At 44.0% G+C, this 144,179-nt stretch overlaps 4 protein-coding genes across 5 annotated transcripts; all 4 read right to left on the reverse strand.

Moving 5' to 3' along the window:
- Nucleotides 1–8,089: 8,089 nt before the first annotated feature.
- SCN2B (sodium voltage-gated channel beta subunit 2) lies at nt 8,090–23,196 on the reverse strand. 2 transcript variants are annotated; one of them, XM_052652600.1, is made up of 4 exons: nt 23,167–23,196; nt 10,107–10,273; nt 9,602–9,812; nt 8,090–8,335 (listed from the first exon to the last, which is right to left on the reverse strand). In XM_052652600.1, exons 2-4 carry the CDS (start codon nt 10,254–10,256, stop codon nt 8,136–8,138), a joined length of 561 nt encoding a protein of 186 aa, XP_052508560.1. In that variant the 5' UTR covers nt 10,257–10,273; nt 23,167–23,196; the 3' UTR covers nt 8,090–8,135. The 2 variants fall into 2 exon arrangements, with proteins under 2 accessions (XP_052508560.1, XP_052508559.1); XM_052652599.1 differs by having other exon boundaries at nt 22,972–23,184.
- A 10,503-nt stretch (nt 23,197–33,699) lies between these two features.
- Nucleotides 33,700–63,262, reverse strand: JAML (junction adhesion molecule like). Its single transcript, XM_052653082.1, has 10 exons — nt 63,184–63,262; nt 58,612–58,674; nt 55,065–55,219; nt 53,198–53,423; nt 47,641–47,753; nt 45,690–45,927; nt 42,315–42,453; nt 39,361–39,421; nt 37,627–37,713; nt 33,700–34,171 (listed from the first exon to the last, which is right to left on the reverse strand). The coding sequence occupies exons 2-10, from the start codon at nt 58,652–58,654 to the stop codon at nt 34,079–34,081; spliced, it is 1,155 nt and encodes a 384-aa protein (XP_052509042.1). The 5' UTR covers nt 58,655–58,674; nt 63,184–63,262; the 3' UTR covers nt 33,700–34,078.
- A 3,849-nt stretch (nt 63,263–67,111) lies between these two features.
- MPZL3 (myelin protein zero like 3) lies at nt 67,112–88,711 on the reverse strand. Its single transcript, XM_052653298.1, has 6 exons — nt 88,639–88,711; nt 77,029–77,195; nt 73,331–73,541; nt 71,154–71,319; nt 69,328–69,388; nt 67,112–67,138 (listed from the first exon to the last, which is right to left on the reverse strand). The coding sequence occupies exons 1-6, from the start codon at nt 88,709–88,711 to the stop codon at nt 67,112–67,114; spliced, it is 705 nt and encodes a 234-aa protein (XP_052509258.1).
- Nucleotides 88,712–93,202: 4,491 nt separating this feature from the next.
- On the reverse strand, nt 93,203–101,043 carry MPZL2 (myelin protein zero like 2). The gene is made up of 5 exons (XM_052653307.1): nt 100,986–101,043; nt 99,839–100,005; nt 99,155–99,365; nt 96,452–96,599; nt 93,203–93,266 (listed from the first exon to the last, which is right to left on the reverse strand). The coding sequence occupies exons 1-5, from the start codon at nt 101,041–101,043 to the stop codon at nt 93,203–93,205; spliced, it is 648 nt and encodes a 215-aa protein (XP_052509267.1).
- Between the last annotated feature and the right edge of the window lie 43,136 nt (nt 101,044–144,179).

Here is a 144,179-nt window from a genome sequence, read left to right on the forward strand (position 1 = left end):
AGGCCTCTGGGCTGCAAGAGGCTGGACCACTGCCCTTTCTCACAGTCTGATGTGATGGCTTTGGCTTCACTCCACCCTGGGTGTGAATTCTTTGCTAGTATTTTCTAGCTGTGTCATCTTGAGTGTACACATACTTAGTTTAACAGAACCTTGGTCTCTTTATCTGTAAAAGTGAGAAAAGAATGCATATTGGGGGAGTTGTCCTGAGGATTAAGCCAGCTGATGCACACAGAATACTGAGCTCAGGGCAAGGCACAGAGTAGCTACTCAGTAAAAGTGATCATCCTTATTAGCCTAGCCAACTGTCACTCATCCCCCCAACCAACCCGGCCCCACCCTCCAAGCCCTCTGAGGCTGGATATGTCTCAGTGGTAAAGAATCTGCCTGTAATGCAGGAGACACGTGAGTTCGATCCCTGGGTTGGGAAGATCTCTTGGAAGAGGGCGTGGCAACCCACTCCAGTATTCCTGCCTGGAGAATCCCCTGGACAGAGGAGCCTGGTGGGCTACAGTCCATAGAGTCGCAAAGAGCTGGACTCAGTGAAGTGACTGAGCATGCATGCATGAACCCACCCATGCCCACAGCCCTTCCCAACAGCATCAGCTCCTGTGAGAGCCCACACGGTATGCGTTTGAGCATGCTATCAGACAAGGATGGGGAGGCTGAAGACTATAGCAAAGTTGGGAGGGCGAAGGGAGGAGGTGGAAAGGATTGTCACCATTTTCTGCAGTTTTGCTTGAAGGACAAGGGATACTCTGCCCCTGCTGGAGGACCCAGCATTCAAGTTAGGCTTGGCGTGATCTGTGGAAGGAAGCTCCTGAGGGTTCTTAACTCCAAAATTCTACCCTCTCCCAGCCTATTTCCCACTGTGAATAGGCTTTTGCCACCTGCCCTCTCCCACCATTGCTAGGTCAAGTAAAGATGACCAGGGCAGGCAGGTAGCAGGACACAGAGGCAGCTTGGGGTAGAGCATGACAGGAACACGGCAGCCAGACAGGAGTTTGCCCTTGCGTGTGTCCTGTTCATCTTCAGCCAAGCAAGAGTTAATCCCGCATCTGTCATTTGAATCCTAAGATGACGGTGGCAGAGGGACATTGCCAGTAAGTTTAGACAGTGTCTAAAAGTATGCCCTAATATACGCATCTTCTGGACAACACCCCCAAGCTAGGCTTGAAGACCTTCCGGGATCGCGATCTCATTACCTCAAAGAAACCCAACCCTCTGCACAGCTCTTACGCTGGATCTATACCCGCCTGTCCGCCAGCTCTAATGTTTCATCCTGGGGCAGAACAGGACAAGGCTAATCCCTCTCCCCTGTGGCCACAGCCCTAACCACTTTTTGGCCATCAGCTGTGACTTACACTTCCCCTCCGAGCGGAACCCACCCTCTTCATTTGTCCGTTTGCCCACAGGGGGCTCTCAATCTGTTGAGGCAAACAGTTCCTAGTCCTCATGCCACCTGTTCACAGGGAATTTGTCACGGCTGAGAAGCAGAGACAGCTACGGTCAGGACAAAGGTGATTTGCCAATGAGGCGAAAGGGAAAGCCCCTCCCATGGAATCCTGAGTTGCCAAGCGGAGCATCCAGTGTCCACTTGCCCCGCTTCCCTAGCACCTCATGGACCCTCAAGGTCATGATGGCCAGAGAAAAGAAGCTGCTTTGTGAGGCTTCCCACCACTAGCCTAGTGGGAGCACTCAACTCATCCAGTCCCACCACCTCCATCCCACAGTCTTTCTTTCTCCTAGACAGAGATGTCCTAGGCCCCACAGAGGAGTGGGGTTCTAGGCTAGACTAATCTATTTGGGGACAAGTTTATGTGCCATGTCAAGATGCCAGGATCAAGTCTAAGATGAGCTTCCTTCCCCATCACCCTCTGGGACCCTCAATTCCTGGGTGACTGGAGCCTGGGCTCCAAGGTGGTTGGAGCCTTGCACATCAGCGTGGTAGCAGGCATCATGGCGGGCGTCAGGATGAGTCTGTGCAGGGCAATAACACTAGGGCATCTGAGAAGCATGCCTGCAGAGCCCAGCCAGCATGGACCTTCTGAGGCCCCAAAATACTAAAGGAGGAAGAGGGCAGGAGAGTTAGTAGGGGCCCATGCCTCTCCATCCGGCTGCCCAGACCACATTCCACCAGGCCCTGCTCCAGCCTCCTCTCACCTAAAGGTTTCTAGATACCACCCCCACCCCTGCAAGATGGAAGGAAGACAAGCGGTCTAAGAGGGACTGGACGCAAACCAGCCTGAAGAAAGTCACTCTACTGGGGTGTAGAAGAGGACTCAGAAAGGCAACTAAAGCCAAGCTCTGTCAATAGCCTACTGTGTGACTTTGAGAGAATTACTTACCCTCTTTGAACCTCAGCTTTAAAAACTGCACCCTGACGAGAAGCCTGGGGCCTCTTCTTGTGCAACTCAAGCCCTCTGGGGAGGGGCAGGCAGGTGCCTGGGCTGGTGTGGACTGCTGTGCTGAGCTGTGCCGAGTGCTAGGCCCAGACGAGGTGTGGGCTATGGGAAGAACAGGCGGCCTGGGGCCTGCTGGGAGATCCTGGATTGTCCTGGACTCATCAAGTGGCCTTAAGCAAGTCACTTCCCCAATCTGGTCCTCAGTTTCCCCTTCAGGATAATCAGGAGACTTGGTCAAGTAGTCCCTAGGACCCATCTGATGTAAAGATCGACTCCCTCCCCACTTCCGCCATTCTTCTGGGCTCTAAAACCTGTCCTAGAGACTCAGCCCAGCACACAGACTCCTGTTCCATGGCAGCTGGCTGTGGGCAGGCCAATGGCCTGAGCCCCACGGGGGCTCCAGTGGGAAGCCAAGGAGCAGGTGGGGATGGGGAGGCTCTTGTAGGCACCTCAGCTGGGGGCCACGGGAGGCTGGTGAGCAATCCTGAACACCGGGGTGGGAGCTAGCCTTTCGTTAACACAGCAGTGCCTTCAGCAATCAGAAACAAACCTCCCCCTAGGCCCCAAGCAGGCTGGGCCCCAAAACATCAATTTAGGGGAGACACCTGAGCAAAACCCAGCCCTCCCAGAAGCTAGTTGTCGTTGTTTAGTCTCTAAGTCATGTCCAACTCCTTGTGACCTCATGGACTGTAGCCCACCAGGCTCCTCTGTCCATGGGATTTTCCAGGCAAGAATACTGGAGTGGGTTGCCATTTCCCCCTCCAGGGGATCTTCCCAACCCAGGGATCAAACACATTGGTCTCCTGCATTTATGGGCGGGTTCTCTACCGCTGAGCCACAAGGGAAGTCTCCCACGAGCCAGGCCCAGCTCTGAGGTGTCCTCCAAGGCTCTGGTGGAAAAGCCCTGGGCTGAGTTAGATGCTGTGTCCACCCAGAAGGAACCAGCCAGGATCCTAGCACCTTCTACTCCTGAGTCTACGTCGCCTGCATCAGTTTCCCTGTTAGGTAAAGAAGCATCCTGTCTAACATCAGGTCCTTGGAAGGACTCAGGGACTCCGAGGACAGACATCCTTTTAAACTAAGGTAGCTTCAGTTCTGTCAAATACCAGCCACCTCTGCTTAAGGCTGCCACCTTCTATCTGGCTTCTTTCTTGGGGAGCAGCTGCCAGCACTAGGACTATGAGTGTTAGGCTTGTCCTGGAATATTCTAAGATGCATCTAACCACTCACCACTGGTGAAGGTCTCTGGATTACCACGGAGCAGGCAGAAATGAGAAAGAAACCAAGGAAAAAACAGGAACCAACCACTTCAGCATTCCCTTGACATTCAGAAAGTTGAGGATTTTCTTATTGGGTGAGCTTCCTAGGCAAGGGTGTGTGTGTACCTGTGTGTGTCTGTGCGTAAGAGAGAGAAAAATGCAAAGAGAAACATAAGAACAGGAGGCAAGAGAGAAAAAGACTGCATGTGCCTAGGAGAACCAGAACCCCGGGACCAGGTGGTTGCTTTTGGTCCTAAATTGAGGGCTGACTCATCAACACCCTAGGATACACCGGTTCGCAGATGGGACACGAGCAACCTGATTCCTCCCTGCAGCCACCCTCATCCATGAAGTTGCATGAGGGCAGACTTGGCACCAGATGTTGTCTATTTCCCTTGAGCCTGAAGCGGATGAAAGAGATGTCTGCCTAGTCAGACACAGCTTAGCAACAGGGAGCAGGAAGGATGGCCCATCCACCCTCGGAAAGAGCAGACAGCACCAGCATGACAGCCAGCCTTGGGGGCTTGCAGTGTCGTCATCCAGAAATAACCAAGAGCCCTCCAAGAAGTGGGTGTTTAGCCACCCTGTCCCCAGGGTACTTGCCAGGTGGATGGAGTCACCCAGGATTCTGGGAAGGCCACGAGGGGAAAAGGAGACATCTGACAACAAGAGGGGAGCGGGACGACCTCATCCTTGATGGGGACCTGGCAGTGTCAGTGACATCACCAGGAAAGGAATGACGGGGCCCCTGTGACGGTCCTGGCACTGCTGCAACTTGCCCCACCCCCTGAAAAAAGTCACAGTCGAGGGAGGTTCAGGGGAGACCGTCAGTTTATTGCAGCCAATACATCCAAGCAAGGAGACACGCTGTGGAAGAAACTCAGTCTGCTCCCAAAAGCAGACGCCTCACAGCGGTTGGGTCACAGAGGACCACCTGAGTTTCTCTCCCCACCACCTCTTCCATCACCACATAGCACATCAGTCCTAGAAAATGCATGAGTAGCTGTGTTTTCCCCTCCAAGTGCACAAACAGCCATGAGAACATTCCATAATTTGCCTTTGATGAATCAACTCAAAATATTGAGAAATGATTTTTCCCCCCCACCCAGTGTAACTTTGGGGGTGGATGTAGTGAGATGTCCTATATTTGTATATATAATATATCTCTACCTATATATAGACTATGTACAAACGCATCGGCAAGCTTCAATAAAGGACAACATCAGCAAGAGGCACAGCAAAAGACACAGGCTGTCTATCCTTAAGACGCAGATAGGAAGAAAAATCTCTTGATTCATCACCCGTTCCAATTGCATTAAGCCATTCCTATGGCCTGGGACTATCTTTTTTGGACCTAGCCAGCACTTTCATTTGTCCATCTGCTTAACCTGACCTTGCAAATACTTACCAGCCCGGCCTCACCAAGGAGAGTCACAAGGAGAAATATGGATCCGGCTTCTCCTTTTTATAAATCGAGAATAAACTGTGATTAGCCCAGAGCCAGGGGGCAGATAGCTATTTCCAAAGCCAGTTCCAAGGCACCTCAAGGCATTTCAGTCCTGAAAAAGTGTGCTTTGTTCTTCATAAGCTAAATTCCATGGGTTGGCCAGCCCACCTCTCTTTACAGGGACACTTAATTAGGAGAAAGAGACAGACAGGGGGTTCCGAGAGAGCAGGAGAGGCAGGAGCAGTTGAGAAAACCAGCAGAGTGCAGTGATGGGAATGTGCAGCCGGAAGCAGGGCTTGAGCCCCACGGTGCAGGAGGAGGTCCACACTAGAAAGCAGGGTGCCGAGAGGACATCTCACCGGTCTCCCACCTCTACTCGCAGAAGCCCCATTTTGTTCCCAACCTCATCACCTTAGGGGAGGTAGCTCCATGAGGCCTCTGGAAGAGACTCTTAAGAGGCTTAGGAAGAAAGAGCATATGAAGATGGGCACCTGGGACAAAGGTGGTTTCTGGCCCCTCCCCATCGGCTCAGGCGTCTGAGGCCCCTTGGAGAGGCATTACTCTCCCTAGGACCCTCCAAGTCAGGGCAGAAAAAGGAAGGAACCCAAAAGTCTCGGGCTTCCTTTATAGAGAGTAGAATTTCTTAGAATAAACTTAGGGAATCTTGCAAATAATTCCCCTAAATGTTATGAAAAAGAAGAGTTCCCAGCATCTGCACACATCCTTCCTCATCCTGGAAGAAGAGAGCACTTAAGAAGTTGCCAAAAAAGCGAAATCTGCAAGGGGCAGATGTGTTGTTACAACCACCCTTGATCTCGGCTGGAGATCAAGGTGCCCACCACCCACCTCTCTCATCTCAGCTGGTTGGCTTCAAGGATGGGCAATGTCTACCCACCCCAGGTGTCCTGGGGGCTTAGCCCACCCCACCATTGGCAGTGTGTTGATTGGCAGTTAGGTACTGATGACTTAGAATTTTCAGATGAGCCGGACTCATCCCACTCAGGAGCTCTCAGGCTGTGGCCCATCCCCAACTCTGTGCGCACTCTGCCTGGCCTCTCACCCTCTTCCCTATTGTATCTTCCCTTTTTCCTTCCTTTCTTCCCTTCCCAGGGCCCAGATTCTGGAATCTCTTCCTTCTTCTCCTACCCCAGCCCTGGAAGCAGTAGCTGCAGAGGTGGAATTAGATGCACCAAAAAAAAAAAAAAAATCACCTTGGTTCCCCATAGTGCTGACCTAGCAGTTCCCAGCTCCGTTACGGTTTTGTGTACATCCCCAGCACCTGGCCCAGTGCCTGGCACATAGGAGATGCTCAGTAAATGGATGGTGAGTTGAAGTGAATTAAAGTGAATCGTCCATACGCGATTGCTCTCTCCCCTTCGCTGGGCAGAGGCAGAGAATGGTCCCAGAGGCTGTTGGAGTCCTGTCTCCACCCCATTTCCCCAGACTCCCGTTCTCGGGTTCTGGGCACTGACTCCCTCAGCCTGGGCAGCTCCGAGAAAGATTGGGAAGCTCTGCAGAGGGTCTGCTTGGGGCAGGGTGGGGCATTCCGGCAGCTCTGCCCTCCCACTGCCATCACCCCATCCCAGCCTTAGTCACAGCCCGAGGGCTGGACTCCCAAGAGGTGAGTGGGGCTGGAGGAGCCTGACTCCCTCTCCACATCTCTTCCACAAACTGTAGCTCTGTTGATTCAAACTGGAAAAGAAGAAACCCAAGGAGAAGCAGGCCCCTTGGTTTCTGTGAATGTGACCCTCAGTCTCCAGGTCTGTAGTATGGGTGACTAGGCTAGTTGATCTCCGAGGGCCTTCCAAGGCAGTTTCTCTCTGTCTCTCTCCCTCTCCTGAGGTTTAAGCAATTCCCTCTCTGTGTGAATAAAATGGCAGTGAAAGTTGGCTCCCCACAAATGCTACTCTGCTCTCCACAGACAGAGTCGTCCAGGCGGGGGAGGGTGTAACGTGGCTCCAGATGTGACATGGCCACACGGTCTCAGAGGCTTCCCTCCCAGCCAAAAGCCGGGTGAAACCCTGCTGAGCGCGGGAAAGTTTGAGCAGGAGTCCCAGTGAAGCCTCCACTCTGCGCACAGCTCCTCCAATGTGCCCCCCCCATCTCCCCACCTGAGGCGGGCTGCTCCTGGCCCAGTGAGAGCCACCACCCCGGGCGAGAAGGCAGTTGACCGTGAACTCCATTCTACAACAGAGGCCCCAGCCCCTTGTCTCTCTCTCCTCTGACTCTGAAGTTCATCTCCTGTTGGTGGGTAACTGTGGTGAAAACAGACCACCAGCCAGACAGACCCCCCCCCCCTGCCGCATGGCCTCGCTCAGCAGCCCTTTGGTACTTTTCTCGCCAGAAGTCCCAAAGGCTTGGCACCCAGTGGAGACCCAGGGGCATCTGTGGAAGCAGACGAGGTGGGGAAGGGCGAGGAGTAGAGATCCTGGGGTCAAGGCTTGTCTCTGGCTGCCTCCAGCCCCGGCTCCCCTTCCTTCCACACCCAGGAAACGCACAGGTGTCCCCTTCAACAAGCCCCTAAGTTACAGGAAGGCGTCACCACCCCCATGACGAGACCACCCCCATGATGAGGCCGCCCCGGGCTGGGAGCCGGGCCATGCGCCCCGCCCCCACTTGGAGGGGCAGCCCCAGAGGCCTGTCCCACCTTCAGGCCCCCTCTGGAGCCACCACCAGATCAGCCCACGCCCTGGGCAGGCTGGACAGCTGGCCCCCTCCTCTCTCTGCGCCCCTCCCCAGGCCTCCTGCCTCCTCTCAGGGGCTGGCAGTTTTCACCCCGCTTCTCCCTCCCCCCTACCCCCACCCAGGGCCCACACATCCCAGACCCCAGCAGGTTTCTCAAATCAAAGAGAGGTGGGTCACTCTTGGTGCAGGGGACAGGAAGGGAGGGGCTCAGGAGGAGGCCCCAGGCGGGCCCTGGGGTCCTGGCTCGAGAGAAGCACACCGAGAGAGGGCGGGCGGGGCGGGGCGGGGCGGGGCGGGGGTGGGAGGGGCAGCGCACGGGGCGGGGCCGCAGGGCCGCCGCCGTTACTTGGCGCCGTCGTCCGCGTTGCCCTCTCCGTCGGTCTTGCCCTCCTCCTCAGTCTTCAGGTCATCCGTGCTCAGTTTCTGCTCTTTTTTCCTCCTCACGCACTTCACCACCATCAGCACCAAGATGACCACAGCCAGAAAGCCTCCGACGGAGGCGCCCACGATCACGGCCACCGTGGAATCCCGCTCGGGGGGCTCTGGAGCAGGAGAGGAGACAGACCCGCTGAGCGCCAAGGCTGGAAAAGGGAGCCCCGCCGGCTGGCCTCTGCTCCCTGCAGCGCGCGCCGGGTGGTCCTGCCTTCACTCTCCTGCGGGAAAGCTAGTCATAGCCAGAAACCAACCCAGCCTCTCAGCGCCCCGCCCACCCCGTAATCCCAGGGCACCTGAAATCGCCAGGAGTGGGTGGTCCAATACTGTGTTCAAGAGGATGGGCTTTGAGCCCAATGGACCCAATCTGAGTCCCAGTTGTACTGTTTTTCCTTTTTTTTTTTTTCCACACTTCTTTAGTAACATTTCTTTTCTTAAAAACTTCTCTTAAAATTTTTTAATTTTTAAAAAGTGAAATACAGAAAAGCTGCCGCACTCCCATATACTCTTCACAGTTTCACCAATTATTAACATTTTGGCAACGCTAACACATTTGCCAATTTGTTTTATAAACTTTTTATTCTATATTGGGGCATAGCCGATAAACAGTGTTGTACCGTTTCAACTGAACATCGAAGGGACTCAGCCACACATGTACATGTATCTGTTCTCCCTGAAACTCCCCTCCCTTCCAGGCTACCACATAACATGGAACAGAGTTCCATAGGCTGTACTGTAGATCCTCACTGGTGATCCATTTTAAATATAGCAATGTCTGATTGCACTATTTTTTAAGTTCTCCTTTTTAATTAATTGTTTATTTGCACCGAATCTCAATTGCTGCATGTAGGATCCTTGGTTGTGGCATGTGGGATCTTTAGCGGCAGCATGCGAAGTCTTAGTTACAGCATGTGTGATCTACTTTCCTGACCAGGGACCGAACCTAAGCCCTCTGGATGCAGAGTCTTAACCACTGGACCACCAGGGAAGTCGCTGTACTATTTATTGTGTGACCTTAGGTACCTTACGTAGCCTTGGTTTTCTCGTCTGTAAAATGGGGATGAGAAAGGGTTGTATGAAGATGAAATGAGATAATGCATAGAGTTTACCTGTACCTACAACTGAGACATAGTAAGTGTCCAATAAATGAAAGCTGTTCTCAAGATTCTTAAGGTCATGATCATGATGGATAGCATCATCAGGGCTCTCGGAGACACATTTCCTCAAGGACTGGAAGGAGTGAAACAGATGCCTTCCACCCAGCACACGCTGTGGCTCCCACCCCTCCAGAGGGCACAGCTTCTCCCAAGGTGCCCACTAGCCCTGCTGGAGAGTAGCAGGCTGGGAATGGGCAGGGCCCCCCCGCAGCCTCTCACCTTCCATGAGGACCTGCAGATAGATCTTGCCATGGCCGCGGTGGCGGTCAGGCGGGTTCATGATGTAGCAGTTGTAGGTGCCCTCGTCCTCCAGCTGCACTTTCTTCAGGGTGACTGACACGTCATACTTGCTGGGGTTCCCCGAGAACTCCACGCGGTCTCGGAACCGCTCCAGCTTCAGGTTAATGATCTTCATGCGGAACTGGAGGAACTGAGTGGGGGTGACGGGTTTGGATGAGCGAGGAGCTGCAAGGACAGCAGGAACCCCCTCCTCCCTCCCCCCTCCTTTACCTGGAAGGGAGGCAGTCACCTCCAGATCTCTGCCGCCCTCTCAGGGCCACCCAGGTGTGACAACACACCTCGGCTGATGCCCTGGGGAGCAGACAGCCCACCAGGGTATGCCGCAGTCCTGGTCCAAGGCAGGGACAGGTGGTGGGAAAGAGGGGCTTCATGCTGTGGGGCTCCTGCCTCCTCCCCCATCCCCTGCCACCATCCCAGGGCTCACCATCTCCTCGGAGCAGTTGTTACACTCCTGGTAAGTCCAGTTCAGGGAGAACTGTTTGTGGTTCACGGTGTAGCAGGAGTTGAAGGTGCAGGGCAGGCGGGCATCAGAGCCATTGAGGACGTTGAGGGTGTTAGGTACTGTGACTTCCATGCTCCTCCCTGGTGGCACTGTGGACAAAGTCACACTCAGTGAGGATTCTGGCTGACGCTGCCGGGGAGGGGACAGGTGCGCCTGGTGGGGGGTGGAGCAGAGCTCAGGCAGCTGGCTGAGTCCCTTGTGGCTGCAATTTGTCAGAGGGGAGTGGAGAGGGGGGCAAAACTCATAAGGGGTGCTTGATGTGGCCCTTGGAGAGAAGTGGGGGGAAAAACAAGGCTGGGGTGTAGAGAAATCAAGCATCTGTCAAGCCAGGGACAGACAGATGGCCTCAAGCCCTCCCTCCGCCTGACGACTGTTATGGCCACCTAGAGGCTGAAGACCTTGGACAAGGCCTGCACTGTGCTGGCCTAGCTTTCCCCTTCCTCCCACCGCTTCCAACCGTCTCAGCAGAGCCCATGCCCTTCCAGCTGCAACTGCGGGGTCTCCAGGGGCAGGCAGCCTGGAAGACAGATTCAGAGGCCTCGACCCTCATACCCCAGGGCAGAGGAAAGCCTGGGCACTCAGCCCAGCCCAGCTCCCTCCTCTTCCCCAGGGTCCTGGTGGGGATGGCAGATGAACAACAGGAGGGAAGCAATACCCCAGAAGAACAAGCACAGTTCAAAGGGATCAACTGATGGGTCTATAAGGACAGGAGTCCCTTTTGGAGACATCAGGCCTGGACTGCGAAATGCCAGGCTGGATGAATCACAAGCTGGAATCAAGATTGCCGGGAGAAATATTAACAAACCACACTTATGGCAGAAAGTGAAAAGGAACTAAAGAGCCTCTTGATGAAGGTGAAAGAGGAGAGTGAAAAAGCTGGCTTAAAACTCAACATTCAGAAAACTCAGATCATGGCATATGGTCCCATCACTTCAAGGAAACAATATGGGGGGGAAAAAATGAAAACAGTGGCAGATTATATTTTCTTGGGTTCCAAAATTACTGTGGACAGTGATTGCAGCCATGAAATTAAAAAAAGCTTGCTCCTTGGAAGAAAAGCTATGACAAACCTAGACAGCATATTAAAAAGCAGAGACATCACTTTACTCACAAAGGTCCATATAGTCAAAACTATGATTTTTCCATACTCATGTAAAGATGTGAGAATTGGACCATAAAGAAAGCTAAGTGCCAAAGAACTGATGTTTTTGAACTGTGGTGCTGGAGAAGATTCTTGACAGTGCCTTGGACAGCAAGCAGAGCAAATCAGTCAATCCTAAAGGAAATCAACCCTGAATATTCATTGAAAGGACTGATGCTGAAGCTGAAGCTTCAATCCTTTGGCCACGTGGTATGAAGAGCTGACTCATTGTAAAAGACCCTGATGTTGGGAAAGATTGAGGGCAGGAGGAGAAGAAGGTGACAGGATGAGATAGTTGGCTGACATCATCAATTCAATGGACATGACTTTGAGCAAACTCTGAGAGATAGTGAAGGACAGGGAAGCCTGGCATGCTGCAGTCCATGGGGTCACAAAGAGTCAGACAGGACTCAGTGACTAAACAACCACACAGAAGAGAAATAGTAATACTAAGTATCAATCGTTCATTCACCCATTTACCAAATATTTACCAAACATTTCTAAATCACCTTCTCTGCCCACCCCATCCCTCCAGACACTCAGTCTAGGCCCCAGGGTTATTGCTGTGATACAGGCAGAGATGCTGTAACTGAGTTTGTATTCTAGGGAGGGGGGCAGATGTTAACAGCGAAAAGATAATAATGTAACTTTAGTGATACACAGCAAAGGCTGTAAATAATATAAGGTGCAGGGTGCTGTTTGATATCAAAAGTCAGGGAAGGCTTCCCCAAGGGGTGCCCGTAGGTGGGCCCCACTAAAGTGAGGGAGTGAGAAGTTTTCAAATTTTGAAGGAATCTGAGGCAGCAGAACATCCAGAGGAAAGTTCCAGTGGTTGGAATGAGCATCACGAGTCTGGGGCACAGCCCAGGAGGTGATCAAAGCGGCAGTTGGAAACAGCTGAGGCCCCAGACTTAGGCAGGGACCAGGCTGCCATTCTTCTGAGATAGGAAGCCACTAGAGGGTGCCCAGGGAGCAGCTAGGAGGCACGGAGTTCCCATTAGACACAGTTCAATCCTAGCTCTGCCTTCCATCAACTGGGAGAATGTGGGCAGGTTCTTCCACCTTCTGAGGCTCAGGCACCTCCTATGTAAAATGCACCAATGATACCTACCTGCTGGGGTTATTATAACAATTAAATAAGACAAAACATATAAACCAAGTTCAGTTCAGTCGCTCAGTCATGTCCGACTCTTTGCAACCCCATGAATCGCAGCACACCAGGCCTCCCTGTCCATCACCAACTCCCGGAGTTCACTCAGACTCACGTCCATTGAGTCCGTGATGCCATCCAGCCATCTCATCCTCTGTCGTCCCCTTCTCCTCCTGCCCCCAATCCCTCCCAGCATCAGAGTCTTTTCCAATGAGTCAACTCTTCGCATGAGGTGGCCAAAGTACTGGAGTTTCAGCCTTAGCATCATTCCCTCCAAAGAAATCCCAGGGTTGATCTCCTTCAGAATGGACTGGTTGGATCTCAAGAGTCTTCTCCAACACCACAGTTGAAAAGCATCAATTCTTCGGCACTCAGCTTTCTTCAAAGTCCAACTCTCACATCCATACATGACCACTGGAAAAACCATAGCCTTGACTAGGCGGACCTTCGTCAGCAAAGTAATGTCTCTGCTTTTGAATATGCTATCTAGGTTGGTCACAACTTTTCTTCCAAGGAGTAAGCATCTTTTAATTTCATGGCTGCAGTCACCATCTGCAGTGATTTTGGAGCCCCCAAAATAAAGTCTGACACTGTTTCCACTGTTTCCCCATCTATTTCCCATGAAGTGATGGGACCGGATGCCATGATCTTAGTTTTCTGGATGTTGAGCTTTAAGCCAACTTTTTCACTCTCCTTTCACTTTCATCAAGAGGCTTTTTAGTTCCTCTTCACTTTCTGCCATAAGGGTGGTGTCATCTGCATATCTGAGGTTATTGATATTTCTCCCGGCAATCTTGATTCCAGCTGCTGCTTCTTCCAGCCCAGCATTTCTCATGATGTACTCTGCATAGAAGTTAAATAAGCAGGGTGACAATATACAGCCTTGACGTACTCCTTTTCCTATTTGGAACCAGTCTGTTGTTCCATGTCCAGTTCTAACTGTTGCTTCCTGACCTGCATATAGGTTTCTCAAGAGGCAGGTCAGGTGGTCTGGTATTCCCATCTCTTTCAGAATTTTCCACAGTTTATTGTGATCCACACAGTCAAAGGCTTTGGCATAGTTGATAAAGCAGAAATAGATATTTTTCTGGAACTCTCTTGCTTTTTCCATGATCCAGTGGGTGTTGGCAATTTGATCTCTGGTTCCTCTGCCTTTTCTAAAACCAGCTTGAACATCAGGAAGTTCACGGTTCACGTATTGCTGAAGCCTAGCTTGGAGAATTTTGAGCATTACTTTACTAGCATGTGAGATGAGTGCAATTGTGCAGTAGTTTGAGTATTCTTTGGCACTGCCTTTCTTTGGGATTGGAATGAAAACTGACCTTTTCCAGTCCTGTGGCCACTGCTGAGTTTTCCAAATTTGCTGGCATATTGAGTGCAGCACTTTCACAGCATCATCTTTCAGGATTTGAAATAGCTCAGCTGGAATGCCATCACCTCCACTAGCTTTGTTCGTAGTGATGCTTTCTAAGGCCCACTTGACTTCACATTCCAGGATGTCTGGCTCTAGGTGAGTGATCAGACCATCATGATTATCTTGGTCGTGAAGATCTTTTTTGTACAGTTCTTCTGTGTATTCTTGCCACCTCTTCTTAATATCTTCTGCTTCTGTTAGGACCACGCAGAAGCATGGCCAAGAGGAGCTACCCCTTGCCCAGAGTCAGAGGCAGTGACTGAGAGCGTCAGGCTGAGATGGCACAGGAGCGGCCGAGAGAAGCTACCCCGCGTCCGAGGTCAGGGGCAGCGGCCGAGATGAGCTACCCCGTGCCCAAGGTCAGGGGCTGCGGCCGAGATGAGCTACCCCGTGCCCGAGGTCAGGGGCTGCGGCCGAGATGAGCTACCCTGTGCCCGAGGTCAGGGGCAGCGGCTGAGATGAGCTACCTCACGTCCAAGGAGCAGCGGCTGTGCAGGCCCAGGAGGACTGAGAGGAGCTACTCCATGTTCAAGGTCAGGAGGGGCGACCATGAGGAGATACCCCTTGTCAAAGGTAAGAAAAACCCAAGTAAGATGGTAGTTGTTGCCAGAGGGCATCAGAGGGCAGACACACTGAAACCATAATCACAGAAAACTAGCCAATCTGATCACAGGGACCACAGTCTTGTCTAATTCAATGAAAGTAAGCCATGCCGTGTGGGGCCACCCAAGACGGACGGGTCATGGTGGAGAGTTCTGACAGAATGTGGTCCACTGGAGAAGGGAATGGCAGACCACTTCAGTATTCTTGCCTTGAGAACCCCATGAACAGTATGAAAAGGCAAAATGATAGAATACTGAAAGAGGAACTCCCCAGGTCAGTAGGTGCCCAATATGCTACTGGAGATCAGTGGAGAAATAACTCCAGAAAGAATGAAGGGATGATGCTCAACATCACTCATTATCAGAGAAATGCAAGTCAAAACCACAGTGAGGTACCATTTCATGCCAGTCAGAATGGCTGCAATCCAAAAGTCTACAAGCAATAAATGCTGGAGAGGGTGTGGAGAAACGGGAACCCTCTTACACTGTTGGTGGGAATGCAAACTAGTACAGCCACCATGGAGAACAGCGTGAAGATTCTTTAAAAAACTGGAAATAGAACTGCCTTATGACCCAGCAATCCCACTGCTGGGCATACATACCGAGGAAACCAGAATTGAAAGAGACACGTGTACCCCAATGTTCATTGCAGCACTGTTTATAATAGCCAGCACATGGAAGCAACCTAGATGTCCGTCAGCAGATGAATGGAGAAGAAAGCTGTGGTACATATACACAATGGAGTATTACTCAGCCATTAAAAGGAATACATTTGAATCACTTCTAATGAGGTGGATGAAACTGGAGCCTATTATACAGAATGAAGTAAGCCAGAAATAAAAACACCAATACAGTATACTAATGCATATATATGGAGTTTAGAAAGATGGTAACGATAACCCTGTATGCGAGACAGCAAAAGAGACACAGATGTATAGAACAGTCTTTTGGACTCTGTGGGAGAGGGCGAGAGTGGGATGATTTGGGAGAATGGCATTGAAACATGTATAATATCATATATGAAACAAATTACCAGTCCAGGTTTGATGCATGATACTGGATGCTTGGGGCTGGTGCACTGGGACGACCCAGAGGGATGGTACGGGGAGGGAGGAAGAAGGGGGGTTCAGGATGGGGAACACGTGTATACCCGTGGCAGATTCATGCTGAGGTATGGCAAAACCAATACAATATTATAAAGTAATTAACCTCCAATTAAAACAAATAAATTTATATTTTTTAAAAAAAGAATGAAGGGATGGAGCCAAAGCAAAAACAATACCCAGTTGTGGATGTGACTGGTGATAGAAGCAAGGTTCGATGCTGTAAAGAGCAATATTGCAAAGGAACCTGGAATGTCAGGTCCATGAATCAAGGCAAATTGGAAGTGGTCAAACAGGAGATGGCAAGAGTGAATGTCGACATTCTAGGAATCAGCGAACTAAAATGGACTGGAATGGGTGAATTTAACTCAGATGACCATTATATCTACTACTGCAGGCAGGAATCCCTTAGAAGAAATGGAGTAGCCATCATGGTCAACAAGAGTCCGAAATGCAGTACTTGGATGCAATCTCGAAAACGACAGAATGATCTCTGTTCATTTCCAAGGAAAACCATTCAATATCACAGTAATCCAAGTCTATGCCCCAACCAGTAACGCTGAAGAAGCTGAAGTTGAACGGTTCTATGAAGACCTACAAGACCTTTTAGAACACCCCAAAAAAGATATAAACCAAAGGGTAGAGGAATTCCCTGGCAGTCCAGTGCTCAGGACCCGCACTTCACTGCGGTGGCTGGGGTTCAACCCCTGGTTGGGGAACTTAAGATCCCACAAGCTGCACAGCATGGGCCCCCCAAAAATAAAAAATAAAGCAAAAGGTAGCCTAAATTCTCCTCAAGCTCTGTCCCATAGAAGGAAGGGCTTCCGGGGCACTCTCCTGGCAGGGGCACCTTGGAGCCTGGCCCCTCAGGATACCCCTTGGAACTCCCTGGGATCTGGCACATGGCGCTCCTTCTGCAGAAGCTGTTTTTTTTGACAAGCTGCAGAGGCCCCACCCCAGGCACTGCAGCCTGGAAGCAGGGATAGCAAAGTCGTTCCGCTCAGCTCGTCCCTCGGGACGAGTGGCCAGGGCCCAGCAGGCACCACTTAAGAACAGGGGATGCTCAGAAATGCTGGCCCCGGAGGTCAGGATCTAACCATAGACAGCGGGGGCAGACAGGCGGCCCCGCCTGCAAGGACAGGCTGCTAGGTGTGCTGACGTGCACGTCAGGGGAATATGAACTGGAGAGGCTGAGCACCGGCCCAGAAGAACAAAGCCCAGTTCTTACCTCCTCACTCACAGCCGTTATGAAAGCACCGAGCATAGCGCCAGGCTAGGAGGAGGTGTGCGGAAAATGCCATCTCCACCCCCGCTTTGCAGAGGCAGGGGAATCTGCAGGGAAGGAGCCTGGCAGGGCCTTGTCCTGAGCTTACCTTATATCCCGGGAACACCTTGCTTCTCTAGCACCTTCCCTGGGAAGGGTCTGCCCTTTCCCAGAGCTCCTGAGCAAAAGGAGCCTCCAAGTGACGTTAGGAAGTAGGTCGGGTGAATCTGGGTGACTCATCCCTGCCTCTGTCCCGCCCCAACCCACGACATCACTCCACACACAGAACTTGAACCCTACCAGGAAACCCCTCCATCCTGAAGAAGCTAGCACCCTTCGGGGAGGTCGAGACCCTGGGGAGCGAGGGGCCTTTTCTGGCCCGCCGGAGAGAGGCAGACATAGAGATGCAATGCGGGTCCCCCCTGCATCCCTACCGCACGTCCAGTAGGAGGCACCAGGCGGACACGTGTGCCCTCTAGCGGCCAGAGAGGTCAACCGTCAATTCCCAACTGCAGAGAGGGAAACTCAGGAATTGTATCAACAGATCCAGCTCCGTCATCTTACCAACAAGGAAAGGGAGGCCTGAGAAAGACATACAGCAGATAGGGACAAGCTGGGGCCGGAGTCATGGTCCCTGACTCCCTCTCCAGCGCCTACTTCCACCTGAGGCCTCCCAGGATCCCAGCTCAGGGCAAAGTCTTGACGTCCTTTCACCAATCCAGGCAGTCCTTAAAGATGAGTAAGTCATCATGCAACACAGGCAGAGCTCTGAGCAAACTTCTGGGCTTCTGATGAACTCTGCTGCTTCAGGAAAGTAGCAGAATCCACAGCTAAGGCCACAAAAGGACTTCATAATAACAACAAGGCCCTTACCATGTGCCAGGCTCTGTTTAAGCACCCTACAGATATCGCCCTATGACCACCCCCACTTTCCAGGTGAAGAAATGGAGCACAAAGAAGTTAAATGAATAGCCCAAGTTCACAGCTAGTAAGTGACAAAGCTAGATTGGAACCCAGGCTGCCAGGCTGCAGACAGAGAGGGTCGAGGGGTGGAGACTGCGTGAGGGTGTGGGTTTTGTTCCAAGGGGTCCCAGAGACCAGGCCTCCTGCTGTCTGCAAGGCAGGTCCTGCGCCATAACTGTCAGCCCCCAGGCTGGACAGAGGGGAATGGTCTTATTTAAAATGAACTTCCATACAAGAGGGGGCTTCCCAGGTGTACTAGTGGTAAAGAACCTGCCTGCCAATGCAGGAGACGTAAGAGAAGTGGGTTCGATCCCTGGGTTGGGAAGACCCCTGGCGGAGGGCATGGCAACCCATTCCAGTATTCTGGCCTGGAGAATCCCATGGACAGAGGAGCCTGGTGGGCTATAGGACCACAAACAGTCTGACATGACAGAAGCGACTTAGCACACGTGCACCATACTAGGGGAGCCCATGGTCTTCCTGGTTGTCCCATTTGGTACCAGGTCTGGAGCCTGGGTCTCCTGAATTCCAGCTCACAGAAAGGATATGATCAACAGGGGTACAGTCAGGATGTGGCTTTTGAGCTTAGTTCAAAAACACTACCAGGGCCCAGGCCCCCTCATTTTCTTCTAGGTGCATCTGGGCACCGTGGGCCCCATGTCATACAATGGCCCATCCTGCAGAGAAAATGAACATTTACTCATTACCTGTCAAACACTTTCCTACAGAGACTAGAAGTTAATTCTCCTCATGCCTCCTTCCAGTCTATGAGGTAGATTATTTTTTTCTTGGTTAAAAAAAAAAAAAAAAAAAGGCTTGTCTAAGCAGAGAAGTTACCTCCCACCCTTCTGGAGCACATGGCCTCCTGCCGCCCCTGACTCACAGGCGACTGTGACATGCAGCGTGTCTTCTGGGCTGCCTCACCATTTAGATCCGTCACCTCAGGGCTCCCCTCCCAGGCCAGGCCACTCCCAACAGCCATGAGAGCCTTGTCCTCATCACCCCTCACCACCAACCACCGCGGGCTCCCTGGTACTTTCAGGACCTCGGTCAGGCTCCCAGGCTTCCAAGCCCTTTACCATCTGGGGCCAACCAGCATCCCAACCTCGTTTCCAGCTCCCAACCCTCCACACTTCCTCCACTCCAGTGACTCCAGGGTTCATGTGGTGGTTTAGTCGCTAAGTTATGTCCAATTCTTGCGACCCGATGGACTGTAGCCTCCTGGGCTCAGAATATTGGAGTGGGTTGCCATTCCCTTCTCCAGAGTTCTTACTTTTCTGAAAACACCGCCTTCTTCCACTCCTCCATGCCTTTGCACAAGTTTTTGCTCCAGATTGGGACGCTCATTCACCCTGCTGCACCTGAGCCCTCCTGCTTATCCTGCAGACCCCAGCTAAAAAGGCATCACTTCCCCAGTGCCTGAACCTTCTCCCCAGGCTTCCAGACCCAGAGGCAGAGCAGTATCGTGGCCAAGACCAGTGCTCTCGTACCCTGCTCTGATCTCAGGCAAGATGGTTCACCTCCCAACACCTCAGCTTCCTCATCTGTAAAACGGGAGACAACAATAGTTGCCCACCTCCTAGGGCTGTTGTGAGGATTAAATACCAAAGCATAAAGCTCATGGCAGTGCCTGGTACATGGTCAGCCTTACCAAAGGTTAGCTGCTGTTACTATCACCATTGCTGTGGCTTTATAGCACGTGTGATGTGGCATTGTTATTTATGTTGCCAAATCCCTCAGGAGACTCTGGGGAGCTGATTCTTATCCATCTTGGCATCCCTGGACTTAGAACAGTGAATGACACACAGTGGACCCTCAATAAAAGTCTGTCGGAGGAAGGGAAGGCCTTTTCCCCCGTGTGTTCATGTACAGTGGGCTTGAGTGAGGACCAGACTCCACTTTCTAGGCCTCACCTAATATGACCCAGGGGCTTCCCAGGTGGCTCAGTGGTGAAGAATCCACCTGCCAAGCACAGGTTTGATCCCTGGGTTGGGAACATCCACTGGAGAAGGAAATGGCACCCCACTCCAGTATTCTTGCCTGGGAAAATCTCATGGACAGAGGAGACTGGCGGGCTACAGTGTCCACAAAAGAGTCAGACACGATTTAGTGACTAAACAACAACATCATCCAGACTTTGGTGACCAGTCCGGTGACTACGGAGCCGAGGGTCTTGAGGAAAACTCTAGGAAAGGTCAATCAATTGGATTGCTTCTAACTGAGAACCAGTCTTAGTGCATCTGCCGTGTGTACAGCAGGTTGACCAGCTGTCTCCTGCCCCTGTGTCAGCTCTGTAGTCATCCTCACAAACCCAGCCCCTGTCATAGCCCCACCCTTATCACTTGTGGCATCCCTCCATCTCAGGGACCGTTGCTGCTACAGCCATCAAAGTTTCCTTATCCACCTGACTCCTTGGCCTTGGAGTGCCAGAGCATGCCTCATCACAGCACCAACCAAGTTCAAGTTCAAGGTCCTCACTCTTGCATCCTCCCCACATCCAGGTTTGCAGAAGCTTTAGTTTCCTCCCACCACCACATCACAGCCTCCACACCCTGACTTCTTCACCCCAGACTCCATCTTCCCCTGAGCCACACCCTGGTTCTGGTCCCCCAAACACTTTCCCTTTCTTCACTTAGGGAAGGCTCTCCTTCCCACAGGAAGCTCTCTCTAACTTCTGGAAGAGACGCCTGTCCTGTTCCCCATCTCCTTATACACTGGTCACTCACCCAGCTCCCCTCTCTTTGCCCATATTTAAGATTCTTTAATCCAAATTATGGTTAGCATGTGCTGTGCTTAGTCGCTCAGTTGTGTCTGACTCTTTGCAACCCCATGGACTGTAGCCCACCAGGCTTCTCTGTCCATTGGATTTTCCAGGCAAGAATATTGGAGTAGGTTGCCATTTCATCCTCCAGGGGATATTCCCAACCCACAGATCGAACTCAGGTCTCCCGCATTGCAGGCGGATTCTTTACCATCTGAGCCACCAGGGTAGCCCAAGAATACTGGAGTGGACAGCCTATCTGCTCTCCACAGGATCTTCCTGACCCAGGGATCAAACCAGGGTGTAGTGCGTTCCAGGCTGATTCTTTACCAGCTGAGCTAACCCAGAAGCCCATTTTTAGCATAGCAGTACCATTTCTCAAACATTGGGGGGCAGTAAAGTTCAGTGGTTAAGAATGGGCTGAAGTCAGACAACCAAGGGTCCAAATCTCAACTCCCTTTAAACTATTCCTGTGACCGTATTGGGCAAGTTACTTATCTGTGCCTGTTTCCCTATCTGTAACATAAGAATCACGGAGAAGGCAATGGCACCCCACTCCAGTACTCTTGCCTGGAAAATCCCGTGGATGGAGGAGCGTGGCAGGCTGCAGTCCATGAGGTCGCAGAGTCGGGCACGACTGAGCGACTTCACTTTCACTTTTCACTTTCATGCATTGGAGAAAGAAATGGCAACCCACTCCAGTGTTCTTGCCTGGAGAGTCCCAGGGACGGGGGAGCCTGGTGGGCTACCGTCTATGGGGTCGCACAGAGTCGGACACGACTGAAGCTACTCAGCAGCAGCAGCAGCAGCAACATGAGAATCACAGCATATCTACCCCACATGATTACCGATTGCCTCAGGACTAAACAAGATACCCAGTGCATGGGCATGTGAAAAGCATTCATAAATGTTAACTATCATTGAGCATCTGCTGTGTGCCAGACTCAAAAACACCCAGGCAGTAGATATTCTTCAGTTCACCCAGGAAAGAGGTGAGTCACTTGGCAATAATATGAAGTAAATGACAAAGGTGGCTTTAAACCCAGATGGAATCCAAGGCTCATGCTCTTTCTACCACCTTAGCTTCTGTAACACTGTTAATACATCCAATAATCCAGCAAAGCTCATTTGCCTTGCAGGCTGCCAGGGGCCCTGTGCTGTCTCTGTTTAGCACTCCGGCCCAATAGCCAGCATGTATGCTAAGTCACTTCAGTCATGTCCAACTCTTTGTGACCCCATGGACTGTAGCCTGCCAGCTTCCTCTGTCCATGGGATTCTCCAGGCAAGAATACTGGAGTGGGTTGCCATGCCCTCCTCCAGGGGATCTTCCCCACCCAGGGACTGAATTTGTGTCTCTTATGTCTCCTGCATTGGCAGGCAGGTTCTTTAACTCTAGCGCCACCAATAGCCAGCACAGCTTGCCAGAGAAGGAGAGAGAAAGAGGGTTAAAGAGAGGGAGTGAGAGAGACTTTGTGATAGGGAATATTCCCACTGACAGCCCTTGGACTGGATCCGCAATTGCTATGCCCTCAATGAGTAAGTGTAAAAGCAAGAGTGAAACTACCTAGACAGCAGGTTTGCAAGTAACTCCCTCACCCACCTACCCACTAGGAAGTCCATGAGAAGCCAGGTATGAAATTAGCATTTGGATCTCTTGACAGTCTGCAAGCAGGGTGGTGGGGGCAGTGCTGGGCAGTTTAGAGACATGATCTAAAGGGCCACAACCACCCTCAGTCCATGAGTTGCTTTTTTTTTTTTCTCCTGATCCCTTCACCTGACCCCTCCTCCACTCCATCTGGCCCAAGCCAGAGAGCTTCTTCATCAGTGCCTGCTTCAGCAGTTCTCATCCCAATTTCGAGATCATTCCTCAAGCCTGCTTCCCACCTACGCCCCTACACACAGCAACAAATCAGTGGTACAGATTTCCAGGAAGCCAGACCCAGACTCAACTTTCTGCCCCCTACTCCACCACCGAATACTCTTCAATACCCTAAATCTGCCAGATTCTGAAGATTCACAGACATTAAGTCCCAGATCATCTGCAGCTGAAAGCAAAAATCCATGAAGAGGCTCTGCAGATCAACCTACCCTCTGCCCCCACCCCCACACAGGTCCATTTCAGGGAAATCCACAGAAAAATCACTTCTCTTGACACCTCCGGGGAACAATCAGATCCCCTGACCCAGCGTTTCTGGGACCAGATCACCCCAGCATTATGCGGTCCCCCGGACTGCATTATGCCGTCCCCCAGTCCCAGCACCTCTCTCCCCAAGGACACCAAGGGAAGCACAAGCAATGTCTTCTTTCCTGCCCCCGGCCCCCATCCTCCTCCTGTTGCAGCTGCACTTCTGGACCCCTCAGGAGCATGCAGATGTGCAGTCTAACTTACCCAAAGAGAAAAAGAGACTGAGCCCCGTGAGACTGAAGGCAGGGCGAGGTAGCCAGGCATTTCTGTGCATTTTCAGACTGAGATGTTAGTCGGGTGGGATAGGGGAGAGGGTGATTTGAGGGGCCGAGGGCTACGAGGGAGGAATGGTTAGATGCTAAAAAAAAAAATGCACAGATGTACTTCAAAGACACATACAACATTAAGGAAGCTTTATTTCCATCTCTCTAATATGGCCGGCTTGTATGTTGCTGCTAAAAAGAGAGAGGGAGTGTGGAAGGGAGAGAAAAAAGTGGATGGAGTAAATTTTGTGGTTAGTGGATTTCGAAAAGCAGGTGGGAGGGCATAAAAAAGTCTTTCTGCAAAGGAAGAAGTCCCTCCAACAGCAGCACTGAAGTATAGCCTGCCTTTCTCCTTCACTGGGATGACTGTTGGGGTTTGAAAGTTGTTTGAGGAACCCACTTATCTCAAAGCTGCTGAATCCTTTTTTTGGGGTGAATTCTTTTTTGTCATTTAAAAACACCCAAAAAAGGAGATGATAATATTTGTTTACTTGGAATGGTTTCAGGAAGTAGGCTGGGAGATTTTCAGGAAGTAAGAACTTCCTCATTTTTCTAGCATTTCCACTGAAAACAGAACAGCAGATCGGTGTGAAAATGTCTAGGAGAACTTATAATCAAATGTAATGTGAACTTTTGGGGAATCCTGATTCAATCAAATCAGTAGTAAAAAGACGTTGTTGAGATCACTGGGGAGAAAACAAATATGGACTGGGTGTTAGATTACATTAATGAAGAATACTTCATTTTGGGGGTGTAATAAAAAAAATTGTGGTTATGTTCTTTAATGTTTTTTCTGTTATACGCACTGGAATGTTTATAGTTGAAATGATAGGATGGATGAAATTTGCTTTAAAATATTCCAAGAAAAAAAATTATGGGGGGAGGTCGGTGACACAGGAGACGTAGTCTTTGTTGATTGTTGAAACTAGTAATGGGTGCAAAGGTTTACTATATGTTCACTTTTCTGTTGTGTATGTTGGAAAGTACTTCCTTTGGAAAAAAAAGAAAAAAGCTAAAATCATAAGTAAGAGAACTTGGGGTGTAGTACCCACTCTTCCAAGGAGACATTTGAGGAGAACACAGACTCATGCAGCCACTACAGGCACTTGTGACGGGCCACTGAAGAACCAAGAGGGAGCTACTTGCATCTTAGAGCATTAACTCTGTACCAAGTCTCTACCTCATTATAAGCCGGGAAGAAGTGATTTCTTCTCTCGTTTTTAAGTTTATTTTTTAACTGGAGTATAATTTCTTCACAATGCTGTGTTAGTTTCTGCCATACAACAACAAGAATCAGTATACAAATATCCTCTCCTTCTTGAGCCTCCCTCCCACCTCCCCCCATCCCAGCCCTCTAGGTTGTCACAGAGCACCAAGTTCAGCTCCCTGCGTTATACAGCAGCTTCCCACTAGCTGTCTAGTTTACACAGGGTAGTGAAAAAGGAGACGCATGCCCACCCCCCAGGGTAAAGCAATTGGAGATTCATTCCCTGTGGAATAATAATATAATATATACATAAGTATTAATAATATAATTCCCTGTGAAATAATATAATTTCACAGAATCCCATGGACAGAGGAGTCTGGTGGGCTACAGTCCATGGTGGTGCAAAGAGTTGGACATAACTGAGTGACTAACACAACAATAATAATTGTTGTTGTCCAATAATTATATGATTATGAATAATATATATGATTGTGTATTCATATAATATTCATAATATATATGAATAATTATATGAGTGGATTACAATTATATGCTGTTGTTCAATAATTACAATAATAAAAATGATATAATACTGTAGTCCACCAGATTCCTCAGTTCTTGGAGTTCTCTAGGCAAGAATACTGGAGTGGGTAGCCATTCCCTTTTCCAGGGGGTCTTCTCAACCCAGGGATCCAACCCGGGTCTCCTGCATTGTAGGCAGCTTCTTTACTGTCTGAGCCACTAGGGAAGCCCTAATATATTGTAAGAGCAGGACAATTAAGGGAGGAGGCTGGGCCCTGCCTAGACAACGTACTTCTCATTCTTGAAGTCAGGAGACCTCCCCAACCACATGTGCACTGAAAAGCTCCTTGGAGGTTAAAGGGGGATTGATGTCAATGGATGCTCTACCCACAGGCCTTTGTGGTAGAATTCATCTTGGCTAAGAGACGCCTGTACACACATGGAAGGATCCTGAGATATACCAAATATAAACTGTGAATCAGGGAAATCGAAATGATTGGCCAAAGGAAAACAGGAAGAAATGCCCCCATGTAAGTGATTTTACCTGCCATGGGAACACAGTTCAAGGACTTTCCCTCTGAGTTTGCACGTGTGTCTATGCACACGTCCTGTACTCTCTTTTCCTCTTGATAACTACTTGCTTCACTACTTTCTGTCTTTGTGGAAATTCTTTTCTGCAAAGCCAAAGGACCAGGCCCCTTGTCACTGACCACTGGTCTAATGGCCAGGATCTGGTGCACTCACCACCACAGCCTGGCCTCGCTCTGTGGCTGGGAACCCAAGCCTCCCTCCAAGCGATTGCAGGCTGAGGCCAACTGAGATAAGTAGTGTATATGTGTCAATGCTGCTCTCTCAATTCATCCTTTTCTCTTTCTTTTTGTTAATTGCAGTGAGGAAACAGAGGACAACAGGGCCTAACCCTCTCAAGTTTAGTTCAGTTCAGTCACTCGGTCGTGTCCGAATCTTTGTGACCCCATAAACTGCAGCATGCCAGGCCTCCCTGTCCATCACCAACTCCCAGAGTTCACTCAAACTCATGTCCATTGAGTCGGTGATGCCATCCAGCCATCTCATCCTCTGTCATCCCCTCTCTTCCTGCCCTCAATCTTTCCCGGCATCAGGGTCTTTTCAAATGAGTCACCTCTTCGCATCAGGTGGCCAAAATATTGGAGTTTCAGCTTCAACATGAGTCCTTCCAATGAACACCCAGAATGGATTTTCTTTAGGATGGGCTGGTTGGATCTCCTTGCAGTCCAAGGGACTCTTAAGAGTCTTCTCCACACCACAGTTCAAAAGCATCAATTCTTTGGCGCTCAGCTTTCTTTATAGTCCAACTCTCACATCCATACATAACTACTGGAAAAAGCATAGCTTTGACTAGATGGACCTTTGCTGGCAAAATAATCTCTCCTTTTTAATAAACTGTCTAATTTGGTCATAACTTTCCTTCCAAGGAGTAAGCGTCTTTTAATTTCATGGCTGCCATCACCATCCGTAGTGATTTTGGAGCCCCAAAAAATAAACTCTGACACTGTTTCCCCATCTATTTCCCATGAAGTGATGGGACTGGATTCCATGATCTTCGTTTTCTGAATACTGAGCTTTAAGCCAACTTTTTCCACTCTCCTCTTTCAATTTCATCAAGAGGCTCTTTAGTTCCTCTTCACTTTCTGCCATAAGGGTGGTGTCATCTGCATATCTGAGGTTATTGATATTTCTCCCAGCAATCTTGATTCCAGCTTGTGCTTCTTCCAGCCCAGCGTTTCTTATGATGTACTCTGCATAGAAGTTAAATAAGCAGGGTGACAATATACAGCCTTTTCCTATTTGGAACCAGTCTGTTGTTCCATGTCCAGTTCTAACTGTTGCTTCCTGACCTGCATATAGGTTTCTCAAGAGGCAGGTCAGGTGGTCTGGTATTCCCATCTCTTTCAGAATTTTCCACAGTTTATTGTGATCCACAGTCAAAGGCTTTGGCATAGTCAATAAAGCAGAAATAGATGTTTTTCTGGAACTCTCTTGCTTTTTCCATGATCCAGTGGGTGTTGGCAATTTGATCTCTGGTTCCTCTGCCTTTTCTAAAACCAGCTTGAACATCTGGAAGTTCACGGTTCACGTATTGCTGAAGCCTGGCTTGGAGAATTTTGAGCATTACTTTACTAGCATGTGAGATGAGTGCAATTGTGCGGTAGTTTGAGTATTCTTTGGCATTGCCTTTCTTTGGGATTGGAATGAAAACTGACCTTTTCCAGTCCTGTGGCCACTGCTGAGTTTTCCAAATTTGCTGGCATATTGAGTGCAGCACTTTCACAGCATCATCTTTCAGGATTTGAAATAGCTCAACTGGAATGCCATCACCTCCACTAGCTTTGTTCGTAGTGATGCTTTCTAAGGCCCACTTGACTTCACATTCCAGGATGTCTGGCTCTAGGTGAGTGATCAGACCATCGTGATTATCTTGGTCGTGAAGATCTTTTTTGTACAGTTCTTCTGTGTATTCTTGCCACCTCTTCTTAATATCTTCTGCTTCTGTTAGGTCCATACCATTTCTGTCTTTATTGAGCCCATCTTTAACTTGAGCCCACTTAAGTTACCTATGATATTAATAGTTAAGGGCAGGGTTGGAGTCAGGACTCAAGCTGAGGTCTGTGTGAAACACTGCATATATCCAGTAATCCATATCACTTGTTACCAAGGGGAGGAGACACGAGAACTTCCCTTGGGTTGTTTAGAGACATAGGGAAGAGAAAACCAGAATAGATGAAGCAAGATGCCTCTGTGTGTGTGTGTGTGTGTGTGTGTGTGTGTGTGTGAAACAGAATGCAGAAAGAGTCAGGGCACAAAGGAATAAAATGAGAGGCCAGCACAGTGCTCATTTCAGAGCAGACACAGGTGCTGCCTAGCTGCCCAGGGGTACCCTGAATGAATGAATGAATGAGTGAATTTGGAGAGGGATGGGACATCATCCACATTATCAAGAAGGCAGTGAAATCTAGCCCAGGCCACTGAAGCCGTCCTAGGTTGAGGAGGAGTGAAGTGGGTCAAATTTGGGTGGCAGCTGCTGAAAGCAGAGGTGTGGGGAGAAGACCTCTGAGCTTCTCCACACCAGAGGTGCTTATCCGTGCCTGGATCTTACAGAGACTCTGTCACCAAAGTGCCTCTCTCACTTCACCAGAGTCTGGCTCTAGCTGGCTCCTTCACAGAGCTCACAGCCCAAAGGAAGAGAAATCAGAGAAGGAGAGATGGGGTAGCCTAGGAGAAAAGGGTCTACTGGTGGCCACAACGCTAAGATCCCAGGCCGCCTTTGCCATCAGCACTGGCCTGGCTCTCAGGTGCGCTCACAGGGGTACACCGGCATCAGCCCAGGGGCCCCAGCTCCCTCCCAGCCCCTCAGCCCAGTCCCAGTCTGCAGCACCACGCTGCCGCAGGCACATGTCAGGCGGAGAGTTTTGGTTTGATGTAGCCGGCCTCCTCCTTTTTCTTAACGCTGTTGAGCATGCCTGTGAGGCCCAGGGAAGCTGCTTGCTTACCCAGCTCACTTGGTCTCACACTGGGTCCAAAAGCTTCTATCTGGGGGAACATCTAAGAAACAGATCCAGAAGTTCCTTTGCCTCTATCCAGAATTTGGCTAAGAGAAGCCAAGCCTGTGACTTAGTATAGACTTTGTCCAATTCAGCTCTCCAGGACCAAGAGTCAGAAGGCATTGCATCAGGGGAGAGGCACCCTGGCAGGGAGAATTGGGAGGAGAACAGACCTCGAGCTTCCCCACAGCTCAACCAGGCTTCCAGATGCCCATCTGCTTCAAAAAGGTATGCCTTGTCCCATGAGCCAATAAAAGCCTGGGAAGCAGAAACTCAAAGAGGTAATCAATAATCTGCAAAATAAGACACCACTGTTGAAGACGGGCTATCTGGGGAATGAGGCTCTCTTTTCAGCATTTCTACCCAGTGCCATTTTTCCCTGAAGACTGCATTAGACAACACTCAATTTTCTATCCTGCTGGCAGAAGAATGTTACAAATAATCCAAAGGAAGGTGGTTTCCTTTTGCCTTTGGAATTCTTAGTTGAGGCTACAGAGAGCCTCCCTGGGTACCACTGCCTTACTGGACCAACATCCTCAGCCTCACCTGGGAGCTCCTTAGAAATGCAGAGTCATGGGTCCCACCTCAGACCCAAAGAATCGGAATCTGCATGTTAAACAAGATCTTTAGATGTTTCTTGAGCACACGAAAGTGAAGTAATGCCTTCAATGAATATTAAAAGGTTTGCATCCCAGGAGCAAGAAGCAGTGCAGAGGCCAGGTATGGGAGGCTGGGAAGAAGGGACTGGTGAGCAGGAACAAGCTTAGGATTAAATGTGTACAGCATCAAGTGGCCTGCTCAGGAATAACAATTTCACTCACCTTTCTTCTCTGCCCTGACCCTTCCCAAGCCAGTCTGCACCAGGCAAGGTTTGAGGTTTCTCTTACCCCATGTAAGAGCTTCACATCATGGTGTCTCTACCTTTGAAGTTTCCTCTTCCAGGAATGCCCTTCCTCCCTTGTCTGCTCAGCTAGCTCCTAGTCCTTCTTCAAAAATCTACTAAATGACTTCCGTGGTGGTCCAGTGATTAAGAATCTGCCTGCCAAAAATGTAAGGGACACAGGTTTGATCCCTGGTTTGGGAAGATCCCACATACAGTGGGGCATCTAAGCCCGTGCCCCACAACCACAGAATCACACATGCTCTAGAGCTTGAATGCTACAACTACTGAAGCCTGCACACCCTAGAGTCTGTGCTCAGCAACAAGAGAAGCCACCACAATGAGCAGCCCATGCATTACAACTAGAGAGTTGACCCAGCTCCCAGCAATGAAGATGCAGTGCAGCCATAAACAAATAAAAAATAAATAATTTTTTTTTAATCTGCTACAAAGTAACCCCTTCCTTGTTGTACCTACATACTTCTCTCTGTGCTGCTTGACCCTGGGTCCGCTCACTAATTTATCAGTTCCTTCATACAACAGACTCAAATATCTAATGTCCCCTATGTGCCAGACACAAGGCTAGAAACTAGAGACATAGACGTGAATGAGATACAGCTCACTCTGTGAAAGTTTACCCTCTAGACAGATAAATGTATCAACTCTCATCTACCTCATCTGTGGTACCCCTGGGATTGCTTGAGCCAGGGAGTATTGTCATTTTTTGTTTATATATCTTACCTCCCCAACTGGACTGTAGTTCCTTAAAGACAGGGGTTCTGTCTTATTCTTCTTAGTTTGTGGCTAGGCCACTATTAGTCCCTGAGCAGATGAGAATGAATGCATGAATGAATATCTTTCGTATCTTGGGAAAGAGCAGAAACTCCATCAACCTGACCTTCCACAGCCAAAGTGTGGTGGAACCAGGACAGGGAGCCAGGTTCAGCCACCCCATTCCCTAGGAATTCCATTCAATGAAGGATTTTCCCACATGGAGTCAGATACTGCAATGCTCACAGAGAAGACCTAAAGCAGGATCTCTAAAGAGTTTAAGATCTCTCAGAGAAAATAAAGCCCACACCCATGAAACAGTCAGAAAACATCAGATGATAAAATCCAGTAAGTGTAGAGATACATAGAAATGGACCATCACCCAAGCAAGACTCAAGCAGGCCCTTGAAGAACTGTGGTGTTGGAGAAGACTTGAGAATCCCTTGGACTACAAGGAGATCCAACCAGTCCATTCTAAAGGAGATCAACCCTGGGATTTCTTTGGAAGGAATGATGCTAAAGCTGAAACTCCAGTACTTTGGCCACCTCATGCGAAGAGTTGACTCATTGGAAAAGACTCTGATGCTGGGAGGGATTGGGGGCAGGAGGAAAAGGGGACAACAGAGGATGAGATGGCTGGATGGCAATCACGGACTCGGTGGACGTGAGTCTGAGTGAACTCCGGGAGTTGGTGATGGACAGGGAGGCCTGGCGTGCTGCGATTCATAGGGTCGCAAAGAGTCGGACACGACTGAGCAACTGAGCCGAACTGAACTGAAGAAGAAAAAGAGAATGCTAGACCGGGGAACACCAAGAGCAAAGGTTCAGAAGCACAAAAAACAAAGGTATGTGGAGCATGGGGAAAAAATGGGAGGTGTGGGATGGGTAGACAAGATGGTGCCCAGTGTCAGAAGGCCATGAGCATACAATGTGGAGTTCAGACAAGGGTCTGGGGAGTTCTGGGACAAAGTAAATCGCTATTGCTCTTACCATCTAGGAAATATGAAAGGGTTTAGCTTTCTGTGAAAACTCCAAGTTCCCTTATTTTTTGATGAAGAAGGGATGTTTCAAGAGTTGGTTTTTATAGAAGTGGTAATGGGCCACCTGATCTCCCTTGAGGAAGAACGAACCACATTTGCAAACCAACTGGCCAGGAGTTCTGAGAAACTTTGGTTTGTTCTCAGTAAGAAGATAACTGGTCTGGGTTGGGACAAAACTTGCAACCTAAGGTTCTCTAGGTCTAAGTAACTGAGCCAAATCAGTGGTAGCATGACCACTTCCAAACACACACACATACACATACAAAGAGCTGGTAACTTATAAAGAAAATTCCCAGTATAGACATGTAAGCACACAGACTAGCTAAAAGGAGAAAGGGTGAGGTGGCAAAGAGAAAAAGACTGAAGGGCTGGCAGAAGGCAGAAGCCTTTTAAAGGAGGCATATCTTCTGTAGGTCCCCAGGGGACAGGCTGAACTGTTTTCAGTTCCAGTAGCCAAACTGATGGTGCCAGATTCTCCATTATTGCTGGGCGGCCCCACCCCCTCCACCCTTAGGCTGCTTTCTGTTGGCAAAAGTTTGCTTGCTTCTGGAAGCCTTTGAATATGGGAGCATCTGGTCATCTAGAGACTTAAAATACTGCAAATTCCAGTAACATAACTGCTTGGACCTACAAGGAGATCCAGTTTGCTCCATCTCCAGCTGGTGTCTTGCCATTCAGAACGTCACCCCTCAGAGCTATGCAAAATCCTTCCCCAAGTTCGGCTTCCTAAGTCTTTCTTTGGATGAAAAGAAGGACTTAGTTATTATATTTAGGGTTGCAGGGCTTCCTGCCCATAGAAATAAAAAATAATGAGATGGGGACTGAATCATCAGATGACAAATCCACTGGGGAAAACATATTGGAAGGGGGTGGAGGATCCAGACCAGGCTCTGGCCCCTAACTGACCTCATTTAGTTCCCATGATTATTTTCTATCAGGCAAATAGCCTCAAAGAATTGACACAAACTTTGTCATATTGAACAGAGAGTAAGAGGCAAAGCCAAGATTTAAACCAGGTTTGTTTCACCTAGAAGCCATTCCCTACGCCATATGCCTTCATGGTCCTGGATTTAGTAGACAACCACCCCTAAGCGAAGGGCATAGCGGGCAGGCAGGTCTTTCCCATGGGCCCCTCCCTGCAGGGCTATTTTGGTTTGGGGCAAAATTGTATTTGACAGCTATGAACTTGTGCTCTCAACCTTGACTCCATGCCTGTGTGTAAGAGGAAGATTTGTGGAGAGGCAGAGTTGAGGGAGTTCCTCTTCTTCCTCCTCAGAATGAAGGCTTAAGGTTGAGTGAATGGAATTGAAACTTGATGTGCGCAAGTCAAACCCTGCAGGGCTCTGGGCACACTTGCCGGGGCAGAGCGCCCTCTGCAGGGAGGAGCACATGGAGAAGCTGCCTGCCCCACTCAGCCCTTATCCCAAGTATTCCTTTCTACCCGGACAACAGATGTACAATCACCATCCATCCACTCCACTCGGTATCCTGAAGCTTGTCATCACATGAAAACAATATTTGAGGAAGTGGAAAAGGGCCCCTTAGCCCAGAAGAGCATGTTGCCTAATAAGTCAGAAATGAAACCACTTCCTCCCCATGAACTTTTAGTATATGAAAGAGGGTGCCCCTCCCCATCATGTCAACATGTCTCCCCTCTCTGATATGTCTTGGACAGGATATTGCCTTAATCCACATATTGTAAATTACTGACATGCTCCTTACTGAGAGCTAACACTGAGGAGGAAACATGTCATGACTCTTAGCTATGGCTGAACAAAAAGAGGCTTCAAGCCTCCAAGTGGAGTCCAGAGGACAGCTGATAAAAGAGAAAGTTAATGATGAGTATCTAGTGGAGGGTCCTTGAAATCTGGAGAGTTAGGGAACGCACTCATAAATGTAGCTCTGGGACTTCCCTGGTGGTCCAGTGGTTAAGACTCCACGCTTCCAATGAAAGGTGCATGGGTTCGATCACTGGTCAGGGAGCTAAGATCCCACGTGCTGTGGGGTGCAGCTAAAAAAAATTAAAAATTACCTCAACTTGAGATTGGATCAGAAGTCAGAAACCTACAAAGGATCTGCTCTTTATCCAGGCCCTAAATGGCTAAGAGGGGAAAATGGGACACAGTACACGAGGCAGTAAAAACGAAGAGATCTGAGCTGAGCCCAGACTAGAGACAGGAGTTCAGAACCAGAGGATCTAAAAAAACAAACAACTAGCCTTATTAAATCTTACAACAGTAAAGGAACCAAAAGGAAAGGAATCTCACATTCAGACCAAGAGTTAAATCAGTGGCTGTCCGTTTTGGTGACCCAGGAGTGTCGCTTCTGAAAAAGACAAGTGCTCCAGATCCACCATTATAGTCTATCCAGACCTCTGGTGGGGCCCAGCCAAGAGCCACCAGCCACTCTGATACCCAGCCGGCATCCAGAAGCACTGAGTTACATCGAAGAGATGTACCCCACTTCCAACCCATTCATGCCCCCCAAACTTCCTCAGGCCTCAAACTGGCCCCCAATGTGTGAGTCACAGCAGGGCTTTCCTCCAGTCACTTCAGTTGCTTCAGGAGTTCCCAACAATAGATTCTTCACCAGCACTCCACATGCCCTTCAGCCAGGGTAGAGACACAGGATGATTGCCTCAGACTGCATTTATTTAGGGATCATTGGCCAAAGGAATAATCATTTGGGGTTGTTTTTATATCTGATTCTTCTCTGGAACCTTCCACAGAGAGCACCGTCCAAGCAGAGGGTCTGACCTGAAGGGACACTCGAGGCCACTGCGGCAGCTGACCAGGGTCCCCATGGCCAGGGTCTCACTCTAGGGGGATCAAGTCCATGCTCCCCCTTATCAGCCTTTCTTCCTCCAGGGCTGTCCAGTCTCTTTGCGGGCCTTCGAGCCCTCCATCGTCAGCCCTCTGCCCAAGCAGGGAGACAGGAAAAGGACTGGGAGGGCAGAGGGTCTGAAACAACTGCTACATGGATGGACTCAGGACACACAGCAAAGAGAGTCTCTGTGCAGCCAAGGGTAAAAGGACCACCCCTTCTTCTCAGAAGGCTTGCTCTGTTTTTGCCATTCCCCCAGTTGACCTTTGGTCTGGTGGGCTAGTTGGTGCTGACTTCAGAGAAGGCCAAACTGGGTTCTGTGGGGGGGAGAGAAACAAAGCATATTTGTAAGAAGCATTTCAATCATAATAGTTACCATTTACTGAGCTCCTTCCATCTCTCTGAGCCAGTTCTGAATTTCACACGCTGCACTACCTCATTTGTTCCTCACCACCCGAGAGGTAGGTTTTATTAATATTATTCTCATCAAGGATGAGGAAACTGAACCTCAAGAAACCAAGTTACCTGCCCAAGGTGATCCAGCTTCTAAGTCAGGGTAAAGATGCAGACACTGGTCTGTCCAACTCCAAAGCTAGGGATCTTAACCATTGTGCCACACTGCCTCAGAAAGAGGACATGGTATGGTGCCCCTCCATTTAAGTAAATTTAATAGAAAAGCAAAGGTTCTGGGACTTCCCGGGTGGCCCAGTGGTCAGGACACCAGGGAGGCACAGGGGGAAGGGCTCAATCCCTGGCTGGGGATTTAAGATCCTGCACACTGCAGGTGTAGTCAAAAATAAACATCAATGTAAAAAAAATCCATGATAAAAAATTTCAAGCAAAATTTCTTTGTTTCCCCTGCTCTCTATCAGATAACAGCCCCCTACCTGAAGTCTCAAACAAGTGGTACACAGGCCAGAATTCACCCACAGCCGTGTGTAATTTGACACAGTGTTTTGCAATAACTTGACCAGCCCCTGAAGGCCTTTGAGTCTGTGGCCCTGGTCCCCTATCACACTTGCTTTATTGGATCCGTTTCAAGGGGCCATGGGTGCTGTTTTCTGCAGAGTTTAAATCGCAAACACCTGGCGCTAAACATGAGACGCTGGCATTGAAGGTAGTTCACTTCTCCGTCACCTCTGTCCCACAGAGCGTCTGCAAACGGTACCGCCCAGGTGACGGACACACTGAGCAGCAGGCACCGTTATCAGCAGGTCTCTAAGACGAGGTTCTGGCAGCTGCTGTAGCATCACATGGCAATGATGGGAGAAGGATGGGGGGAAGGGGAATGACTATGTTCAACTTCAGAGGGGAGCTCATGTTTCACTTGGTGGAGCAAGGCCAGATTCTGATCTCACTCTTCCCTGGCAGAACCTTTCTCTGTTGCAATCATCTGGGAGTCATGTGTCCTTGGAGCTGGTGTAACAGGAAAAAAACACAAGCAAGCCATCATCCTATAAACAGAGGAGGCCAGCCTTCCTGAACACAGCAGAACACTGTTCCCTCCTTGGCTGGGGTGCCGATTGTGAAAGTCCCTCAGTCGTATCCGACTCTCTGCGACCCCATGGACTACACAGTCCATGGAATTCTCCAGGCCAGAATACTGGAGTGGATAGTCATTCCCTTCTCCAGGGGATCTTCCCAACTCAGGGATCGAACCCAGTTCTCCCGCACTGTAGGAGGATTCTTGACTAGCTATTATTTATCTACAAATAGCATCATGTCCCTCGCCAGCTCATTCCTTTTGTCCTTACCCGCTACTCACTACACAGCCAGTGTCCTTTCTAGGTGCTAGACTTCCCTGGAGAGTTGAACAAAAAGAACATAGGAATCAGACTCTGTATTATTACATGAAATCCAGCATCCAGCCTTCCAGCAGTTGGATTATGTCAAGGTATATAATAAGTCACAGAATTTAAAAATCTAAGAGTTGCAAAATATTGACTTTCACTTTCACTTTAAATACAACTGGTGGGTAAATTTAGTTTAGGGCTTCCCAAGTGGAGTTTCGACTCAATGGACATGAGTTTGAGCAAACTCCAGGAGACAGTGAAGGATGGGGAGGCCTGGAGTGCTGCAGGCCAAGGAGTCGGCAAAGAGTCCCCGAGGGGACGTGACTGAGCAACTAAACAACAGCAAATGTGGAGCCAGTGTAAAGAATCTGCCTGCCAGGGCAGGAGGTGTGCATTCAATCCCTGGGTCAGCAGGATTCCCTGGAGCAGGAAATGGCAACTCACTCCAGTGTTCTTGCCTGGAGAATCCCATGGACAGAGGAGTCTGGTGGGCTATAGTCCATGGGACCACAAAGAGTCAGATGTGACTGAGCACACACAGGTAAGTTTAGTAAACATTGAAAATTATAGGAAAATACCAGTGAAGGAGAAGCTCACAAGCTAACACTGAAGACATGTAACACTCCAGGACATACTAGAACATATATATTTGGATATACATTGGCCATCCAGAATTGGAGCCAACTAGAAATCAGTGTGGAGAAGGTGATGGCACCCCACTCCAGTACTCTTGCCTGGAAAATCCCTTGGACAGAGGAGCCTGGCGGGTTGCAGTCCATGGGGTCGCTAAGAGTCGGACATGACTGAAGCAACTTAGTAGCAGCAGCAGCAGCAGCAGAAATCAGTGTAAAGATAAAACCATTAGTAATCTAAGGAATTCTAAAAGATATGTGCAGAGAAGCGGTCATACTCAGAAATGTAAAAAAATAAAATTTAATAACATGATAAAGCAATTAGCAAGTACATAAAATATCCCAATGGATATGGCTCAGTGGCAAGGAACCTGACCGCCAATGCAGGAGACACAGGTTGGATCCCTGAGTCAAGAAGATCCCCTGGAGGAGGAAATGGCAACCCACTCCAGTATTCTTGCCTGGAGATCCCTTGGACAGAGGAGCCTGGTGGGCTACAGTCCATGAGGTCACGAAAGAGTCAGATAGGACTTAGCGACTAAACAACAGCAGCGAAATATCCCGACACCACAGGAAAACTGTAAGGGCTGTAAATAAAGGGGCACTGGGTAAAACAGCATAAACAGTAGAGTTCTCATAGTGGTGCATCAAATAAAGAGTGTTACTAGCATAAAGAGGGCTTAGGGAAAGACACGGAACTCATTAAGGGACCTAGGGCTTGAATCGAATATAGCAATTCCTTACCACAACACGCACTAGGAAGTTATTGGTGCTGGGCTTGCAGGCATGTGTATATAAGCATCTAGTGCGCATGGCAAATCTGTGTTGTGTTCAGTTAATAAAGTGCAAATAATGATCTTATGCTGCAAGAACAAAAAAATCTAAGAGTCGGAAGGGACCTTTTGAAAGGGAGGAAAACAGTTCCTCATGACATGATTTTTGTACAAGGATCTTCCAGTCCCTCTTCACTACATTGCGTTAAACCAGTATTGTGCTGATGAGGAAGAGATCTTTGTCTAACCTCATGATGGCACTTCCTTTTACCTCTGAGATCAACCCTCTCTAGCCCTAGAGATGCTCAGAAGACTCGAAATTGAGTATAAGGACAAGTTTGTTGCTACTCTTTTATCCAGCAGAGCTTCAACTTCTTACAATTTCCAACTACCTAGAAAAAGTTCTGCCTTCAGCAGAGTGTCCCCCCACCCCACCACCACCCCACCTCACCCCCACCCCTGCTCCCACCAGGAAACCTAGCAACATCCATCCCCCGTGAGTCTGCCATATCCTTCCCAAGTCCTTTCCCTGCCTCCAGACACCGGGCTCAGTGGAACCCAGAACATTCCTCACCATGGTCATGTAGGTGGCCTCTGATTTTCCACTTGATTCTTCCTCATCATTCACCTCTTGTGTGGTTATTGAGGAATAAATATGTTTCTGGAGGGGAGAAAATCATATAAACATCCTTAATACTCAACAAATCTTACATGCCAGAGAAAAGGCTTTCTTTTCTATGTTCTTATGACCCCCTATGTTCATAGGGCACCCCCTATGTTCACAAGCCCCAAAATCAGTGGGTTCTGGGGGTTATTGAGAGCTGCAGAATGATCATAGGTCACAATAATCCAGTCCTCAGACTTTCTGAAAATTAACTCATTGGCAAAGAGCACTATATTAAGGACCAAAGTCTTTGGTTCAAAAGTCAAATCTCTGGGACTTCACTGGTGGTCCAGTGGTTAAGACTCCACACACCCCATGCAGGGGGCCCAGGTTCAATCCCTGGTCCGAGAACTAAGATTCCACTTGTCCCATGGTATGACCAGAAAAAAAAAATGTCCAACATCTTTGTTTGGATGGGCATTGAGGTAGCAGCAGAGAATTCTTATTCTGCCTAATGATTTGAATTTTGTAGTTATTTCCTCCTAATTAGAGTCTTGGCAGGACAACATTCATCAGCACGTAATTGTCATCATCTCTCCGATAGGGCTTAACTGGCAAGAACAACCCTCACTGAACTTCATGTCTGTGAGGTCAGGGGTACTTTGTGACTCCCATCCCTGTCACTATTTGGGCAAGTGATATCATCCAGTGACAAATTCTTGGACTTCTGGAGTCCCCTGTACTATGATGTGAGAAAACCCTACTCTTGGGTCACAAACAGCCCAAAAGATGGATAGGTATGTAAGAAGAGTTTTTCAAAGGAAAGAAAGGAAGGCGGGAAGGAGGAAAACAGGAAGGAAGAAAGAAAGAGGGAGGGAGGGGGAAGGAAGGAGGGAAGAAGAGAAAGAACAAAAAGGGGGGAGGGAGTTCAAGGAAATTAATCCATTTCTCAGTTCCTAGTAGCAATTATTTATTATTTATATAAACTATCACAAACTGGTATGATCAAGAAAAAGTTCTTGATTCTCTCTTTCTAAAGGTTCCTGAATATTTAATCGGAACTATTAACCCCTTCACTGAACCTCAGAGTGGATCATAATCACCCCTCATACTGATACAACGCCTCAGAGACTACACCGCACTTGCACACAGCATCACATCATTTGAACCTCACAGCTGGGCAAATAGGTTTGTCCTTATCCCCATTTGGGGGATGAGAAATCAGAGGCTCAGGGAGTGGCAGAGCTGGGCTTTTCAATTCCAAGTCCAGTCCTCTTTCCCAGGACCCTCCAAGACTGGGCTGGGCTGCTGGGCTGGCCCCACCCACCCCTACTCACTACGCTGTTCACTTCTCCTGGGCTGTTACTGCGTGATGGAGATCTCCTAAGCACTGCTCTGGGCCAGGCACTGGAGGTGCTGAGACATAACAATGAATGAGACACAGTTCTCAGAAGAATGATAAAGACACCACCTGGGTGCTGGAGCAGTCTCCACTTGTCCTCATGGGGCACAGCTGCAAAACAGCATAATTCTGTTTTTTGGTTCGTCTTCTTTTATTATTTTATTTATTTATTTGGCCCTGCAGGCCTGTGGGCTCTTAGTTCCCTGACCAGGAATCAAACCCATGTCCCCTGCATTGGAGGCACAGCGTCTTAACCACTGGACTGCCAGGGAGGTTCCAAAATGGCAGAATTCCTCTCTTACCTCTGCACGAGCCCTCTCTGTGTTCTCCAGGCTTTTGACCAGAGTGGTGGAAGTGACTGAACTGCAAAGACATGAAAAGCACGTGCAATTAACCACCTGGCATTGTAGAGTCAAGGGTGATAACACAAGACCACACAGAGTTTTTACAAAAAAAAGACCCCAGAGGAGGACCCACTTCTAGACACCTTCAGCCCGCACTACACAGCTCAGCTTAGAATCTGAGGCATGCATCTCTTTAATGGAGAGCAGATAAGTATTTAGATAAAGCCTGGGCTGAAGACAGCTTCAGCCTCTCTAGTGAGTGAAAGTTGCTCAGTGGTGTCTGACTCTTGCAACCCCATAGACTATACAATCCATACAATTCTCTAGGCCAGAATACTGGAGTGGGTAGCCTTTCCCTTCTCCAGGGGATCTTCCCAACCCAGGGATCGAACCCATGTCTCCCATACTGCAGGCGGATTCTTTACTAGCTGAGCCACAAGGGAAGCCCTCAGCCTCTCTACTGTCACCCTAATAACTTCCTGTCCAGAACAATTCTAAGTGATTTAATAGAGGGACTCCATGGGATTCAATATCATTTCCGAGGACTAGGGAGAAGAAGCTGGACCAGCAGGGGGCAGCAGAAACTCAGCAAGACACCAGTTCAAAGGCTCCGGGACACTCTTGGAAGGACAAGCAGAATCAACCCCGCAAACACCTAGGGCTAGGAGCTCTGGCCTCTTCCTTGCCCCTTGGCCTTTGACCTCTTGACCATCTGCCTTCTGCTTTTGCTACTGAATGGCCTTCCGTTTTTCTACTTTGGCCTGAAGTACAGCTAAAAACAACAACCAGGGTTAAAGCGAGAAGGGAATCTGTTTTTTTGTCTCAAAGTGTAAATATTTTAATCATATTTCCTGATTATAAAGTTGTATGCTCTGATTGTAAAATAATTCAAATAATACAGAAATGTAGACAGTCTGAAGTTCAAGTTCCAGTAAACCTCCTACCCTCGTAGGACACACCTTTTCTTTTCTCCCAAATAGCACTATGAGTATTTTAAAATTATCCTTCCAAACTTCTCTCATTGCATAAGTATACTCACACAGAATATATTTAGTATATGTGCTGCTGAAGTGAGAATTACATAATTTACTTTTTTATTAAAATAAGATCCTACTATACATTGTATATTACTTCTTGGACATCTTTTCCCATCATTACATACAGGGCTGAGCAGTATTTCATCGACTGGAATACCAATTCATTGGATCATTACCTTTCTGACAGGCACTGATTTTCAGGCAATGATTTCAGTTTTTAATTATAACTTTTGTTACAGCAACCATGTTTATGCACAAATCTCAACACATCCATCTGATTATTCTTTAGAATAAACAGATACACAGACATGGGAGTTCTGTTCTTCATTTTGAGAGAAACTGAGGTCCAGATCAGGGAGGTGAGCTGATAGGGAAGCCACATTGTCTAACTCTTCGTTCTGTGTTGCCCACCTGCCCAGAGCAAAGACTTTCAATTTCAAAACCAAGTCAGAAAGCCCCTGGGGAGTCAAATGCAAACCTAGCAGACACCAGCAGTTTCTGTATGATCCATGTCCCATGGGGAAAGGAGACCTAAAAGCCAGCTCTACTCAGTCTAAATGGGGGTTCTTGCCCCTTGACACTATTTCAAAAGGAGGGTCAACTTGCCCTAGCAAGATGCTCACGCCAGAGCATCTGCGAATTTCTGAGATACTAGGAGAACTTCAGGTGGTGCAGCTGGTAAAGAATCTGCCTGTTCAATGCAGGAAGCAAACAGATATAGGTTCAATCCCTGGGCCGGGAAGATCCCCTGGTAGAGAAAATGGCAACCCACTCCAGTATTCTTGCCTAGAAAATCCCATGGACAGAGGGGCCTGCAGGACTACAGTCCATGGTGTCGCAAAGAGTCAGACACAACTGAGCATGCATGTACAGGAAAACTTCAAGCCTTTAAAAATACATTCCCTAAAAATAATTTAGGACCTGAGAGGCTGTCCATTCAAAAGTAGCTTCTCATAATTAAAATGTGGTCCTTCAAATAAAGTCACTGACAACCCTCAAAATCTGAGCTTCTCAAAAAAGTGTATACGTACTATGGCTAATTCAAAAATCATTTCTCTCAGGCATTGAATAGCACCATTATGGTTCTTGCATAGGATTTATACTGTTAATTATGCTCCACTTGGACAAACATTTGTAAGTCTTTGTAATCTTATAAAATGAGGATGATGTGGGAATGTGCAAGGCCTTTCAGGACAACCAAGAACAGAGGAGGCTTCCCTGGTGGCTCAGTGGTAAAGAATCCACCTGCCAATGCAGAAGATATGGGTTTGATCCCCGGGTCAGGAAGATCCCTTGGAGAAGGGAATGGCAACCTATTCTACTCTTCTTGTCTGGGAAATCCCACGGACAGAGGAGCCTGGCAGGCTACAGTCCATGGGGTCGCAAAAGAGTCAGAGGCGACTTAGAGATTGAACAGTGAGCAAAAGGGGTGGGGTCACTAGATGACGACATCAAACATGATTACCCCAGATGGTGGCTAGTTTAAAATACTCCCTTCTGGGCTTCCCTGGTGGTTCATTGGTTAAAAATCCTCAAGCCAATGCAGGGGACACAGGCTCGATTCCCTGGTCCAGGAAGGTCCCCCACGCCATGGAGCAGCTAAGCCTGTGCACCACAGCTACTGAGCCCACTTGCTGCAATGACTGAAGTCTGAGCACCTAGAGCCCGTGTCGGCAACAAGAGAAGCCGCTGTGACGAGAAGCCCACTGGTCGCCACTAGAGAAGACCCACCGCAACAAATAAATAAACCTTTCTAAAAATAAATAAAATACACCCTTCCCTGAAAATGGTACGCATAGGGTCCTATCACTCTCTTCCACTTCAGGCTAAAGGCGCCTCAGCCTCCCAGTCCAAGAGATGGGAGCAGCCCCGTACCTCTTATTTCCATAGGCCTTCTTCACAATCAGTATCAGAACCGGAAGAAGCAGGATGGTGGCACAGACAATCCCCACGATGATCACCAGCTGGTTACCATCCAGGATCTCTGGTCTGAGGGCTACCGGGGTCACCAGTGCTTGGGAAAGGAGAAGAGCAATGACAGAGCCGCAACATTCCAGAGAAGAGCTGGGAGCCTCACCAGCTCTATGCCAAGCAGCAACTGCCACGTCAGGAAGCAGGGGAAGAAGGCCAGACTTCACCCCACATGGAATCACTGGGACTCCAACTGACCCCTTTAGATTGAGAACCAGCCTTTGCCCACCCCTTTTTACCCTTAAAATATAGATGAAGGTGGGTAGGTAAACAGAATATCACCTGACGTACAGCAGAGTTTCCGTTTACATTAACAATTCTATCTTAAAATGTGGTTCACCAAAAACAGACATGTTACAGGCTGCTGCCCTTTCTGTGGTGAAGTGATTGTTTTCAAAGGTATCTAGGCTACAACACAGCCCCATAGTCGTGATACCAAGCACGACACTTCCATCCATCTATATAGCACCCTTTACCCATTTCCTCAATTTACTCCAAACACATACATCAAACACCTCCTGGGTGCCAGACAGTACTAGGCACGGAAGATACAAAGACCAATGACGCATGGTCCGTGCCCTCAAGGAGGGGGAGGGTGTGCACGGAATGCCACGGACGCTATAGGTACTGTGAGAGCAGTCCGCATGCAGGACAAAGCAGCGCTGAGGAAAGGGCTCCCGGTTCTATGGGGAGCAGAACCTGAGACTTTGTCAGCAAAAGTTCTAAAGTTTGAGTCTGAAACGAACTATCAAAGATTTTAGCAACAATGGGAGGATTGGGGTGGGGGAGGTAGGGACATTAAACTCAACATCTGGAGCCTTTAGGTTCAGGATGGTGCTTAGAGAAACTAGAGAGGTCCACGGCTCTGGGTCAAAGGTTGTGTTTGAGGGCATGATGGGGAATGAGGCTGGGTAGATAATAGGATCTAAGTCATGAAGGACCTTGATTATCTCAATGAGGAGTTTGTTTCAATTTTTTGTTTTGCTTTGTGTTTTGTTTTTTTCTGTAGGCAATGGAGAAGACATTGAAAGGTTGTAGGAAGTTCAGATTTGTGACTGAGAAAGATCGCACCGAGAATGAGGGGTAGCGACTAAGCAAAAGCAGAGACTGGTGAGAGGCCTACAGTCTAAGACAGGTCGACAGGCAGAACGATGCCAGGGGATGGTGCCAGATGAGAAAGAAGACAGATCCAAAGTCAGCAGTAGAAATCACAGGACCTGTTGACTTGTTAGACTAGGGGTCCTGGGAAAGGGAAAAATCAAGTACGACTCCCAGGCAATTTTTCAGTTGGATAATATCCAGTACGATTATCCAGTTGGATAATTGTGTCGATAGCAGTGGCATCGACTGAGGCTGGAGAGGTGGGCAGGGGAGAGGTGTGAGTGGTAGATTTGGATTATTTGTGTTTGAGTATTTGTGGAATATCTGGGTGGAGTTCATATACAGAGACAGATGGATGGATGGATGGACAGATAGGTTGCGTCTAACAGAATATATTAAATGTACACAGAACATGGTGTTCAATGCTACTGGGGTGGGCAAGGTCAAGGATGGGCAGTTAGAGTGCCACTGGTGACCTACACTGGAGGAGAGGTGCAAGTAGAAGGCTGACTGCAGAGTACTAGGAGTTAATTCAAGATGAGACAGAAGACATTGAGTTCAGTCCTTTAGCAAACTATCTGACTGTGTCTAGAAAGAAATGTATAATATATCACGATGAAAGTTGCACAACTCAGAATATACTAAAACCACTGAGTTGTACATTTTAAATGGGTGAATTGTGTGGCGTGTGAGTTGTATCTCAATAAAGGTGTTTCAAGAAAAAGTAAGACACTGGCTATCTATTTTACATATGGTAATATATATCTTTCAATGCTATTCTCTCCAATCATCCCACCCTCTCAACTCCTCCCACTGAGTCCAAAAGTCTGTTCTTTATGTCTGTGTCTCCTGGAGGGGTGGTGTGAGGAGGGACGTGGGGAGGAGTTCAAGAGGGAAGGGACACGTGTATGCCTATGGCCGATTCATGTTGATGTGCCCCAAAAACCACCACGATACTGCAAAGTAATTATCCTCCAATTAAAATAAATAAATAAATAAAGGTCAAGTGAAAGAGGGGAAAAAAGAAAAGGTATGACATAGGGTGAGAGCTAAAGTAGACAAGGACACGGGGAAGGGGAAGAGTTGAGTGTATGCGTGTGCTTAATGGCAGAAGCCCATGGACCGTGTGAGCTTAAAGAGGCATGTTGTGAGGGTCCTGAGAAGGAGGAGAAGCACAGCGGCTCAGATAAGCCCCCAGAGGGAAGGGAGCTCAGGATGGCAGGCAAAGACGAGGATGGAGTAGATGGAGGTCTGCTTGCGGGTGTGGAGGTATCAGAAGTTGCATGAGCCCCCGCTAATGGCTTCTCTTTCCTGTGAAGCAGAGGGAAGACTTCTGAGAGTGAAGAAAGCCATCTGTCCTGCTTCCCTCCCCAGCTGGCATCCTCCGTTACTGACAAGAAGGTGCCTCCATGGACTTAAGTCTCTGGCCAGAGGTATTGAGGGTAGAGGTGCTTCCTCACCCCTATCCCTGCCCCCAGCCAACCACAGCCAACCCCTGGGGCCCTCGCAAAAGGCAAAGTCCACAGGCCACATCCTGACTGCTAACTGGGTGCTGGTTTAACTTTAACCCCTTACTTATCAACCTCTCTCAGTCAACACAATTGAGTCTTTACTCTCCTCCTCACCAATGGCCTTAATACACACTGCCAGAATAAAGAACCTGGGATCAGAAACTCCTTCTATTTTTGGTTCCTTCCCCTTCCTGTTTCTTCTGTTCTTAGCTGTCTCTCACCAGCTCAGGAGCATCTTCCCTTCTACTACAGAGCATAGAGCATCTCCTTTGAAGCCAAGTCAAAATGACCCCAATCCATCTCTGAGCTCCTGTATCTTTAAACTGGTATATTACAGAAACCATGAGTGAGGCTTGGCAGAGGGGTTGGCATTCACTCAGTATTATTACCTTTTTTTCCCTTGACCTACCATCAGGGAAGCACTAGGGTGAGGCAGGCAAGGTGCCTAGGGGACCAAATTTAAGGAGGGATTACTCTCAAGGTCATGCAAGCACAGGGTAGGAGTGCTTGATAAGTACGAGGCTTATCAGGGGCAGGCAAGTACAGGACCTGAGAGTGATGCCTCCTTAAATTTTGCATCCTAGAAGCCTCTCCAGCTTCACCCTAGCGCTGCCCCTGCCTACCAGCTATGCAGCGCCTCCTCCCCACCCGGCCAGATGTTACGTACTTCGGGGCTGTTTCAGGATCACTTGCAACACAGTGGTTTTCCTGAAGGTCAGGTTCCCCAGGTAGATACTGCAGGTGTAGTTTCCTCCATCAGACTCCTTCACTCCGTGGAGCATTATAGAGCCATCATTGCGGGAAGGGTCTCCCACCAAGTTTACACGGTTCCGGAAGCGGCCCCAGTTCTGGGGGTACCCTTTGGGTGCCCTGAGTTTGGGCTGATAGCACAACACAATCTCCTCCTAGAAGGGAAAGGCAAAATGTAGGAGACTGAAGGACTGGGGTTGGAGGGAGCTCTTGGGATTCACAGGCCCTACATGTAGAAGCAGTAAAGGTATCATCAGAAAGTATCAGAAAACACAAAGCCACAGACACACGGGTCCACACCAGCCTCCTTGCTGCTCCTGAGTGCTGGCCTCAGGGCCTTTGCACTTGCTGCTCCCTATGCCTGGAACACTCTTCCCACCTAGACAGACACATGGTTGCCTCCTTCACTTCCCCGAGACCTCTACTCAAATGTTACCTTTTTGGTGAGGCCTCCCTGACCACCTACATAAAAAAACAATCACAAAAGCCTGCTTTCTTGTTCTCCATAGCTCTTACTATTACCTGACATACTGTGTATATATTTCTTCATTATTACTATTATTTGGCTGCACTGGGTGTTAGTTGCCCCACAGCATGTGGGATCTTAGTTTACTGACCAGGGATCAAACCAGTGTCCCTACATTGCAAGACGAATTCTTAACCACTGGATCACCAGGGAAATTCCTATTTCTTCATTATTTTTCTCTGTATCTCCCTCCATCTTGATTGTAAGTCTCCCACCAGGGCAGGAGCTATGAGTGTTCACCATATAACAGGCGCTTTAAAAATACTTGTTAAATTAAAAAGTGTCAGAATTTTTCAAAAAAGTATATAAATACCATCATCTTTTAGAAGTTTCTAAGAATAGGAAATGAGGATACAGACACAAATATGAATGAAAAGACCTGGCACCTAACCTGTTGTCTCTTGTGATTCAAATTCATAACTCACAAATGTCAACTATCATCCTATGTTCTGCTGTGACTCAGTTTGGTGGATGACAATTAAATATACAATGGGTTCCCAGAGATGAAACTGAAACTACCTGTAATTCCCCAGACCCCACCATGAAGCCATCCTTTCTGATCCACTCAAACAGCATATAGGAATCAACTGAGTGTAAATGACATTTTGTATGGATGACCTGGAATAAGTCTTCATTTGTAAAAGGTAAATCTTTTCTAAGCTTTGTATCTTAACTTTTATTAACAATAAGTTATGTGGGATGTCTCTCAAGACACAGCTTGACTCATCAGGACATCACCATGCCATAGTTGACATCTACTGGTCTAATGAACTAACCTGCTGTTTACTGCTTCAGCGTTCCTGTGAAGTACCCTCCTCATCTTGGCCTCCAGGATTACTAATCCCAACATTCAACACGTCCATGAAGACAAAGAAAATCCCATCACATAAATGGGGTGAAGGGGTGCAGAAGAAAACTCACAAAAATAACCCAAATAAGACGGTCATTCTTATGCCTAACCCATTGCTTTCCTGGCTAGGTCACCAAAAGCATTCCCCCTTGTTATTCCATGAATTTTATAAAAAGGAAAAGAGAGAGAAAGGATAAAACCAAGATGCTGTAGCCAAGTCATGAACCAGTGTTCTAAATTACCATGTCCTAGATGCATCTTGACAACCCAAAAAGTCGAACAGTAGCAACATCTGCTTCTTCACCATCTTCATTAGTCATTTTTCCCAACTGGAAGCTGAAATTGCCCAGCCAAACTAAGAGGCCCAGTTTTTTTTTTTAACAAACTCCAAAGTCCAAGCCCTCATAAGACCACCATGTGGCACCTGATGCCTAGGTTCTTGCTGTCCCCACTCTGTCCTGGCACCACACAACAAGGGTGTCTCCTCCGTACCTTGGCAGGCTCTCCTGATGAGAACATCCAGTCTACCCTGCTCACGTGCTTCTCTTCTGTGCTGTGGAAAACACATCCCATCCGAGTCGAATCACCCACATGAACCATCAGCTCTGGGGATAAAATAAAATGATAAATCAAGTCACACTCAAAGTATAATCTCTAGAAGCCAAAGAACTTCTGGAAGAGATCATGTTTAGCCAAAGATCCTCAGCAGTAAAACCAATGTCACCACCACACACTGCACACTTTCCCTCTGTGCGGCCAGAATATTCGGAGGCTTCTCATCAAACCAACACGATACCCCAAGGATAAGAGAGCACCCTCTAGCTGTCAGCACAACATCAAGTCTGAGGGTCCCACTGATGTCAAGAAACACTTTCTGGCTTCTCTTTAATTCCTTTCTCCTTCTTCTTTCCTAGAACTTCTCCCACAAGCCCCAACTTCACTTCAAGCCTGTAACAAAGAATGGAAAACCATGAAGCCCTCCACTTTCTGTTCGCCCACTTGAGGAACCACATCTGCTTAACACAAACAGGAAGTAGAAATAACTCTCATTCTTGTAAATAACCCACTGGCTCTGCCAGGTGAAAAACTGAATCATGGGTGACTCTCTTCTACTTAATTCTTTTACAAGTTGTCTTAGGACTTGCTTAGGACAATTCTCGCTAGACTATAGGTCACAGGACTGCTTGCTAATTAGGTCAAACAACAGACAGTTTTCCTTTTGACTTTTCTCTCATTTTAATCCCTGTCTCCACTTCCCCACCTGTTCCCCCTTCCACACCTGCTCCCCCTTCCTCCCATTCTTGGCTTTCCAACTCGTAGTCATTTCCTCCTGCTTATTTGTGTAAACAGCTGATCCCATCATATATTTACTACTTATGTCATTTTAAGAAGTCCCTGAAAAAGAAAATAATAAGAAAGATGCTTCTGATTTTCCAACAGTGCTCTATATAAATGAACCGCAAAGTCAGTCAAGAAATGAAAGGCAGGATGGTATTTAAGGGAGACACAAGTCTAGGTCTTATTTGGACAGAGTTCAAAAGAGCATTGAGCAAAGCTCACAAAGCAACACAGCACATCAGCTAACTTTTTCATCCAAATTGTGTCCCTGGGAGAACACTAACTTCCCGCTCAGCAGGAAAGATGTACAGTGGGAGGAAAACAAAAGAAAATATTATGAACTTGGAACTCTATGGAGGGAATTATTTTGGAAGTAATAAAAATTCACTCCAAAGAATATCAATAGTGAAGAAAATGCCCTCTAAATCTATGAGTATATCAAGAATTGAACCCTATATTTTAAATGCAATAATAAGAACTAAATATTCTGAATTCTTTCAACACACCAGACATGTGGTAAACACCTAGGTTATCACCTAGTCATTACAATATTTTGAGATATGCACTATTATCCTCCCATTTCACAGAGGAAGAAACTGCATGAGAGCAGCACTTCATGGCCAGTAAAAGGCAGAGCAGAACTCACACCCAGGCCTGAGTGAAAACAAAGCCCACGCGTTCTCACCCCCTTTACTGTTACCACCTCACATAAGTGGAAAGATGGCTGATTCTAGAGCAAAAGTACAGGAAGTTAACATTATTTTTATTTGTAAGAAAACTGTCTATACAACTGAAATTTGTCTTTCAAATATTAGGAACTTTCTCTAAATTAAAATTTAAAGCCTGTCAGATGTGATTCTAAAACATGGACTTTTAATTATTTCATTATCTTCCCTCCTTTCTAGTATCATCAGTTCAGTTTAGTCGCTCAGTTGTGTCTGACTCTTTGCAACCCCCATGGACTGCAGCAGGCCAGGCTTCCCAGTCCATCACTAACTCCCAGAGCTTGCTCAAACTCAAGTCCATCAAGTCAATGATGCCATCCAACCATCTCATCCTCTGTCATCCCCTTCTCCTCCTGCCTTCAATCTTTCCCAGCATCAGGGTCTTTTCCAATGAGTCAGTTCTTCCCATCAGGTGGCCAAAGTATTGGAGTTTCAGCTTCAGCATCAGTCCTTCCAATGAATATTCAGGACTAATTTCCTTTAGGATTGACAGATTTGATCTCCTTGCAGTCCAAGGGACTCTCAAGAGTCTTCTCCATACCACAGTTAAAAAGCATCAATGCTTCAGTGCTCAGCTTTCTTTATGGTCCAACTCTCACATCCATACATGACTACTGGAAAAACCATTGCTTTGACTAGGTGGACCTTTGTAGGCTTTTTCTAGTATCATGGGGCTTCCCTGATAGATCAGTTGATAAAGTTTCTGCCTGCAATGCCTAAGACCTCAGTTCAATTCCTGGGTTGGAAAGATGTGCTAGAGAAGGGATAGGCTACCCACTCCAGTATTCTTGGGCTTCCCTTGTGGCTCAGGTGGTAAAGAATCTGCCTGCAATGTGGGAAACCTGGGTTTGATCCCTGGGTTGGGAAGATCCCCTGGAGAAGGGAAAAGCTACCCACTCCAGTATTCTGGCCTGGACAATTCCAAGGACTGTATAGTCCATGGGGTTTCGTAGAGTCGGACATGACTGAGTGACTTCCACTTTCAACTTCACTTTCTTTCTTTCTAGTATCACAGACCTTCATAAATTGAGAAGAGATTAGAATAGAATAAAAATAACTAGAGTAATGAAGTAATGATGTTGAAGCTGAAACTCCAATACTTTGGCCACCTGATGCGAAGAGGTGACTCATTTGAAAAGGCCCTGATGCTGGGAGGGATTGAGGGCAGGAGGAGAAGGGGACGACAGAGGATAACATGGTTGGATGGCATCACCGACTCAAAGGACATGAGTTTGAGTAAACTCTGGGAGTTGGTGATGGACAGGGAGGCCTGGCGTGCTGCAGTCCATGGGGTCACAAAGAATCGGACACGACTGAACTGAACTGAACTGAATGAAGTTAGGATCCAGAAGTCACCTAAAGCTCACCTACTATGCCACCTACCACGTGCATGAGTCTCTTCAGTAAGAGTATTTTCTCTCCCTGAACAACTCAAAACATTGTTCAGGCAATTCATCTGCTATGAAAACTTTAATTCTATTTTGAATCTTAAAAATACAGATCACATGATTGAAATAATATGCACATGCTTGAGCAACAATTAGTTTTTGTTCTCTTTATACATCTCGTTAACTATTATATATCTATACAGTGTAATTATATAATCGGTGAACACACACATTCAGATGCCTTAAAATCCTTTCCAGAATACAAGGAAGCAAATTCTTGAAAAAGAAAGAGAGAAAAGCAAAGAAAAAGAAAACTGTCTCTAGCTTTTAAAATAAGAATTACAAGTAAAAGAGTTGAAGCAGTAGAAAGACGGAAAAATAACAAACGGAAGAGTAAATTTCGTGGAGGAAGCCACACATGAGTTTCCACCTGGGAGTAGATGGTCACCAGGCAAGTGGTTAGCACTCAGAGCTATTCCCACTCTGGCTTGAAGGCAAAAGTAAATACTCGTTGCTCCACTGGCTACTGGAAAATATCTGCCTCCCATAAAATTGCTCTAGCCTACTCCCAAGGACTCAACTCTTAAAATTGCCTGCTTTGGATTTGTTCCCTCTGTGTCTCTTCTAAGCAGGAAAAGGCACCATTTTGTAGGACATGCTTGCATGTTCTCAAGGCCAGCATCAGAGAACAAAGAAGAAAGGGGTAACTCAAAGATACTCCTTGGGAGACACAGGTAGCTGGTTCATTTCTTCTTCCCGGAGAGCCCTTGCTTTGAAATCAAAGTAAAAAAATGCAATTGATAAAAAGTATTAATATGAAGTTAGGAGTGAGGTCAGAGGCCACTTTCCACAATTCCGTCTACCACTTCATTTTTTTAGAAATCAGATGCAAGTGAGAGATGCTAACCTAAGGATTTCATTCATTTGACAAATGTTTATTGACTGCATACTCTGTGCCAGGTGCTGTGCCTGGGGCTGGTCATGAGACCAAGAACACAGATGCAAGTGTTCGGACACAACTGAACAGGTGTGATGAGTGTGTCACCAGAGAGGAGAGCTGGGTGCTCCAAAGGAGCTCATTGAAAGGACAGACCTAAGCAAGCTGGCAGGGAGAGGGGTCTAGATCCTAGCTCCTGCACTAGAAAGCAAGCCCTCCTGAGGACATAGACTGTTCTTCCATTTCACACTTTTTTGTTGTTGTTTTCTTCTTTTCAATCTTTTATGTTTGGTTGCACTAGGTCTTCATTGCTGTGTGCAGGTTTATTCTAGCTGTGGAGAGCAGGGACCACTCTCTAGTTGCACTGAGCGGGTTTCTCACCGTCGTGGCTTCTCTTGCTGCGGAGCATGGGCTCTTGGGTGTACAGGCTTCAGTAGTTGTGGCGCACAGACTTAGTTGGTCCACAGCATGTAAAATCTTCCTGGATCAGGGATCAAGCCCGTGTCCCCTGCATGGGCAGGTGGATTCTTATCCATTGTACCACCAGCGAAGTCTCCATTTCACACATTTAAAGAGTATCCCTAATTCTGTGATTTTCAAACTTTTTAAAGCAGCAGAATTCTTTCTTCAAACAAAATCTTACCTGGAAGTCCAAGAATACAACAGAAAAAAAGGAAAAGGACTCAGCTGTAGTGGAGGTGGAAATCTGAGGTCCTGGCGTGACTAGGTCCTCTGTCCCCGCCTGCCTTGTTCTCACCCCCTGTGTGGCCCACCAGGTCCCTTGGACCCTGAGTGTTCTACAGAGCATGTTTTTAAAACCAACAAACTACAGAAGCTATTTATAAATAGGAACATGAGGTCCTAGGAAGTTAGGGAAACCTGCTCATTTGTTTTATATCCCCCAGAAAACATAGTTACCTACAAAATATGGAGACAACATCAATCTGCAAAACTTATGGGGAGCAGCAGGGTATAATGGAAAGAACATGAACTATGTTGACAGAGGTACCAGGGTCCAAGTATTGGATATGCCACTTAATAAATATATATCCTCAGGCAAGTCACTTAAACTCTCTAAGCCTCAGTTAACACGTCTATAAAATGAAAAGGAGAAACATGGTACTTCCTTCACAGAATTATCATAAGGATGAAATAGGTTTAAAGTAATGATAAAATAATGATCATCATTATTTTTATTTAAAGAGCACCATTGGGACTTCCCTGGAGGTCCAGTGGTTAAGAATCTGCCTGCCAACGCAGGGGGCACAGGTTCAATCCCTGGTCTGGGAACTAAGATCCCACATGCCATGGGGCAACTAAACCCATGCACCACAACTACGGAGCCCACGCCCTAGAGCTCATGCCCCACAAGTGAAGTCACCTCAATGAGAAGCCCACACACCACAAGTAGAGAGTAGCCACTCCTGCGAGCAGCAACAAAGACACAGAGCAGCCAAAAGTATTAAATAGATAATGTTTTTTAATCTGTGGGTTACTTTAAAAAACTAATAATAAATAGCAAGCACCATTTATTGAGGACTCACTTCATGGTAAGTACCTAGCCCACTGACTAGGATTTGCTCAACAAAATCAGTTCACATCCCTCTTTGCACACCAAATCTCTTGCCCTTTGCCCTTCTCTGCGTAAGCATTCATATTACCTTTGGGTTCCTCTGGCAGTACATTCAGGATGACCACCTTTTTGAACACGAGGCTCTCCATTTGGAAGCGGATTTCACAGGTAAAGTTTCCTTGGTCGGTCTCTTTCACGTTTTGGAGCAGGAGGGAACCGTCATGGTGTAAGATGTCCCCCACCAAGCGCACGCGATTCTGGAAGTGCCCCACAGGCACGCTGATGTTTGAGTAATAGAAGAGCACGTACTCATCCTGGAGGGCAACACAACATCAGAGGAAATTTCAAGCCAGAAATTTCTGGCACCAGACCCAGAAGTCTGAGTTCAAAAGCCCCTGTTCCATGGAGGCAGCATAGTCATCGTCACCACCAGGATCAAAGTACTTGGTACCCAATTAAGAAGAAGAATGTGCCAGACAATACTTTAACTGACACAAGACTCTGTGGCTTCTATTAGACAAAGACAACTGGAGAAACAGGGTGAACACATTTTCATTTCTTACAGTTTAAGGTAAAATGTAACACCTACTCTGAAAATCACTTTGGGGATTCAAACTCACAACTTTTGGTGTTTGGCCATGCTGCACAGCATGTGGGAGCTTAGTTTTCCAACCAGGGATTGCACCTGGACACTAGGCCATGAGAGTACAGAGTTCTAACCACAGGACCTCCAGGGAATTCCACAACTTTTGAAAAGCACCTCCCTGTGTTCTGCCATGGCCCCTGGATTCATTGGCATCTAAATGCAACCCCACAGACAGGCTGTTGTAAGAACTCCTGCCACGTTAGCTGTCACCCCTCTCCTTTCCACCCTCCTCCAGGCAGCACATCCTAAGGCATGAGAAGGAGTCATCAAAGGAAATGGTTTACAGACTGGGGGGAAGAGCCATAGGGAATTCTCATTTTCACTTAGGCCGTGGGTATACCCCTCTTATAACAATAAACAGTCAGGAGGTTAAGACTTTGCCTTCCAGTGCAGAGGGTGAGGAGGGTTCAATCTCTGCTCAGGGAACTAAGATCCCACATGTCTTGGGACCAAAAAACTAAAACATAAAACAGAAGCAATATTGTAACAAATTCAATAAAGACTTTAAAAATGGTCTGCAGCAAAAAAAAAAAAATCTTTGAAAAAAGTAAATAGTAACAAAAATTTGAGTGATAGTAATATTATGGAAATAACAGGCTCTGAGCTACTGAAACAATATTTCATTTGAAAACCTTAGGACTTTATTACCAGTCATACATTACTTGGAGTATATTTCACAAATGAGCCTGATACACAAGTATCTCCACAGAATCTCAGATGAGGCTTCATACATTTTTGCTAATCCAAAGAGCTCCCTCACTCAGCCATGCTGAACCTGCCAATCCTAACAGTTTAAGCAGCCATGAGGGAGAAAGAGATGATTCCCCAGCACTTAAATGGATCAGCAGAATGCTGAAAGAATCTCCACCCTCCTGAAGATTACTGTGACATCATTTCTGTGCCTGGGCCATAACTCTTTTTGTCTAGACCAATGTGTTTTCATTCTTCTCACCCCTCCCACCCACCTATGCTACTCCACAAATGGGAGAAACAGGAAAGGAAAGAAACTAAAAGAATCTTATGTCTATGTCTCCTATTAGCTTCTCAATGACCTGAAAAGTAAGTATTACCATTATTCACAGATGGGGAAGTGAAGCTCAGAGAGGTTGAGTAACATTCCCAGCTGACTGTAATCAGCTATGTACCGCCAAGAGATCAAACTAGGAGGCGGCTCAGTTCTGGCGAGGTCCAGAACCCAGCTCCTGAAACCCCACCTCATGGCACGGGATGACTTGATTCTCCCTCTCCCCACATTCTGACACCACTGGCCAGGGGCTTCTGATACACAGCAGGGTTTCCTCCTTGTTACCTTGGTGTGCTCTTCTGATGAGAACATCCAGTCTACCTTGGTCACATGTTTCTCTCCTGTGCTCTGGGAAACACATCCCAGAAGGGCTGAATCACCCACGTGAACTGTTAGCTCCACGGTGGAAATAGTCAAGTCATTCAGGCCCAAGGAATAACCTAGAGAAGGCAACAGGCAAGAGAGACATCATCAGACAAACTCACTCAACAGCAAAACTTAGTATTAATCTCCAAGTAGATGCAGACTTTGCTGGTGGCTCAGGTGGCTCAGACAGTAAAGCGTCTGCCCGCAATGTGGGAGACCTGGGTTCGATCCCTGGGTTGGGAAGATCCCCTGGAGAAGGAAATGGCAACCCACTCCAGTACTCTTGCCTGGAAAATTCCATGGACAGAGGAGCCTTGTAAACTACAGTCCACGGGGCCACAAAGAGTCGGGCACGACTGAGCGACGTCACTTCACTTCACTTCCCTTCAAGATGGTAAAGAATCTGCCTGCAATGCAGGATACCCGGGTTCAATTCCTGGATCAAGAAAAAACCCTGGAGAAGGGAATGGTTACCCACTCCAGTATTCTTGCCTGGAGAATTCCAGGGACAGAGGAGCCTGGTGGGCTATAGTCAATGGGGTCACAAAGAGTCTGATATGACTAAGCGAATGACCCAACGTGAACAAAGTATTCAGAGGCCTTTAATTCAACCCAGCGTGGCATTCCCAAGGGTAAGAAAAATACCCTGTGGTTACCCCCATGTGGCCCAAGTCAAGGACTTCTACAGTCTTCATACTGTCCAATGCTCCTAGCTAGACCCTCCCTCTTTTCTAGTCTTCACCCCTGAAATGTCCTTTCTAAAGAAAGAAGAGAGGAAATTCCTTGGCAGTTCAGTAGTTGCTTTCACTGCTGAGGGCACAGGTTCAATCCCTGGTTGGGGAACTAAGATCCTACAAGGCACGCAGCAGGGCCAAAAAACAAAACAAAACTAAGAAGAAAGAGAGAAACCCTGAAGCCTCTCCCTTGAGGCCGTGAATTTAGGCGCCTATAAGCAGGTGATGATGTCTCCGGCTCCTGGTTTCCCACCAGTCCCCTAACTGAAAGGCCAGTTCACAGGTAACTTTGCTTCCCTCTGTTTTTCTCCTTTTTTCGTTCCTCTACAAAAGCGTATCTCTGGATGTGCTGGCTGATTCTGGCCGTAGTGCAGATCCTTGTAATTAGGTCAATACAGAGCGCGGCCCCTCCCTTGAATTTCCTCTGTTGGCTTTCTCCCCACCTGCCCCCTCCAGTTCTGCCCTCAGCCTGGCTTTCCAGCCTCTAGGGGTTAGTCTACATCATACCCCTCCAATATCTGTCCATTGTTCAAGTAATTTCTCTTTTCACTTAAAGAGAAAATCATTTCTAAAGAGAAAACCACCACATGGATTTTTCTGTTTTCATAAGACATGCTCTATGCAAAGAGACAACCACAGCAAGACACATTCAGTTGCTGGCCAGTTCCCATCAAAGAACAGCCAAGTGAATGGAGTTGGGTATAAACAGAAAATGCGCTGGCCTCTCCATCCAAGCTGTTGTCCCAAGAAAAGACTGTTAACTTCCTGCCCAACAGCAGGCACACACAGTGGGGAAGATGGGAAGGAAAACATGAACTCACCACCCTCTGGAGGGGATTATTTTGAAATAAATCAAAAGTACCTCCAAAAATGATTTGGAATTTTCCTGTAAGGAAGAACTGAGCAGCTTCAAGTGTGGTTAAAGGGATAAGAAGCTATGTAATGTGATATGAAGACTGCTGGCTGCAGAATTAAATGGGCTTGCTAGAAGGTAAGAGCAGCAAGAAAAGCAGAGAGAAACCTGGACTTGACCAGCAGCCTTTGTACAAAAATAACTGAAGAAATCAAGACTTCTGCAGAGGGGGAAAACCTCTCCATCAAGAAGTACAATCCCAGTCGCCCAGTGTCACCAGGCAACTCCACAGGGGGTTAGACCGCCAAGTCTCTGATGGAAGGGCAAAATGCTGCAGGCTGCTTCACCCATCTCTGGAAAGAAAAGAAAGTGAAAGTGAAAGTCTCTTAAAACCCCATGGACTAAACAGTCCATGGAATTCTCCAGGCCAGAATACTGGAGTGGCTAGCTGTTCCCTTCTCCAGGGGATCTTCCCAAACCAGGGATCAAACCCAGGTCTCCTGCATTGCAGGCAGATTCTTTACCAACTGAGTTATCAGGGAAGCCCCTGAGATTATTATAACCCTGATTCCACGGTGAAAAAACTTCTCTAATATGGACTATTTTCTTGTGCGTGCACATGTCTAACTGCATGTGTATGCAAATGCTATGTTGCCTGGAATTAAAGCAAAGACCATTCTTTTGTGCACTTTGCTGAGTCATTCTTTAGGTTACCACATGAAGTCCAAAAAGCTAATAAAAAAGAGAAAAATGGAATCGATAAACAACAAGGTCTTACTGTATATTACAGGGAACAACAGTCAATATCCTGCGATAAACCACAATAGAAAAGAATATGAAAAAGTATGTATATATGTATAACTGCATTGCTATGCTACACAGCAGAAATTAACACAACATTATAAATCAACTATACTTCAATAAAATAAAAAATTTTGGACTTCCCTGGTGGTCCAGTGGCTGACACTCTGAGCTCCCAATGCAGGGACCTCAGGTTCAATCCTTCAACAGGGAACTTGATCCCACACGCCACAACTAAAGATCCCGAGTGCTGCAACTCAGGCTCAACACAGCCAAATAAATAGAATAAATTTTAAAATGAAATTCAAAGAAAAATTTTTTAAGAAAACAAATTTAAAAGTCATGAGAGTAAAGCACCTAATTAATTTATTCTTCTGACAGAGCCATATCCATGGGATAAAGAGAGAGATAAGGGGCTAACAGATGAAAGGGAGCTAAAGGATGAAAAGACAACAGATGAGCCAAAAGCAGCAGCCTTGACCACTGTAGGAACAGGAGACTCCAACCCGGTTCAGGGAGGCAACCAGAGCAGGCTTTTTAAAAGGAAGTAGAGCTTAAGGAGAAGACTGAAGGCTTAGGCAGGCTTCCTAGGGTAAAGTGGGGAGAGAAGGTACTAGGCAAAAGAAACTATCAAAAACTGGGCAAGAGCTCAGTGCATTTGAGGAACTGCAAGAAGGCTGGCATGGCTAAAGGAGGAAAACAATTGCAGGAGCTTAGGGACTCTTTGATGATTTCATTTCCTGATCTGCAACAAGCTGTGGTTTTAAAGATAACAGTTGAAAGTGCAGGAATGCCAGTGAGAAACTTTCTTCATATTCTGTAGGAAGGTCGTAGAACACCCAGTCAGGACCAAAAGGCATTCTGTTTCTAATAGAAACAGAGGAATATTCAGCTTTCCAAGAAAGAGTCTGCTACCTGGCTTCTAAAACAACTGTTTCAACAAAACTATAAAGTTCCAGGCTGGGGTTTCCGTTTCAGCAAAGCAAAGGGAAGTGAAAATACATAAAATTGGCTTCTGAACACACATGAGACTTGAAAGAAATCAAATACCCTCCTTGGTCCCTTGGCTTCTACTTACCCAGTAACACTGGCATCAGGACGACTTTCAGTGGGTAAAACATGCTGTTGTCAATTTTTCAATCTTAAAAGAAAAAATATATATATCAGAAAATAGTGTTAGGAATTCATTCATTTAACCAATCAATAGTGAGCACCTCTGTGAGCCAGTCTTTCTCTGAAGCACTAGGATGCAGCATGGAACAAGGAAGACAAGGTCCTGGGTCACATGCAGTTTGCATGTGGCAGGGAAATGGAGAGAAAAAAGCAGCAAATGAATGAATAAGAAACAGCGGATGCTGGTAACTGCTATGATAAAACAAAACAGTGGTGTTTGGAGAGTCACTTGGGGGCTGCCTCAGATTGGCTGTAAGGGAAGATTATATGAAAGCTGCTTTTCGAGAGAAGTAAAAGCAAATAATTCCAGGATAACCTTAAGATGACAACTCTAAACAATCTACAGTCTGAGAGTTTCATAAAAATGAAAAATTACAGGATACTCAGCCTGAAATGTTTACCTATACTCCAACTAAATTAAAACAACTGCCTTAAATATATAAAGAACGTTCTGAACATGTAAGAAAGGAGATACACAAATAAGAGGGAAATTTTTAAACTCAGTTAAGGCATTCACCAAGTTCTATGACACAAAGAAGCCACCTGAAAGGTCCATGGCGAGATTTTATTTTTTCACTTTTTCAGGCAGGATAGCATGAGTAGAAGGAGAATCGGGCTGTACACAGGCAAAAGTACTTTAAAAGCATCTCTATTATCTCTGTGGTATAAATTTCACTGCATCCACCATTTCCTGGGAATAGATTTGCTGTTCTACACAACGCCCCACAGTTTTCTTAACAAAACAGAAATACCTTAACTCCAAAGAGTCACAGTTCAACCAGCCTTAGGCTCCAACCTACTCCTGTGGTGGGCCTTGGCCATGATCTCTGAACCCTTAACATCCTGGAGTAATTCTACCTCAGAATTTGCTGAAAGGAAAGGTCTTCTTGGTGTATTAACATCATATTACCCTAGCCAGCTCTGCTGAAGTCCAGCACATACATGGTGGCCATTCTAACTTATAAAAAAATGATTACCTAAGAGTTTCTTATCTGAATTTTAATCAACAAAATTCTCCATCTGGGTCTTCCCTGGTGGCTCAGTGGTAAAGAATCTGCCTGCCAGTGCAGGAGACATGGGTTCAATCCCTGATCTGGGAAGATCCTACGTGCCGCAGAGCAACTCAGTCTGGGCACCACAACTCTGTGCTCTAGAGCCTGGGAGCCACAGGTACTGCAGCATGCATGCCCAGAGCCCATGCTCCACAACAGGAGAAGCCACCACAGTGAGAAGTCAGCACACCACAACTAGAGAAAGCCCGCACATAGCAACGAACACACAACACAGCCATAAATAATCACTAAAAAAAATTCTCCATCTGGAAAATCAGGGTCAAGCTGTTCAAGGCAGCCCTTCTTAGGTCTTGCTTATGCAGAAAGTCAGTTGACCTTGATGAGCCTCAATTTCCTCACCTATAACATGGGGATAATGACGCAAGAATCAGATGTAAGAATGTAGATTTCACTGCTTAAAAAAATAGAAAGCATTACTATATAAGATCCCATTTTTTTAAAGCCTGAAAGTCATATAGGAAATAGAGTTATTAGCTTTAAAGGAGATTTTGGACTCTGAGAATCTACCTTTACAAGAATGGCAAATGATGAATCAGAATGAACTGGAAACTTCTTAAGTTTCAGTTCTTGAATCCATTACAACAATGAAGATAACAATTACACTGACTCAGATCTACCAAAAGTCACATTAAGTTTTCCCCAATATAAGTATTTCTAATGAAAATACAGATCTCTCTCAAGATAGCCACAGCATGCTTTATTCCAGCTCTGTATAAAAGATACACCCACCTTATCCCACACATACATCGCTGAGCATGATAAGGGACTTCCTTTATAGTATAACTTTAATTCATCATATCTGGGACAACTAAAATCCCTGTTGTATTCTGGATGAATTTTTTCTCCAGGAAGTTGGTTGCACTCCCTTCATTCCCCAGCAAATAGTTGTCCTATATTCCCCAAAGCAGTGCACTATTTGCACCGAGGAGTGATCATTGATTACAGTGTAGACTTGCCTACACCCTCAAAGGCAGGACCAAAATGCATCTCATTTGTGACTGTCCCATGCCTGTGCTACAGCACTGGTGAAGTGTCTGCACTGGATACGTGCTGATAGCTGCCAATATAACCATCAAATTGAAATCAGCTTCGACATCCTGCAAATGCACTGTTCTATTTTAAGAGGAAACCAGCGACTCCAAAAAGATTCTGAATCTAGTCACCTAACTCAAGACACACAGAGCCACACCCAAATCTTTTTCAAACAAGTTCTAAGAAATGTGCCAACAATCTGACAAATAGAAGATACCCATTTTCAGTCCTAAGTACTCAAAGGCATCATTAGAACTCTGTGTGAATGAATAGAGAAGTGATGACTTAACAGTAAGAGCATTAAGTTTTTAAAAAATTCTCTCCCCAGATCAGACATTCCATTAACTGATTCTTTGATAGTTGGGAAACCACTCCATCTCCCCGGGCCTTATCCTTAAAATTAAAGGATCAGATTTTTCCCCTCTAGTTTTAGCACCACGCTAGAAGTCAGTAGTTGACACTCATTAAACTAGAGAAGAGTATGTGACAGGCACTGTCTGAGTGCTCTGCACATTAACCAATTTAATTCTCACAACCCTCTATGAGGTTTTACACATGAGGAAACTGAGGCACAAATTGGTGAAGTGACCTGCCTAACAGCATAGAGCAAGTGGCAGAGCCAGATTCAAACCGGGGTCTCCTGGATCAGACTGTGTCCTTACTACTATGGACGTCTCCTCCATGCATGTGAAAGTAATCAGTGTTTTAGAGCAAAGCTTTCCTGAACTTCATTTAACAAAACAAGATTAATCTGATCCCCCTGATTGTTCTTCCCACCTCCTGCCCCTAGTTAACTCTTATTCATCTTTCAGATCTCAAATTAAATGTAATTTCCTCGAGGAAATCTCTCCCAAACCACCCTATCCAGGGCACATCCTAGCCACATGTTTTAATAGTACTATTATTTCTCTTTCTTTAGGGCACTTGTCACAATTTCTAAATACCTATTTGCTTAAGCGCTTGTTTGATTAAAGGCTTGTACTCCATCCCATCACCCCCTAAGACTATAAGCTTCATGAGGCCAAGAGCCATGCCTATTGGCCAATGCATCTCCAGCACCAGCACAGAGTAAGACCCAGAGTGAAAGTCCAGGGACCACTGATCAGATGAATTAATAAACACTTAAATGGGCCAAGAACATGACTTGAGTCAAGTTTCAAGTTTCCTAGTTAGTTGGCAGATATTCAGAAATTCCTACCATGTAATATAGATAAACAAATAATAGTAGATGGATAAGCTTTTATATATATATACATATAGTTCAGAATTTTATTATTCAGATGAATAATTCAGAATACATATATGAATCTCAGTCTCTAAAAAATCTAACAGGAGCACTCAGATGAACCTTAAGCACCTTGATGGACTCCATCTGAATCTTCGACTCTGCCAGCTTTCTTCCCAGATGCTGATTTATCTTCTCACCAGCATGTTCTTGAGGTAATTCTGCACAGTAAGTTATCTCATGTGTTGGTCAAATGTTTGGAGCTGAGCTCACGGTTCTTTCACAATATAACTCTTCGTTAGTATCTTCTATCACCCCTGGGGAGTTGTAACTATCAGGATCCCCTTTTCTATTATTAAAAGTGAAAGGGAATTGTTGTCTTTGGCACAATTATAACAGAAAAAAAAAAATCTTCAGAAAAATCTTCAGAAAATCCTCAGAAATGAGATGACCACACAGGATGTGGAAATGACCCCCTCAATATTACAATATTACAGGACAAAATAAGGGAGAAGCACTCTCTCTCAGTCAAGTGTTTGCCCCTAGTAAGGACAAGTGACCACTGAGCCCACCGACAACCTCACCACCTTCCCTCACTCAGGCAGTCATTACTCCTGCTCTCTCCTTTAGACCAGCTTCTATCTAAACCATCCTACTTTATCTTCCCTGAGATCCAGCCATGCAGATGGTGAGGCAAGCATGAACAGCCTAGCCCTCTTGGGAGGTTTAAGTTCCTGACTTCTTAAGGTTAAATATTGGCCTGTGTAGGATTGGGAGAAAAGAAAGGAAGAGTTCTGCCATGAGTCCAAGGAACAGCCAGCCACAGCTCTATCTTAAAGCTGCAAGCAACTTAAAAGCTAAAGCTTGTCACCATCATCATCATCATTTACTCTTTTATTAAGAGCAAACCTTACTGGTTTTTTTCTCTGAGGATCTTAACACAGGTTACTCTACACTGCAGAAAGGAAAACTGGACCCACTAGACTACCTTATGGCAGTCCTCCTGCAGAGGTTCACAGTTCTGGGATTGCCTCACAGCCCAAAAGGATGGCCTTTAAATGAAAACCTTCCGAACCTTCAGAACCAGCTTTCTTCCAAGTGAGAAAAGTTCAAGTCACTGCTTAAGAAATACAAAGCAGGCGCTTACCCAAGATGATGAACACCAGGAGAAGCAACTCACTCAATTCTCCCACTACTGCAGTTCCCAAATCCGACTGAAGACACTTCTGCCTGCACAGAAGGTCAGGCTCAGATTAAACCATATGCGTGCATCCTGAGGTGGCTACAGCGACACAAACAGGAACCTCCAAATTAAGGTTCTCGTTTCAGTCAGCTGGCCTATTACTCAATTTTTATTTACACTTTCATTCTAAAATGAGGTAATAAATTCACCTTACTGAGGCAAGCCTCATGCTTCAGACCTCTGCAGGTATCATCTCCTCTTCTAGGTGACAGTCTCCTAGGATGGGATGTTGAATTGTTCCAGGTAAACAAGCTGAGAAGTCAGCTTCATGCAAACAAAATACATTTAAGATTAACACAAAACATTTTGCTCTGTATCTAAAATATAGCAATCTTGCAATTTTATTTTTCCTCTCAGTACAGAGGGGCAATATAGCCAATCCCTGCTTCCAAAGATATGCCTGTCCCGTCCTCCAACTCACTGCCGAGGCATGTCAATCTCCCCTGACCATGTGACATCAGCATTTCTAGCATACAAGAAGCATTTTATTCCTCAGAGAATCCCTCGGGTGACTTGGACATCCTAGATTAAAAATTCAAAGCTTCTTTGAATCAAGGTATCTTTTGCTTTCAAGTCACCACTTCAAAATAAGTGTTTTCAGTGTACACACCTTCAGTCTTGCCTGCATTGGTTTGACTTACACATGGGCATACTTGTTTTTTGAAACTTGTTCTGTATTGTTTGACACGTTGTTGAATGCTTGCTCTTCTCCAGGACTATGTCGCATGGTTCTTGAGAAAGGGTATGCTGGTAAGCCAGCAACTGAGCAAATACCCACAACATGGTCTATTTTAAACTACCAACATTTTTAACAATTGTTAAAAATTCCTAAAAATTTAACAATCAGCTCTTAAGGTGTGAGCTGGCTCCATCACACCTCTGAATCTGTGCAGATTTTTGCTGGGGTATAGCTCAGAGACGAACGGTTACTGGGTGCCGAAAATCATAAACCATCTCCCTTCTCTTTCACATGACAGCTCTAGTCTTATATGTACACACACACCAAAAAGTAGCCAGAAAGTGGAAAGAAGTTTATTAACTGTGATGTGGTAAAGATCGCAAGAATTACAACGTCTGTGCATATGACCCAACAGTGCATATCCTCCTACAAAAATTAACAAACAAGAAACAAAGTGAAATGCCGCAGGTAACAGTCCAACACTAGAGTCAAAAGGACGGAGTTGCCTCTTCTAGCAGCAAAGTTTTGATTGTGCAATTAAGTGAGAGTCTTGTGCCACACCCTATTGGTCTTCTTACAACTCCCCTTTGGAATCAAAACTGAGTGACACCCAAGAACATGCAGACTCAGGATTTGGCCACCAGAATTTTTTCTAAACAAGGACATGAAACATTCCCTCGTGAAGCACAGAGCCCAGTTTAAGGGCTGCAGACAATGCGCCCCCCAAGAAGCTTGAGGTATCAGGTCACATGGGAAACATGAAACATTGTATAAGTTCACATTTGGTAACAGAATTAAGAGCTCAATGCACAAAACTCATAAGGCAATGTAGCCACAAGTAAAGACTTCAGCAGCCAAAGAAAAACTCTGAAAGGCTTTTAACCCCCTCTGAAGGTTCAGAATTCAATTCCCTTTCTAGACAAGGCTGGTCTCCATAAAGTGTAATAAGAACTCATGGAAAAGCAAAATGAACAAAATAAAAAGAAAATAGCACCTTAGAAAATATTAAAACGGTAAGTTAAAAAAAACACTTTATTTTCCTTTCATCTTTAAAAGGCAGGTATCCAAACACTGCTTTGTGTTTCTCTGAAAAAAGCTGTAACTCAGACCCCAATAAAAGGGCTGAAGAAAGAGCCTGAGAGCAACCTTAAGACTGTGATGTGACCACAAACCCATGGAGCAGACTAGTGGTCAACTTACTCTCCTACCCTGAAGGATTTCATCATTTGGTCACTTAAAAAGGAAGGGACTGATTCAAACCATAATCAAGGCTACAAAATAACATGACCAGGCATTCACACAGCACTATTTACCTAAAGTGATAAACATATCCCGCTGGATGAATCCTTATAACATGCCTGAAAGGAAACTGCCAGAAAACTCAGTCAAAACTGGTCCCTCGTTGACGGGGTATAACTTTACCTGGGTTCCTGTAACATCATCTCTTTCTCAAAGAATGAGGACCCACAAGAAGTCTATCTCATAACTAGATCTCTATCTTTAAATGTCCCAGAGCCCAAATTATCAGCTCTTGTTGCTCAAACTGTTTTCCTTTCTGCGCTGAGGTGTCAGACTAGACTGTCTCACTAGATTGGCCCCAGACAACCGCATACTTAACAAGTAGCCCAAGACTGTGAGACTTAACCACTGTAGATGCAGACTGACAATCTTGCTTCTGCCTCTTCTTTCTTATATGATCAGAGGTAAATCGTGACATCTATTAACTAATCAGACTCTCTCATTAATGGACTAGATTAACATAAAAGGCCAGGCCAAATCTATGAGACGGAATAACCTAATTTTTTTAAATAGATCTTGGCAAAAAAATATAAAAGTGACTTTTGTATAGCATACAGTGCATTGTGCTATAATATAGAAACCTCCTGAGTCACCTAGCAAAGAATCACAGAAAGGGGCTATCCTGTTAAAAAAATCAAATTATGAGAGACATTTTTTGTCTCTCATAATTAAGAACCAAACTCTATCCCTCTATTACAGAGGACTAGACAGTCAACCCTTCCTGATACGTCATACATACTTCTTAATGGCTTATAGAAAATCCCATGTAAATTAATATTTGAAATAATGTGGTGCAGTAGAATGGAGGAAGTTGATAGAAAGTATCAAGAGAACAGAGGAAGGAAGTATAAGTTGTATACACCCTCACTTCCTTATCTCAAATATTATGCAAAAAAGGATTTATAAATACCTTCTTTCACTCATATTTTCTGCATTTTAGAAGAAAATTTTTAAGAACAGCATAGGTTAAAAGATGATTTCATTGCAAATAACTGGTAAAGTTATTCTACTTATCCCCACTAAAAACCCTATGAACAGTTTTTCTTGCCTCTGATCTGAAAGGTCAAGAAGGAAACCATAAACCACTCAGCTGTAAAAAAGTAAAATAACAAATTGCACCTAGTGAGAAAAAGAAAGGAACCCCTCCATCTTAGCATTTCTTAATTGTAAATTGTTGACACTTGAATACTTTAAAAATTCAGTCAAATAAACCACTGACTCCCAATCCTACCATCTCTAAAAAACTGGGGTTATACACTCCAAGCCTCCCAAACACAACTGATGATGAGATAATTAAACCAATGAGTATATGCTGTATACCAACTCACAGCTAAAAATATTCATGGAGCAAAAAACAAAGAATAACTATCCCCAAAAAAACATTTTGTCCAGGAGCACATCAGGAAGCTCTAAGATCCATTTCATTAAATACATACATACATACACATATATATATATATATATATATATATATATATATATGTATCAGCAGTGTGGCCAACATCTAGGATTCTCCCTCATAAAAACTGGAAGAAAACATGTAATATATTCAAGAGCAAAGACTAAACAAAAAGTTATTTTTCTATTTAGGAAAAGAATTCCTTCATTCAATTGAGTATAAGTTATTAACAGGGGTAGTTATGAGTCTCTTCTGAGAGTTTTTTAACAGTTTATAAATACAAAAAGAATATTTCTTCAATAAATAAGTCACTTCTAAAGTCTTTACTGATGACTTCCAGGATTCTCCACAATTACTGTCCAAGCCAACTCCACTTCTCTTCGAGGCTTTAGCTGCCAGTGGAACGGGACATTTTCTGTTGTTAGGTGACTCTTCTTCTATCATGAAAACTTCCATCAATATGTCTCTTCATAGTCTGAATCCTGGAAAGGAAAGAATAGTAGTTGCGGTGTGTCTATGAAATACATGCCACAGTCGGAATTCAGGTAAAGACCACATGGTAGGGCCCCCCAAATGGAACTCAGCTGGGGGCTTCATTAACAGTCAAATGGCACTGACTCAAGCCACCTAAATTTATCAAGTATTTCAAATTTAATATATCCAAACTCAGCTCCTGATCTTCTGCCTACAACTTGTTCCACCCACAGGCTTGTACATATTAGAAAATGGCGACTCTATTCTACCATTTGCTCAGGTCAAGATTTATCCTTAACTCCTCTCATTTGTTCACAGACACATGCAACTCATCAAGAAGTCCTTCTGGCTTTACCTACAAACTATAACCAGAGAACAACCACTTCTCACCATCCCCACTATCACCACCTTGGTCCAGATCAACACCCTTTTCCCTCACCTCCATTATTGCTAAAGTCTCCTAAATGGACTGTGTTTCTGTCATGGTCCCTCACCACCTGTTTTCAACACAGAAGCCAGAATGACATTTTTAGCGCTTAAATCAGTTCAGCGTTCTCTTTGCAAAAACCTCCAGTGGACTCTGTTTCAGTAAGACTGAAAGTCTAGGTCATTACAGTCATGCAATGTTCTATAAGATATGACGTTATCTCTCTGAAGAAATGCTGTTCTTTGCCTTGCTCTCTTCATTCCTGCCACACTGGCCTCCGTGCTGTTCCTCGAACATGCCAATCATGGCCACTCCCCAGGGTCTTTGCACCGACCATTTCCTCTGCCTAGAATAATGCTCCTCCCTGGTAGCCATGTCTCTTGCTTCTTGTTTTAGATGTCTGTTTAAATATCATCTTAACGAGGATGCCCCCAACCATCTTATTTTTTTGGCCACATCATGTGGCTTATGGGATCTTAGTTCTCCAATCAGGGATTGAACCTGGTCCACGACAGTGAAAGTGTCTAGTCCTAAGCACTGGACCACTAGGGAATTCCCCCAACCATCCTATTTAGTACCACACCCCCTTATCTAGCCATTCCATCTCTTTTTCCTATTTTATTTTTTCTCTATAGCATGAAGCACTATCTGAGACACTATATCTTACTGATTTTAAAAAGATATAGTTAGCTATTATTTGTACCCCAATTTAAGAGAAGGGAACATTTCAACTGTGTCCTGGAGGATGAGACATAACTAACAATGTTGTGTAGTTTCCAGTGTACAGCAAAGTGATTCTTTTTCTTTTTAATTTTTATCTTATATTGGAATATAGTTGATTAACAATGCTGTATTAGTTTCAGAAAAATGATTCCTTTTCCCCCTGTTTTTTTCAGTTTTTATCTTGGAATATAGTTGATTAAAAATGTTGTGTTAGTTTCAGGACATTAGTTTATTTTGTGTTATCAAAATATTCAAATCCCAAAGGGTTTTAATTAGATTCTATTCACTGGCACTATCCACCTTTCTCTCATCAGAGAAGCCACTTATAATACTCAAGTACATGAGAGAAAGAGAAACAAAGAACACTGCGATGAGTAATTGGGCTGCAGTCATCTGGCCAAGTGCTGAGCTTAGCAGTAAGTACAAAGAAGGCTCAAGTTTAAACCCCGAAATGACAGGTATACTTCATATTAGATCATGAGTTGCTTTTGACCTGTTTCCAACAGTACCACATCAGAAAGCCTCTCCTCCTAGGATCCTGGGGCAGCCATGCAAGCCTACCAGTCACAGCAAGTGCTTTCCGCAATTTCAATCAAAACTCAAGCCTTCTAACATGGGTATTTCTTATGGACAAAACAATCAAGTCATCTAAACGGTGATATCATTCTAATTTCCTGGGAAAAACTGAGGCTCAGCAGAAAAGCTCAGTTCCACTGGCTTTAGGTTCAGCCAGTTCAGCCAGCTCTCCCAGTATGACCTTAGCAACACAGGACACTCCTCTTTCAGGATGTTTCCTGTCAGTCAGCAGAGGCTGCCTACACAGTCCCCTTCCCTAACCTAAGGACACCACTCAGTGCCCACAGGACAGAAAATAAAATAGTGGTTAGAAATGGGAAGGGTCCCCTGAGACTAAAACGCTCTGGGCAAAGACCTTGGCTCATACTTTGCTGCAGACCTACCTGCATGTCCCCTGCTTCTCTGAGGACAAAGGATTACCTTAATTAAGCAGGAAAACAAAGCACGAACAGTGAAATGGCATGGGCTTACCACACACTCGGCACAACGAACACAAAGCTTCGCCATGCAGTCATCCCCTTCCTGGTCAGTGCTGTAGAAAGAGGACAGACCAAATATGGACAGTCACCATCCTTGGTAGTGACTGTTAAGAGGACAAGTGTTGAAGTCAGATGGGTGTGGTTTTAAATTCCAGTTCTGCCACTTACTAACAGGGTGCTGGGCAAATTATTTAAGCTCCAGGAGCCTGTTTCCTCATCTACAAAATGCAGGTATTACCAGCTATACTTAAAGGACAGTGGTGAGGAGTATATGCAAAATAAGCACATGTAAATCATGGACCACAGTGCTTGGCACATACTAAGTGCTCAATAAATAAGAGCTAGTGGCAACTGTTCATTTAGAACTATATTCGGCATCAACCATGTCTGGGCACTGTCCCCTGAGCTCCTGATTTCCTGAGGATGAGAGACCCATTAGAACGTAACAAGTATGTCACAATACAATGTGATAAATGTTTTCATAGAGTTAAAGTTAAACTGCTGCAGCAGCAAAGGGGAGAGAGAGATTAGTTTACCCTGAAAGAGACAGGGAAATTCAAGAGTAGGAGAAGCTGCAGGAGGGTCTTGGAAGATAAGGAAGTTTTCCAGGCAAACAAGGGAAGGAGGGAGGCGAATCCAGGTGAGAGGGAAGCACACTGAAAAAAAATTTTTAATATCTAAATAGGGCTTCCTTGGTGGTCTAGTGGTTAAGAATCTGCCTTGCAATGCAAGGGACACCAGTTCAGTCCCTGGTCTGGGAAGATCCCACATGCTGTGAGGCAACTAGACCTTTGTCCTACAACTACTGAGCCTACGCTCTAGAGCCCACACTCTGCAACAACAGAAGCCACCACAACGAGAAGCCCACGCACCACAACGGGAGAGTAGCCCCCACTGGCTGCAACTAGAGACAGCCTGTGCACAGCAACAAAGACCCAGAGCAACCAAATAAATAAATTTTCTTTTTTAAAGATCTAAATGAGTATAGTAGGTTTGGAGAAGGAAACAGCTCACTGGAACCAATGAGAAGAAATAGCAAATAAACAATGTGATTCACGCTTAGATCATAAGGAGGTCCTATTAGACCATGCTTAGAAATAGACATTTTAGTATTTTTTACCAAGAGTTCTTTGCCTTGTGGGAGGCCACAGATTCCTTTAAAGGGGACTCTTACTCCCATTATATAAATGTGTACATGCATACACACACACACAAAGATTTTAGATTCTCTCAAAGTAAGATTTCTCTTCCAAGGTTCCAAGCCCCTGAAATTGACAATGGAGAATCAACAGAGTTTTATGTAGACTTTTGCTACCTTTTTTTTTTCAGTGGATTTGTTCTTAGGGGAAATACTGGATCACACCTGCTCACCTGCTTTTGATAATCAGAATCCAGTTAACCTCTTTGGAGCATTTGATGACCAAGAATAGTTCTCGCTTATTTAAATTATGTAGCCCTCCATGGCTGTTCTAAAGCCTCTTTCACTGCTCAGACATTTCTGTCAGCTTGGTGCCAGAATAAGGAAAAGGAAAACTTGGTGATTTCCTATTCATTTGGAAGGAATGAGAGATTCATTTCAGAATTTACACTCTGAACCACAGCACTGTACAATCTTATTTCCAAAAAAAAAAAAAGAGACTACGACCATGCTATTAACTCCTCTATCTCTTTCTCACCAAGTTAATATCCACAAATTTCCCTTTCAGCAGAACTGAGGTCAGCCTGGAAGAAAGGAAGGCATGGATGCAGAGGTCTGGTGCTGTCCAGAAAGCATGGCTTGGAAGAGGGTTGACAGCTCAGGACTGCAACTGGACTTACTCATCTGAAACCTCAATAGACGACTTCTTATAGCCAGACTTGCTCCTCTTCTTCAGCCCCACAGACTTCCTTCCCATTCTCACCAGTAGCAGAATAACCACTACAGTTGAGGGAATGAAGACAAGAATGGAAAGAAGGGCCACAGAGGACAGCATCGTGCCAAAACCTGAAGGAGGGAAAGAGAAGGTAAAAGAGAGGGATGTGCGAAGTGCTTCCTATGACATGAGATAGTCTTACTTTTGCTCCAGTTTTCTTCTGATTACAAAATGAATAAATTCATGGTAGAAATACTAGAAAACACACAAAAATACAAAGAATTAAAAGCTACCCATAATCTGGATACCTAGGATCAACATGTCAGTATCTACCTGTTCACTCTTCTTTCTAGGAGTATGTGTCTCTGTTTTATGTTTTGGGGTTTTGGCCACGAGGCAGGTGGGATCGTAGCTCCCCTGACAGGGATGGAAAACACACCCCCAGCATTGGAAGATGAAGTCTTAACCACTGGACCACCAGGGAAGTCCCCAGGAGTATGTGGGTATGAGTGGGAATACAGGGAGGAGACTATACATTCAGAAGTGTAGACGATACTTTACATACTTTTTCTAACCTCTTTTTTATTTACTATATAAATATTTTCCATAAATATTCCATCCATGTGTGATTTTTTTTCCATTTTATTTATTTTTTTCATTGGCTTATAATTGGTGGCTTCCTTGGTGATTCAGACGGTAAAGAGTCCACCTGCAATGCAGGAAACGCAGTTCGATCCCTGGGTCGGGAAGATCCCCTGGAGGAGGAAATGGCGACCTACACGAGTATTCTTGCCTGGAGAATCCCATGGACAGAGGAGCCTGGCAGGCTACAGTCCATGGGGTCACAAAGAGTCGGATACACGACTGAGCGGCTAACACACACACGATTGCCTTACAACGGGGTGTTAGTTTCTGCTGTGCAACGGTGTGAATCAGCTGTGTGTGTTCATATCTCCCTCCCCTTTGAGCCTCTCCCACTCCTCCAGGCATCCCAGAGCTGAGCCGAGCTCCCTGTGCCCCACAGCACTTTCCCAATAGCTGTCTATTTTGCCTGTGGTGTGCACGTGTGTCAATGCCGCTCTTCCAGTTCACCCCATCCTCTCCTGCTCCCACTGTATCCACCAAGTCTGTTCTCCAAGTCTGCATCTCTTTTCCTGCCCTGCAAATAGCTTCATCAGTACAGGTGTGACTTTTTTTAAGGGCTGCAGAGTATTCTGCATATTGAATAATTTATTGAATCAATCTGCTAATGCTGGATATTCAAGTTGTTTCCAATTCTTTGAATCTATGCGTTATATAATGATGATCATCCTTGTATATAAACGTTCATACTTAGCTCTATTTTTTAAAACAGTTTAAAATGGAATTGCTGGATCAAAGGATATATAATTTTAAGGTATCTGATTTATACTATCAAACAGTCTGCCAGAAAAACTATACCAGTATCTACTCCCACCAGCAGTATGAATGTGTCCATGTCTTTGAAATCTATGAGTTGTCCTTAAAAAATAAAGAAAAAGAAAGGGAAGGGAGAAAGAGAGAGACATACAGAAAGATTTGAGAAATGACAAGGTAGCTATAATGAACCATAATGCAGGTCTCTATCTCTAAATCTTTGGTTCAAATCCAAATAAGGACTAGAATGACCACTCAATAGTCACCAGGGAATGGTGGAAGAAAAAAGGAGGGTCCTTATCCCACTCATGTTTCATACCGAATGCAAACAGCTGCTCTTTGCAACAGAAAAGAAATGTGCAGCCTCCATATTTAAAGGAGGTACCCTTTCAAGACTCAGGCAAAAACACAGTCTCATAACTGAGGGTATGAACACATTAGGGAAACCAGAATGACATCTGTTTCACAAAGATAGCAACCCTCTATTTACTCAGGGGTTTGCATTACATTCCACAAGAACCTGAAATGAAAATTTAAAGAAGAATCATGGCAAAACTATGACGATATTTGAAAAAAAAAAAAAGCTTTAGTTTGCAAAATAAAGAACTCATTCTCAAAGACACTTCAAGATGGCAGAATGTTCTGATAAAGATAGGGTAAGTTCTGCTTATCACTGATCTCTCCACAAACCACCACAGAAGTCCCAGAGCACTCACTGCAGCACAGAGTTGGTGGCAGTTAGCTTACCCCTTTCTGTAACTGTCAGCTCTGTCGCCGGAATATTATGGTGCACGTCCGGGGGGTTTTTCACAGCACAGCTGAATGTCCCATTGTCCTTCATGGTAGGATTGTTTATGCTTATGGATGCATCCCCTTTGTATACATCCCCAACCCAGGAAATCCGATCCCGAAAAGTGCCTGCTGTGGTTGGGTACTGGAAAGACTGATAATGAAAAATCTAGGAAAGCAACACAATGAGAGAGAAAAAAAAAAGAGTTAATATGGAAAATGCAATGAAACGTAAAGCTAAGTAGGTCCAAAATAAAATACAAATGTATAATGGGTTTTCCCAGTTGGACAATTTTTTCTTATGCTTTGTTCACTTCTGTACTATAGGTTAAAAAGACAGGTTTATGAAACTTGTCCCCAAAACAGTCCTAATGAAAGAATCCAAGAATTCTGATCCTTGAACCTCTTCTCCCCAAAGTACTAAAGTAGCAGGTCTCAACTAGGGGCAATTTTACCCTCAAGACATTTGGCACCATCTGGAGATATTTTTTGTTGTAGTACTGGTATCTGGAGGGTAAAGGCCAGGGGATATTGCTGAAAATCCTACAGTGCATAGGCTAGCCCCCCACAACAAAGAATTATCTGGATCAAAATGCCAATAGTGCCAAAGTCAATAAATCCTATTCTAAAGCAGCATCTACTATCATATGGAACTTTATAGGGTCCAATCAATCTCTACACATTCACTCACCTGACCTTCACAACAACACTGAACTATCCATGGGGCAGACAGGGAAACAAGGCCAAAAACAAAAAATTAAGTTAGTTCCTCAAAGGCACACAACAAATAAGCGGGAAAGGAGGGAGTTTTCATTTATCGTCAGAATCACCAAGAGGCTATAACATAAGCCTCTCTCAAGTCATCTATCTTAGAAATTAATAAAACCCCAAGTCAGATGTGTGACTGGTACTCAATGAATATACACTGAATTAAAACAACACTGATTCAGATTGGTGATCACCTACCTAATCACCAAAAAACACCTCATTACACCTGATGGTATGTTGGGCAGGCCCTACACTACAATATCATCTTTCTCTCTTTTGCAAGACTCTAGCCTTTCCTCGTTCTTTTCTTACTTGGTATCCTCCCCACTTAGGAGCCCAGGCTTTTACAAACACTGCATTGCCCAATTGTGAAAAGCAATTTCCCAGAGAAGACACTAAATCACTTCCTGGTTCAGGCATTCATTCAATGAATACTTGTTGCACACATACTACATGCCCTTAGTCACTGTGTTGAGCAAAATGATACAGTGGGATTCAGGCAGGAATTTACCAGCTAGTGGGAAATACAGATATTAGTAAATAATATTTGTTTACTAATTGATTTACACAGCTGGAACACTCTTTGAGTGTTCCAAAGATGGAGGTAAAGAATAACTATCATAGATTATCAGCATCAGCATAAAAGGATTTAAAACTCCTTATTGACAAAACAATTTTTGTTCAGAAAGCAAAGATCATGGCATCTGGTCCCATCACTTCATGGCAAATAGATGGAGAAACAGTGGAAACAGTGGTAGACTATTTTGGGGGTTCCAAAATCACTGCAGATAGTGACTGCAGCCATGAAATTAAGAGACACTTATTCCTTGGAAGAAAAGTTATGACCAACTTAGACAGCATATTAAAAAGCAGAGACATTACTTCGCCAACAAAGGTCTATCTAGTCAAGGCTATGGTTTTTCCAGTAGTCATGTATGGATGTGAGAGTTGGACTGTGAAGAAAGCTGAGTGCTTTGATGCTTTTGAACTGTGGTGTTGGAGAAGACTCTTGAGAGTCCCTTGGACTGCAAGGAGATCCAACCAGTCCATCCTAAAGGAGATCAGTCCTGGGTGTTCATTGGAAGGACTGATGCTGAAGCTGAAACTCCAATACTTTGGCCATCTGATGCGAAGAGCTGACTCATTTGAAAAGACCCTGATGCTGGGAAAGTTTGAAGGTGAGAGGAGAAGGGGACGACAGAGGATGAGATGGTTGGATGGCATCACCGACTCAGTGGGCATGAGTTTGAGTAAACTCCAGGAGTTGGTGATGGACAGCGAGGCCTGGCATGCTGCAGTCCATGGGGTCGCAGAGTTGGACACGACTGAGTGACTGAACTGAACTGAACTGATTGACAAAACAAAGCCTGCTGTGAATCTTCAAGATTAATCTAATCTGTAAATTTCAAGTTAAACTAGTGATATTCAAATCCTGTTATCTGATTAGTTTGATAGAATCCTGACTGAGCACATAACTGCAACATAGCATAATGCAAACTTTAAGGGTCCAATAATTCCAGCTTGGGTGCGTTTGCTGATTTCCTGACTAGCCTCAGAAAAAGCAGCACCATATGAGAACTGCTGTTTGCATTTCAGGTTTCTACCCCTAGAAAATCCCCATTGTTTATTCTGTCCTACTTTTGGCCAAAGGAGTCATATAAAGCCAGCCATAGTTTCCTGGCCACTCAAAATAAAGTGACCTATTTTAAGTCTAAAGAAAAAGGACTGCAAATACAGCCTTGCTTCCCTCCCTGGAGCCACCTTCACTAGAACAACCCACTGGGACACCTACTGTAGCTACTGGGAGATGCTACATGGCATTCAATAATGACTCCTAAAACAAAATCCAAAGCTTACATATTAAAATCAAAGAGAAATTACTTCTAGTCAAGGAAATAGGATAACAAATGAAGGATACTTTCAAAAACACAGTCTTACATACTGCTATGACATTCACTTTCTTGATAAAATGTATCCTGACCTAGGATGTTGCTGGAAGCATACAGAGAAAGTATTTTTTAATAGCACTGCAATCTTCAATTAGACATCCACAATGGATTTGAGCCATAAACGTGTTTTATGTGTGTGATTAAAATATATTGCTTCTAATATTTCAAGACCATCTGTCACCAACAGCATCTGTCATCAACATAAGGTGCCACCACATCCTTCAAAGGGAGTTATGTAAATCAACGCAGATGTTTATACACTGGAGAAGATGCCAAGATAAATCTACACAGTGCTGATATACAAACAGATACACCCACAGAGATGACCTCACATGACAGGAAATGAGCAGTATTAAGTGAAAGGATGTCTAAGACTGGGACCTATAGAATTTTTCTATCCAACAGCCTGGAGGTACCCTTTTTGTACAACAAATCTGAAACTCAAGCTATGAAGCCAAGCAAAATGAAACAACAAAGGGGAAACAAAATTAAACCACATTTCCTCTGAGTTTCTGACTGGTTTTTTCCTATAGCATATTTGCAAGATTCTTACATAGAAGAAAAAGCCCTCCATGACCAAAAATGGCTGTCATACAGAGTAGAAGCTCATCTCCTTCTATTTAATAGAAGCTTATCTTCTATTTGAAGATGAGAAGGCCTGAAGTATGCCTGTGACTTAGAATAAAAGGGTTCCAGAGTTGTTGACCACAGAAAGCTCAAAGAAACAGCCTTAAAAGTATACACTTACTGGGATTTCCTTGGTGGTCTAGTGGTTAAGAATCCACCTTGCAACGCAGGGGACGTGGGTTCTATCCCTGGTTGGGAAACTAAGACTCCACATGCCGTGGGGCAACTAAGCCACGTGCCACAACTAAAGAGCCCATGTGAGTCTACACAGCCAAATAAATAAATGTTGTAAAAATTAAAGTATACACTTACTGATTCCGTGCGACTGCTGCTCGGAGGTCGGTATGTCCAGTCTATGGTGAGTTTGTCTGTGATAGAAGAGGATGACTTGAAGGTGCATCTCAACTTGATATTTTCTCCAACATAACCCCGGACATGGGCATCCGCTTTAATCTCCAGGGAAAAGACGACATAAACACCTAATCAAAGCAAGCCCAAACTTTTAAAATGTGTGCACTGGATGGAATACATAGATGTGAGTGAACAACACAGAAGCACTAGGTATCATTTTTAGGTCTCTCATCAAAAAGCCATGGGAATAAATATCTTCTCAGGCAGGCCCAAAACAATAAGGAGTGGATATCTACATTAATTAACAGTGGGGCGGTGGTTCATCATTTTACGAAATGAAGTCATAGAATGAAAGTCTGGGTAAAAATTTTAAACCTGGTCATACCAGCATTTTTCCAATAGACTTGTGGTTAAATTAACTATAATGAAGCATGTCAGCCCACAAAAGGCTAAAAGGCAATGCCACCCACTCCCTTGACACACTTACACTGCCGGAGTATGACAACTATTGTATCTGAGGGATTTACCCCAAATACAGCTCAGCTGTTAACCTAAACCTATCACTATCCCAACCACCAGCAGAAATAAGAATTGAAATTTTTTTCAAAGAATTTTATAAATCTACCTTGAGGTTCTATCTGGTTTGGTTTTGTTTTTCCCTTTCTTAAAGCTGGTTAATGAAATAGATGGGAAACAGTGGAAACAGTGTCAGACTTTATTTTTTTGGGTTCCAAAATCATTGCAGATGGTGACTGCAGCCATGAAATTAAAAGACGCTGACTCCTTGGAAGGAAAGTTATGACCAACCTAGATAGCATATTGAAAAGCAGAGACATTACTTTGCCAGCAAAGGTCTGTCTAGTCAAGGCAGTAGTCATGTATGGATGTGAGAGTTGGACTGTGAAGAAGGCTGAGCGCCGAAGAATTGATACTTTTGAACTGTGGTGTTGGAGAAGACTCTTGAGAGTCCCTTGGACTGCAAGGAGATCCAACCAGTCCATTCTGAAGGAGATCGGCCCTGGGATTTCTTTGGAAGGAATGATGCTAAAGCTGAAACTCCAGTACTTTGGCCACCTCATGCGAAGAGTTGACTCATTGGAAAAGACTTTGATGCTGGGAGGGATTGGGGGCAGGAGGAGAAGGGGACGACAGAGGATGAGATGGCTGGACGGCATCACCGACTTGATGGATGTGAGTTTGAGTGAACTCCGGGAGATGGTGATGGACAGGGAGGTCTGGCGTGCTGGGATTCATGGGGTCACAAAGAGTCAGACACAACTGAGCGACTAATCTGAATCTGAATGAATCACATACTCATTAAAAGTAAATCAGGGGCAAGAAAAAGTTTATTAAATTTGCAATTTAATGCATTTTTTTGGCTTGGTAAGGTTCTTTTTTTTTTTTATTGGAGGATAATTCCTTTACAATGTTGTGTTCATTTCTGCTGCACAACAACGTGATTCAGCTGTAAGTATACATGTATCCCCTCCCTCTTGCGCCTCCCCCCTCCCCCATCCCCCATCTCACCTTGCTAGGTCACTGCAGAGCTTAGTATTCTGTGCTGTCCAGCTGCATCCCACTAGCTATCTACTTTACGCATGGCAGCATATATGTGTCAGTGTTACTCATGTCAATTGTCCCACCCTCTCCTTCCCCTGCCGTGTCCACAAGTCCATTCTCTGCGTCCCTATTTCTGCCCTGCAAATCTGTTCATCAGTACCATTTTTCTAGATTCCAAATATATGTTAATATATGATATTTTTTTCTCTTTCTGACTTACCTCACTCTGCATGACAGCCTCTAGGCAATTTAATGCATTTTAAAATGTAAAAATATGATTTTAAAACTCTCTAGAGACTTCCTCTGTCCAAAACCACCCCCATAGATCCAACTCTGAAACCCTGTCTCCCCTAAAAGAGTTGGCAGTTTCTTTGGACAATTCCCTCTACTTTCAGAGAACAGTAGTAGCAAATTCTCTCCCACTAGGGAGCCACTTTTTAGGAAAGTAAGCCACTAGCAGTTCGTTTTTCCTGCTTCCTTCTCCACCACAATGAGCTATGATTTATCTGGCAGGCCAAAGGCAAAGAGAGCAGCAAGGTTTCAAAAGAGAACAAATCCACACACCATCCTGAAAACCAGCAGTCCCTCTGGTTGAGACAGTATACAAATCCCAGCCCTATCAATTGCTGACTCTGTGGTCTTCATACTTGATTTCTTCAGCTTCTCGTTCTGGTAGGAATGAGAATAACAACACTTACCTTAGTAGGTAACTGTGAGAAATGTTTGAATTAAAACAGGTGCCACATTAAGAAGCCTACCTAACCCAGAGTAAGTGATCAATGCGCATTAGCTAGCTTCATCATCCTTACTGCCACCTCTTTAGTTCTGTCCTTAACCACCTCAGAAATGCAGAGGATACCACCTTAATGCCAGAAAGTGAAGAGGAACTAAAGAGCCTCTTGATGAGGGTGAAAGAGAAGAGTGAAAAGGATGACTTAAAACTAAATATTAAAAAAACTAAGACCATGGCATCTGGTCCCATCACTTCATGGCAAACATATTGGGGAAAAATGGAAACAGTGACAGACTTTATTTTCTTGGCTTCCAAAATCACTAAGGACAGTGACTTCAGCCATGAAATTAAAAGACACCTGCTCCTTGGAAGAAAAACTATGACTCTTTGCAACCCCATGGACTGTAGCCTACCAGGCTCCTCTGTCCATGGGATTTTCCAGGCAATAGTACTGGAGTGGATTGCCATTTCCTTCTCCAGGGGAATCTTCCCGACCCAGGGATCGAACCCAGGTCTCCCTCACTGTAGGCAGACGCTTTACCGCCTTAGCCACCAGGGAAGTCCTGATAAACTAACTGATAAACACCGTACTAAAAAACAGAAACATCTCTTTGCAACAAAGATCCATATAGTCAACGCTATGCTTTATCTAGTAGTCAAGTAGGGATGTGAGAGTTGGACCAAAAAGAAGGCCTAGAGAAAAAAAAAAAAAAAAAGACGACTGAGCGCCAAAGAGTTGATGCTTTCGAACTGTGGTTCTGTAGAAGGCTCTTGAGAGTCCCTTGGACAGTAAGATCAAACCAGTAAATCCTAAAGGAAATCAACCCTGAATATTCATTGGATGGACTGATGCTAAAGCTCCAATACTTTGGCCACCTGATACAAGGAGCTGACTCATTGCATGAGCCCCTGGTGCTGGGAAAGACTGAGGGCAGGAGGAGAAGGGGGTGACAGAGAATGAGATGGTTGGATGGCATCATCAACTCAAAGACGTGAATTTGAGCAAACTCCAGGAGATGGTGAAGGACAGGGAAGCTTGGCATGCTGCAGTCCATGGGTTGCAAAGAGTCAGACACAACTTAGCAACTGAACTGAACTCAACTTACGCTCTCAACCTTTCTTAACACAGACATACTTATGAGTCATCCATTCCACTCCCTTTACCTCTGCTGCTTTTAATCACCTTTTCCTCTCCTCTCTGGACAATCTAGTCTGTTCACATTCCTCTTAAAAGGAGGAGACCAAGACTAAGCTTACAAGACCAAGACTAAGCCCATCCCCAAAATGAGGACTATTTCTGGCTCGTTCATCTAAAACATCCTGACTTTGCCATGCTAAACTTGTCATTCCTCCCATGCCTTTGCAAATGCTGCTCCTCTGCCTGGAAAGACTTCATCCTTCAAAACCTTGTCACTCCTAAGCCCTCACTCCTGATCCAAAATACAGGGTCTCTGTACTAAAGATACAGCTCTAAAAACTGGAAAGCAGAAATAAATAATAAACAGATAATCTACATTCTTGGAGAAGGCAATGGCACCCCACTCCAATACTCTTGCCTGGAGAATCCCATGGACAGAGGAGCCTGGTGGGCTGCAGTCCATGGGGTCGCTAAGAGTCGGACATGACTGAGCGACTTCACTTTCACTTTTCACTTTCACGCATTGGAGAAGGCAATGGCAACCCACTCCAGTGTTCTTGCCTAGAGAATCCCAGGGACGGGGGAGCCTGGTGGGCTGCCGTCTATGGGGTCGCACAGAGTCAGACACGACTGAAGTGACTTAGCAAATCTACATTCTCCTCATATCCTTTATACATTTGGATTGGCCAAAAAGGTCACTCAGGTTTTACATAAGAACTTATGGAAAAACCCAAACAAACTTTTTGACCAGCCCACTATCTTTATCTTAAAACATAAGAATACCAGAGAGATTTTAAAGTTTGGATTTAGAATTAGACAGACTTGAACTTGAGTTCTAGCCTAGCTACTTTCTGCCTATGAAATCTTGATAATAGTTACCTAATCTGTTCCAGACTCAATTTTCTCACTTTAAGTGGGAATAATAAAAAGACCTACTCCACTGAGTCACTGGGAGGATCTAATAAGATTAAAGAAGGTAACATAAAATGCTTAGCATAGAACCTGAAATTGAACCTTTCGATAAATGCTAGCTATTATCATTAAAATGAACACCACAAAGATTCAAAAACCTTCAGGAATTTTCTATTGGGCTATAACATAAAATCTAAATAGTGCCAACCTGGCCTCCTTCTGCTACTGTACCCACTACCCATCCCATCCCTTTCACTATGCCCAAAATGTCCTACCATTTCCCAAATTTACTATATCCTTCATGCTACTGTGACTTTTGTTGAATATGTCTTTGTCTAGAATGCTCTCCCCACCCCTACCAAACCTGCCTGGGTTGTTCCCACAACACCACATCCCCCACACCCTTCAAAACTCAGCTCAAATATCAGCTCCCTTACAATGCCCTCCCAAATTCTCTGACGCAGTTTATTATTTTTTTCAATTTTCACATAAAATTTAGCATATACTGCTACTCAAGCACATATACCACTGTTTGTACTCAATTTGTAAAGATGATTTCCTCCATTAAATAGAAGTAACTTAAGGGCAAAATTCAGAGGAAGAGAAGCAGGCTGAGAGAAAGAGGTGGACAGGTCACCAAAGTTCTCATATAGGAACAAAGTGTGCTTATTAGTCCCTCACTCTCCTCCTTTCCCATTTTTATAGTTTTTTCAACATTTTTAAGCCTCCTAGACACCTCTCTTTTCTTTGCACTGATTCAGGAAAAACTTGGAGAGGGCAATGGCAACCCATTCCAGTACTCTTGCCTAGAAAATACCATGGATGGAGGAGCCTGGTGGGCTGCAGTCCATGGGGTCGCTAAGAGTCGGACACGACTGAGTGACTTCACTTTCACTTTTCACTTTCATGCATTGGAGAAGGAAAGGGCAACCCACTTCAGTGTTCTTGCCTGGAGAATCCCAGGGACGATGGAGCCTGGTGGGCTGCCATCTATGTGGTCGCACGGAGTTGGACACGACTGAAGCGACTTAGCAGCAACAGCAGCAGCAGCAGGGAAAACTCAGCCTAAATGACCACTTCTAGACTATAGCTGGTATCTACTGAAGGAGAAAAATCACACCATTGCACAAATAGTTACCATAAGAAACTCATGAATTCTATCACAGCTAAGCCTTTAATGAGGCAAGATGACATTTTTTTTACTTATCTAGACTTTTTTTTTTTTTTTTTGCCACATTGCACAACATGTGGGATCTTAGTTCCCTGACCAGGGATCAAACACACACTCTGCCCAGAGTCTTAACCACTGGACCACCAGGGAAGTCCCAAGTTATGACGACTCTTTAACCAGCCTTGGTCAGCTCCTCTGACTCCTCAAACTTTGCCATTCTCTTTTATCCCCTGTACAACCTATAAACACCTCATTCTCAAAAGAAAACATCTCTCTTCTTCAAGAAACTTGAAGCAATACAAACTGCTTAGTCACACACCTTCGTGTGTCTGTACCCATGCTTACCTCCAATCTGAAAGGGTGTGGTGTCCCTTTTTCTATGCAAGATCAAGCCCTTCTTCTCTGCCTGGATCCCTCCCTTCCAAGCCCTGCTCCAGAAAAAAACAAACAAAAACAAAAACCCTCTCAATATCTTCAGCTTACCCCTTTCAAGAAGGGCTGTCTCTTCCCTCAGCCTCTAAAAACATAGGAGTCTCTCTCATCTATAAAAACATATAACTATTGTTACAGTATTACAGTTACAGTATGACAGGGTTAAGGAAATTTTGTTATTGTTTTAATAACAAAATTTCCTTAACCCTGTCATACTATTCATTACCAACCACTGCACTCTCTTTCCTAAGCCAAGTTTGTGCAAAAGTTGTCTACATCTAACATCTCCCTTTCTTTCCTGGCTATCCACTCCTGGACCCCTACCGCACAACCTGGACTCCACTACCACCTCTAATAAAAGGTAGTATTGTCTTAAACCTGAAAAATCCAAGGGATCAAAACTGACTTTTCTCTCCTGACTTTACTGGCTCCCTCTGCAAGAGTGACCATTTGCTCCATGACCTTCTCTGTCTCAAGGTTTCCAGGATGATACTCTCATTCATTCACTCATTCTTCAAACAGATTTATTGAGCATCTGTTTTGTGCCACCCTCTGAGTCCAAGATTAAATGTGAGCAAAATACATATACTCCCTGTTTTGGAGTTTAAAATGCAGCAGAAGAGGACTTCCCTGGTGGTCCAGTGGCTACAACTCCACACTCTCAGGGTTGGGGTTTGATCCCTGACCGGGAAACTAGATCCCACGAGCTGCAACAAAAGATCTCACATGCCACAACTAAGACCAAGTATAGCCAAATAAATATTTTTTAAAAGGTAGCAGAAGTTCAATACACTAATCAAATAATCATAAGGACAAATGTATTACAAACTCTGATACGCACTACATGGAAAAGACAAAGAGAGTGCTATGAGAACTATATCAGTTATGATAGGGGAGCAGGGAGTGGTTAATGAAAGTCTTCCTGAAAAGGTTACTTTGGGGTTGAGTTCTGAAGGAAGGGTAACAAGGTGAGGAGAGCAGGAGTATTCCGGGCAGAGAATTCTGCATATGCAAAGGTCCTGTGCCAGAAAGAGGACAGTCAGTCAGGGAACAGAAAGAAAAGCAGAATGGCAGCAACACAAAAGCACAAGAGAGAAAAATAGGACATTACTAGGAGGTAAGCAGAAACCAGATTAGGCAGGACTTTAGAGATTTGGGTCCTTATCCTCAGAGTAACGGGAAGTCGTACTTTCAAAGTACGTCGAAAATCCTTAAGTATGGGACGGAATGAGAAGGGGCATGACGAAGTCTGCATTTTTAAAACATCACTCTAGCAAAGACACTTAGAGTGAGCCAAGAGTATATATAAAGAAATAACCTAAGAAGCTACTTAAATAGTCAAAGGGGGAAATAAGGAAAGCTTGAACTAACTTGGTGGCAGTGGACGTGGAGAGAACTCAGAAGACACTCCTTACAATGTAAAACCAGCAAGAGCTGGTGACAGGTCATACGTGGAATGTTTGGGTAAGAGAAATATCAAGGGTAACTCCCAAGTTTATGTCTTGGTGATACTATTCACTGACACAGGGAAGACTAGAAAAGTACCAGGCTCGGCAAGAAAGAAAATGAGTTTGATTTTGGATCAAGTTTAAGGTGACTTTGAGATAGCCAAGGGATAATATTGGGGGGTGGGGGGTGGGGAGGCAATTGATTTAGGGCAGGGGTCAGCAAACTATGGACCATGGGCCAAATCTAGCCCACATCATCCTTTTTTTAATCATCAATTTGCTTTATTTATTAGGATTGCAAAACGGTTATATTCTATTCTCTACATTCTTTTTAAAAAACTTTTATTGTTGATTTACAATGTTGTGCTAGTTTCTGCTGTACAGCAAAGTGAATCAGTTATACATATACAGGTATCTATTTTTTTAGATTCTTTTCCCACATAGGTCATTACAGAGTATTTAGTAGAGTTCACTGTGCTACCTAGTAGGTCCTTATTAGTTGTCTATTTTATATATAATTAGTGTGTATCATAACATCTTTTTATAGATAAATTTTTATTCAAACACAGCCAGCTCCATTTATTTATGTATTATGTAGGGATCCCTTTATGCTACTCCAACAAAATTGAATAGTTGCAACAGAGATTATGTTGCCTACAAAGCCTAAAAGACTATCTGGCCCTTTACAAAAGTTTGCCAATCCTGGTTTATAGCAAAGAAGAAATATGGATTAGAGCTATAAAATCAGAATCTCATTAGTCTCCCTCCAACCAAATCTCCACACTGACTGTGTTACATATACATATACAAGTACACACTTCACTTCTCTGAGAGTTTCTATCAAATTTCCTTCTAAGGCTCCTTTTTTCCTACCCCATCCCTTAAACACTGGTGTTGCTCAGAGTTCACCCTGAGCCCATGGTCCTTCTTTCAACATGTTCTCTTTAGACAACCCTATCCAGTTTTACAGATTTCACAACCACCAATGGGCTAATGATTCCCCAAAGTATGTTGCTTGCCATGACCTGCCTCTGAGTGTCCAACTATTACAGCATATACTCACTTGACTATCACCACCACAGGACTCTAACCTGAAGGCAGTGAACTCTTGTTACCAGCTCAATACCCATTCCCCTCATCTCCTTTCCTCACGATACCCAGATTTTCTTGGGATATCCAGCTTTCCCACATAGCCCAAGAGCTTGCAGGCCTCTGTCAGGGTCCAGGCAGGAAACAGAAGGCAGAGTCAGCTAAGACTTTGCAAAGTGTATGGGCCACTTTTCAGAGGGACTTTTCTCAGGGTCAGGGAAGCCAACGAAGGCACAAAGTCTTTACCACTCCAGTCCTGAGGGGCAAAGGAAGGAAATGGTGTTACTGCAGCCTGGTAAGAGGTGGATGTGTGGGCCACTTGACAGAAGCTATAGCCACAGTAGAACACAGCCACTATCAACCATGGCACCATGACAGGGAGGGAGCATGGAAGAAAAATGTCTTTCTCATCCTGCCTTCCAATCTCCTGCCAATGCCTCCCATTGACCAAACCTAATTGGAAGCCAGAGGATGGGAGCCTGGATGAGGTAGTTTATAGGTTAACTCTCCGGGGAGCAGGAAAAACAGAGAAGAAAAGTGAATGGATTTGGTGAGAGAGGAGCAAATTAAGAATAAATAGACCCTACTCCCAGCTTCCCTGGTGGCTCAGAGGTCAAAGCATCTGCCTGCAATGTGGGAGACCTGGGTTCGATCCCTGGGTTGGGAAGATCCTCTGGAGAAGGAAATGGCAACCCACTCCAGTATTCTTGCCTGGAGAATCCCATGGACAGAGGAGCCTGGTGGGCTACAGTCCACAGGGTCCAAAGAGTCGGACACAACTGAGCGACTTAACTTTCACCTTTCACTTTAACTTTCACTCCCAGCTCAGAATGGTGCCTCAGATTGACCTAAACCAACCATTACATCCAGAGGTGTGCTGGTGAAAAACTAAAAACAGAAAACCCAGGTGTGTAGGGTTTGACAATTTCTGTGGTACAGATACTCCCACCATGGCCATTTTCAAGCTACAAATGCAAAGTCTGTGAATGCTGAGTTAGGAAGACACGTGCATGATCAACTCTTGAAAGCCAGTAGGAACTAGATCCAGCACACCATCCTCCTGACCACAGAGATATATCTGGGGTCAACATGGGATATTAAAAGACGCTTACTCCTTGGAAGAAAAGTTATGACCAACCTAGATAGCATATTCAAAAGCAGAGACATTACTTTGCTGACTAAAGTCCATCTAGTCAAGGCTATGGTTTACCCAGTGGTCATGTATGGATGTGAGAGTTGGACTGTGAAGAAGGCTGAGCGCCAAAGAATTGATGCTTTTGAACTGTGGTGTTGGAGAAGACTCTTGAGAGTCCCTTGGACTGCAAGGAGATCCAACCAGTCCATTCTGAAGGAGATCAGCCCTAGGATTTCTTTGGAAAGAATGATGCTGAAGCTGAAACTCCAGTACTTTGGCCACCTCATGCGAAGAGTTGACTCATTGGAAAAGACTTTGATGTTGGGAGGGATTGGGGGCAGGAGGAGAAGGGGACGACAGAGGATGAGATGGCTGGATGGCATCACTGACTCGATGGAGGTGAGACTGAGTGAACTCTGGGAGTTGGTGATGGACAGGGAGGACTGGTGTGCTGTGATTCATGGGGTCACAAAGAGTCGGACACGACTGAGCGACTGAACTGAATCAAATTTGTTTGGAAAATTACTTAATACCACCATCCCTTGTTTATGTTTCTATGTCTGGAATTTTCCTTACTCTCTTTCTCTGTTGTTGTGGTGTTAGTAGCTCAGTCCTGTCCGACTCTTTGCGATCCCATGGACTGTAGCCCACCAGGCTCTTCTGTCCATGGGGTAGCCAGTCCCTTCTCCAGGGAATCTTCCCAACCCAGACGGTGAACCTGGGTCTCCTGCATTGCAGGCAGATTCTTTACCATTTGAGCCACAAGGGAAGCTCCATTTTCTATTCTTCAAGAATATCCATCTTTCAAGACACCTCCAAAATCACCCACTATTTCTAGAATTTTTTTTCAATAGGGTAATATTTAAACATTTGTGTGAGAGAGAATAAGAGGGAGATAGGAAACCAGGATTATTTAGAGTGACAGCAATTCAGCCTAAATATTATATTGCAAAATAATTTAGCTGAAAAGCTGGGAGGGATCAGGGAGTGTCCTGGCGGCATAAATACTAGTCATCATCAAATAAATAAAAACTCCCTAGCCCTACCTGCTGAGTCTTACAACACCTGAAGCCTTTATGTCAAAGGTCCTCTTCAGAAATTCCCACAGGGAAATTTTTTACAAAGTTAACAATTCACTCTAATGCTAGCTCTACTAACATATGATTTCCTGGGGAAGACAAACACATACATACACAAAAATCCAGGAAATAATTGCACCCTAGATGAAGGTAATTAAGTTGACTGAAATTTATGCAACTTGAAAACTGCATGAAAGCAAAACTTATCCAAATTTTAAGATTATGTCATAGAGTGAATATTAACTGATATTTAATTAAAATTTTAACAGAACTGACATTCCCTATCTTCTATTAAAAAAACAACTTATTAAAATACTAAAGCAGTTGCTTTTCCTCAACAAATGCATCACTATCAAGAGATCAAAGCACATCCTTTCTGCGGCTAACAAATGTTTTACTTCCTAGGCCCTGACAATCTCTTACAAAAAATAAAACTGCCAACAATCACGAATGCACTTTCCCAAAATTACTGGGACAAACTGCTGAAGACTAGAACTGTTCTCTCCTAAGCAGGAGATAAGGCCCACAAAACCACAGCCGAGTCAACCGTTGATCACTCATCACGAGATAATGCCAGGTGCCCCCTAAAGTCAGTGCCCTCCGTGTTTCTATCAAGTCGCCCCCTCGCCCCAGTACAAGAGTCACGCAAGGTGGTCGAGCTCTCAGGGGCTCGGGAAAACACTGACAAGCCACCGACTCCGCTCAGTGGGTGGTAATTCCGAGAACATCCCCCGCCACCGCCTCCCGCTTACTTCCTTCCTTCCCAGAAGCTCAGTGGGGGCTTTCCTCAGACCCCCCACCGGAACCGGAAAAGCGACCATCTTCCCTGAGCCCCCTGCCGGAAGTGTGTCGAGCCCGCCGCCGGCTCACTCACCCTGGAAGAACAAGACACCCAGCAGTGGGCACAGAGCGCAGCCACGGCTTCCAGGAACCCCGCTCTGCTGCATCCCGACAGGTCTCCAGAAGTTTGCACACCTTGTTTACGGCTCCCGATCACCACACAGGTAACACCGGAAGTGACGCTTGGGCGGGAGGCCGCAAGACCTAAAATGGCGATTCAAGTTGCCATAGCAACGTGGCTTCTTTCCAGAGCCACACCTGGACTTGCTCACTTCTAGTCAGCGATGCTTAACTCTCAAGTAGGAGTTCATTCTTCTCTTTTACTCGAAATGAAGTCAGACAGGCTTTGGAGAATTGACTTTTGTAATGGAATTCTGCAGGACTTTATCGTCTTGATCCTCTGACTCTAAGCCAGAAATCCTTTAACTCCTTACAGATTATTTTATTGAACGCTTTCGGAATAGATTTCTATGCATTTAAGAGTTCACAGGAACCCTGGAGAGCATACAGGGTTATTCAGTGAATAGATAAATTTGTATTAGGCCTTCGTGGGCAGTTTGTACAAGACTGATTTGTATTTTGTGTGTATGTGTAGCTAATACAGCATCCATCTCAGTACGTACCTAAATTTAAATTAGGTGTGTGTTAAATTGCTGGAGACTCGGGTTCGATCCCTGGGTCGGGAAGTTCCCCTGGAGAAGTAAATGGCAACCCACACCAGTAATCTTGCCTGGGAAATCCCATGGACAGAGGAGCCTGGTAGGCTACAGTCCATGGGGTCGCAAAGAGTCGGACACCACTGAGCGACTTCACTTTCTTTCACTTAAGTTACTGCTGACAGTGGCAATGATGAAATCATTACAAAAAGGAGCTGAGACTTATGCTTCTTTTGGCTGGAAAAGCGAGAAAGTGTTTTCACAGCGCTTGAAGTGCAATGAAGAGGTGGTGTCAGATTCTTCTGAAAAAGAAATGGGATGGTACCTTCCTTTAATTATTAGTCTATTCTGGAATCTACGCATGTTTAATGAAAGCAATGGAACGAAAATATGCTTCAGCTTTTTGAATAGTAAATAACTTTACATTTTTCAACTCGCATTTCTTTACTAGACTTGAAAGCTGGTAGTTTCCTCTATTAAGAAGATAATGTAAGAGTATCAGATGGAATAGATAATACTGTTTCTTCAAAAGAGTCCCCAAACTAAGTAGTTTGTTGTGCTCAATTCTGTTATTCAAAGCAATGTGAAAATTCTGTGGAAATTCATATAGGTTTATTTATCCAGTAGAAACTAATTCTATTATTGACTTCCAGGCTGCTCCTTAGAAAATTTTTCAATATAAGTAAAATACATTCCCATTAGTTTTCTGTTACCTGCTATGTAAAAATTTTAGATTTTTGTATAAGCAAATTATATAATTGTAATGCTTTATTACTGATGGTTATTTACATAGTGTTTAAGGCACAATAAAAAATAAATTACAATACAAAAGTTGTCTTTAAGTAGAAGACACTGAACAATGGGACTGTATTAACCCTTGAGCATTTAACCAAGACACGGAAACCAGAAGTTTTGCTGCAAACACCTTTCATGAGTTTTTAACTACCTCTTTACTCTTTATCCAGGCCATCTGTTTGAAGAAATATCCAGTTACTATATTTTCAAAGGTTGAATGTAGAGGAAAAAAAAGAAAATGTGAATGAAAGGTAATATGGACTTTAAATCTGATTTTTAGTTTCAAAACTGGGTACTGAAACTACTTTTTCAGACAGCATAAAAAGCAAAATGAGACAGATATGAGAAGCATTTCAAGTTAATAAGTAAATTATACCAGGGTGAGGTTGTTTTTTTTTCCAGTATTGGGGGGAAAAAATCAAAGTTCATCATCTTTAAATACAAATAAACTGCTTTGAAATTCCAGTTTGTTAAAAGAAATAATATCTTCAGCCTAGTTGGTGAAAACAAAGTATCAAGCTGTCTTAAAACAAAAAATAAAGAAAGAAAAAATGTAACCTCTTCCAGTTCTCAGAGCTTTGGGTAACACTAGAGAAAATTATCACCACTTAGGGTTGATTTTTTTTCATTACCCTTAAATTTTTAAATTGTAATATACTACTTCAGAATCCTTCTGTTTAACTGCGCAATGATTCCAGTCTACAAATGAGCATAGATTTTGCTCTGTTGTTATAAATAGTTGAATTGGAAGTGGGGAATATAGTAATCTAAACAGTCATTCACTGCCTGTGAAAAATCAGAGCTGTTGATCACTTATCAGAGCACAGAAAAAAGGTGACAAGCGTTTCATCCTGAGGTGGCATTAGTTGATCTATTAGCATTGGTGTCACCTTCCCTAGTTACTCTGTGGTTTCGGCTTGTGCTACTGTAAACCCTAGGTCAACTGACCAAAAACAAACAAAAACAAAACCCTGCCATCTAGGGTATTGAAAGAAATTCAATAAAATAAGATGTGTCTCATGCTTAAGGAGAGTCATAAAAATCAAACTGTTCTTTAACAGTTTGAATTTAGGATTTTCTGTTAATTAATCAAAACTGTTGAGAGAATTAGCTCACCTTTTAATCGAGAAGGTGAGAAGGAAAGAATAAACATGTTAACTTTAGTAGCTAAAATGCTGCTCTAAAGAAATTAATATATCAAAGTAAACATAATAGTTTGGTTTTTATCTCATTTGAGGCCAATATATGTGAATATAAATCATAATCCTCAAGGAGTGTTTAAGGGCAAAAATATAGCTTCTTAGTATATAAAACCTAGTGAGCATTTGAAAAATATTTGCACTCTGAAATTAAATAAAACCTTAGTAACAGAGCTGTTTGTGAGTCTGGTGGTATTTACTCAAGAAGGGCCCTATGCTGGCTCCAGAGGAACGTTGCTGGTCTAGGTGGTTATATACTGCAGTGTTGGTTGGAAAGCAGGTCACAACTGAAAAAGCCAAAGAAAAGCTTCCATTAACTCCAGCTTATCTTAGGGTTCTTGTTCTGGGAAATCTTCAGCTTCCTGAAATACAAAGCAGAAGTTTAAATGGATAATGCATTTGGCAAGAGTACAATAGGAATACCTGACATGAATACATATATATTACTAGATCTATTTTCCATTGTGAAGAAAAATATTCTTAAGTATATTTGTCCCCTCCTAATTTAACTTAAAAAAAAATTTCCTGATCTTTATTACATAGTTCTCAGGTTCAGTGTCCTTAATTCATAATCCCTGCCTTGCATAGACCCTTGGATGATCCATAGCTGCTTACTCACATATATACATTCTCTCTCTCTGTCTCCCCACAACCCCTTTATAATAAAGAAAATCAAATATACAGAAAAGCAAAGAAGTCAGTGTGTGGAATATACTCTCACTTAATTGTATAGCTATAAATTGTACCTGCTATAAATAACATATATGGGGGGGCTTAGAAATGGCAACCCACTCCAGTATTCTTGCCTGGAGAATCCCATGGACGGAGGAGCTTTGTGGGCTACAGTCCACGGGTCGCAAAGAGTCGGACACGGCTGAGCGACTTCACTTCACTTCAGAGTTTTTAAAACAAATTACTGACATTTTACCCCTAAGTACTCCAATATGCATTTTTAAAATATGTATGTCTTCCTGGGTAAGCACAACATCTTTAATATACCTAATAAAAATTCATGATAATGCTCTAATATTATCCATATTGACATTTTTCATATTAAGACTTTCCCAATTGTACCCCCAACTCTTTTTACAACTAGTATCCATCCAGTCAAAAGTCATACACTGCACTTGATTGTATCACTCCCTTAAATTACTTTTAATCTTAAACAGCCTCTGTCTTTATTTTCCATGCCCCTGACTTAGAAAATCTGCTTGATTTTAAAAATAGCCCTTGGTAAAAATCTCTGTGATACCAAATTTTTTCCCAAGTTTACAATAGAATCATTTTTCTCCATACTCTGTTTTTATAAATTCTTGTGAACTTTCCCTGGAGCTTTAGGTTGTAAAATTGTGGCTCTTTTTGCAAATGATAATAGTGGGCTGACTTCAGGGAATAGAAATTATAATCGTATTAAAATAAATCAACCTACCTTTTAAGCCTAATAAACCTAAAAACTAGAAAAACAAAATTACACACCACTAAAATTAGGTTCATAGTCCCAAAAACTAAATGAGAGGAGTTGAAATCAGTTCCAAAGAATACAAAAGTTCTCTTGTCAAAATGTCAAGCATATCTATTGAGTCACTCTCTTAACTGCCATGATTAGTTTACAAGAAAAGAGTGAATATTAATTCTTTCATTAAAATTTACTTACATATTGAAAGTTAATTTATTATTGGAGGTGGTAAATATAACCCAAGTTTCAAATAATCGTAGAATTTTCAGCTTTAATGATAGGAGGTTCTAGCTTTCTAGTCCTTTGCACAAAACACGCTCAAAGAGGAAGCCATCCATAACACAAGAAAAGACTCTCTCTGCCCAGCTCCCCTCATTTTATACAGGAAACACTGAACAACATATCATCTAGGAGATCTGCAGTAGAGATGAGACGTGCAAGTAAGCTAAGGAAAAAAATCAACCCAACTGTGAAACTTACAATGTAAGAATGTTAGTCTGTGTATTCTAAAGAAACAGAAGCCTTTTTTTCCTGGTTGAGCTTTTCTTCTTCTTTTCTGTAACATAGAAGCAGAAACCATTGTCAGGAGAACAAGACTAGGAACAAGGGAGGCAAATCTGTATACAAAGATTCAGGTTAGATATATATTCCCCCAAATTTGGGTAAGAATTATATGCACCTGGGAATAGATCAGGCTTACAGAGCACTAAACCACTAGTACTGTCTAACTAATAATACTCATGCCTCCACATGACCCTGGGTATGTGGATTTAGACACTTTTCAGAATATTGCTAGAGGGAAATATCACTTGGGAACTCCAGGTATTTAAAACAGATACTTTAGTTTAGCATTAGTATTCTACTTCTAACTCTACTTCTTATTCAAAAAAGAAAAAAGCATAAAATCAAAACCAAAACAAACAAAGACAAAAAAAGACTGACCTAGAAATCATGTTTATCAATTGTATTCTATTCAAATCAACTCAGAGTTGGATTCATTAAGCTCCTTAAAAATCAGTTCTGTTTACTGTAGTAAATATTTCTTGAGGGAAAGAAACAAATGATGCTGAGACAGCTGAAAAAAATTACAACTGTGAGAGAATGAATTTGGACTCCTACTTCACACCATGTATGAGAATTAACTGAAAATGAATCAAAAAATAATAATAATAAAAGAATCAAAGGCCTAAATATAAGAACTAAACTGTAAAACTCTTAGAAGAAAACAGGCAGAAAGCTTTTTGACCTTGGATTAAACCATGGTTTCTTAGTATGACACCAACACAAGCAACAAAAGAAAAAAGATAAACTGGAATTCTTCAAAATTTAAAACTTTTGTGCTGCAGAGGACATCAATCACAATAATGGAAAGGCAACCCACAGAATGAGAGAAAATAATTACCAATCCTTTATCTAACAAGGTGCTCTTGTATCCTCTAAAATATATAAAGACCTTAAAAACTTAACAGTAAAAAGACAAATACCCTAATTTGGAAATGGTTTCAAATATTCAAAAATTCAAATATTTAACATATTTGAATAATATCTTTCCAAATTAGATGTTAAAATAGCCAATAAACACATGGAAAGATGCCCAACATCATTAGTCATTGCTGCTGCTACTGCTAAGTCGCTTCAGTCGTGTCCGACTCTGTGAGACCCCATAGACGGCAGCCCACCAGGCTCCCCCGTCCCTGGGATTCTCCAGACAAGAACACTGGAGTGGGTTGCCATTTCCTTTTCTAATGCATGACAGTGAAAATTGAAAGTGAAGTCGCTCAGTCGTGTCTGACTCTTTTCGACCCCATGGATTGCAGCCTACCAGGCTCTTCTGTCCATGGGATTTTCCAGGCAAGAGTATTGGAGTGGGCTGCCATTGCATTAGTCATTAGAAAAATACAAATCAAAACCTTAATGAGATACCACTTCATACACACTAGATGGCTATAATCAAAAGGACAGACAGAAGGTAACATAGAGTTACTATGCTGCTAAGTCGCTTCAGTTGTGTCCAACTCTGTGCGACCCCATAGATGGCAGCCCACCAGGCTCCCCCGTCCCTGGGATTCTCCAGGCAAGAACACTGGAGTGGGTTGCCATTTCCTTCTCCAATGCATGAAAGTGAAAAGTCAAAGTGAAGTCGCTCAGTCGTAGCGACTAGTAGCGACCCCATGGACTGCAGCCTACCAGGCTCCTCTGTCCATGGGATTTTCCAGGCAAGAGTGCTGGAGTGGGGTGCCATTGCCTTCTCCAGAGTTACTATATATCCCAGTAATTCCACTCCTATTTATATACTCCAGAAAATTGGAAAACATATGCCTACACAGAAACTTGTAGATGAATATTCACAGTACCATTAATCCTAATAGTCAAAAAGTGGGGAAATTTTAAATGTCCATCAATTGAATGAAATAACAAAATGTGGGGACTTCCCTAGTGGCTCAGTGGTTAAGAATTTTCCTTCCAATGAAGGGGACATGGGTTGAACCCCCGGTTGGGGAACTAAGATGCCCCATGCCCTGGGGCAACTAAGCCTATGTGCCCTGCAACTAGAGAAGACTTTCATGCTGTGAGGAAAGTTCCTATGTGCCACAACTAATACCTGACACAGCCAAATAAATTTAAAAATAAAAACTTTTTTTAAATGTGGTATATGTATACGATGGAATATAATGCAGCCACAAAAAGGAATGACATACTATAACATGGTTTAACCTTGAAAGCATTATGCTAAGTCAAAGAAGCCAGACATAAAAGGCTACATATTTTTTAAAATAATAAAAAAATAAAATCTTTTTCAAATTACAAAAATATAATTTTTTTACAGGTCACATGTTATATGATTCTCTTTACATGAAATGTCCAGAACAGGCAAATCCATACAGAAAGCAGATTGATTAGTAGCTGTCAGGGGCAGGTGGGAGAGGAAGATAGGGAGTGATAGCTAAAAGGTATGGAGTTTCTTTTGCAGGTGATGAAAATGTTCTGGAATTAGCGTTAATGGTTACACAACTTTGTGAACATTAAATAATGAATTTTATTATATGTAAATTTTATCTAATATATATATATATATATATATATAGTGTACCTTACATCAGCATGGCTGACTTCCCTAGGCACTGATTCAGAGGCCCTGCTGACAGCCCAGTGGTTCTTAGAAATGTATGCTTTACATTAAAAGGAAGGAATATCCTAGAAAAGCTTTACATAAGCAAATTTTTGTATATCAAATCCTACATAGTAAAGAAAGCCTATGATGAAATCTTCCCTAAAATTAAGAAACTAAACACCCCAGAGGAAACAAACTTACGGCTACCAAGCCAGAAAAGGTGGGGGAGGGGTAAGTTAGGAGTTTGGAACTAACATATACACGCTATAATATATAAAATAGTGAACCAACAAGGACCTACTGTGTAGCACAGGGAAATATACTCAATATTTTGTAACAACCTATAAGGGAATTGAGTCTGGAAAAGAATATATATATATATGTGTGTAAATAATTGAATCGCTTTATTGTACACCTGAAACTAACACAACAGTGTAAATCAACTGTATTTTGACACAGAAAAAGCTAAATTTACTAATTCACACCCTAATTTATCCATCCTGTGAATTTGAATTCTGTATGAGATTTACCCAAAAGAAAGGGCATTTGTTCAAGAATGATTATAAAATACCAACAGTTGCCATAAAACAGTGTTAGAAGAAGACTTTTCCAGAACTGCCCAGCCTTACGATTTTATCTCCACCACTTTATGTGCTCTTTCAGCCCGTCGCTTTTTCCGGAAATGCTGGAAGAGGACCACCACAATTACTATTATGACCATCAGTGCACAGGCGGAGCCAATGGCCAGAGCCAGGAAGTGGATCTCAGAGAAGCGTACTGTAAGGAGAAAAGATCAAGTTGGGATTCTGAAAAGGAGGACTGTGATGAAATCTAAAGATATAATAGGGGTGTGTTTTCACCCTTAAATGAAATATTCCTTTCTTCTACCATACTAACTGTGTAAACTGGTAGCAATAGGAAAGCCATGCAGACTTCTTTAGTGGTTCTCAAACTATGGTCCTAGGAGGAGCAGCTACAGAATGACTTGAGAACTTCAAAAGGCGAGTTCCATCAGGCCCCACCCCAGATCTACCCAATTACAGGTGGGGCCCAGCAATCTGTTTTAACTTGTTCTCCAGGTGATTCTGATGCATGCAAAAAATTTGAGAATCACTGGGGCAGGTAACCTAGCTAATGGGGTAAGGTTATTGCTGACCTCATCAAATCCAGTGTTTATTTCTCCCTGAATCCTTCTTACCTCTGTCATTCAGTCAGTCATTTATTCAGGTTTATTAAGAGTTTATTATGTCCTAGCACTTTGGTGGAAATACAAAGCCAGAAAAGACATTACCTTCAAGGAACTGATGCCCACAGGAAAGAGAGGCAAGTAACTGTAGTCTAGTGGATCAATGATGTAAGAGGGAACCCAGAGGGAAGTGAAGCGAAGTCGCTCAGTCGTGTCTGACTCTTTGCGACCCTATGGGCTGTATCCTACCAGGCTCCTCTGTCCATGGGATTTTCCAGGCAATAGTCCTGGAGTGGATTGCCATTTCCTTCTCCAGGGGATCTTCCCAACCCAGGGATCGAACCCAGGTCTCCCGCATTGTAGACAGACGCTTTACCATCTGAGCCACCAGGGAAGTCCAACCCAGAGGGAAGGGTCCCTAAACAAGGTTAGAGACTGTGAAGTCTGAATCTCTTGATTTTGAGCTTGATTTCTGATTTAAATTTCAAAAAACCTACAGAGCTAGAAAGGACATTAGCGAATATCTAGCCCAGGGGTTCCCGAGCCTCAAGTCTGTATAAAGGAAGAGGGCGGGGGCGGGGCGGGGGGGGCGGTGAAGGAGAACAAACCCACGAAATCCATGTCAGATTGTGTGCCTTGTTTGTGGTAAACGGCTTATAGCTTTCGTGAGGTCCTCAGAGTAGTCATCCTAGTATGTTTAAGACCCGTGGGTTCTTATCTACCTGTTCATTTTGCAAAGAGGAAACTGAGATCCAAAGACATTACATTACTTCTTTCAACACTTAGATGACTTCTCCAAGGTCACACAGCTCTCTATTGATAGGGCCTTGAAGGATGATGCTAGGACTGAAAGGAATTCATACCATTTTATAGGCTTTTATGTTTGGATAGTAACATGTTGGTTAAGAGAATACACCAACGACAGCTAGGTTAAAATACCAGCTCCTATGTGACTTGGGTAGCCTCAGTTTCTTCAATGTATAAAGTAGAGATAACAATACTCATTTCTTGAGTTCTTATAAAAAAATAAAATTGCTTATGTAAATTGTTCCACGCTGTGCCTGCACATAATACTTTCAATATATGTTAGCTATTATAATTTTCAGTACAATTCAGACTTTGGGGATTTTTACTTTTATTATGTCATTTTATCCTCATCATAAACTTAGCTCTATTAGTCTCACTTTACAGAAGAAAAAAAATTTATTTACAGCTGATAAACTGTAGCAGTGACTCAGACCCAAATTTACAACTCTTAAGTTTTGTGGTCTTTTATTTTTGTTATCTGGCAGTTTTCCGGGTTGTCCTTTCTAGGCATGCAGGCAATACAGTGCATTAGATGGAGCACAGTTTTGGAGATAGAGATGCTTGGGTTTGAGTTCTGAGTGACTCCAATTATCTGCTCCATGACTTTGGACAAGTGACTTAACCTGTATGAGTGCTGGTTTCCTCGTTAGTAAGATGGGGGGAAGGGAGCACTAAGAGCACAGTGGATTGACATGTGTAAAGATTAGACCGAGGACGCAGTGACTGGAGGGCATCGCCAACTCAACGAGCATGAGCTTGAGCAAACCCCGGGAGATGGTTAAGGACAGGGAAGCCTGGCATGCTGCAGCCCATGGGGTCGCTGCAGTCCCTGGGGTTGCAAAGAGTTGGACATGACTTAGCACTGAACAACAACAAAGATTAGATGTGTTACATAAATCTCCTAGCATTCGGGAAGGGCTCGATAAACAATAGGTACCATTATTGCTATCTACTTCCAACAGTGAGTGTGAGAATTAAATGAGATGGTACATGTCAAGCACTTTGGACAGCGAGTAGGTACTCAATCTTGTGACTAGATGAGTGGATGAATGGACTTATTGTTAGCCTTTTATCAGAGAGTTGCTTCCTCTCCCTTTCATGATCTCAATGCCATTTTTGTAACCAGTTCCCTAGGTCCCTTTGCCTTATTTTCTGTTTCTTTCCACAGCCAAACAAAGCCTTTCTCTTCTTACCCCAGGACTCTTCACTCTTCCTCTGCAATCTCCAGATCCCAAGAGTTGGTCTTCCTCTCTACTCTTTCAGCCATCACAAAACTTTGCCCTTCTGTTTCGTACAAGCTCTCATACTTTCCAAAAACACTTGTCTATGCATCACCTACCGGTCTGCACGACGCTGAGCTGGATCTCCCCGATCAGCCCATCAACGTCAGGCGGGTTCTTCACCTGACAGGTGTATGTCCCGTTGTCATCAAACTGCAGCTTCCAGAGGAGGATGGAGACATCATACCGCTCAGGGTTCCCATCCCAGACCACTCGGTCCTTGAAGCGCCCACTCATGGGTTTGAAGGGATCCACATGGTAGTAGAAAACCTAGAGAGGAGTCACGCCAGAGGTTTTACTCGGCACCTGGGCAGGGAGACGGGTGGCAGGAGCAGAAGAGAAACAGCAGGGCCGTCCCCGGCGGCCCAGGGGTTGAGGCTTCACCTTCCAGTGCACGGGTGTGGGTGTGATCCCCGGTCAGGGAGCTAAGTTCCCACTTGCCTCGTGGCCAAAATACCAAAACAATAAGGCAGAAACAATATTGGAGCACATCCAATAAAGACTTTTTAAATGGTCCACATCAAAAAGAAAAATCTTCAAAAGAGAAACATCAGCAAGCCTGACTGTCCGGCCTGCAGCTCTCCTGCAACCACCTCTTGCTTTCCCCTTCACCAGCCTCTCAGTTCTGTCTCTGTGCCAGGAATCGTTCCCCAGCTTTACCCTGTGCTTATCGCCAAGAAAAATACAAAAGGGCCAGGAGCAATGGACTGGCTTATTTTTCTTATCCAGGGCCCCAAACTTACAAACTGCTCAGGGCCCCCATCTCGAGGACGGAAATTCCAGGTCACCGTGAGAGCATCACCCACTGGGGCAAAGCTGGAGAAAGTGCATTTTAACCGAATATCTGTCCCATTGACAGCCTCCAGCACACGGGGAGTGTAAATTTCCACAGCTGCTATTGGCCAAAGAGCTGCAATGGAAAAAAGGCAATGAAGGGTTAACAGGAGATGTGTCTTAAGAGAATTTCTGCTGACACTACCAAAATAAAGGTCTGAGTAGGGCATCCAACAGATCTGAGATGCCCCAGCTCTCACTCAAACTCAGCTTCACCCGCCACGTATTCCTACCTACATGTAACCTTGACCCTCCCCTTCCTTTAACAACTAAAAATAGCACCCAGTAAACTTTACTTAGCAGTCACATTTTCTCTAAAACAGGATACCCTAGCCTCATGGTACCCACTTCAAAACTGCTCTAACAAACTATAAGCATTGGAAAATAAGATTGAAGGCAGAAACAAAAAAAACTAATCAAAACATGAATTAGACCTCTGTTCAGATTAACCATAATACATTATGTGTATCATGGTCCCCTAGCAGTAAGTTTTCCAGAAAGGGTCTTTGTTAAGTGAATTTCCTACTATTCCTAGTCTTCTGCAAAAAAATGGAATTAATCATCCCCAGACAATTTAGCTTGCTTGTATGGCTGGAACCTTTATACCACATAGCGTTTTTTTAGCATGATATTTACATTTCGTGTGTGCATGCTGGGGCAGTTAGCAAGCCACAGTGGGTCTCTCTCCTTAACCAGCTCCGCTTTCCCAATGCTGTCCAGAGTCTCAGACAAGACCCACACACAGAAATCCAAGAGCCGGGTTCTGCCTGTAGTGGGAGGTGGAGAGCAGCCACCAAAAAAATGGAGTGTAACCTGAGATTAGAAAACCCTCTCTGTGCCCCAATCACTGGCAACCAGAAAACACCTAAACCTGTTTTTCCAAAAGCAGTTCCCCCGAGACAACCCCCCACTTCAGTTTCATTAAAGATAACACTAAAGCAAAATGTAACTGTGGCTCAGGCTCCAGTAAAAGACTCTTGCAACTTCTGGGACAATGAGCTAACTTTATAGGGTAGGCAGTGGAGGAAATGCTCAGAAAAGCCCGTGAGCTCTTACCTGTGAGCTGTAAGCCAAGGAGAAAAAGCACAGCACGCGTAGGGCTCTTGCCATACATGAGGGAAACCCAGCCCTGGCCCCAGAGACCAGACCGGGCAGACCAAGCACGCCAGCACCCTGCCAAGGCCACTCCTGGTGGAGAGAGCACCTCGGCGTTTTTCCGGAGAAAGGAGTCTGTCACCTCACCTGTGGGAACCTGAGCACCCGTGCCTGTGAGTCATTCCTGCTCTGCCAGTGCACTTTGCTGGAATGAAAGGTGGGGCTTCAGCTCCTAACACCCTCCTCCCCTCCTTCCTTGCCTCCCTTCCACCCTCCACGCTACAGACACGTCTACACAAAGTCCCAGACTCTGCAGGTCTGTCTGTTCAGCTCATCTGGACCCTGGCCTCTGGATGGCCTCAGAAACAGCCAGAGGAGGTGGTGCCTGTCTGAAAGGTCCCAGGCTGCTTTGGGTCTGGCCCACACGCACACATTTTTTTAAAAAAAAACAGGTTTTAAGCTTGCCTAAGAAGTGAATGTTGAACTTATCTGCAGTGATTTCACTTATCAAAGCACCGCCCTCAGGCCACAGTAGCCTGAACTGGATTACCACCTCCAAAATAATCAGAATTCCTTAGGACCCTCTGTATTCAAAAAGTCCTAGAGTTTGTATACTTGATTTTAACCAAATGTTACCACAAGGATCCCTGTGCTTTTTCTAGCTGGTAGATTTCCCCTGAAAACCCCCTTCCCTCCACACCCCTGCCCCATCTAAAACAGACTGACCAAAATAAATCTGTGTTTAATGACCCTTTATGTTTGAAGGATTTAAAGAGGAATCACGTGCTATCTCAAGACACTTTGCAAAGTGTTTTCATTGACACGACCCTGCCCTGAAGTGTTCCCATTTCACCAGTGAAGACAGACACTAAAAACCCAGAGGTGATTTATTTGTGCAACCAGTAGGTAGCAGAACTGGAACTTGTTTTGACTCTTTGTTTTTGGCCACACAGCATGCGGGATCTCAGTTCCCCAGGGATCGAACCCCTGCCCCCTGCAGCGGAAGCTATGCCTGTTAACCCCTCAACTGCCAGGGAAGTTCTCTTTTTTGACTCAGTCTAGTGCTCTTTCCACAAAAATCATAGCTCATGTGAGCAATCAGACAGAGGATCCTCAAGGAAAAGCTTTTCCTAATAACTTTTTTGTACTTCAGGTTTTATTTGCCATTTTGGGGTCAGTCAACTGTCTGAGAAATCTGAAGAGCTGAAGATTTGAAGTGAGACAAGATGTCTCCTTGTCTGGAAGGATGATGGGTAATTGTTACAAATTAGTGAAGCTGTATGGAAACTCAGTAGAAGGAGGATGAAGGTTACCCATACAATTAAGACGTAATCTCTCACTGCCCTGGATCCAGGGTTTAATCCCTGAGGGGGGAACTAAGATCCCACAATCTGTGTGGCACAGCCAAAAAGAAAAGAAGCAGGCTTGACCGGTAATCTAACCCAGAACAGAAGAAATAAATTGCTATCCCTGGATTAGCGATCTAGAAACTCTTAAGTGATTCATAAAATCTCCCAGTGAAACCGCAGAACAAAGAAGTTTCTAGGACCTGGAGGAAGGGGCAGGCTGACTAGAAAAAATAAAACAGCATAAAGAGGGAAGCAAAGAGAAAATTCCACCAAGAGGCAGATTACAGAAGAAAAAAGCAAAAGAGAGAAAAGCAGCAGGAGAAAGATGTGTCATTTAAAAAGTTAACAACAACCAAAATAGCCCCCATCAGAACTGAGAAACCAGGGGCTCCACACGTGAAGAGGCATGGCGCCCCACGCGTGAGTGTTCTAGGAAGAGTGCTCCTGAACACAGGATGTTTGGCTCCTTTGTCAACCTCTAGGTCAGAAATCACACACGCAGTCAGCAGTCAACCTCAAATCAGAATGCTGGGGAAACATTTTAAATGGTGATAGGATAAAAGAGCCTTTCTGGCATGCAGGTCGAAAGAGTTCAGCTCCAGGAGCTGGAAAGAAAAGCAGTTAAGGAAACTTGAGCCTTGGCTGGCATTCAACTTGCAGGGCAGTCCAGCTCTAAAGGAAGGAGAGGAGAAGCCTAAGGTTTTGAAGTCTGCCACAAACTGCAAATTTTTGGTGAGAGGTAGAGTTACCACTGCCTGGAAAATCCCATGGACGAAGGAGCCTGGTGGGCTGCAGTCCATGACGTTGCTAAGAGTCAGACACAACTGAGCGACTTCACTTTGACTTTTCAGTTTCATGCATTGGAGAAGGAAATGTCAACCCACTCCAGTATTCTTGCCTGGAGAATCCCAGGGACGGTGGAGCCTGGTGGGCTGCCATCTATGGGGTCGCACAGAATCGGACACGACTGAAGCGACTTAGCAGCAGCAGCAGCAGAGTTACCACAAGGCTCAGGGGATGCAGCAAACAGCAGCAGGAGGGGAATCAGGGCAGGAAGAGCTGAACAAACTGTTATCAGGAGGGAAGACTCCTCCTCCCCACCCTTCCCTAGGTAGCCAGGCGCCCTTTGAGCAGGCAGACAGCGGTGCTCTGGAAGTTAGCCGCTGCCCAGAGCCCATTCCTCCTCAGCAGAGTTAAAATTCCTGGCGGGGTGCCCAACAACGCCCAATTCCTTCCAGTTAACAGCAGAGTCACCTGGTTCCCCTCCCTGGGTGGGGAGGGGAGAGGCCAAGGGCTGGACTTGCTAAGTAGAGAGAACACTAAAGAAAAAGGAGGCCTGTCCCTAGGAGTCCCCAGGGTGCCATTCAGCAGGACTCTGATCAGAGATGGAGGCATCTGGGTGAGGCCTTAGTTACAGTTTGTATCTGGGCAAGTGAGAGAAAAAGAAGAGGACTTCTGGAGATTGAGAGGAAGAGAAATGGACTCCTCTGGTGGCCCAGTGGATAGGAGTCTGCCTGCCAATGCAGGGGACACAGGTTCAATTCCTGATCCTGGAAGATTCCACATGCCGTGGAGCAACTAAGTCCACATGCCACACCTACTGAGCCCACACTCTAGAGCCTGTGCTCTGCACAAGAAGCACCACCACAAGAAGAAGCCCCCGCTCATCACAGTTAGAGAAAGCCCGCGTGCAGCAACAAAGACCCAGTGAAACAAAAAAACAGTTAAAAAGGAAGAAAAGTGAAGTTTTCAGAGACATCACTTTGTCTATTTAAACTTCTCCAGAGAAAAATTCTGATTGTCATTAAAATTTTACAGTGTACTAAGTTTTGAAAGCACCCCATCTATCACTCCCCCTACACATTCCCTAAAAATATTTCTTTTTTTTTTTTCCCCCCCAAATTCACTTACTAATATCGAAGAAGGCAATGGCAACCCACTCCAGTACTCTTGCCTGGAAAATCCCATGGACGGAGGAGCCTGGTAGGCTGCAGGCCATGGGGTCGCTAAGAGTCTGACACGATTGAGCGACTTCACTTTGACTTTTCACTTTCATGCACTGGAAAAGGAAATGGCAACCCACTCCAGTGTTCTTGCCTGGAGAATCCCAGGGACAGGGGAGCCTGGTGGGCTGCCAACTATGGGGTCGCATAGAGTCGGACACGACTTCATTTGGCTATACCTGGGTCTTTGAACTGTGGTGTTGGAGAAGACTCTTGAGAGTCCCTTGGACTGCAAGGAGATCCAACCAGTCCATCCTAAAGGAGATCAGTCCTGTCCTCCCAGGGTGTTCACTGGAAGGACTGATGCTGAAGCTGAAACTCCAATACTTTGGCCACCTGATGTGAAGAGCTGACTCATTTGAAAAGACCCCTGATGCTGGGAAAGATTGAGGGCAGGAAGAGAAGGGGACGACAGAGGATGAGGTGGTTGGATGGCATCACAGACTCGATGGACATGAGTTTGGATGAACCCCAGGAGTTGGTGATGGACAGGGAGGCCTGGCGTGCTGAGATTCATGGGGTCGCAAAGAGTCAGACACGACTGAGCCACTGAACTGAACTGAACTGATACCTGGGTCTTAGTTGTGTGGCATGTGGAATCTAGTTCCCCAACTGGTGTCAAACCCAGGCCCCCTGCATTAGGAGCCCAGACTCTTAGCCACTGGACTGCTAGGGAAGTCCCTCCTAAAAATATTTCTAATGGATACCTAGGCTCTGGTCAGGAGGAAACTCACTGGGGGCTCAGAAGACAAAAAGGTTAATTGACCCGTATCAGTATATGTAAAATTTGTTATCTTAGCATCCTAGGAAAAAAATTTTTTTTTCACAACAAGATGAAAATAACATTCTGTGAAACAAGGGAAACATAATTTAGCTCTTAGGGTGATTCAAATAAAGTATTTATTTACTCAAAAGTTTTGGTCCATATGTCTTTCTTACTAGAAAAGCTTTATGAAATTTTTATTACTGTGTTGCTAGGCTAGAAACGCAAAGTAGAATTAGACATTTCTGCCTGGGTCTGGGGCAGGGAGGAATCAGTCTGAAGAGGATTGAAAGGTGGAGGGTGGATGTAAACAAGTAATCACCATTTTTGTGACTTTTGACCCAGCCCTAAAAGGATGAATAGAGAGAAGAAGCAGATGGGTGGAATGTGGTATCCACAGGGTTGTTGTTTCTTCCCTGGTGGCTCAGAGGTTAAAGCGTCTGCCTGGAATTCAGGAGACCCAGGTTCGATCCCCGGGTCGGGAAGATCCCAGGAGAAGGAAATGGCAACCAACTCCAGTACTCTGGAGAATCCCATGGAGGGAGGAGCCTGGTAGGCTACAGTCCATGGGGTCCCAAAGAGTCGGACATGACTGAGTGACTTCACTTTCACTTTCAGACGCTAAGTCGTGTCTTTGCAACCCCATGGACTGTAGCCCACCAGGCTCCTCTGTCCCTGGGATTTCCCAGGCCAGAATACTGGAGTGGGTTGCCATTCCCTCTCCAGGGGATCTTACTGACCTAGAGATTGAACCCCAGACTCCTGCATTGCAGGCAGAAAACCTTCTAAACCAGAAAAAGTTTAAAAAAAAAAAAAAAAGGAAAAGGGGCTGTAGATTGGATTTGCTGGTTAGGGAAGGCTAGAAGTCCGAGTCTTCAGAAAACAAGTAAAAAGTTTACCTTTCATTGTGGCTCCTAGGCCAGGGGCCTATGAGACAGTTGGTAGAGTATGTGCTGGTTGATGACTCAAAGCTTTGCCTTCTTACTTTTTTCTTACTTAGTTCAGTTCAGTCACTCAGTCATGTCCTACTCTTTGCGACCCCATGAATCGCAGCACGCCAGGCCTCCCTGTCCATCACCAACCCGAGAGTTCCAGCCATCTCATCCTCTGTCGTCACCTTCTCCTCCTGCCTCCAATCCCTCCCAGCATCAGAGTCTTTTCCAATGAATCAACTCTTTCCATGCGGTGGCCAAAGTACTGGAGTTTCCGCTTTAGCATCATTCCCTCCAAAGAAATCCCAGGGCTGATCTCCTTCAAACTGGACTGGTTGAATCTCCTTGCAGTCTAAGGGACTCTCAAGAGTCTTCTCCAACACCACAGTTGAAAAGCATCAATTCTTTGGTGCTCAGCTTTCTTTACAGTCCAACTCTCACATCCATACATGACCACTGGAAAAACCATAGCCTTGACTAGACAGGCCTTTGTTGGCAAAGTAATGTCTCTGCTTTTGAATATGCTCTCTAGGTTGGTCATAAGTTTTCTTCCAAGGAGTAAGCGTCTTTTAATTTCATGGCTGCCATCACCATCTGCAGTGATTTTGGAGCCCCCCAAAAATGAAGTCTGATGCTGTTTCCACTGTTTCCCCATCTATTTCCCATGAAGTGATGGGACCAGATGCCATGGTCTTCATTTTCTGAATGTTGAGCTTTAAGCCAACTTTTTCACTCTCCTCTTTCACTTTCATCAAGAGGCTTTTTAGTTCCTCTTCACTTTCTGCCATAAGCGTGGTGTCATCTGCATATCTGAGGTTATTGATATTTCTCCCAGCAATCTTGATTCCAGCTTGTGCTTCTTCCAGCCCAGCGTTTCTCATGATGTACTCTGCATATAAGGTAAATAAGCAGGGTGACAATATACAGCCTTGACGTACTCCTTTTCCTATTTGGAACCAGTCTGTTGTTCCATGTCCAGTTCAAACTGTTGCTTCCTGGCCTGCATATAGGTTTCTCAAGAGGCAGGTCAGGTGGTCTGGTATTCCCATCTCTTTCAGAATTTTCCACAGTTTATTGTGATCCACACAGTCAAAGGCTTTGGCATAGTCAATAAAGCAGAAATAGATGTTTTTCTGGAACTCTCTTGCTTTTTCCATGATCCAGCGGATGTTGGCAATTTGATCTCTGGTTCCTCTGCCTTTTCGAAAACCAGCTTGTACATCAGGAAGTTCACAGTTCACGTATTGCTGAAGCCTGGCTTGGAGAATTTTGAGCATTACTTTACTAGCATGTGAGATGAGTGCAGTTGTGCGGTAGTTTGAGCATTTTTGGCATTGCCTTTCTTTGGGATTGGAATATAAACTGACCTTTTTTCCAGTCTTATGGCCACTGCTGAGTTTTCCAAATTTGCTGACATATTGAGTGCAGCACTTTCACAGCATCATCTTTTAGGATTTGAAATAGCTCAACTGGGATTCCATCACCTCCACTTGCTTTGTTCATAGTAATGCTTTCTAAGGCCCACTTGACTTCACATTCCAGGATGTCTGGCTCTAGGTGAGTGATCACACCATCGTGATTATCTTGGTTGTGAAGATCTTTTTTTGTACAGTTCTTCTGTGTATTCTTGCCACCTCTTCTTAATATCTTCTGCTTCTGTTATGTCCATACCATTTCTCTCCTTTATTGTGCTCATCTTTGCATGAAATGTTCCCTTGGTATCTCTAATTTTCTTGAAGAGATCTCTAGTCTCCCGTTCTGTTGTTTTCCTCTATTTTTTTGCATTGATTGCTGAGGAAGGCTTTCTTATCTCTTCTTGCTATTCTTTGGAACTCTGCATTCAGATACTTATATCTTTCCTTTTCCTTTGCTTTTCTCTTCTCTTCTTTTCACAGCTATTTGTAAGGCCTCCCCAGAAAGCCATTTTGCTTTTTTGCATTTCTTTTCCATGGGGATGGTCTCTCAAAGATGAGAGAGGATGTCAAAGTCCTAGATGAGAGGTGGGCTCTCAGCCCAAGGGAGACATGTGTTCGCGTGGGTCCTCCTCCTTGCCTCAAATTTGCTACAGATGGTCCAGGGCAAGTTGGGATCTGAAACTGAGCTCTACTTAGTAAAACCGTGGGCAGGAATGTGCTCCTGTCTCTCAGTCTTTTGGCAGCTGATGTGAACACTTCCCCAGTAAAACCTCAGACTCTTTTCTTAATTATAGAGGAGGCATCATAATCTAGTTAATCAGCCCAAGGAAGAGACTCTGAAGTTTAACCCTTCATGTTCTAAAGAGACATTAGACGGATTTGCCCAGAGCTGGATAGATGGGGTGTTTTTAAGATAACCTTGAAGAGTCTCCCAGGAAGATAAAGAATCCTCAATGGATGTATCTGCCTGTCTCCCTGTTAATCATATGCAGCACATTTAACTAACTGAGGACAATTTACATTTGTATAGTGTTTATTGATGAATTCAGTATCTCTTGTTTACCAGGACCAATTTTCATCCTTAAGGAAAGAAATAGCCACTTCCTTCTTCTTTTCTTCTGTTTTGCTAGAATCATGAGACAGAGGAGCTGGAGTCCTGATCCAACCTTGGCCACTTACTAGCTGTGTGACCTTGGGCAGATATTTCTCTGTGCCTCAATTATCTTACTTGAGAAATGAGAATAATAATTTCTTCCCCATACGCTTGCTGTAAGAATCAGATGAAATGCTATATTTAAGTAAAGCTCTATGCTCAGTTCCCATAGAAATTTACACTCAGTAGATTTAGTTGTTTGTGGTTATACTTAGTTGGCTTTTGAAAGCTGTTCCCATGACCATGTTGAAAAGAGGTCTAGCAGTCTTTTGTTTGTTTTTTAGCTGTGCTGGGTCTTGCTGCAGGCATGCTTTCTCTAGCCGTGGCAAGTGGGGGCTACTTCCCAGCCGTGACATGCGGGCTTCTCATTACAGTGGCTTCTCTTGTTGCAGAGCACTGGCTGTAGGCGCAAGGGCTTCAGTAGTTGTGGTGCTGGGGCTTAGTTTTCCCAAGGCATGTGGGATCTGCCCAGGCCAGGGATTGAACCCATGCCCCCTATGTTGGCAGGTGGATTCTTAACCACTGGACCACAAAGGTGAAGTCCAAAAGGTCTAGCAGTTTCTCATAAAGCTAAGCTTCATATAAAGCTTGTAAGGCTTGGAGAACCGCGCTCTGAAAAGAACATTTAGGGACAGTCTCTAGTGGACTGACAAAGTTTATTATCTAATTGTGTAGTTTTATAATTTTTAGGGAATAGAGCATAAGACAGACTTGCACGTAGCCATTTTAGATAAACATCAAAGCATTTAAGCATAAAATACAGCTCCCACCGCCCAAGCCATAACATAGCTTTGGCGAAACTCTAAAGGGAGTCTTCTCAAGAAACAACAGTCCTTGCTCCCAGAAACAGGTGGTCAGAAGGAAGCCTTTGAATGCCTCAAGGCTGGGCGTATAACCCTTTGTTAACCCTTTGTTATGTTTGTTTCAGCTTTCAACCTTTGTCATGAGTGGAGCAAATACATTTTCAGTATTTGCTTAAAACCTTTCAGCTCCTCCACATTTTTTCTTTTTTTTTAAGAGCAAGGACTGCTGCAGCCATGGTTATTTTTGTTTTTTGAGCGGCGGTGGCTTGAGCACATAACGTTTGGAATTTTATAAGAACAATAACAAACAATAAACAGATCAGCGCATAAGAAGCCACCGTATGGGGTACCCAATTTTTTGGATTTAGAAAGGAAGTATTAGCGGATAGTGTATCATAGAAGTCAGTGTTATATCACATAGGGGGAACGTTGAAGGTAGACGTGATTTGTATTTGTTGATCTGTTTGAGCTTGTCGGGCCCAGAGATCATGAGAATCTTTTTTTTAAAGAAGTAATGAAATTATGATTTTGAATAAAATTATATAATGCCATTTTAGAAACTGTACCAACAGTTACAACTGAAATAATATTCACTATGGCAGCTATAATCTAGCCAATAAAGCGTTTGGGTTTTTTTAGGGATTTTTTTAGAACAAAAGACAACAACGTGGAATTTGACCAGGGTTTAGAAATTTTAACTGGAACCCACAAATGAGTCTTTTGTCGGACTAAAAAAAAAAACAGTCTTTAGTAACATTAATTGGCACATTATGATTTAAACAAGTATATAAGTGACACTTAGTGTAGGACAGAATTGAGCCATTATTTTTAAATTGTCTAATAGCTAAAAGGGTGCATTTATACAAGCACAAACATAACTGGTATAATTATATTTAATAGTATAATTTTGTAGGATGGAAACGTGTATAAGTATATGAGACGCTAAATCGAGACAAACAAGTAGGAATTTTTTAAAGATGTCAGTGTTTAGGCCCCAGGACTGGACTGATTATCTGGGGTCTGGGAGGTGAAGGACCTTTGTTGTACCAGTTAAAAGTTTATCGCGTTGATGTCAAAGTCTTGTTTGTGTTTTGTTAAAATGTGGTGTTGAAACAGTATATTATTGGCAGGTGTTATTATTTTTTTGTGATTTTGAGCAATTTACAAAGAGTCTATGAGGCCCCCAGTCGACAAAAGTCATGCTGGCGTGAACAGAGACTTTTTAAAATCTTTTTTTATAGGTGGACCAGTCCATCTCTGGCACAGGTGATTTTTTTTTTTAAGATATGCTGTCACAAGGAGGCTCAGAAGGCATCTGTTGTAATTTTTGTTTTAGTGTTGTGACCGGTCGAGGGGTGTGAAGCAAGATCTGTCTTTTGACTCTTTTGAGTGAGACCCACTGTTTGGTTTTATCATCTAAACTGACAAGATAATATCTCTTGTCTAGGAACTTAAGTGGTTTTGGCCGCCATTGATTAAGACATTTAACCCTGTGTCTCTTGACTGTGTAGAGGCAAATTAAAATAATTGATTGTTAGAAGGACCATAGGCAAAATGGCTTTAGGTCTATAGAGGTCTCTTAGCTTATTCTCTGTTTTGTTTATTAAGGACGAGCTTGAGTGTATGGTGGACCCGTTTAATGATGGCTTGACCTTGAGAGTTCTACGGGATGCCAGTAAGATGGAAAATACCGCATTGATGTATGAAATCATGAAAAGCATTGGCTGTAAAAGCAGGACCATTGTCTGTTTTGATGGAGGCAGGGATCTCCATCACTGAAAAACATTGTAGAAGAGCTGTGATGGCAGCTTTAGTAGTCTTGGCAGTGGAAGGAACTGCCCAAATGAAGCCGGAAAAGGTATTTATGACTATAAACAACAATTTAAAAGGGGGCAGTTTGTAATGTGTAAAATCAGCTTGCCATAAAATATTTGCTTGTAAGCCTCTAGGATTAGTCCTTTGGGGATTAGTGGTCAAATGAAAGGGGGAACATGTAGCACAGTCTGGAACAATTTTTTTAGCCATTTATAACGGCTACCATCTATGGGGTCGCACAGAGTCGGACACGACTGAAGCAACTTAGCAGCAGCAGCAGCAGCAGCAGTATTTTATATTGAACGTGTAGTCTATTAGTGTTAGTATGGAAGAGCTGATGTTTTTGTTTTGGGGAAGAAAATATAGGGGCGATGAGGCGATCAACCAAATCATTGTCTAAACTGAGGGGTCTTGGTAAATGGGAATGAGCACGAATGTGAGTAATAAAGAAGGGATGGAGTCTAGCTTTTATTTTTTGCTGAATCAATAAGAACAAATGTATAAGATCACTTTTATTGGGTATAAAATGAGCCGTTATAAAGGATGGAAAAAGATGTGTCATGTAGCGAGAATCAGTTAAAATATTTAGTGGGGTTTTTATTAGAATAAGTAAACAATATAATGTGAATAATTTTGTGTTTTGAACAGATTGATAAGGACTTTTTTTTTTTGATAAGGACTTTTAATGTTTTTTTGTAGGTTGGGACCTATTATGGCTGTCCATCTTGCCTTATTTTTATCTATAAAATAATTAGGTGTATTTATGAGAGGGTGTTTAGAAACAATATTGTTGATGATAAAAGAAGTATTTTGTAAGAAATTTTATAATTTTTTTTAGGTGGGTTGGCCAATAACTCTCTTGAATAATCAGCAAGGGCTATCTGAATGGTAGTGGACACCTGGAGAGCATTATCAATTTTTGTTTTTGTCAAAAGTAGGTAAATTTGAGTAGGGTCATATCTAGCTATAGCGCACAAGTGAGAGCATGTAAGAAAAATTATTTTTTTGTTAAGTCTCTATGGGAAACAATGTGTTTAGTCTGTTTGGAATGGAGATATACCCATTCAATAGGGTGATTCTCTTGTACTATAATGGCAGTAGAAGATATCTTAGTACCAAAGATATATATCTGAAAAGGGGAATTGTAATTAATATGGTAAACAAATGTTTGTTGAATTTTTTGTTTTATCAATTGTAATTTTTTTTTAGCTTTAGGGGTAAGTTGTCAGGGACTATTTAAATCAGAGGAACCTTTTAATAATTTGAATAAGTTTTGTAAAGCATATGTGGGAATTTTTAAGGTAGGTCATAGCCAATTAATATTTCCAAGAAGTTTTTGGAAATCATTAAGTGTTTGTAAATTATTTTTTTTAATAGAAAGTTTTTGTGGCTTTACAGTGGAGCGGTCCATAAGATATCTAAGATATTTAAAAGGGGAATGGTGTTGCAATTTATCTTTTGTTATTAGCAGCCCATGATTAGTTAAATTAGTTATGACCTCTTTATGTAATGAACTTAATTGAGATTTTGAGGGAGAAGCCAATAAAATATCATCTATGTAATGAATGAGATATGCCTAAGGGAATTGTTGTCTGATGGGCTGCAAAATTTTATCAACAACGAATTGACAGACCGTAGGGGAGTTTATCATACCTTGGGGCAGGACCTTCTATTGATATCGTTGAACAGGGGATTGATTATCAATAGAAGGTATTGAGAAGGCAAAGCATTGCCTGTCATCTGGATGTAAAGGTATAGTGAAAAAGCAATCTTTTAAATCAATAATCATAATGGCCCAGTTTTAGGGACCATAGCAGGGCTTGGGAGTCTTGATTGTAATGTTTTTATAGGAATCATTATAGTGTTAATATTTTTTAAATTTGTTAGCATTTTTTATTTATCTGATTTTTTTTTAATGACAAAAACGGGTAACTTTCATGGTGATTGAGTAGTTTTTATTTTAGTTTGTTGTAGTAGTTTAGCCACCAAAGTATGCAAAGTGGACAGGTTTTTTTTTGATAGGGGCCACTGAGTTGTTTAGATAGGTTTATCAGACTTTTATTTTAACTTTAGTGGCTTTATCTCGTGACCCCTAAGAAAAATATTCATTTAATTGTATAGTCGCCTGAGTTTGTTGTAGAAAGTCTTTTTCTCACAGATTTAATGGTAATGGGGCAATATATGGTTTAATCTAAACAACTAATTAATTGATCAGGGCCCAGGGCTTGTAAGATGAACTAACAGAAGTTTGAGCTGTATCTGTAGTTTTTATTTCCACCAGCTAGTGGGAGGCTAAAACCGTAGGCCAATCTGAAGGCCATTTTTTTTGTTTGTTTGTTTTTTATGATGGAGATATTTGTCCCAGTGTCTAACATTTTTTTAAAAGTTTTTTTTTTTTTAATTTTAACATGGGCCTATTGATTTTTTTTTATAACAGTAGAAAGGGCTGCAGTAACGTTGGTACTCTCAAAGCCACCTGTTCTGGTATCTGTTTTTTTATTAAGTGGGGGCACATAAGGTAATAGCAATAGCTGAGCAAATCTGTCACCCTTTTGTAAATACAAGTTGCGAGTCACATGTAACACTACTGCAATTTTACCTGTGTAATCTTTATCAATGATCTCAGTATGAACAATTATCTTGTGCATGGTGCTGTTGCTTCGTTTTAACAGGAGGCCTATAGTATTTTTTGGTATAGGGCCAAAATATCAAGTTAAGATTTTCATAGGGTTATTTACCATTAATAATTTTATATGTCGTGGAGCAGGAATGTCTATACATGTGCTATGTCTGGTAGCCGCTGTTAATTTAGTAATATTTGGTCGTCGTCTTTGTTTAACGGGGCTAGAGGAGAGCCCCTGTTTTAGTTTTTCGAAGGAGGTGTCTGAATGGGTAAAGCATTATCTTGTTTATCAAATCTAGAGTGGCATTTACTCAGCCAATGATTTTTTTATATCTTGGGCAGATCCCGGGGGGGCTTAGTTTTAATAGCCCCTCCTTTGTCAGGAGAAAGACCTGTTTGCTGAGGCAAGTGACACTGCTTTTGCATGTGTCCCGGCTTGCCGCAGTTAAAACATTTAATGTTAGACTTTTGGGAAACATTTAAGGTTTTTAAAGAGGCTATTTTAGCTTTATGTTGAATTGTCCCCATATTTTTGGAGGCTTTTAAGTATTTTATAGCTCATTCTTGCTCCTTAATAGGTCTGATATTAGCCTGACAATCTTTATTAGATTATCAAAGGCTAATTGTTTTAAAATGATTTTTTGCAAAGATGTATGTTTAAGACTGTGCTCAATGGCCTCCTTTAATTTATCAATAAATTGAACATATTTTTTAGTTGGTCTCTGCAATATTTTTACAAAAGATCTATCAGAGGTGGAACTGTAGCCCATGTTCTGATAGCTACTTTTTTAATCTAGTATAACATGGGCGGCTGCACAAATTGTAATTGTGCAGCAGTTTTAGCTATAGTTTTGGTGCCGGTGAGAATTTTAAAATTTAGTGTAGCAGGGTTTTCCCTGCTTTGTTGTTCTTGCAAGATTAATTTGGCTTTATCTGTGACCCATATTTGACATTGTAATAGCTGTTGTGGAGTCATAACCATTTTAGCAACTGTAAAAAAATCTGCATGAAGCCACTGATCCACCTGGCCCCTAAGAAATTCCATACAGTAGGGTGAGGTAGGTCCGTATAGCGTACATGCCTTTTTGAATTGCGTGAGCAAACCAAAGGCAGGTGATTGCCATTGATTATGTCCAGGTTGAGGATTATTAAATTGGACCGGAAAAACCCACGCACAAAGAGGCATGTCCCGAGGAGGAATGCTGGGAAATAGGGGAGCAGTAGCAGCAGCGGACAGCGGGCGGAAAGGCCAGTGTCAGAGGCTGGTTAATATGAGCTTACTCTTTGGAAGAAAAGTTATGACCAACCTAGATAGTATATTCAAAAGCAGAGACATTACTTTGCCGACTAAGGTCCGTCTAGTCAAGGCTATGGTTTTTCCTGTGGTCATGTATGGATGTGAGAGTTGGACTGTGAAGAAGGCTGAGCGCCGGAGAGAGAATTGATGCTTTTGAACTGTGGTGTTGGAGAAGACTCTTGAGAGTCCCTTGGACTGCAAGGAGATCCAACCAGTCCATTCTGAAGGAGATCAACCCTGGGATTTCTTTGGAAGGAATGATGCTAAAGCTGAAGCTCCAGTACTTTGGCCACCTCATGCGAAGAGTTGACTCTTTGGAAAAGACTCTGATGCTGGGAGGGATTGGGGGCAGGAGGAGAAGGGGACGACAGAGGATGAGATGGCTGGATGGCATCACGGACTCGATGGACATGAGTCTGAGTGAACTCCGGGAGATGGTGATGGACTGGGAGGCCTGGCGTGCTGCAATTCATGGGGTCGCAAAGAGTCGGACACGACTGAGCAACTGAACTGAACTGAATATGAGCTCACGAAAAGCAAGGTAAAGGCGGTTCAGGGGCCTCTGGCGAAGTTGATTGTTTAACTGCTTTCAGCATCTGTGACCCTTGTTTGTCTGTAATCTATTCTAGCATGACATTTTTTTGATTTAAAACCTTCGATAGATCTTTTTCTTTTAATTCACATTTATGCAGGGATCGAACAGTTTTAACCTCTAAATCTCTTCCTGAGCCATCTAATTGTTCCATAACAGCCCATAAAAGAGACCAAGTTCCCCACCATTGTGGGGGACTTTTTACCCCCTGTCTATAAGCTTTTAAAACATTATTTTTTACTCTAGTCTAAGTTTGTAAATCTAAGGATCCTTCCTCCAGGAACCATGGATTATATTCAACCACTGTCTGGTAACAGCTAGTTAACTGCTCTTTAGGCAGATTAACCCCGTATTGTTTCAAGAAATGATGCATGAGATGAACAAAAGGAATTTTACTTGTCTGATGTCCCATCCTGCTTACCTCGCTTCTGCAGCAGTGCGGCCCTTTTTTAAAATCAGTCTGTTGCTTTGAGCCCCACGTTGGGCGCCATTTGTAAGGCTCGGAGAACCGCGCTCTGAAAAGGACATATAGGGATCACCTCTAGTGGACCTTCAGATGGCTCAGAGGTTAAAGCGTCCGCCTGCAATGCGGGAGACCTGGGTTCGATCGATGGGTGGGGAAGATCCCCTGGGGAAGGAAAGGGCAACCCACTCCAGTACTCTTGCCTGGAGAATCCCATGGACGGAGGAGCCTGGTGGGCTACAGTCCACGGGGTCGCAAAGAGTCGGACACGACTGAGCGACTTTACTTTCACTTTCTAGTGGACTGACAAAGTTTATTATCTAATTGTGTAGTTTTATAATTTTTAGGGAATAGAGCATAAGACAGACTTGCGCATATCCATTTTAGATAAACATCAAAGCATTTAAGCATAAAATACAGTTCCCACCGCCCAAGCCATAACATAGCTTTGGTGAAACTCTAAAGGGAGTCTTCTCTAGAAACAACAGTCCTTGCTCCCAGAAACCGGTGGTCGGAAGAAGCCTTTGAACGCCTCAAGGCCGGGCGTATAACCCTTTGTTATCCGTTCCCAGCCTCCGGCACTCGGTGAACACTCATAACCCTTTGTTATGTTTGTTTCAGCTTTCAACCTTCCTCATGAGTGGAGCAAATACATTTTCAGTATTTGCCTGAAACCTTCCAGCTCCTCCACAAAGCTGATCACCTTAGCAATTCCACTCCCTAACCCTTAGTATTTATCCATGAGAGATGAAGTAATATACCCACAAAAAGGTTTGTATAAGAATATTTGAAGAAGCTTTATTCATATTAAGCCCAAACTGGAAATAGCCCAAGGGTCCATCAACAGATAAATACTCTGTAGAGTACTTATGCCTTGGGATACTACTCAACAATCAGTTCAGTTCAGTTCAGTTGCTCAATAGCATCCAACTCTTTGTGACCCCATGGACTGCAGCACACCAGGCTTCCCTGTCCATCACCAATTCCCCAAGTCCACCCAAACCTATGTCCACTGAGTCGGTGATGCCATCCAACCATCTCATCCTCTGCCGTCCCCTTCTTCTCTTGCCTTCAATCTTTCCCAGCATCAGGGTCTTTTCCAATGAGTCAGTTCTTCGCATCAGGTGGCCAAATTATTGGAGCTTCATCTTCAGCATCAGTACATCCAATGAATATTCAAGACTGATTTCCTTTAGGATGGACTGGTTTGATCTACTTGCAGTCCAAGGGACTCTCAAGAGTCTTCTCCAACAATAAAAAGGAGTAAACTACTTATACATACAGCAACATTGATGAATCTCAAATACATTATGCTGAACAAAATTAGCCAGACATAAAGCAGTACTTACTCTTTGATTCTATTTATATGAAGTTCTAGAACAGGCAAAACTAATGTTTGGTGGAAAAATATCCTAATGGTGTTTCCCTTGGGCGAGTGACTGGACAGGCATGAGGGGAATTTCTAGAGTGATATTTATGTTCTGCACCTTGATATAGATTTGTGTTACACAGGCTTTGAATTTGCCAAAGTTATTTGAATGTATATGCTTAAGTCTTGTGTGTTACATTGTATTCAAATTTTATTTCAGTATATTCTTAAAAAGAATTGTAAATAAATATTGAACTTTCACTAATGCTGAAATATATAGGGAGATGTGTCCCACTGTCTGCAATTTTATTTTTTAAATTAATTTATTAATTTTAATTGGAAGCTAATTACTTTACAATATTGTGGTGGTTTTTGCCATACATCGACATGTATCAGCCACTGGTGTACAGGTGTCCCCACAACCTGAACCCCCCTCCCACCTCCCTTGTCTGCAATTTTAAAATGCATCAAAAAAATAAATAAATAACATATTAATGGATAGGTGGATTGAAGGATGAAAAAGATTGAATAGATATGCAATAAAGCATGTACATAGTAAAATGTTAACTGAAGAACCTAGGTAGGGAATATAGGTGTTCACTATAAAGTTCTTCCAACTTTTCTGCATGTTTGAAAATGTTCATAATAAAATGTTGGCAAAAATCTGCTTCCTCATTTACCAAGTTTCCTTAGCAGTAAGTATTGAATAGGGGCTTCTCTGGTGGCTCAGTGGTAAACCAGTCTTCTTGCATTCTACCTCCTGCATAGCTCTCAGATCCTAACTTCTCTCCATTCCCTCCGCCATTGTTTCAGTTCTGGTCAAATCATCCATCTGGATTACTGTTCCCAGAAGCAGCTTCTTGCTTCCGGCCTTGTTTCACTGCATTGTCTTTCTCCAAATTGTATTTGTGTGCTCTTTTATTTATTATTATTTTTTAAAAATACTTATTCATTTTCTTTATCTGGTTGGGCTGGATCTTCTTTGTGGCCTGTGGGATCTCATTCCCTAACCAGGGATTGAACCTGGGCCCCCTGCATTGAGAGCACGGCATCTTAGCCACTGGAGCACCAGAGAAATCCCCATGCTCTTTTAATTACACAAATCTGATCAGGTCCCTTTCCCCTGAAAAGTTTTCAATGTTGCCCCATTGCCCTCTAGATAGTCTACACTCTTTAACCCTTATCAAGGATCTTTAGGGTCTGGACCCTGATTAGAGTTTCAGTCCCATCCCTGGTCATTCAACTCTCCTTTTTCCCTTTTTCTCTCCACTAGGTATTAGAATGAATAGGTTCAATAGGTATTAGAATGAATGAGTTTCTTTGTGCCTCAATTTTCTCATCTATAAGATGGAGACATCTGCTTCTCTTGCAATTATGATAATCAGAAATAATTATCTGTGACATGCCTGCTGCATTGCTGGGTGCATAGTAGGCACTTGATAAATGGGAACTTTTAAACTAATGGTAACTTTTGTTAAAATATAACCAATATTCTAAGAAATGATGTCTAAACTCAAGTGATATAAAATAATGACTCAAACATTGTATTTCTAAGTTTGGTCTTGTCATTTATTGAATACTTTTTTTCATATTCATTTATTTTTGGCTGTGCTGGGCCCTCATTGCTTCGAGCAGGCTACTCTCTAGTTGCAGTATGTGGGCTCAGTAGCTGTGGTACACAGGCTTAGTTGTCCTGAGGCATGTGGGATCTTCCCTGACCAGTGATTGAACCCGTGTTCCCTTTTCCCTGGGAAGCTCATAGCTGGAAGGGAGAAAGAAGTTTTTTAGTTTGGGGTTCATTTGTTGGTTTTAAGAAGGTAAAGTGTTAGTATGCAATGCAGGAGGCCCTGGTTGGATTCCTGGGTCAGGAAGATTCACTGGAGAAGGGATAGGCTACCCACTACAGTATTCTTGGGCTTCCCTTGTGGCTCAGCTGGTAAAGCATCTGCCTTGCAATGCAGGTAGACCTGAGTTTGATCCCTGGGTCAGGAAGATCCCCTGGAGAAGGGAAAGGCCACCCACTCCAGTATTCTGGCAAAGAGTGGGACGTGACTGTCACTTCACTTCATTTGTTGGTTTTAAGAAGGTAAAGTATTAGCATGTTAAAATGAGCCAGTAAACAGGAAAAATTGTACCTCCCTCATTATTAACAAGAGGTTAAGAATGTTTGGAATGCTCAGGACAGCCCTGGTTTATACTTGCTGTCCCACTGTAATGGTTAACAGTACCTCTTTCACACTTCACACTGTGACAATGTGGGAGATAATTTTTATGGTCAGCCTAAACAAGGGGAAGCCCAGGATGGGTCCAGATTTGGCTAATGTTGAAAATGAAAGAATTGGGCCCCAAAATTGAAGTTTTCATCTGTGTGTATTTAGTTTTGGTTGTTTTTTTTTCCCCCTCCTGAGAGAGTTCTCATCTAGTGGTTTCTACTTCCTTTGTGTACTAGGGAAGAAATGTCCCAGTCTTAGGGAGATGTGAAACCATTTATCTCAGATAGGGACTCAAGCCCAGCCAAAACCCACTTTGGGACTTGAACCCAGTAGCTGGGACTCAAACTCAGCCAAAACCCTGCTTGGGACTTGAACCCAGTCAAAACCCAGTTTGGGACTTGAATCCACATGGCTGGGACTCAAACCCAGCCAAAACCAATGGTACCTGGTTTTAGGGCCTAATAAAGCTCAGGTTCTTGATGTCTCATCACAGAAAGAATTCAGTGAGAGACAAAGTGATAGGTAAGAAATTTATTTATTCAGACTTAGAGAGAAGCACACTCCACAGACAGAGTGTGGGCCATCGCAGAGGGCAAGTGCAGCCATGAAACGTGGCCTGGTTAGTTTCTAGAGGCTGGGTAACTTCATATGCTAATGAGTGGGAGGATTATTCCAACTATTTTGGGGAAAAGTGGAGATTTCCAGGATTTGGGCCACCACCCACTCCTTGGTCTTTTGACAGTGCATGGAACTGTCATGGCACCTCTGTGTCTGTCATTTCACTTGCTGATTGAGGATCAAGGTCTGGTCTTGTCTGCCATCTTGGTCCCATTTGGTTCTAACTGGCCTATGTTGTGTCCTTCAGTTCAGTTCATTCGCTCAGTTGTGTCCAGCTCTTTGTGACCCAATGGACTGCAGCACCCCAGGCTTCCCTGTCCATCACCAACTTCCAGAGCTTGCTTAAACTCATGTCCATTGAGTCAGTGATGCCATCTAACCATCTCATTCTCTGTCATCCCCTTCTCCTGCCCTCAATCTTTCCCCCAATCAGGGTCTTTTCTAATGAGTCAGTTCTTTGCATCAGGTGGTCAAAGTATTGGAGCTTCAGCTTCAGCATCAGTCCTTCCAATGAATATTCAGGACTGATTTCCTTTAACGCTGACTGGTTTGACCTCCTTGCAGTCCAAGGGACTCTCAAGAGTCTATTCCAACACCACAGTTGAAAAGCATCAATTCTTCGACACTCAGCTTTCTTTATGGTCCAACTCTCATATCCATACATGACTACTGGAAAAACCATAGCTTTGACTAGACGGACCCTTGTCGGCAAAGTAATGTCTCTGCTTTTTAATATGCTGTCTAGGTTGATTGTAGCTTTTCTTTCAAGGGGCGCCTTTTAATTTCATGGCTGCAGTCACCATCTGCAGTGATTTTGGAGCCGAAGAAAATAAAGTCTCTCACTGTTTCCATTGTTTCCCTGTCTATTTGCCATGAAGTAATGGACTATGTCATTCTTTCAAAATTGTGCCCTGCCCCTTTCCCTGCTGTTAGAGATGGAGGAGCAGAAGCCAGAAAGAGAGATGGATTCAGACAGTTTATGACAGGAATGAGAGGAGAAACTGGCCAAAGTCAAGTGGCATCTCCAAGGTCACCTACCTGGTGACACGGTCAGAATTCAAAACCAGTCCTGCCCAGCTCTGAAGTCAACTCCAGAGATAGTTTGCATTCTTTCTATAATACCAGTCTCCCCTCCTCATTAGAATGTACCTATCATGTCTGCCCTCTATTGTATGTTCAGGCCACTCTCTGAGCAGGGGTGCCTTTCTCCTCTCCCCATCACAACCATCACCACCATTCTGGAAGACTTTCCAAGCACAAGTAAATGAAATAAACATTAGGCATCCTCTTCTTGGCATGTCTCCTAAAAGAAAAGATTTGGTGGGAAATTACTTGGAAATTCTGTCAAAAATGCAGTTTGGATTGTGCCCAAATATCACCATGTTGTTCCTTCTGTGTCTTGTTACTCATTTGTTTATTGTTGGTGTTTTCATTCTTCTTTTTTTTTTTTTAATAGTTTTGAGCAGCTACCAGGCATCAGACACTGTCCTCAGGAACTCAGGAACAAAAAAAAGAGATAAGATCGTAGCCCTCAAGGCATGATCAGGCTAATAACAACAAAAAAAATAGTCACAATACAGGCTGAGAAGCAGTGCAGAAGTACATACCAGATACCAGTGATCACACAAGAATAAGGATAAACTCTGCTTGGGAGCACTAGGGAACCTTCTCTGAAAGGGTTAAATATACAAGGCATCCTGAAAAAGGAAGCCCAGTTGACAAAAGAGGGCACTCTGGGCTAAGGCCTTGAGTTAGGGGTGGACCAGCATGGCTTGTGTAGGAACTCCAAGGAGGATGCTGGGGCTTGCTCATAGTACTAATAATAACCACCATCTGTTACATAACTTAGTTTTAGTATCTTCACATCCACAACCCTTGAAAGTACTTCACTAATCTCATTATACAGATGAGTAAAATGAGGCTGGGAGATTAGTAACTTGCCCAAAGTCATGTAGCTAGGAAACGGTATCAGCTGGCCTTGAACTCTGGACTCTAGGATTGTTCCTCTATAAAACAAGTTCGGAAAAACAAGAGGGAAAACAGCAGGAAAGGAGCTATTTGAAGGTGAGGTTCTTTCATCTGCATTGCATTACAAGGCTTTTCAGTTAAACTCTAATAAAGTAAGGGAAATTCTAATGAGTAATGAAACTTTTAAAAGAGTAAGGCAATGGCAACTTGACAGTATGCTAAAGAGGTTTTACTTTTTTCTAAAGGGAAAGATATTGAAGGGTTTTACACACATTTAAGGATTTAAGTATAGATAATCAAAATACCACTGGTGGTCCAGTGGACAAGAATCTGCCTGCCGATGCAGGAGAAGTCAATGAAGGGAGCACAGGTTCTATCCTTGGCCCAGGATGATTCCACATACAGTGCGGCAACTAAGCCCGTGTGCCACAACTACTCAAGCCTGCTCACTCTAGAGCCTCTGCTCTACAATAAAGGAAGCCACCCCAGTGAGGAGCCCATACACCACAATGAAGAGTAGCCCCTGCCCACCGCAACTAGAGAAAGCCCTTGCTCAGCAACGAAGACCCAGCACAGCCATAAATAAATAATTTTTTAAAGTCGTTGCATCAAGCATTCCATGAAGTATAACAGTAAGTGGGATGGACAATAACATGTTAGTTAACTGGAAGATGGAGTCTCCACAAAAGATGGAAAGAATGTAGAGAAAAGGGAACCCTCTTGCACCATTGTTGGGAATGTAAATTGACAGAGCCACTATGGAAGACAGTGTGGAGATTCCTTTATAAAATAGGAATAAAACCACCATATGACCCAAGAATCCCACTACTAGGCATATACCCTGCGGAAACCAAAGTTGAAAAGGACACATGTACCCCCAGTGTTCACTGCAGCACTATTTACAGTAGCTAGAACATGGAAACAGCCTAGATGTCCATTGACAAATAAATGGATAAAGAAGTTGTGGTACATACACACAATGGGATATGACTCAGCCATAAAAAGGAACACATTTGAGTCAGTTCTATTGAGGCAGATGAACCTAGAGCCTATTATACAGAGTGAAGTAACTCAGAAAGAGATAAATATCATATACTAACACGTATATATGAAACCCGAAAGATGGTACTGATGAAATTATTTGCAGGGAGACACAGACATAGAGAACAGACTTATGGACACAGGGGTGGGGAGAAGGAAGGAGAGGTTGGGATGTATGGAGAGAGTAACATGGAAACTTAACACTCAGTTCAGTTCAGTTCAGTAGCTTAGTCGCGTCCGACTCTGCGACCCCATGAATCGCAGCACGCCAGGCCTCCCTGTCCATCACCAACTCCCGGAGTTCACTCAGACTCACGTCCATCGAGTCAGTGATGCCATCCAGTCATCTCATCCTCTGTCGTCCCCTTCTTCTGCCCCCAATCCCTCCCAGCATCAGAATCTTTTCCAATGAGTCAACTCTTCCCATGAGGTGGCCAAAGTACTGAAGTTTCAGCTTTAGCATCATTCCTTCCAAAGAAATCCCAGGGCTGATTACATTACCCTATGTAAAATAGATAGCCAATGGAAATTTCCTGTATAACTCAGGGAACTCAAACTGGGGCTCTGTAGCAACCTAGAGGGGTGGGAGGTGGGAGGGAGGTTCAAGAAGGAGGGGACATATACATACCTATGGCTGACTTATGTTGATGCTTGGCAGAAACCAACACAATTCTGTAAAACATTTATCCTTCAATTTAAAAATTAATTAATTTTTTAAAAAGTAGTTGCATCAAGCACTCAGTGAATTATAACAGTAAGAGAATAATCTGTTAGTTCACTAAAAGATGGAGTCTCCAAATGTGCAACACTGTGCCAGGTAGAGTGGGAAAAAGCTTCACCTTTTCCAACACCTTCATATATTTTGCTCCGTAAGTATCACTGAGACTGTGCACTTACCTTTAGAAAGAGACTTGAGCTTCCTGGAGGAAGCTGACCTTGCAATTAGCCTGCTTACAGAATAACAGCAAGTAGAAGCTGACTAAAGAAACTTGCAACTTTTGATTTTAAGTGACTTATAATCCAAATCATCAATTCTGTTCTCTGGTCTCATTATCAACAACTTATTTTTTCCTCTATAGGGTTTTTGTTTTTAACTGAAATACAGTTGACATACAGGCTTCCCTGGTGGCTCAGTGGTAAAGAATCCACCTGCCAATGCAGGAGACACAAGTTGGATCCCTCGGTCAGAAAGATCCCCTAGAGAAGGAAATGGCAACCCACTGGAGTATTATTGCCTGGGAAATCCCATGGACAGAGGAGCCTGGTGGATTACAGTCCATGGGGTCTCAAAGAGTCAGATACAACTTAGCAACTGAAAAAAAAACTTGATTGTTTTTAAAATAGTATTGTGTTAGTTTCTGCTGCACAGCAAAGTGATTCAGTTATATATATATATACTTTTTTATATCTTTGCCATTATGGTTTATCATAAGATTTTGAGTATAGTTCTCTGTGCTATATAGTAGGACTTTATTGTTTAGTGCTAGCAATTTCCTGTCCAGCGTCCTTGATAGACTGTAACACCACCTCTTGCTCTTTACTCTTTTTGCAGCAACCATCTCAGAGAAAAAGAGGAGTTCAGTCACACTAGGTTTGTGGTGATGTCATAAGCCGGAAAAGTATGGAATCTGTAACTGAGGCAATAGGAAGGAGTGGTCTGATCCTAGGGTAGCCGAGAAGAGAGCACAGGATCAAAGGTCAAATTCTAAGCACTGCACGAAGTCTGGAGACCTGTTACACTATGCACACGTGCATGTAGTCACTCTGTCGTGTCTGACTCTTTGCAACCCCATGGACTGTAGCCCTGCAGGCTCCTCTGTTCATGGAGTTTTCCAGGCAAAAGTGCTGAAGTGGGTTGCCATTTCCTTCTGTACAGGATCTTCCCAACCCAGGGATCGAACCCATGTCTCCCTCATTGGCAGGTCGATTCTTTACCACTGAGCCACACACCCCTTAATTGGCATTCAGACAAAGACCACTCCCCAAGATGTGAGTAGGTACTGAATGAAAAGAGGATTCTGTACTCATGGGGAAATGCTCAATTAAACTAAACAGATACTGGTTTATTTTTGGTTTTCACTACAATATTTCTCAGGGCTTTTAAAATGCTAGCATGAAGCCAGTTTTCTTACACATCATCTGTTAATCCTTCTAGAACTCTGTTCACTGAAAAACTTGGGGACAGTGCTTCTCAAAGTGTGATCTGCAGAATCCCCAAAACTCTCACAGATCCTCCAGGAGATAAACAACAAGCAAACAAACAACCGGAGACAAAGCGTTGAAAGCTATTATAAGTAATCTGATTGCCACAATATCCAAGGCCATGATCAGAGGGCTTGTTGTATAAGGTACAGAACAGTGTGGGTGTTGCAGGTTGCAGGACAGGTGGCATAGGGTGTTAGCCTTGTCCTAGTCACGTGCAGCAGAATCACATACAGATTGCACAGCCGAGTTTGCCAATCACTGGTTTAAGAAACACTGATGAACCCAATCTCTGTTGTACACACTGGGTGTTGACACTCAAGAGACATAAAGTGACTTGTTCAAGGTCATGAGGGTCAGTAGCAAAGGGCTGACTCTAAGGATTGCCCACCAGGGGAGCCAGATGGAAGGAAAAATTAAAAATAGAAAAAAAATGCCACTTGAAAATGATTTCATGACAGTGGTTCTGATTTTTAAGTGGCATTTATCTAGCAGGTCTCCATGCAGCCCTTCCCAGGATCCCTACAAAGAAAATGAAAATTCAGTCAGCTAGACAAAGCTAATGCTGAAATCTGCTAAGAACCTCCATGATAAGCAGGACTGAGGAAATTCAGTCTTGAAATAGTTCATACCTGGAAACAGTGGGAGAACAAGGTGTAGCTCCTTCCTTTGTCTGGCATTGACCCAGACTCAGGAGCAGGCAGGTAACGAATGAGTGAAGCTGGCCAAGGGACAGGTAGGAGGAGGCCAGCAGGGACTGCGGCCAACCAGAGAGAAGGTGACCTTGTCCACAGGCACCTCTGCTCCTCAGCTCTAGCCAGTTGCCGCCATGAGAAATGCAGGCCTAGCACTATCACATCTTTTTTAGTATATTATTTTCATCTTTGACTTTTTGTCTTGAGATACTTACAGATGCACATGTGGCTGTAAGAAGTGTTACCCACCAGGGTTCTTGGCCTCCTTAATCAATAGAAGTTGATAGGAGGCCAGATAAGAAATTCAGACAAGGCTTTACAGGGACTTTACAAGGAGGGAGCCAAAATAAAGAACTGGTTTCCTTGTTCACTCCCTAAGGAGGGGCGAGCTGGTTCCTTATATGGGATAAGGGTAAGGTTGGGTCCAGGGGTGGGGCCTGAGGGGGTGGCTCAGGTGGTCTGCCTTGATGGTGTTATGTGGGTTTGGGGCCTTTTTGTATCTTGTTCATAATTTGCCCCAACTGCACATGCAGTTATTTTGAATCCCTTATAGTTTCTTTGTATTCTGTTGTTGAGATGTTTGTCCAGGTGCAAAGCACTGCAGCAAAGGGTCCCAGGTCCCAGTCTGTCTCAGAAGTAATACAGATAGCTGTACCTTTTACTCAGTTTCTCCCAGTGATAACGTATTGCCAGGTTCTGGTGCAATATCCTCATACAGTAAAGAATCCACTTACAATGCAGGAGGCCCAGCTTTGTTTCCTGGGTCAGAAAGATCCCCTGGAGAAGGGCATGACAACCCATTCTTGCCTGGAGAACCCCATGGACAGAGGAGCTGGGTGGGCTACAGTCCTTGGGGTTGAAAAGAGTGGGCCAAGACTGAGCGACTAACACTTTCACTTTCTTTCAGTGCAATATCACAACAGGATAATGATACGGATTCAGTCAAAATGCAGAGCATTTCCATCTCCACAAGGATCCTGTCACATCATTTTTTGAAAAGAAACGGAAAATCTGGGTTTTTGGTGAAAATATTCATTCTATAAATATTGACAATGAATTTACATTAAAACATTTTTTTCTTTAATACAGCATATAGGATCTTAGTTCCCCAGCCAGGGATCAAACCCATGCTTCCTGCAGTGGAAGCACAGAGCCTTAATCACTGGACTGCCAGGGAATTCCTGTAGCAATCTTTTCTCAAATAAGTCTTCCAAGACAAAAGAAATGAAAGCAAAAAGAAATAAATGGGACCTAGTTAAACGTATAAGCTTTTGCACAGCAAAGGAAGCCACCAACAAAACAAAGACAACCTATGGACTGGGAGGAAATATTTGCAAATGACGCAACCAACAAGAGGTTAATCTCCAAAATATACTAACAGCTCATACAATTCAATATCTAAATAAATAAATAAACAAATAAACCCAACCAAAAGATGGGCAGAAGACCTAAATTGATATTTCTCCAAAAACATACAGATACTCAACATCGTTAATTTTTAGAGGAATGCAAAGCAAAAGAACAGTGAGTCAGAATGGCCATCATTAAAAAGTCTACTAGAGAAGGCATGGAGAAAGGGGAATCCTCCTATACTGTTGGTAGCAATGTCAACTGGTGCAGCCACTACGGAAAATGGTATGGAGGTTCCTTAAAAAACTAAAAACCCCATGATTCAGCAATCCCACTCCTGGACATGGGAAAAACAAAAAATCTAATTTGAGAAGACACATACACCCCAGTGTTCATAGCAGCACTATTTACAATAGTCACTGGTTGGAAGCAACCTAAATGTCCATTGATAGATGAATGTTTTATATATATATACACACACATATATATATATAATATGATGTTTTATATATATATATGTTTTATATATATTTAGATGTTTTATATATATATTTAGATATATATACATACACAATGGAATATTAACCACAAAAAAGAATTAAATTTTGCCATTTGCAGCTACATGGATTGACTTAGAGATTATCATACTACATGAAGAAACTCAAGACAGAGAAAGACAAATATCATACGATGTTACTTATATGTAGAATCTAAAAAATTATACAAATTAATCTGTATACAAAACAGAAACAGACTTATTGACATAGAAAACAAATTTATGTTTACTGAATGGAACAGGGAGGTAGGAATAAATAAACTAGGAGTATGAGATTAGCAGATACAAACTATAATACTTAAAAGAGATAAGCAACAGATTTACTGTATAGAACAGGAAATTATTTTAATAAGTTAAAATAACCTATCAGTTCAGTTCAGTTCAGTTGCTCAGTCGTGTCCGACTCTTTGCGACCCCATGAATCGCAGCATGCCAGGCCTCCCTGTCCATCACCAACTCCTGGAGTTCACTCAGACTCACGTCCATCGAGTCAGTGATGCCATCCAGCCATCTCATCCTCTGTCGTCCCCTTCTCCTCCTGCCCCCAATCCCTCCCAGCATCAAAGTCTTTTCTAATGAGTTGACTCTTTGCATGAGGTGGCCAAAGTACTGGAGTTTCAGCTTTAGCATCATTCCTTCCAAAGAAATCCCAGGGTTGATCTCCTTCAGAATGGACTGGTTGGATCTCCTTGCAGTCCAAGGGACTCTCAAGAGTCTTCTCCAACACCACAGTTCAAAAGCATCAATTCTTCAGCGCTCAGCCTTCTTCACAGTCCAACTCTCACATCCATACATGACCACTGGAAAAACCATAGCCTTGACCAGACGGACCTTAGTCGGCAAAGTAATGTCTCTGCTTTTGAATATACTATCTAGGTTGGTCATAACTTTTCTTCCAAGGAGTAAGCGTCTTTTAATTTCATGGCTGCCATCACCATCTGCAGTGATTTTGGAGCCCCCCAAAATAAAGTCTGACACTGTTTCCACTGTTTCCCCATCTATTTCCCATGGAGTGATGGGACCAGATGCCATGATGTTCATTTTCTGAATGTTGAGCTTTAAGCCAACTTTTTCACTCTCCTCTTTCACTTTCATCAAGAGGCTTTTTAGTTCTTCTTCACTTTCTGCCATAAGGGTGGTGTCATCTGCATATCTGAGGTTATTGATATTTCTCCCGGCAATCTTGATTCCAGCTTGTGCTTCTTCCAATCCAGCATTTCTCATGATGTACTCTGCATAGAAGTTAAATAAGCAGGGTGACAATATAGAGCCTTGACATACTCCTTTTCCTATTTGGAACCAGTCTGTTGTTCCATGTCCAGTTCGAACTGTTCCTTCCTGGCCTTCATACAGATTTCTCAAGAGGCAGATCAGGTGGTCTGGTATTCCCATCTCTTTCAGAATTTTCCACAGTTTATTGTGATCCACACAGTCAAAGGCTTTGGCATAGTCAATAAAGCAGAAATAGATGTTTTTCTGGAACTTTCTTGCTTTTTCCATGATCCAGCGGATGTTGGCAATTTGATCTCTGGTTCCTCTGCCTTTTCAAAAACCACCTTGACATCAGGGAGTTCACGGTTCACGTATTGCTGAAGCCTGGCTTGGAGAATTTTGAGCATTACTTTACTAGCATGTGAGATGAGTGCAATTGTGCAGTAGTTTGAGCATTTTTTGGCATTGCCTTTCTTAGGAATTAGAATGAAAACTTACCCTTTCCAGTCCTGTGGCCACTGCTGAGTTTTCCAAATAAAATATAATCTGCAAAAAAATACAAAAAATGAAATCACTATGCTGTATACCTGAAACTAAAACAATATTGTAAATCAAATATACTTCAATTTAAAAAAAAAGTTTACCGGCTCCTTGGGGAAAAACATGCTCTGTCTTACTGATCAAACACAGTTCTTAGCACACTGTAGGTGTTCAGTAAACACTGGTGATTTGAGTAAACTGATCTCAGATTAGCAGAAACAAGTACTTTTAGGATAACAGAGGAAGCATGCTGCTGCTGCTGCTGCTAAGTCGCTTCAGTCGTGTCCGACTCTGTGCGACCACATAGATGGCAGCCCACCAGGCTCCCTCGTCCCTGGGATTCTCCAGGCAAGAACACTGGAGTGGGCTGCCATTTCCTTCTCCAATGCATGAAAGTGAAAAGTCAAAGTGAAGTCTCTCAGTCATGTCTGACTCTTAGCGACCCCATGGACTGCAGCCCACCAGGCTCCTCCATCCATGGGATTTTCCAGGCAAGAGTACTGGAGTGGGGTGCCATTGCCTTCTCAGAGAAGAAGCATAAATTTTGACTAAAAATTCTTTCTTCTTCACAAAACCAAAATCAAGGTGTTCTTTCACCAAAAAAAAAAAAAAAAAAACCACACTAGCACTTTAAGATTTTCCCCTGACCTCGTTTATTTCTTTGGTATTTTTATATGACCAATTTATGTAATTTGTTTATAACAGCCAAACAGAATTTAACCATAATACTAGTAACGAGAAACTGCAAATGACCAAGACTTTAATATTTATTCCTCTCAGTTTTATCTGGAGAAGCAAAACCTCTATGAAAGAAAATGTGATTTAGAAGAAAAACTGAAAAAGAACTCTGCTGTACTAGACTCATTCTTATGTTCATCTCTATACCTTTTCCAAACTGTTTCTTTCCTCTAACATTCCTTCTTCACTGCTTCTCACCTATTCACACCCTTTCTTCTCTTTTAGGGTGGATGTAAGTGATCATATAATTTATTGTCCAAACTGGAACAGTTTTGAGAGTGAAACTGGCATGATTGATATTTTCACTGGAAAAACAGGCATAAACCAGAACTTTTCCAGGGACACTAAAACATAGTATCACCCTGTTTTAAACTCTCATGTCCTCAGTTTCCACCTTAATAAAATGAGGGGTTTGGAACAAGTGACTTTTAAGGACTCTTCCAGTCTCCTCTTCCTTTTTTTTAGCTGCTTCAGGTCTTCCTTGCAGCATTCAGGATCTCGTTTCCTGACCAGGGGTTAAACCCCAGCCCCCTACATTGGAAGTCTAGAGTCTTGGCCACTAGACCACCAGGGAAGTCCTGACCCTTCCAGTCTTAACCTTCGAAGAGTCTGCTGTTCTGATTTAAAGTGCTTCATCCATGAAGTTCAGTCTTGCTCAGAAAACCTCAGATGCCACAAGGTCTCAGAACCACTCTTTCCCATCACAGATTCGCTGAATGCTGAGAAGCGGCCAAGGTGCTGACTTAGCGAAGGCAGTTCAGCCTCTCTGCCCTCCCCTCCACTTCCCATGGCGGTCTGATGCCTGCAAGGGAACGAGCAGGTTGGACTCGTTTGCTCAGAAGTGTTTCTGGGTAAAAAGGGCAGACCCGCTGCTTGTCCAGGCAAACAGAGTATGAGTCTTTCCTGCTAAGTAAGAGACTAAGAGAGAAAGCACACCTGCCCAGTCCCTTGGGGGATTCCCCGCCCCCACGCACCACCACCCGCCCCCCGCCCCAACCCCAGCTTCCCCCAGAAGACTGGAGAAAAGTCTCAGCAACGTTGCTGTTTTTTTCTTCCCAAATGTCCCTGTGTTTACAGTCTCTCAGTGTCAGTTCCCACTCTTGCCTGGGAAACCCCATGGACAGAGGAGCCTGGTAGGGTACAGTCCATGGGGTCGCACAGAGTCGGACACGACTCAGCGACTAAACTAGCGTCAGCGTCTGCTGAGTTATTGTAGCAGGAACTAAAGGAAACGAGATTTTCAAAGAAAAACAGCAAAAAATGACCGTTTAAAACTGTCAAGTGCAAGCTCTTACTCTAAGGATGCTAACATTACTCCAAACATTTCTAGAATGATTCTTAGCATCTTGAACCACAATTTCTTTAGATCCTTAATAATGGCAAATCATCACACTTTTGAGAGCTAGTTTGATTCTCTGACACATTAATCAAATCTAAAAATCATGAGAAAATGAGCAACCAAATGCCTCTAATTATAAAATTGGGAGAATGAAGATCTTGTGAAGGGTATGTGCTCCCTAAGGATCCTTTCAAAGACAAAAAACTCTGGAACCATTTTGTGCACAACTATGATGAGGAGATAATCTCTCCTAGAGTTTAACATTGCCCCTATAGTTACTGAGCTGAACACAGACCATAAAGGGGAGGACTTCCCTGGCGGTCCAGTGGTTAGAACTCCACCCTTCAAATAGAGGGGCTGCAGGTTTGATCCCTGATTAGGTGATTAGGATCCCACATGCTGCATGCACAAGGCCTAAAAATAAAAATAAAACAAAAAAATGCTAAGGGACGCGTTCCTTTTCACAGAATAAGGCCTTTTATGATCTGGCCCCACCAACTATCCAGCCCCACCTCCCCACTTTTCAGGTTCCTTGAAACTTATTCTTGGCCATGGCAAACTAACTATATGTGTGTTCTTACCTTCATGTATATATATCTGTGGGCTTCCCTGGTGGCTCAGGCAGTAAAGAATCTGCAATGCAAGAGACACAAGTTTGATCTCTGGGTAGAGAAGATCCCCTGGAGAAGGAAATGGCACCCCACTCCAGTATTTTTGCCTGGGATATAGTCTATGGGGTTGCAAAGAGTTGGACACACTGAGCAACTAACACATAAACACACACATGTATCTGTACTTGCTATTCTGTCTACTTTGTCCGCCTGATGAATTCTTACTTGCCTTTCAAATTTAATCTCACATTGTATGAAGCCTTCCCTAACTTCTGGAGCCAGAATTCATAGTTCCTTACACCTTGTAATACCTTTATTATAGCCCTTGCTGCACTGTGTCATCATTTCTTGTTTACATGTCTGTCTCCACTCCAGTCTGAGTCCCTTGAGGACAGGTCCAGGTCTTTTCACCTCTGTATCCTCAGCACCTACAACTTCTAGGCACATGGTAGACGCTCAATGCACATTTGCTAAAGGGGTGACTGCATGCTTAACAGAACAGGTTCCTGTGGGCTCCGCATCTCAGCAAAGGCATGCGATATGGAGCGCCCTCTGGTGGAACCCAAAGAAGCTCCAGGGTAAAGACCTAAAACTAAGTTCCAATTTTAACTTTGCTTATTTTTGTATCTCAGCAAAGATCCCAGGTGGCGCTAGTCACAAAGAACCCGACTGCCAATGCAGGAGACGCGAGAGATGCAGTTCGATCCCTGGATCGGGAAGATCCCCTGGAGAAGTAAATAGCAACCCACTCCAGTATTCTTGCCTGGAGGATCCCATGGACAGAGGAACCTGGTGGGCTACAGTCCATAGGGTCTCAAAGAGTCGGACACCACTGAAGCGACTTAGCACACAAAGATCCCTGGTTCGGGAAGATCCCCTGGAGAAGGAAATGGCAACCCGCTCCAGTATTCTTGCCTGGGAAATCTCATGGACAGAGGAGCCTGATGGGCTACAGGCCATAGAGTCCAAAGAGTGGAACACAGCTGAGCACACACCCACGCAAAGATCATTCATGACTCAGCGTTACACACTGATCAACAGGTTTCCACCTTACACTATTTTCAGCCTAGGAGCGATCATGAAAGGAGGGGAGCAACTATAGTCTATAATATATAGCAGATTCTATTTGAAAATGGATAATGTAATATATTAAATTATAATTGTCGGGATATGTCTCCTACTTTTATTCAGTCATTCTAGGTCTTAATTATGGAATGAATGATTCAACCTAGAGTTCTGTAATAGAATCCGGAATGTACTCTGTCACTCATTTATTTAATAAATAATAATGATTTGATTAAAGAAATTGAGTCTACACTTAAGAATCACCTGATATATGTCCCACACTGTGCTGAAGAAACGTTAGAAGATGCCTTAGCCAGCTTTAAGAAATTCAGATCGTTGATACTAGAACCTTCCATCTGCAAAGCACTGTGCAAAGCATTTGAAGACATTGCATCCTTTAATTCTCAATATCCTTTTTAACAGATGAAGAAAATGAGAATGGTGATATGAAGTGATTTCCCTCGCTATCCAGCTCAGTCCCCCTATAAAGTATATGGAAGAATCGGGGCCCAGTCTGGGAATTCTGTATTTAAATCCAAAACTTTCCCATGGGTTTTTCACAAAGCCCCACAGAGTCAAAGGCAATTTCTTGTCTAGCTTTTTACTATAGAGAATTTCAAACACATACAACAGTATACAAAATGGTATAACGACCCCTAGGTACCTATCACCCAGCTCCAACTATAAGCAACCCACAGTCAACTTTTTCACATTTATACCTTGACCTACCCATCCAATCTTATTTTGAACAAATTGAAGAAATCATACCATTTCACCCATAAATGTAATTTCAATGCCATTGTCACACATAAAAAGAATGAACATTTCCTAAATATAAAGTATCTAGTGTTAAAATTTCCAATTATATCATAAATGTTTTAAATGCTTTTACAGCTTATCTTTTTTTTTTTTCTTGGCTGTGCCACATGGCTTGTGGGATCTTAATTCCCCATCCAGGGATCAAACCTGCCCCTCAAGTGGAAGTGCAGAGTTTTAACCACTAGACTACCAGGGGAGTCCCTTCAGTTTATATATTTGAATTACGATCAAAATAATGTGCAAAATTTGCAATTGATCTATATATTTCCTAAGTCTTTTTTAATCTATATGTTCCTCTTCATCCCTTTTTTTATTTCCTTGCAAATTACATGTAAAGAAACTGGGTCACTTGTCTCTGGATTTTTCCACAGTCTGAATTTTTGGCTTGCGTTGGTAGGATGTTACATAATATATTCCTCTGTATTTCCTATAAATTGCTATCGGATTTAGAGCAATGATTCTCAGTCTTTAGTGGGCATCAGAGTCTCTTCTGAATGGTTTGTCAAAACAGATTGCTGGACCTCACCTTGAGCACTTCTGTTTCTGGTCTGAGGCGAGTCCTGAAATTTTACATTTCTAACAGGTTGTCAGGTGATGCTGACCACACCTACGACTCAGGCTGTAGACTTGGCCAAGCCTCAGTCAGATTCAGAGTTGATTTTTCCTCATGGGTGATGTGGTGTTCTTCCTGTCTTTTTTTGGTGATGTTAGCAGTCTTTGATGGAGAAGGAAATGGCAACCCACTCCAGTGTTCTTGCCTGGAGAATCTCAGGGACAGGGGAGCCTGGTGGGCTGCCGTTTATGGGGTCGCACAGAGTCGGACACGACTGAAGCGACTTAGCAGCAGCAGCAGCAGTCTTTGATACTCAGTGTCTAGAACTACTCCTTCATTAGGTGTTACAAAACAATGAGTTCTAATTCTATCATTCCTGCTTCAGTTACTAGCCTGGCTACTTCTAGGAAGAGAATTTCCCTCATCTACAAAATGGTTACCCAGCTAGTTCACTAGCATCGTCCAATCGTTACCACTTAGGGATTTTCTGTGTATGCGTTTGTTTGTTTGTAGGTCATTATAAACTCATGGCGTTAAACATATTCAACACATTGCAAATAATCATTCCCAGGTGGCCCGCTAGCCAGTGCAGGAGACACAAGAGACAGGGGTTTGATCCCTGGGTCAGGAAGATCCCCTGGAGGCAGGCACAGCAACCCACTCTGGTATTCTTGCCTGGAGAATCCCACAGACAGAGGAGACTGGCGGGCTACAGTCCATAGGGTCACAAAGAGTCAGAAATGACCCAAGGGACTTAGCATGCAGGTACAAACATCAACAACCTCAGATATGCAGATGATACCACTCCAGTGGAGAGGAACTAAAGAACCTCTTGATGAGGGTGAAAGAGAAGAGTGAAAAGATATGCAGGTAGAACCCATGGCTGCCTATTATGGTAACTGGCATACTACAGCTGCAGCCTGGAATTCTTGCCCTTGTGTTTCTGCAGCAGAGTATGTGTCTGCGTGTGCGTGTGCGTGTGCATGTGCGTGTGCGTGTGCATGTGTGTGTGTGTGCGTGTGTGTGTGTGTGTGTCTGTCTGTGTGTGAAGTCGCTTCAGTCATGTCCAACTCTTTGCGACATTATGGACTGTAACTCGCCAGGCTCCTCTGTCCATGGGATTCCAGGCAAGAATCCTGGACTGGGTTGCCATGCCCTTCTCCAGGGGATCTTCCCAACCCAGGGATCGACCCATCTCTTTATGTCTCTTGCATTGACAGCCGGGTTCTTTACCACTATGCCACCTGGGAATCCTCCAAAGGAATATAGGAGAGGGAAAACTCTTCCTTGAAACACAAGCTGGAATCAGGATTGCAGGGAGAAATATCAATAACCTCAGATATGCAGATGATACCACTCTAATGACAGAAAGTGAATAGAAATTAAAGAGCCTCTTGATGAAATTGAAAGAAGAGAGTGAAAAAGCTGGCTTACAACTCAACATTCATAAAACTATGATCACAGCATGTGGTCTCATCACTTCATGGCAAATAGATGGGGAAACAATGAAAACAGTGATGGACTTTATTTTCTTGGGCTCCAAAATCACTGTGGATGGTGACTGCAGTCATGAAATTAAAATGCTTACTCTTTGGAAGAAAAACTATGACAAACCTCAGTTCAGTCCACTCAGTCATGTCCGACTCTTTTCGACCTCATGGACTGCAGCACATCAGGCCTCCCTGTCCATCACCAACTCCCAGAGTTTACTCAAACTCATGTCCATTGAGTTGGTGATGCTATCCAACCATCTCATCCTCTGTCGTCCCCTTTTCCTCCTGCCTTCAACCTTTCCCAGCATCAGGGTCTTTTCAAATGAGTCAGCTCTTCACATCAGGTGGCCCAAGTATTGGACTTTCAGCTTCAGCATCAGTCCTTCCAATGAACACCCAGGACTGATCTCCTTTAGGATGGACTGTTTGGATTTCCTTGCAGTCCAAGGGACTCTCAAGAGTCTTCTCCAGCACCGCAGTTCAAAAGCATCAATTCTTCGGCGCTCAGCTTTCTTCACAGTCCAACTCTCACATCCATACATGACCACAGGAAAAACCATAGCCTTGACTAGACGGACCTTAGTTGGCAAAGTAATGTCTCTGCTTTTGAATATGCTGTCTAGGTTGGTCATTACTTTTCTTCCAAGGAGTAAGCGTCTTTTAATTTCATGGCTGCAGTCACCATCTGCAGTGATTTTGGAGCCTAAGAAAATAGTCTGTCACTGTTTCCACTGTTTCCCCATCTATTTTCCATGAAGTGATGGGTCCAGATGCCATGATCTTAGTTTTCTGAATGTTGAGCTTTAAGCCAACTTTTTCACTTTCCTCTTTCACTTTCATCAAGAGGCTTTTTAGTTCTTCTTCACTTTCTGCCATAAGAGTGGTGTCATCTGCATATCTGAGGTTATTGATATTTCTCCCGGCAATCTTGATTCCAGCTTGTGCTTCCTCCACCTCAGCGTTTCTCATAATGTACTCTGCATATAAGTTAAATAAGCAGGGTGACAATATACAGCCTTGACATACTCCTTTTCCTATTTGGAACCAGTCCATTGTTCCATGTCCAGTTCTAACTGTTGCTTCTTGACCTACATACAGATTTCTCAGGAGCAGGTTGGGTGGTCTGGTATTCCCATCTCTGGAAGAATTTTCCACAGCTTGTTGTGATCCACATAGTCAAAGGTTTTGGCATAGTCAATAAAGCAGAAATAGATGTTTTTCTGGAACTCTCTTGCTTTTTTGATGATCCAGTGGATGTTGGCAATTGGACCTCTGGTTCCTCTGCCTTTTATAAATCCAGTTTGAACATCTGAAAATTCATGGTTCACATACTGTTGAAGCCTGGCTTGGAGAATTTTGAGCATTGCTTTGCTAGCATGTGAGATGAGTGCGGTTGTGCGGTACTTTGAGCATTCTTTGGCATTGCCTTTCTTTGGGATTGGAATGAAAACTGACCTTTTCCGGCCACTGCTGAGTTTTCCAGATTTGCTGGCATATTGAATGTGGCACGTTCACAGCATCATCTTTTAGGATTTGAAATAGCTCAACTGGAATTCCATCACCTCCATTAGCTTTGTTTGTAGTGATGCTCCCTAAGACCCACTTGACTTCCTATTCCAGGATGTCTGGCTCTAGGTGAGTGATCATACCATTGTGATTATCTGGGTTGTGAAGCTCTTTTTCGTACAGTTCCGTGTATTCTTGCCACCTCTTCTTAACATCTTCTGCTTCTGTTAGGTCCCTACCATTTCTGTCTGTTATTGTGCCATCTTTGCCTGAAATATTCCCTTGGTATCTCTAATTTTCTTGAAGAGATCTCTAGCCTTTCCCATTCTATTGTTTTCTTGTATTTCTTTCCATTGATCACTAAGGAAGGCTTTCTTATCTCTCCTTGTTCTTTGGAACTCTGCATTCAAATGGGTATATCTTTCCTTTTTTCCTTTGCCTTTCACTTCTCTTTTCATAGAGGTTTGTAAGGCCTCCTCAGACAACCATTTTGCCTTTTTACATTTCTTTTTCTTGGGGATGGTCTTGATCCCTGCCTCCTGTACAATGTCACGAACCTCCATCCATAGTTTTTCAGGCACTCTATCAGATCTAATCCCTTGAATCTATTTGTCACTTTCACTGTATAGTCATAAGGGATTTGATTTAGATCATACCTGAATGGTCTAGTGGTTTTTCCCTACTTTCTTCAATTTAAGTCTGAATTTGGCAATAAAGAGTTCATGATCTGAGCCACAGTCAGCTCCTGGTCTTGTTTTTGCTGACTGTATAAACAGTCCATCTTTGGCTGCAAAGAATATAATCAATCTGATTTCGGTATTGACCACCTAGTGACGTCCATATGTAGAGTCTTCTCTTATATTTAAGAGGGTGTTTGCTATGACCAGTGCGTTCTCTTGGCAAAACTCTGTTAGCTTTTGCTCTGCTTCATTCTGTACTCCAAGGCCAAATTTGCCTGCTACTCCAGGTATTTCTTGACTTCCTACTTTTGCATTCCAGTCCCCTATAATAAAAAGGACATCTTTTTTGGGTGCTAGTTCTAGAAGGTCTTGTAGGTCTTCATAGAACTGTTCAACTCCAGCTTCTTCAGCATTATTGGTCGAGGCATAGACTTGGATTACTGTGATATTGAATGGTTTGCCTTGGAAACAAACAAATTTTGACAGTGTATTAAAAAGCAGAGACATTACTTTGCCAACAAAGGTCTGTATAGTCAAAGCTATGGTTTTTCTAGTACTCATATGGGAATGTGAGTTCTGGACAATATAAAAGGCTGAGTGCCAAAGAATTGACACCTTCAAACTGTGGTGCTGGAAAAGGCTCTTTAGAGTCACTTGGACAGCTAGGAGATCAAACCAGTCAATCCTGAAAGAAATCAACCCTGAATATTCATGGGAATATTGCTGAAGGACTGATGCTGAAGCTGAAAGTCCAATACTTTGGCCACTTAATGTGAAGAACTGACTCATTGGAAAAGACCCTGATGCTGGGAAAGACTGAAGGCAGGAGGAGAAGGAGACAACAGAGGACAAGTTGGTTGGGTGGCATCATCGACTCAATAGACATGAATTTGAGCAAACTCTAGGAGATGATACAGGACAGCGAGGCCTGGCATGCTGCAGTCCATGGGGTCGCAGAGTCAGACAGGACTGAGCGACTGAACAACAAAAAGGCTTCCTTGATACTCTTAGGTTCCCTGGCTAGGTCTGAAAATTAAACTAACAAAGACTCATAGGAGGAAAACCTACATCTTGATTTAATGCAACTTTTGCACTACATGGGAGATTTCATAATGAAATAAAGACTCAGAGAAATAGACCTGAGTATTTTTTGCTGAGTTTGATGAAGAGTGGTCCATTGTGGGGACTTCGCTATTGGTTCAGTGGTTAAGAAACCACTTTGTAGTGCAAGGGGCATGGGTTCAATCTCTGATTGGAAATCTAAGCTCCCATATGCTACAGAGCAACTAAACCTGCACCCCATAATTAGAGAGTTCACATGCCTCAATGAAAGATCTCTCATGCCACAACTAAGACTCGAGGCAGCTAAATAAGTAAAAATTTTAATACTAAAGGAAAGAGTGGACCATTGTGGGGGAATAATATTTTGAGGAGTATAAGGTCATTGTATACTACACTGGGGGAAACTTTCTGGATCTTTGGAGATAAGAATGTTCCTTTCCTCCAGGCAGTGGGCGGGCATCCAGAAATAGCCCGCCAGTGTTCCACCTTAATGTCTAGGTTTCTGAAATAGAATCTGTTTTATGTCATTTTTAATAGCCTCTTTAAAGGGTTCAGAAAATCTGGAGCTCGTAAATGCATTCTGCCACACTGATGCTTTAGTAAATTGGGAGCACTGACATATCTACTGGGCCACCTAACATGTTACACATGGTAGCAGCTCTGTTTTGCTTCAGGTTATTACCGTGTACATTTGCACCACATAACCATTGTGCTGGGTTGGATATGTGCACTTTCTACCCTGGAATGAGATTTATAAACTTTTCTTCTTGGTTTTGCATCATGCTCTAAGGGATGTTTTTGGGTTGGCTGAACACCCTACAAAAGAGGAGAAAGCCTTTTGGTTTGGCAGATGCCTCAGAAGGAAAAGGGCTGAAAATTGATGACTGATACCTGGTAGGAGGGGTCAGAAGATAACCTTGCTGGAGTGCTGTTTTCCTTTTATTTACCCCAGACTAGTTTTGGGCTTCTCCTTTCATCGACTTTGTTGACCCTCTTCTTATTCCCCTTGAAGGTTTAAGTTCAGCCATAGTCTGTCAACTCTTGTTTCAGCAGAATGTTTTGTTTCTGGTTCATTGTAACAAGAAATTGTTCTCTAAAAAAAAAAAGAAGTATTAGCTTCTACTGTACAGCCAAGTGAATCAGTTATGCATGCATGTATATCTACTCTTTCTTAGATTCTTTTCCATGAAATGTTTTTAATGGATTTAATACACCAAATGAATCAAGGGTATTCATTTTATCTGTAAGCCATTCTGCTCTGTGATCTCTGGGATTGTTTGTATATCATATATTAGGACTTCCTAGGTGGCGCTCATGGTAAAGAATCTGCCTGCCAATGCAGGAGACACAGGAGATGCAGGTTTAATCCCTGGGTCCGGAAGATCTCTTGGAGGAGGAAATGGCAACCCACTCCAGTATTCTTGCCTGGAGAATCCCATGGACAGAGGAGCCTGGCCAGCTACAGTCCAAGGAATTCCAGAGTCGGACACGACTGAGAGACAGAGCACGCACGTATCAGGAGGCCATGATAACATTAGAGTAATTTCTTACATGGCACTCTTTTTGACACATATGACAAGATATTCCAGCCTCATCTTGTCTATTTCTTGCCCAAATCTGAAATCATCCACAAATCTTCAAGTATCCTTGATTGCTTCTAGTGGGAAATCATTTTTTAGGTCTGCTACTGCTGCTAAGTTGCTTCAGTCGTGTCCAACTCTGTTCAACCCCACAGACGGCAGCCCACCAGGCTCCCCTGTCCCTGGGATTCACGCTAATAAAATAATGCTCAAAATTCTCCAAGTCAGGCTTCAGCAATACGTAAACCGTGAACTTCCAGATGTTCAAGCTTGTTTTAGAAAAGGAAGGGGAACCAGAAATCAAATTGCCAACATCCACTGGACCATCGAAAAAGCAAGAGAGTTCCAGAAAAACATCTATTTCTGCTTTATTGACTATGCCAAAGCCTTTGACTGTGTGGATCACAATGAACTGTGGAAAACTCTGAAAGAGATGGGAATACCAGACCACCTGACCTGCCTCTTGAGAAACCTATATGCAGGTCAGGAAGAACTGGACATGGAACAACAGACTGGTTCCAAATAGGAAAAGGAGTATGTCAAGGCTGTATATTGTCATCCTGCTTATTTAACATATGCAGATTACATCATGAGAAATGCTGGGCTGGAAGAAGCTCAAGCTGGAATCAAGATTGCCGGGAGAAATATCAATAACCTCAGATATGCAGATGACACCACCCTTATGGCAGAAAGTGAAGAGGAACTAAAGAGCCTCTTGATGAAAGTGAAAGAGGAGAGTGAAAAAGTTGGCTTAAAGCTCAACATTCAGAAAACGAAGATCATGGCATCTGGTCCCATCACTTCATGGGAAATAGATGGGGAAACAGTGGAAACAGTGTCAGACTTTATTTTTTTTTTGGCTTCAAAATCACGGCAGATGGTGACTGCAGCCATGAAATTAAAAGACACTTACTCCTTGGAAGGAAAGTTATGACCAACCTAGACAGCATATTCAAAAGCAGAGACATTACTTTGCCAACAAAGGTCAAGGCTATGGTTTTTCCAGTGGTCATGTATGGATGCAAGAGTTGGACTGTGAAGAAAGCTGAGTGCTGAAGAATTGATGCTTTTGAACTGTGGTGTTGGAGAAGACTCTTGAGAGTCCCTTGAACTGCAAGGAGATCCAACCAGTCCATCCTAAAGGAGATCAGTCCTGGGTGTTCATTGGAAGGATTGATGCTGAAGCTGAAACTCCAGTACTTTGGCCACCTTATGCGAAGATTTGACTCATTGGAAAAGACCTTGATGCTGGGAACGACTGAGGGCAGGAGGAGAAGGGGACAACAGAGGATGAGATGGCTAGATGGCATCACCAACTCAATGGACATGAGTTTGGGTAAACTTCGGGAGTTGGTGATAGACAGGGAGGCCTGGCGTGCTGCAATTCATGGGCTTGCAGGTGGTCAGACACGACTGAGCGACTAAACTCAACTGAACTGAACCTAGGCATTAAGGGTACTTATTGCTACTGGATTGCTAAATTGTTTTGAATTATGTTCTGTTTTATGTTATATAGGCTTCTCAGTCCTTCCATTAAAATGAATAATTTAAGGTTACATATGCAAGCTCATATCTGAGTCTACTTTTTATACCATCAACTCTCAATTAGTTCAATTTTACAAATAAATGGGGTTAAACATTACAAACTCAACACATATGTGGTACTTATCCCCTTTAACTTCTGAAACCCTGCTAAAATGGCATATACCCATAAAAGACAAGGAGAATATGAAGATAACACCAGATAGGAAGTGGAAAAAAAGTTTAGAAGCTGAAAAACCAGTAAATGGGTGGCAAATCACTTATCATGCCCCCCCAAATTAAATTTCTCCCAAAATATTGAAGAAATAAAATACTACTTAAGTCATTCACTGAGGCCAGCATAACCCCCATAAAAAAATCAAAGACACTACAACAAAGAAACTTCAAGCCTAATTCACTAATGAAAATAGAGGAAAAATCTTAAACAAAATAGCAAATTGAATCCAACCGAGTTAAAAAAAGAAGAAGAGAGAGAAAGAGGGAGGAAAGGAGGAAGGAGGGAACCGCTGCAAAATAGGATTTATCTAGTCATATGGCAGACCATTCAAGATGGCTGTTCTCTTGCTCTCTGTCCATCTGTTCAACCAGTCCCTGCTTCACCGTCATGACTATCCAATCCTCTTACTTATAGGGCTTAATTAGTCCCTGGTAACTGAGCCCACCTAGCGTCAGTTTCTCTATAAATGGTAGCCTCCTTCTCCCACTACCCCCCTCACCCCTGCAAGCAGTAAAAACGGCTGTGTTCTTCTCACCGTTTGCCGCACATGGTGGGTGTGGCTCCAAGTCTGTTTTCAGAAGATCCCCTGTCCAATAACCCCTGATGTCTCTGTCACTGTCTCCAGGCTATTTCTTTGGTCTCAAGGCCAGGCAACTACAAGGTTTACCGGCCTGTGGGGTGCAGCCCAACATCAGTTATATAAGAATGGCTTAATATTAGAAAATCTGCAAATGTAATTCACCACAAAAACAGGTTAAGAGAAAAACCACATGAGCAGCTCAATAGAAGCAGAAAAAGCATGAATAAAATCCCATGCCTATGCAGGATAAAAATTTCGTAAATTGGAACAAGATAGGAATTCCTTAACCTGATAAACAGTAAGTACGAAAATCCTTTAACAAATATTATCCTAACAGCAGATTCATTTCCAAATTAAGAACTGAGAAGAATGCCCAGTGTCCCTATTTTTATTCCATG

This window comes from Budorcas taxicolor, chromosome 15, assembly GCF_023091745.1.
Source record: "Budorcas taxicolor isolate Tak-1 chromosome 15, Takin1.1, whole genome shotgun sequence".
Lineage (NCBI taxonomy): Eukaryota > Metazoa > Chordata > Mammalia > Artiodactyla > Bovidae > Budorcas > Budorcas taxicolor.

Excerpts from the sequence above, each read along its gene's own strand:
- SCN2B (XM_052652599.1), bottom strand. The coding sequence starts at position 23,041 with ATGCACAGAAATGCCTGGCTACCTCGCCCTGCCTTCAGTCTCACGGGG. Across the intron at positions 10,274-22,971 it reads CAGTCTCTTTTTCTCTTTGG|TGCCACCAGGGAGGAGCATG; the intron begins GTAAGTTAGACT and ends CTTTGTCCACAG. Across the intron at positions 8,336-9,601 it reads TCTGCAGGTCCTCATGGAAG|AGCCCCCCGAGCGGGATTCC; the intron begins GTGAGAGGCTGC and ends CTCCTGCTCCAG.
- JAML (XM_052653082.1), bottom strand. The coding sequence starts at position 58,654 with ATGTTTTACCCACTGAAAGTCGTCCTGATGCCAGTGTTACTGG. Across the intron at positions 47,754-53,197 it reads ACTGCCAGAGGAACCCAAAG|AGCTGATGGTTCATGTGGGT; the intron begins GTAATATGAATG and ends TTTTATCCCCAG. Across the intron at positions 37,714-39,360 it reads CAGAGAGGGCTCGTGCAGAG|AAACATATTTATTCCTCAAT; the intron begins GTAAGAGAGGAA and ends TCTCCCCTCCAG.
- MPZL3 (XM_052653298.1), bottom strand. The coding sequence starts at position 88,711 with ATGCAGCAGAGCGGGGTTCCTGGAAGCCGTGGCTGCGCTCTGTGCCCA. Across the intron at positions 77,196-88,638 it reads GGGTGTCTTGTTCTTCCAGG|GTGTTTATGTCGTCTTTTCC; the intron begins GTGAGTGAGCCG and ends TGCTTTGATTAG. Across the intron at positions 73,542-77,028 it reads GCAGCAGTCGCACGGAATCA|ATTTTTCATTATCAGTCTTT; the intron begins GTAAGTGTATAC and ends TTGCTTTCCTAG.
- MPZL2 (XM_052653307.1), bottom strand. The coding sequence starts at position 101,043 with ATGTATGGCAAGAGCCCTACGCGTGCTGTGCTTTTTCTCCTTGGCTTA. Across the intron at positions 100,006-100,985 it reads CCTTGGCTTACAGCTCACAG|CTCTTTGGCCAATAGCAGCT; the intron begins GTAAGAGCTCAC and ends TTTCCATTGCAG. Across the intron at positions 99,366-99,838 it reads ATGGGGGCCCTGAGCAGTTT|GTTTTCTACTACCATGTGGA; the intron begins GTAAGTTTGGGG and ends ACTCCTCTCTAG.